This window comes from Condylostylus longicornis, unplaced genomic scaffold (assembly GCF_029603195.1).
Source record: "Condylostylus longicornis isolate FDR11 unplaced genomic scaffold, ASM2960319v2 ptg000022l, whole genome shotgun sequence".
NCBI lineage: Eukaryota > Metazoa > Arthropoda > Insecta > Diptera > Dolichopodidae > Condylostylus > Condylostylus longicornis.
The window spans coordinates 6,186,125-6,330,303 of NW_026577991.1; the positions used below are offsets into that span (position 1 = coordinate 6,186,125).

The following is a 144,179-nucleotide window of genomic DNA, read 5'->3' on the forward strand; positions in this document are numbered from 1 at the left end:
AAATACTTTCAATTGTTAAAAAAACGCATTTTAATATTGAATCCAATCAGCTTTTTAAGAACACTTGAATTTCAAAGAAATTTTCCAGAGTATGACACCATGTTTATTGATTTGGAAATCTTTTAATTAATATTTTTATGTAATCAAATTAATAATTATTATGAAATGAAAAAAAAAATTTCCCATGAATAAGAATACTACCTAGATCTAATAAATTTATCAAAGGAGAATTGAGAAAATGAGAATTTTTCCATTAAAATTATTTTATCGTTTTTAATCAAAGTAAATTAATCTTATTTAATTCATAAGTAACCATAATCAATATCAGTGAATCTAAGAAGTAAAGTACAAATATATTAGGTATATAAAATATAATGATGTAATTCAACAGGTGATAAATATTTACATAATAATGGGATTATGCACGTAAGGGCATATAAGTAGATGAGAAAGAATTTAAGTGTTATTAAGGATATTTACTCGCAGATTTTTATATAGCGTATAGATTATTTATTAAAAACTGATTGTATTTAAATCTAAAGTATTTGAATTTCTTCACGGAGCACTGTCCAGTGAAATATCACCTGCATTGGCTGAGGAAATCATGCTCCTCTCTGTGCAGACTTTGTGGGGAAGGTGAAGAAACCACCGTACATATTCTTTGCGGCTGGCCGGTATTGGTTGCCCGGCGTCGCAGTTGTTTTAAATAGGGTATCCTAAGCGTTCGGGAACTGCTGTTCAACTCCCTTGGGAATATCTCTAGCTTTATACTTGGAACGGAGATGTTATAGTTGTAGGAGCGTGGAGATGATACAATAAGCCAGGAATGGCTGTGATGGCTCGGGAGGGTTCTTAACGTTATTATTATCGTATATGTGCGATAAATGAAAATGAAACAAAATAATAGCAAAATTTTCCTTTTTCCAAACCAAAGATTTTTGGGTTTAACGGAAATACTTTTCTCAAAATTTTGTTGGGGGTCTTTAGTATAATGTTCAAAAATTTTGGATAAGTAATTTTCAATTTTCTATAATTTTCCTTAGCCCTTATTTGGAAAATAATAATAATAAATTTTTCTAATATTTCCTTTTCTTTCCTTCTTTTGGTTTCGATTCATTTTAATTATTTTGTGACCTTAAACTTTGGTATTTTGCGGCAAAATATCTATAATGATTAAGGTTAAAAATTTTTATTAATCAGAATTTTATGTTGTAAATCTTGATAACACGTCGTGTAATAATTAAATTAATTGATTTTAAAATAGTTTTTAACAAATTGTTATTTGTGGAATTTTCATTTAAATTTTCAGATTCAAAAGATATCCTTAAATTATTTATCCTTGAAGTAAACCAACAAATTTGTTTTGTTAAATTAATGTAAACAGTTGAAGAAATAGAAGGTTTTTACGAAAATTTTTATAATTTCATCAAACATACCAATGTCTGAAGTGATGAGAACAAGCTACAAATTAAAATTCAAATTAAAATTAAACTTGAAACTTCTCCAAATTTTTGTTTTTCGAATTGGAGCCCGATCATCATCCGGTATTGGGATATTCTATAAGAGTTTCGTTTAATAAAAATCTTTAAGCCTCGGTATAAATTTTTCCGATTATTTAATCCCTAATTTTTTTTTTAATTTTGTTGTTCAGCACGTACTGCTTTCTCACTTATTGACCTTAGAAACGTGAATTACAAGAAAATTTTTTTTTTTATAAGTGTACCAATTATGTGTGACACCAAATTGAAACTTATAATGTGAATATGCCATAGCCAAACTGGATTCTTTTACTAATCACTATTCCTAATATTTAAATCCTGAAATATGGGCGCATCATTCTTGGTCATTCTTCATTCATATTAAATTTTCTGTGTTAAATTTTCAAAACTAAATTATATAAATTTTTTTTTTAAATTTTATTGCTGCCATCATTTAGTAGATTTCTGATAATCAATATTGATTGCTAAATTCATAAGAGCACGTGTAAATATTTATGATATTTTTGTATTTGTACACGTTGGAAAGAACTCATAGTATGGTGTGGATGATGTACAAAAATGTGCTCTGTTTCATAATGATCATATCAAAAGAGTTTTAAAGAACAAATCTGAGAAAATAAATTGCATTTTTATTTTGAAATTTATTTTCTCTTTTACACTTTTCATATTATTAAAAAATTTCCTTCAAGGATATTTTCCAAACGATGCTATACCGTTCATCACTTTATTTCATTTGACAGCTTAAGATTGAGTAAAAATATTTTTTTGTATTCGCTTTCAATATGGGATGATGATTTTGAGAGTTTTTTTTTCGCCTGAAAAACTATAAATAATCATTTTGATTTTCAAAATTATTTTTCATGAAAAATTTTGGAATTATAAAGATTTATTAATTTTATAATTCTGGTAACTAGCATTCAATATAATTACAGTAGATTTTCTATTACATAACCTTTAAAATGTCATTCGGAATGAAATATTCAGCGTACTTTTCCGAATATAAATTGAAATAAATTATGAAATTTATTAATGAAAATAAATAAGTTTAATATTTTTAGTATGAAATCCTCTAAGGAATTTTTAGATAATAAAATAAAATATAATAAGTAATTATTCTTGAAATGAAAAGCCTAAAAAAACCCGGCACGTGCATCAAAACATTGAAATGAAAATAATAAAATTAAAAAATAAAATATTTATGAGATTCCATTGAAATTTCTTTAAAATGATTTTTATTTTGGGATTAATATTGATTCAAGTTTCAATTTAGATGAATAAAGAAGTATGTCACATAAGAAGAGGGAGGGAAAAAATATGGTAAGACAGTGCCGGATTTTTTAAAATAGATTAAATATAGGGCATCAGGGGCTGGTGTTTTGCTTAGGACTCTATATTATTCCTGTTCTAAAAATCAAAAATTCAACTGCAATTTCATTAAAACTATTACTTAAAGGTAATGCTGAATTTCTGCTTTCTTCTGCGGTTCGTTAAGTCCTGAAATTGTTTCATTTAATTAACAGTAAAGCATCAAATATGCTAGCTACTACGCTAATTGGGTTTTCTTCTAATATTTGGGAATATGTGAGGTAGAGAGTAGGGTGAAATCTGAAAAATGAATTTTTTTTATCAGTTATCATATTCATTACCAGTAGTTTTTAGTTGCGTGGTATATGATACAATAAATATTGGTTTGTGTACAGACTAATATAATTAGAGTGTTTTCAGTAATTGCGTGACATTTTAATGTATATATAACATAATTTGAATGGATTTTTCCAAATATTTTCGGGAAGGGAAGTGAAAGGCCTGCCAATTTAAGTTAAAATCTGTCTTTTTCGAAATTTAACCTTGCAAGAGTGTGTATCAGAAGTTTATGTCAGAAATTAATGAAAATCCACTTGTTTTTCGTCAGCCCTAAAATCAATTCAAAAATCAATCCCTAAATTCTCTAAACTAATAACTCGGTTTCCAATTATTATTTTACATATTTTATGAAAACTAGTTCACGACACTTAACAAAATTATTTTGACATTTAATCATTTGTAATTCAAAATGTCATGTTATTGCATTATTTCCGGTATTTCATTCATTAATGTCAAAATAAATAAATTTTTCTTTTGGTTGTTGTTTTCACTTTTATCATTATTGAGAAATAACTATATGTATGTATATGTATATGTATACAATTTGTTATTTTGAATGTATACTCGCTCATACAAACCAACAACATAATAAATATTTACTCTATGGTCACAAAAATATTTTCCTTTCGGGCAGAGAGAACACAGAGAGAAATGACGAATTGAAAAATTTTTTGTTTTAAATGAAGATAAAATAAAAGAAAAACATTTTGGAAAAAGTTTTCTTTGGAAAATAAAAAATAAATCATTTGATATTCTAATGCATACTTTTAGGTAAATTAATGTTACATTAATGCTTTTTTTTTCTTTTATTTATTTATTATTTTTTTTAAGTGAAATTTATTTGAAAACTTTCTAAATTAAACACAACTCATACTACCTATGTGTACACTCATACTACCGAAAACTCGAAATCCAAGAGAATTTGTTTTTTGTAATCAAAATTTTTAAAAAATATTTTGAAATTGTCATTGTAGAAATTAGAATGGTCAACTTTTTTTTTAGTATTTAAACTAAATGTATTGTAAAAAAATGCTTAGAGCTGTTATGGTAAGAGAAGTGAATTTCTTGGAAAGTAATCAAAAAGTTTTAGTGCGAAGAGTTGAAAAAAAATCCATTAAAATTGAATTTTGAAAATCTCAAGGCAATATTAAAGTTCTTCTTATAAAACTTGTAATTTCATTTTGGTTCCTGTCTAATTTAAAAATGGCTGTTTAAAAATGGTGAATGGTTGTTGTCTTTACTTCTAAGTAAGAATATATGCAGAGTTGATCTCAAAAATTTTTGGCTTTGTCTTAAATAACTGAAAAATCCCTGAAATATAAAAAAATATCTAGATATACCCTGAAACCTGACGTCAGAAAAAATATCTGAGATCCTGAAAATGCAGTGCCTAGATAAGAAACCAATGAAACAAAAAAAAAATGTTTGCATGGAACGCAGTTTATATGAGGAATCTGTGAAATATGAAAAAATGTCTGTCTGGAACGGAACGTTTACATGAGAAATCGTGGAGTTATTGAAAAATCTCTCTTTGGAATGCAGTTTTTACATGAGAAATCATGTAAAAACTTAGCATTTTAATAAGAGAAATGAGTAAATTACGGAAAAATTGTTAACTGGAACGTATTGTTTTCAAGAGAAATCGCTGATTTATGGATTAAATCTCTGTCTGAAATGAAATTACTTTCCAAAATTCTATTCCAAAATTATGGTTTTGTAATTTTCTATAGTATTTCTGAAATTTCCTTTTAAATTAATTCTATTTTGTTTTTAATTCAATAAAGCTAAAAGAAAAATTACTGAATGAAAATGAATGAAATATTCAACTAACTTTCAAGGAAAATGAAATATTTCCCAAAAATTATTATTCATCTAACTACCTCACACCAAAAATATAGGAGAAATGGTATTTTTTCCTAGAAATTTTTTCTTATATAATAGAAAAAATAATCAACTGTTGTTTTTTTTCATATACACCAAATGTCAATAAATATGACGAAGGATACTTGTAATTTTTTTTTTAAATAAACAAAAAGGATATTTTACATACAATAACTGTCCTACATATTTCAAATTTTATAAAACATTGAAATACAAAATATTTTTCCAACGTTTTCATAATTTCATAGAAGAGGGCAGATGAGGGTACATAGAATTTGTTTTAACATCAACAAATTCAGTTAAATATGCCAAAATATAATGTATTTATGTATGAATGTATGTGTACCTCAATATAATATTAAAATTTCGAAATCAATCATAATATTTAGGATCAAGTCATCCCTTTTTCTTAAAAGGTACACAGATAACATAATATTTAAGAAAATGAAATATTATTATTGTAAAGATTCATCCAGTTTAAATCAAAAAAATAATATTTTTTGCTTTAGGAAAAGATTCTCTAATAAAATAAATGAACTGTTATACTTACATAAGATATTGGAATTAATAAGGAAAGCTGACTTAAGAAACTGACAAGATTTAAATGAAATTTTTGTATGAGCAATTCTATTGTTATGTAAGGCGAATTTGATATGTTGAATAATCATATAATGTCTTGTTGATTAGAATAATATAAAGAGATTTTTGTATAACAGTTTATATTATATTACAAGCTATATAAGAGTCATATGCGATTGCATATTCAAAAATTATTATTAGCTATTCTTGAGGTTTAACTCTAGACTGTAATTCAGCACTTAATGGGCATTTCATACAATATCATGATCGGGGAGCCTTTGATTATGACCGAAAAGTTTTATTCTTATCCTTCCGAAACCACCCTTTCCGGATGCTCGTTGTTTCACATTTCTTAATCTTCTCTCCCTAGACCTCTAAATCTTCATCTTTTCTATGACCTCTAATTCCTTATGATGAAGGAATTTATTTTGTACAATAGAAAAAAAAATTTTTTATAGATTGGTACGTACTTTTTAATCCATAATAGTAAAGTTTTCCGAGAGATGAACATCAAGATAAAATTTGAAACGTAGAAAAGAAAAGGAAAATTTCTCTTTCTATTTTCTTCTCTTTTTCTTCTTCTTTTGTTTTTTATTGTGATTACAATATTTTTACTGCTTTTCTTAGAATATAAAATTTATTACTATCACAAATATTTTACTTACTTATATCATAAGTTTAAAAAATTTAATATTCTCGTGTTATTTGTGGTAATGACATGTTTCTGATATTGTATAACATAAAATAAAAGTTATGCAAGTTATTTAAACTTATTAAAGTTTTTCATATTGCTTTTCTTAAGGGATTCCTGGAATAAAATTAAAATTGAATTCTAAGAAAATTTTAAAATAAAAATTAAAATTCCCATTATGTCAAAATTTTCGAAAAAAATACAATAAGATCTGCCATCATTTTGGAAGAACGGCTCAAAAAATTTTTTTATAAGTAACACAGTATTATCGAAATTGAAAAATCGACGTAAAATCGTATTGTGTTTTGTGTATAAATTTAGCCGCCCACGTTTAATTTCCAAAAAATTCAGGATTATGTGATTCCCACCGCAAAGGCGCGTGTCAAATTCATTCATATTCTTGATATTTTCGCAACTATTCCTAATGCCAATTGGTATCCAATTTACTTAGAAATTTCCAGAATATTATTGACAGTCGATGTATAACAGAGTGAATATTCCACTCTTTCTTAGCAAACTGAAATTTTATGTCAAAGAGTTTATTGGTGCCGTTCTTGCTTTCTTCAGTCTGTTGTCTATATCTTCTTGGGCCTCGCCTGGAAGATATGGAAGATATGGTGTTATGATGCTGCCCAAGTAGCAGAAGCTGCTAACGAACTCTATTTGTTGGTTATTGAGGAAGATATGGTGTTATGATGCTGCCCAAGTAGCAGAAGCTGCTAACGAACTCTATTTGTTGGTTATTGAGTTCCAGACTGGCTGTGCTAGTAGAGTTTATTTTCATCGCCTTTGTTTTGTCTATGTTTATTTCTAACCCCACAAGTTTGGAAAGTTTTTCAAGGTGTTTTAATTTGCTCTGCATAATCTAGATCCTCCAGTTCAAGGTGTTTTAATGTCATCTGCATAATCTAGATCCTCCAGATGTTGAGTGAGACTCCAGATTATGCCCTTTCTCTGTGAGCAGACCAGTTGCAAGATGTTATCTAGCACGATTGTAAGGAGCAGCGGTGAAAGTGGGAAACTTGTTTGGCTCCTGACTGGGTGGTGAAGGATTCGCTTATTTTCCCTCGGTGTAATACTGCGAGCTCGGCTTCTTCGTACAGTGCTTGGATCAGGCGGATTATTTTGTCGGGGGTTCCCCTACCTTTTAACGCTTTCCATATTGCATCGCGCTTAATTGTGTCGAAAGCCTTCTTGAAGTCTATGAAGAGCATGGATAATGGTGTTCTGTACTCTATTGATTGTTCGACTATGATTCGATGCGTATTTGATTGATCGACACAACTCAGATGCGGGCGGAACCCAGCCTGTTCTTCACGTATTGTTTCCTCTAGTTTTTCCGTTAAGCGATTCTGGATAATTGTTGCCAAGATTTTGTATGCTATGTTAAGTAGTGTGATGCCTCTCCAATTATCACAGTGAGTCAAGTTGCCCTTTTTTGGTAATTTGATGATAAGACCCTTTTTCCATGACTGCGCAACCCTTTCTTTCCTCCAAGCTTGCGATATATGTGGTTCTAACAGCTGGGCCATAGTTAGTGTGTCTGCCTGAAGTAATTCCGTTATTATGCCATCACTGCCTGCAGCCCTGTTATGTGTGAGTTTTTGTATGACTGTTTTTATTTCGCTAATATTTGGGGGATCTTCAGAAATTCTTAAGTTTGTTTGTCTTCTGACTGGGTTACTATCATGCACTTCTTCGCTGGTCGTATGTGTTACGTTGCTAATTATTTCGAAGTGCTGTTTCCATATTTCTATCTGGGCCCCTTCATTTGTCACTAGGTTACCGCTACCGTCTCTGACAGGGCGGGTTGTGTTTTCTTTTTGCCCTGTGAGATCATTAATTATTCGGTGCAAGCCACGCTTGTTGTTCTGGTTAGTGTGTTGCTTCACTTGGGGCGCCATCCTTTCGAGATATCTCCGTTTGTCTCTTGTAGCAGCCTTCTTTACTTGTTTTGCTAAGCTCTTGTACTGTGGAGACTTGTTATTGTTTTCATTGGTCGCTAGTTGCTTAGCATTTCTCCTTTTATTGATGAGGTCCCAAGTCTCGTCAGAGATCCATGTTTTGCGTTGTATTTGTTTTCTACCTAGTGTTTCTTCGGCAGTCTCTTGTATCTTAGTCACAATTTCTTCCCACGGGTGTTCTTGGTCAAGTGGTAACTTTTCACGCAGTCTACTGGTATATCTGCAAGCAGTTTGGGAGTTCTGGAGTTTCTGTATATTGAAGCGTTTGTTTCTGTTGTTATACTGCCTTTTTCTTTCCATTTTCAGCCTGATATCGCCTGTCAGCAGCTCGTGATCACTATTTATGTCTGCTCCTCTTCTATTTCTCACATCTGACATGTATTTTCTCCATCTTCGGCTGATACACATGTGATCGATTTGATTTCTTGTATTCCCGTTTGGCGAGGACCGCGTATATTTATGTATATCTTTGTGGGGGAAGATGGTATCAGTCTTTCTCCGTTATTGTTTTTACTCCCCATACCGTGTGTTCCCATGATTTTTTGTAGGCCGGTGTTATTGCTACCCACTTTCGCGTTAAGATCGACCATCAGTAAGACTATATAGCTTTTGTGAATTCCAAGCAGAGTTGTTGTGGGGTTGTTATAGAAGTCATCCTTTTTTTCGTCATCGGCTTCTTCTGTCGGCGCATAGCATTGGATGATAGTGATGTGTCGGACTTTACTGCGGAAACGGGCTTGAATAATCCGATTAGAAATTGGATTCCAGCTCTCCAAATTCGATTTAAGTTTTCGGTTGATGATTATACCCACACCACTTTCACCACCCGTGTCTTTTCCATTATGTATTACGGTATTGCCACTTGCTGTACCGACTCGCCATGACCATTAAACCTCATTTCACTTATTCCCAGGATGTCAATTTTGGTGGCCCCGGTAGCCGAGTGGTAAAGCACTCGATTGTAGAAATGTAATCGACCAGGGGAACGTGGGTTCGAAGCCCACGGGTGCTGCATTAAACAATTGATGCTACTACGCCACAGCGGTACCAATATAGCTAAAAAAATATATCTAATATTAATATAAATAAATACAAAAAATATTACCTATATCCAATAATATCCAATATGTATAGCAGCAACAAGTAAATAATACAAATATAACCTATTAAAAATATCATATGCAATAACATGACACTGACATATGACAACTAACGTCAACATCCTTGCGTCAGGGATAGTATAACCGCATGTGGACGAAAGATATGCTTACAAAAATAGCTGTCAAAATGGACTTCTACAGTAGGCCAATCAGTATAAGTAGGCTTAGACAGTATAAGTAGATTAAACGCGAAACTAGACATAGCCTCGGAAATAGGGATGATCTCACGGTAACGAACATTAGAACACGAATTAGAATTAGAACAAGAATTAGAACACGAAAGGACAAGAGTAGCACAATGGAACGTCCGTACACTTCGTGAAGCATCAAGGCTTGCACAACTAGAACAACAAATGAATCTCTACAAAATTGACTCATTAATTAATTAACAAAAAATCTTTCAATAAATTTTATGAGTAATAATAATTTCTTAACGGGTAACATAATTTTTATAGCGCATGTTTTTTTCTTCAACAATAATTTTTAATATTACAAATTAATTGTTTCCTATTTCTATAATAAAAAAGATAAAAAGTTTTTTTTTACTATAATCTTTACTAATTCCATAATCATGAGATTATCTTCTTTTAACTCTCATATACACATAAAATGATATCGTATGGTTATAAAGCACCTAACACACATCCATTAATTCAAATATTTTCATATGTCTTTTGATAATAATTTATGGGATTGCTGTAGTTATAAAATAATTTATTTAATTACTTTTAGTTCACAATCATTTCTAAATTATTCTTAAAGAATCCATTATACATACATGTATGTAGATAATCATAGAATATCGTAAATTATAATCTGGTTTGATCATTGAATAATATTTACTTTTAATTTAGATTATAAGTTAAACTTTGATTAACTCTGGAATAATTAAGTTGAATGTATTAAAGAATTTGCAAATATTTTGTTGGAAATTTTTTTTTGAATACACATTGCGTACAAATATATTTTTCACCTAGAAAGGTGGGGGTTAATAAATATAAGAACAAAATAAGTAAAGACGTTTTAGTCGATTTTGGCGACCGAGTACATCATACCGTACACCTTGACTATTTGATTATTAAAACAAATTTTTCAAAGGGTTATGTGGAAACCATTACCTGAAAGAGTCAACGCACTATTTGACAAAAACTTCCAAGATTTATTTTGAGCTATAATTGAAAACATGATGTCTGATGCTGTTTTGATTTTCCCGTTTTTAAGCTAATGTGCAGGACTGACGGAAGAGGGGACTGAAACCATTTAATTAAAGTAGAATTTTATTTTAACCAACAATATAGATTCAAGTTTATACCATAAATAATAACTTCTGATGGTTACAAATTCCATTCCAGAGTTGTTATTCTCTTCACCAAGGGGTTGGGTATAAAGTTCTAAAGAAACAAAATTTGGTTCTTTTTCTTGTGGTTGTTGTTTGTATTTGAAATATGTAATAATATTTAAAGTTAAATAATGATAATGATACATACACGACTTTGATATTACTCATGTTTACTGAATAAATTGTGATTAAGAGAATGAGATTAAGAAAAATTTGAAAACGATTAAGTGAAGATAACAAATTTTGTTTGTTTTGTTTGTGGAAGAGGTATCAGGAGAAACAAGAATAAGGAATGAATATATGTAACAAATTCTTGTTGATCTTTAATTTTGGAAGTTTTTTCATGACAATTTTAAATTTATGTAAAATAATTCTCGATTTAACATGAGTTATTTTTGATTGTGTTTCTGTACATGCTAGAACGCTTATACTTGATATAGAGTTATTGGGGTGGCTAGCATAAAATTCTGTCATATATGGAATATACGATATTGCTTTCTATATGAACACTTTGTGTTATTCTTGTTAATCTTCATAATTTGTAGGTGGCGGTATATTCCTTTCATATTTGTGATAATTTTCTCAAAATTTGAAAATTAAATTAGTTTACCGCATGTACTTGTTAATAATGATAATAAAATTAATAACTATATTTAAAATTGCTGTAGATGAGCATATGAAATAAAAGAGGAATTCAATAAATACAGCAAAATAACCATAATTCTTTTAAAATAAATGGCTTCAATGTATAAAAATTAGATTAGTTATCAAGTTAGTCAGATGAAGAGGGGAAGTGGTAGCCTTAACATTACCATACAACACTTAGCCAATAGCAAGCCCATTTCTCCATGACACATTCCTCTCCGACAAGTTCATCCAAGTAATTTCACGAAGTTCAGTAGATGTAAGAGAAATTTTCTCTAATGCATCAGAGTTGGAAACTCGTTGATCGCGGAATCATCGGCAAACAACCAATGAGGAAACGCATGCCATTTTCTTTTTTTTTGCCATTTGTCCCAATAAAAGATGTTTCGTCAAAATGCCAACCACAATACCAAGATCCCTCTGTTAAATACAACCAAACTTCACGATTTTTTCCGTCCCTCTTCAGCCACAGAGCTTTTTTTGTTGCAGAAGTCCGTACGCCATCTCTTTTTGAAATCGATTTCTTTTTAAAAAATTTGCATATTTTATTGCATAACCACAGGGATCAAATAAAAAATGCTCTAAATTTTTGAAGGGAGAGAGAAAGTGTATTAAAAAAAGTAAATTTTGACAGCCAGCTGTTTATGAATAAAATTATGTTGCTGAAAAACAAGGAGTTGGAGGTATTTCTTTTCAAGATAGGAAAATTACCCGTTCAGAAAATATTATTAGCATATCAAAAGCTTTTCGAGAAATTTATGAATATTTTCTACCTGAAAATGGGAAGTAGAACATATTTTCTCAAGTCTTCTCATTAAGGATTTAAAAGAGAAAATTACTTATTAAATTTCTCGTGTTTCTTTTTGGATTAATTTTTCTGATTCTAATTACATACATATACTTAGTTATCGTACATTTACGATCTTAAAATCTGAAAAATTTTTAAAATACAAGAAATCTAAACCAACAAAAATAGCTGAAGTGGATTTTGGGATTCCGAAATCTTTTGATTAAGAAAACATGACAAATTAAAATTTTTTTTTTCGCAAAATAAGGAATAAAGAATTTAAAAAAAAAGAACAAAGTCACCAGATTTACTACCCCAATTTTTAATTTTGTCGTTATTGTAATTTTTACCGTCATTATCAAAATCATCATTGTCATCATTATCATCAGAATTTTATTGTTATAAGGACACCAAACATAAATAGAAATATAGAAAAAAAAAAATATGTTCAAATGAAAATGAAAGAAAATGAAAAACAACCGATAACTGTCGCAAGGACATCAGGGACATAATCAGTTTCCTTCCTTTTAATATTCTTAATATTTTTAATTTTTATTTTGCGTTTGCTTTTGTTTGTTTTGTTTTGTTTCTAAACTTTATTTACCGTTTGCTTAAGTCTCTAGACGTACACGGAAAAAGTTGGTACAAATTAAATAATAATATTAACCCAAGTGAAAAATAAAAGAAAAGTAAAAGTCATAATAAACAAAAAAAAAAAATGGTACAGTTAATTTCCGAAATATGATGGTAAATTTCAAGACTACGAAAGTGTGTGTCGAACCGATATTAATTCTTCACTCTGACGTGAAACATTTTTATAGGAGTCACTCAGCTGTCATTAAATATTTCTCGTAAGGGAAAAGTGAGATAATACAATAATTTTAACAGTTATTTTCCTGAATAGTTGTAATAATTAGTGTGATCTGTCTCATTCACACTTGAATTTGCACTGAGGTACTATTTTGTTATCGCAGTCTTGAACAAGCTGTATTCACAAAACAAACAAACTGAGTACTCAACTAAACTACTCCCTTCGTTTCCGTAAATATCCGATAAATTATTTTTTTGGTTGGCCATTTGAGATATCTATACATATTTAATTATATTAGTCTGACTCAAAGAGAGCGGCTTTGCACCACGTTGAGCCGGGCGTGCGCAGTTCATCTATAATAAGAACAAAATTTGCTGTAATTCACATTCACTGTCACTTGAATACTGCTCGAACTTTTTAATTTCAAACTAAAGAAAGAGGGAGAGATTATTTGACATTTAAGAATTATTTCGTATACTTACCATATTTCTTCATTGAAGTATAAAAGAGAACAATGAAATTGGCTCATCATTCTCCTTGAAAAAGAGGGATTTGAATGACATTTTTTTTACGTTTTGCCTTTTTTTAAAGAAATTTGACCGGAAAAGAAAAGGTTAATTATTATTTTTATTTTGAGTATTAAAAAAAAAATTTTTTTTTTTGTGTAATGAAAAAATTTCAAGAATTTTCTAAAGTTTTTACACTTGTTTTATTTTTTTCGTGCTTGTTTAGGTAATTAAAAGTTTAATGAGTGTTCTCTTTGCTTTAAAATGAAATTTCGAGAAAGAATAATTAATTATTTTCAATCTGATTGTTTGTATATATATTTAAAGAAGTATAGCTGTTTACACTTACGCCAATATTTGAGTTTTTAGTAAGGAGAAGGATAAAAAATTAATTCTTAAACAAGTATGTTAGTTACGCGTTATTAAGGTCTTCTTAAATAGTAAATAAAATTATAAACTCTTCCTCTTACTCGTGGCTCTGACTTGAGGTGGATATTCGCAAATTTATACTTGTTTCGTTTTTGTATTCCAATGTCATTTCGATTTGTTTTGACTTAAAAACATTAAAAGTGAACGTAAATGTTGTGAAGTGTGCAAGGACACAATTTGTGAATCGAAGAGAACATGAAGTAATAAAAAAAAAAACAAAAAATGGATAACAAAAGAAAATAAAAGTTTTCTCATCTTCTAAAATGGTAAAATCAATTTTGTTTTTCATTTCAAAGATGAAAATAACCATTATTACAATTTGGATTTTATTTAGGATCTAAATAATTTACAGATTAAGAAACAAGGATGATTGAATAATGGAAAATATTTTGTTAATTATTGTGAAAGAACACAATATTATAAAAGACAATGATGTTGTTTAGAAATGTTGACAAATTAATTGAATAAAAAGGTTTAATAGATTTCCAAAACTAATTAGATCTATGTGGAGTTTTAGGAGAAGAAAAAATATTCGAAAATATTGAAGAATAAATGAAGAGCTTTAATGAGCGTGGAGTGGGAATTGTGTGACTGGAATATGTATGAATAATAACCTCAAACATCTCTTGAATTACCGAACCCAACTTCACTGTGGTTATGGCTACAGCACATTTTCGAAAAACTAAAGCTCTTTGTATTCTAATAATGAGTTTTTACGAGTAAAAGAGTTTATAGCTAGGATCGTGCCGTTTACAACACCAGCTCTTATATATTTTTCGCTATCAAATTCCATTTATCCTTATTTTCTATGCTCTCATTGCTCTTATGACCCACTTAGAATAACATAACAGGAATTTATTAAATTACTTGCAATATTGACTTTGACATTGACTTAATATCAAATTTTATACTAAAATTTACTGCTCTTTGATAAGAACAATTAATTAATTTCGAATTCAATTATGAAAAATTTCAAATATTAATAAAAATCTATATATTCAGAATTCATTTCACGTACCCTTCACAATCCCTCTTCAAATCGATTCTAATATTAATTTAATTAATCAATTTTTTTTTTCACAATAAATTTCAGACAGCCTAAAATATGGCCTTTATTTAATATTTGCATGAGATCCTTTTTATATAAAGTGTATGCCATCCTTTAACGATTTCCATATGAAATAGCTTCCTACAATATTTTTATTGATTTTCTCAAAATAAAGAATTATTGCCATAAATTTTTTTTATTTTCTCTTATCATTATAATTAAATTAATCTTCACTTTTATCACATAAATTTTCTTTACTTTACTTCACATTTTCTTTATTTTCATTGTTTACCCTTTTTCCAGCTTTCATTTTTAAGAAAAGTTCTATATTTTTTAGTATATGTTGCTATCGGATGGTTCCTATATTTAGAAATATTAATTAATCACATTGGAATTGTAACAGTTAAAAATATTTTTATTAATTAGATTTCGATAACGGTTCGATGATCGTTATTTTCGTCATATTGATTGTAAAAGGGCGGGAAATAACCAATGATTAAATGCGTGTGTGACTGCAAACGTATGTGACACAAACTTGTGTTCTATAGATTATCCTCATCTACCTCTTTAATTTGTTAATCGCATAAGTTAGCTAAAATGAGTTTTAGGGATGATATTAAAGTGTAAACAGAGAAATAAAAGAAAAAAAGGATAACGAATCAAATAATAAGAAAAACGAAAGAAAAAAACATTTGTAAAAAAAAGTTTTTATCCCAAAGGTGGTAACCATTATTGTGAAACGTGTAAATAACTTTCACTTTTAAACTTTACATATAAAATTAACTAAAAATAAGGAGGAGATCAAAAAAGAAAAGAAACAACTTTAATTTTTTTTACTTCTAAATTTAAAATCGAAAGAATTCAGAAGTATGAGGAAAATTTTTTCTTTGCTTTGCGTGCCATTCTTCTAACACATTCCACACCAATTAAAGAGCAAAATTTAAATTTTTCCACCATTTGTTACAAAATGAAGCACATAAGCAAGACTGACTGGGCCTGAAGAACGACTGGGCTTGCAAGTACTGTGGTGATGCGGACGAGACTCAAGTTTACCTTCACAGTGAGTGCAGAGAGAAAGGCCAGCTTGAGCAGGCTCTGGCTTGTTGGCATGTTGTTGTGTAACATCCCCACGGAAAAGCTACTCGGATTCATTGGAAGGATCGGTCTCGAGGGGATGCTCTAGGCAAGACACTGGGCGATGGTAAGGGGGGGGGGGGCGCAATAGATATTTTAAGTCGATTCAATTTAATTTTTTGTGTTTAAAATGGTAGTTAGCGTCACAAATAATTAAGTAGAAACTAATTGTAAAAGGAGGAAAATTATTAAGGAGGGAAATTTGTGGACGCATCAGAAAGCGGATGAATTTTGTTCAAGATTTTCCCAAATCTAATTGGGAAATGTTTTTCTAACGAAATATGCCATAACAATAATATTGTACGTATAAAATTCATGCTGGAATTCCAGTAGGATTTTAAAAGAAAAGATAAATGATAGATTTGACTATATCAATTTTTTCGACATCTTCATGAGTGAATGGTATGGGATGTTATAAGAGGAAAGATTCACGCCACATTGACTAAATTAGCTAAAGCACGTTAACACCCAACTACTTTAGCTCCGTCTTGTTCCTACGATATTTTTTTTGGATCCATATCAATATTGTCGATTTAATGTTCAACATCTGAAAGTTGTTATGCCTAACTACATATCTATATCAATTTTATTCTTTAACATAATTGTATTTTGTATTTTAAGGATATTGGCACGTGAAAAATATCATAAAGAAAATTTAATATTTTTGTTTTTTATTATCCTTATTGAATTCCTAAACAGAAAAACAAAATTCTTATTTGTTTTTTTTTTTTTTTGTGATTTTTATATTCTTGTATCACATAAAAATCACAAAACAGGTAGTAAAGAATGTTATTATAGGATGTAAACTAAAAGATATCCAAAGAGAAAGTAAGAGAAACTTAAACGATCCACACATTTATCCACTAAAATTTATTCATCAAAAAAGAAATGTGGAGGGATTCTTTAAATTTTATATTTTTTCTTATTTTTTTTAAATTTGCAAGGAATAAAAAAAGTAGTGGGGATTTACAATATAAGAAGCATTACAATTCCATTTTTTAATTAAAGTAGGATTAAATTTTTGTGAATTTGGAATTTTTACTAGAAAATTATTCTTATTCGTTTCCATTTTTATTACAAAATTTGCAAGATTTTAAATTATACGGAAGTAATTTTAGATTGAAATCGATTTCCTACTTGCAAATCTTTAAATTAGAATCATTTGCATTCAGCACTCATAATGTCAAATAATCATTTTGCAAATATCGAAGAACTATTCTTAAAGAAGTTCTCTCTTTCTTAGATTTTCCCTCTTAAGAATACAATAAGTAATTCCACTTAGAATTTTAAGAATATTACAAAATTTATTTAGAAAAGTATTTTTTATTATTACAGATTAGATCCGATAGATTTTTAGAGAAGAAGAATAGAAAAAAAATTTTTGGTAAATATTCTTGGTAAATATTCGTTTCATTACGTTCTAAATGTCCTTTCCTAAGATTTTTCAAGTATTCGACACACAACCAACGAATAAAAGTAATTATATTTGAAAAACTAATTATTCCAATTACACACTTAATATTGTGCTGTTTTAACACTCAATAACGAACTGATTAACCCCTTAAAACAGAGAACCCAATTGTTGGGTATTTTATCCATATAATCCTAGAGGTTCCACATCAGAGTTTTAAAATGTGTTATTCGAATCTCAGTTTCCCGATGATTGAATGACAAACCAAGCCGAGACGATTTAATATTGACGACTTTCACAATTCATTTGCGAAATTAACGAAAATAAGAATACGAAAAATTGTGGGCAGAAAATTACCCACACTTACCCACAATTACCCACAATGTTTTAAGTTGGTCTGTATCAGTTGTATACAAGACTCTTCTACTTTATATTTCTTGAAATTTTACTTCCCACAGGATTCTAAATAATCTTGATCTACATCTTCTTTAAATTCCCTTCATTTTTGCTTAAATCAAATATTTTTTTTATTACAGACAAATTATTGTGGTAAAGATTAAAAACAAAATATGTCAAATGAACTACATCAGAAATATGTGTGAATGTGTTCATTCATAACATTAGCATACTTAGAATAAGATTAAAAGAAAACTTAAATTTTTTTTTGTTTGTTTGTTTGTTTTACCCACATGCCGACTTCTTGATAACTTATTGTTACTACAACAACTTAGTACATGCATACATACAAAATATATTTAATATTCTGATTTTTATTAACAAAATCTGACATTTTTATGTTTCATTAAAACAAAATATTTATAATAAAAATAAATTTTGTCTTACTAAGCAAAAAGATGTAAGAGAAATACCTGAAATATTTACACAAAAATTTTTTTATACCCTCTGTGTTGTTGTTATTGTTGTTGAATTTTTCTTTATTCTATTTTTGTTGCACCTGCCCTATTTTTCGGATTTTAACTACTTTCTTATGTTTTATTTAAAATATTGTTCAGGCATTCCACAATTTAGGATGGGTCTAGAAGTGTGGAGTGGAAGGGAGATGGGATGGAATATATTATTTTTATGAATTTCATTGCTGTTGTGTGTTTTATTTGTGTACTAACGTAGTTATTAAACATTATGGAATAATATTTTTATGTACTTTTGCCTAATATTCTCACATAATGTACAGGTTGAACCTAAAATAACAAAGAGTATTCGGAAAACATAAAAACGAAGAGAAAACTTTAACAAAGTAGGGGTTGTTGCCAGTTTGTTCAGGAGTTATATGGTGTTCCAAATTTTTTAAATTCTTGCGTGCTTTGTATTCTAAATCCTTCATATTTTAACCCGGTAAGATACGAAGAAAAAACCTTTCATTTGAAAGGCTGCAAATTTGACTTTGATTCGCCACGGTACAAACTAAATTCCCAACTCCTTGCCTTGAGCCCTCCCTTGTGTTAATCAGTATTGAAGATATTATCTTTGGCAGTCCGTAATCCACCCTGTATATGAGAAAATATCGACTTGATAATTTTGTTTATGAAACTATTTGTGTTTCCTTTGAGGGATTACTGTCAGAGAGAAAAATATAATTTAAATAAAAACGAAACAAGTGATGTGATAATGATGAGAAAATATCATTAGTATAATAAAAAATATTTACCAATGGTTTCGAATTGCACATATATTAATGAAGTGATGATGAGATTTATAACTATATTTCATGTGTATAACCTTTAAAGATTTTAATGAAGATATTATTGTGAGATCAACTGTATTTACTTATGTATGTGGACTGTTTATGTTTTAAACTCAAGAGCTGAGTTGCCGTTTTCTTATATGATAAAGAAATATATCTGCATTCATAGAAATATACCTGAAACTATTTAATTTATTCCATACATAAGGTTATCATATACTCATAATTTATGAATTATATACTCATCGCTTAAGTTGAATTGTTAAAAGAATATTTCTTCAAAAAACAAATTAACAAAACATATAAAAGGTTTGGAATTAAAAAAGGAATTTATAAAATTACTGGTTGTTCGAGAAAGCGCATTTCCCTATAGTCCCATTTAAGTCAACAATTGAGCAGTTTTACAGGAGTCAACAATCTTATTCCATAGATTATTTAGGACGAATGCTAAATGAATGGTTCAATTGTTTCAAAAACAAATTGTACCAGAAATGTACATAGATGAGTTAAACTAACTGGTTTAACTGCTAAATTAAACTTAGTGAACAAATTTTTTCATAAGAAGGCTGTCTGCCCTCGTTGATATTGTAATTTGGTTTGGTGGATCGTTTACTACTTTCAAAAAGGAAAAGTTTAGAAAGAAATTTTGTGTTTGTATTCATTTCAAATTATTCCGAGAGTTGCCGTGTAAAACAAGTGTCAAAAGTTTGAGAAAATATCCGTTTAAGATTATAATTTATTTGAAGTATGCATTAGAGATTTTGAAACTTGCTTATTATATATTTACGACCGAAGTGTTAAATTGTCACCAGTATCCGTTTTCCGAATTAAAAAAATTACTCAACAAAATCTTTGCATTTTCGGAAGTTTACTGAAGAAGAGAGAAGACAAACAAAATTATTTGATTTCTAGACAAACTGAATAAGTAGCCATCTATCGGAAAGGCAAGCAAACGAACTAACAGAATTAAAATAATAAAACCATTTTAGTACATTATAGAAAATGTACTAAAATCAAAATAAAAATAACCTAAATATTTTCTAAAAAAAAAATGTTGTAAATTTGTGAAAATTTTAATAAATTACATTGTACCTACATAAATTAAGACATAATAAAACACACAAAATACACTCGTATTCACATATTACGTACATACATATGTTTATGAAAATTTCTTAAACAAAAGTTACACGTGTATTGCACATATAATATTATCTTCCAAAAAAGAATATTGGTAAGAATTCTAAAATTTTCCAAAAAAAAAAAATTAAAGAAGAACAACATGGGTAAGAGTAATTCTACTTAAACGTAGGGTAATTCAGTATAAGTACAACGGTTATAATATTATATATAACCGGTCGGAAAATTAAAACATGTGAAATATTTGTTGTCTCAAAACTGGGGATCAAATCTTAATGATTTCTGAGATACAGGAATTTTAAGAGAATTTGAATATGTCTCATTTTTAAGACCTCAATAAGCACTTTCCTTGAAAGAATTATGTCTGGAGCTCATATCTTTCGTAAACCGGATGATAACAGCAAGTAAAAACTAGGTAGAGTTTTCTTAAAATTCCTTGACAGACTTGTGAACAAAATTTTTACCAATTTTGAATTCTAAGTCCCGGATGCTGTTAAATATTTGGCTCATTACTGAATCACCTTGTATATTGCTATTTTTGTGTATATATACAATGTACTTACAAATGTTACTAACAGAATTACCTTTCAACACATTAAATTTCCGAAAACAATGTTTTTAATGACAACCATACAGACATAATACAATGCCAGTGATGGGAATTATAATAAAACAAAATGCTTAATGATAGTTATACCAAATGGTAGAAAAAAAAAAAACAAAATATAATTTTGACATAAAGTCTACCTACAATTTGTCAAAATGTTTTTAAGAAATTTTTTTAAGAATTAAGGAAATTCTGAAGGATCGTACTCAGAATTTCATATTAAATATGAAATTTTTACCTTTTATATGGAATTTTCACAGGAAAAATGATTTTCCAATTTGTTATTTTTATTATTTTTTTTAACAAATAAATTTTCGATGTTTACTTACACTTTTCACAATAAATAATAAATTGGGATATTATTGTTTTTTTTTGGTCCATTAATATAAATTGACTTGAAAAAGGACTTTTTAAGGAACGGCTTCGAAAAATTTCCGCATAATGATTAAATTTTTATTTTGTACTATGTAGGATTTTGAAATAAATTTGTTAAAGAAAATAAATTTAAGACTGTAGTCGATCAAACCCTTGGTTTGTTAAATATCACATTTCTTTTTAACGACCTATGTCTAGAGATTGAATTTATGTAGCTCTAGGTTAATTTTTTGAAATAATTAACCCTATTATATAAAAATTTTTCATAAATTTCAAAGAATTTTTATAATAAAGGCATAGGAGTATATTCCTAACATTCTTCCTTTTCCTGTAGTATAATAGGACGGTATAGACTCAGAGAAATAGCAAAGGTATATAACAATTGCCTATAGTTACAATTTGGTACAGCAAAAAGAATGCACAAAAAAAATTTGTTTTCTAAGTAAAATCGATAATCTCTATTGAAATCTGAGATTCGTACGAGTTGCCGTATAAAGAAAAATGATTCCGAAAATTAACGAAAAAAAAAATAACAGAAAAGTTTTCTTATAATAGAAAATTCTTCCTGACCTTATGCGTTAAGATCAAAATTTTTCATTAAGATCTGCTTCTTTCTCACATTCTCATTTTGGTTTGTCAATTGAAGGGAAGACTGACAAAATTGAAGAGTCTAACAAAATGGAATTAATAGGCATATTGTTTTTTTAAAATAAGCAAAAAGGAAGATTTACATTTGTTGTACGAAATAAGAGAGGGGAAGTGGAAATTCTTTTATAATTTTTAATTTTATTTGGCTTCATTCAATATCATAACAAAGATCAGTTCAAAATGAAAATACATAATAGTGTAGGCGAATTCCGGTAGGTTTATTGATTTTGCTCTGTTTTTATTCTTTGGAATTTCTTGAACATTTTACCAAAATACATTTTGTTGTCAACAGGTTTTTGGATCCGGTAATAAGATATTGTTTTGAATATAATGAAAAATTAAAATTTGACAATGATGTCATTTAATTTTGTTATTTAGAAACTTAATGGCTAAGGAAGATTCGAATCAGGGAAACTATTATTCTATTACATTTTAATAGGATCACATTTTTTTTGGTGAAAATTACCAAAATTATTTGTCCTGTCTCTCTTACCCAAAAGCTTAATTTGTATAATATAAAGGTGTTTCCCAAATGGTTTTCGACGTATTTAGAATTATACTGGCACGCTTTGGTCAAAATTAGGGATGAAAAATGTATAGAACGCTTATTCGATGTTGTTCCAGTCATCTCTTTTTCTATAAAGCAAACAAAATAATTAATTATTCTTTGGGTTCTAAATAACAAAGCTGTTATTAGAAATCACTCCTTGTACCTACGCAAATGGGTATAAAAAAGAGTGATTTTAATGGATTTATAACAACAATTTTCTTCATTATCTCATTTCGGGTTGGTGAGTAGTTATTAATTTTAACTACATACGAAATATTTTAATTAAATTTTAACCATGCAATGTGGTAAAAAAATCATATTTTACTTTTCAAAAAGGTTACCTATACAAACAAATTTAAATTTTTTTTTGAATAACTTGAGTATCTTAGATAAAAAAGGTAGGATAAAGTAAAATTCCCCAACATTTCAATTATTGCCACTAGTACAATATGCTGGGAATATAGAAATCTTCCTCATTTTTTATATAGAATACAACCTTGCTTAGGAAAGTTAATTTATTTAAATCAAGGATACCTGAAGGTGTATAAGTTGTTTTAAATTCAGGCGTACACCTTGAAGTGAAAATAGTGTAGCCCTCATAATTATTAATTTATTTTTGAATAATAATGACCATTTTATAAAAATTGTTTTAATGATGTTTTCAATAACATTTATTTTTCTATTATTGTGATGTAAGAGTGCAAAAAACATGTTCTAATGCTAATGATTTTATTCACTGTTTCTGCTTGAGTGAGCTTGTTTTAAGAATTTGGATGTTTTTTCCTTCTTACAACGCAACTTCTTTTAAAATTTTGCACGTGTACATTCTATAAATATGGCCAATGGCGTATGGTTTGGGTTGATTATTAAAATTATTATTAAAATTTTAGGAAAACATTTGATAATTTTTTTTGTTTATTGTTCCGTTAACCTCATTTAGATTAATTATTCATGTATTTTTTATAAATATTTTATGAGAGTTTTTTATTTTCCTATATTATCTTAAAAAAAAAGACATGTTTATTATAATGTGACCAAAAAAGTAAAAGAGTTAGGGGATTTTTTAAAACAAAAAAAAAGGTTAATGTTATTGCCATCACAAGTGGAAACAATTTAATTGATTTTAATGGGAAAATGAAAATTTGTCTTAAATTTTTTAAAAATTGTTGTTATATTTGATAAGCATATGCGAGGAAGTCAAGGAACAAAAACAATTAGTGGGATGAATGCAGGAAACTGTCAGAAAATTCCAGGAAAAAAAATATTTTGAAGGGAGTCTAGGTTTATCTATAGGAATGAATTTTAATAACAAAATTATTTTTAATTGCCTTCTCACATTCAAGTGGTAGTACGCACTTCTTTTCAAAGTTGTGAAGTTGCAAGTTTTTATGATGTTAATATGACTAAAGCGGTGGCAATTTTTGAATTCTTGCATAGAAAAGGGCCACAGAATGGTCTTCGCATGTTAAACAGATCTTTTAAGAAAAATAATTGTTTTATATCAGTTTCTCCTTAACATTTTGAGCTACATCTCAACGACAACTCGGATGATTTTCAAACATTTACCATTTACGGTTACACAATTAATGATTATAATGATTATGTCGGATAGCCGGGCTACGATCGGAGCGCTGAACTCGTTTTCAGTATGCTCCGCGGCAGTATGAGGCTGTCTTGAGAAGCTCAATGAGTTAGGCAGATGCAACCGTTTCACACTGTGTTGGGTGCCGGGCTATATGGGCGTGGAAGGAAATGAGGCCGTGGAAGGAAATGAGGGAGGTGCTGGGAGGCTTTGCTCTAACGGTGGCGGAGTTACGATCTTCTGGTCCTCACAAGTTGCTTGAGTTCTTCAGGAGGGTGGGTCTCGAGCGTGTGTTGTAGGGCATGCCCCGCACTCGGATGGGGGCACAAATTTACACAATTAAATCGTACAGCTCACCAAATTAGTGCTATTCCTCACAAATCATATAGGCTTCAAATTTTGATTATTTCAAACTAAATCTTTCAATTTTGTCTGATTTGTCAATCCTAATTTAAAATTGTTTTGCAAATTAATTGTTTTCAATTGATGTTCATGATGTCCATCCTAAAAGTATGCAATATATCTTTTTTATTACTTAAACCTAAATCTATAATTAATATTCTGTTTTATTTTTTGGATTTTTTAAAAATAATATTATATTTATTTACAGAATATATTTACAAGTACCTTATTGAACACCATTTCGTATATTAATATTGTATTAAAAGAGTTGGCATCGCTCTGAAGTTCTGAAGAAGAATAATCAATTTTATTCTTCGTGTTCTGTTATTTATACTTTAACAACCAATGAAAACTTAATGGAATGATATGTGTCACCACATTTCATAATTATTAATATTAGGTAGCCGGCTGATAATTTTTCTGGTAATTTAATGTCGGCACAAATTTGTCTGGTAATTTAATATCGGAACGCATATTCTATGTACCGCAATATAGAATAGTGAAACGAAGGTTGGGTTCCGGTATTTTAGTTGGAATTATTTTAATTTTTGCCTAGATTTGAATCAACAACACCCGCTATTCAATCATTCGAATAAATTAAGAAAATCGCAAGGAAATCTCAAGAAGTATAACAAAAATGTTTACAATTTTTTACTTATCCAAATTTTAAAAATAACTTTTATTCTTCACAGTTCTTGTAATTTTTTTCGTTATTTTTAAACCTTGATTTCCAATCAATTAATTTCAATTTTTAATAAAATAAATGTAAATTTCTGGTTGACATTTTAACATTAAAAAATACAAAAAACATTTATCGATTGTGGGAGGTTTTGAATTCTTATAGAATTTCTTCAATTGAAATTTTTTTTTTTTTTTTGAATATTTTTTATTTAAGTCGAAATATTTATCACAGATGGTGTTGGTATTACATTTACAATTTTTTAACGTTCCATATTTATACTCGTACAAACGTGTCTTCGAAGGGTATTACCGTTTGTAACGCTACCAAATAATAATCTGAGATATAGACATAAGGGCCTATTTTTGATCAGTGTCGAATTCGGAGTCGATCGAACCATATCTGTTCTTTGTCCACCCGTCCAAACGATAACTCAAAAAATAATTGGGCCAAGCTCACCAAATTTTTCAAAATGATTTATAATAGTAAATATACTGGAACCTTATGTTAATTGGATGTGATCGAGGCATTGGTTCGGGTAGCTGTCATACAAATTCTATTACATAGAATTTGTTTCAGAAATTATTGAAGCTATAATATCGAAATTCCGCACATACAAAAATAATATATTGTGGCTGTTATAAATAAAAAAATTCATTGATATTTCTTGAGTTCTTGGGGTAGCTGCCATACAACTTCAATTGTTATTAAGTCATTTCTTAAAAACTATTAAAATTACAGTACTAAAATTTTGAACAAATTAATATACTAATATAGCAACCATTACTTCCGTACGAACGGAAGTTGGGACGTGATTATAATTTCCCTAATAGGATAATAAGTTCGTACGGGTAACAAAGAATTGACATGATCAACTCTATTTCTTCTCATTTTACTTACTTCCTCCTTTATAGAGGAAGTTTTTGTTTAAAGAAATTTCACTTATATATGGAGAAATATGTTGAATTTTAAATTTTATCGGAATGATTTATAGTCAAAGTTTTCTAAAAATATTGTTCGATTATATTTCAACTTCAAATAGCAATTTGTATAATATAATTTAAAATCACTATGGGCAATATTTTTTAAGTGCTCAAATTCATTTCGTTTTTATAATTTTTAATGGAAGCTTCATTAATGCTGTGCTGTTTTCTTTCCTAATATAATGTATAATAATTATTCAATATTATTAATTATTAAAATGTTGAAAGAGAATAAACAATTAATTCGAAAAATAATTACTAGAAGTAATTAATTTGTAATAGAAGCTTGCTCTAAAATTTTTCATTAATTACTGAAAAGTTAATTAATGTGAACGACGAAAGAGGGATGATTGAGAAATTTTGAAAATTTGAAATATAAAAAGAGCGAACCAAATTTTATTTTATCTTAGAAATTTATTAAAGAGTGTCATTTAATTCTCTTTTATTCTTTAAGAAGCACAATTAATTTCTAACAAACGGGGGGGGGGATTCAAAGACGGCTGTTTTAACTTTCTCTGCATGATTTCTGTTGGATTGATTTCTCCGTGTATTTATGTATGCCATCTCTGTAGAAAAATAATTTGCGTGCATATTTTTTCATTTATTCAACTAGCTATCGGAGATTGTGTTTTAAGAAACACTTGAACATTTTAGTATTGAGTACAAACCATTAATTATAAAGAAATTTTACGAATTTAAATGCCACTGACACAACCTATACCAACTCAGTAAAATGATATGCGGAAATAGATTTTTATGAAAATTGATAAGGGTAAAAGTAATTAAGATAAAAGTGAAAAACCATTTATTTTAATAAAATCTTGTGAAAATAAGAAATATTTTTCTTTATAATCAAAAGAAATTTGAAAAACAAAAAATTTTTGTATTGAAAAAGTTTACAAAAATTTCTCCTTCATGGAAATTTGGTTATTTTTGTTCAATGCTGCTTCTACAATATTTTTTATGGAATAAAACCGCAAAAGTTATTAAAAAATTTTAAAAGTTTTAATGTTTTTTTAGGATAAAAATCAAAAAAATCATTGGCATTTCAATGGAATACATTTTAAATAAATTGAACAAGGATAAAATGAGAACTTTTTTTTTGAATAAATTCATAATAATTTCGATTAAATAATTAATATTTAAAATTCATTAGAATGTGGGAGTTTTGTTTCTTTTCTTGTATAATACAGTCGAAATCCGGTTAATCGAATCATTTATTGAGTTAGATTTTGTGTTCAAACCATCATCGAAGGCGCAAAATTTTTAAATACTTCGTGTTTCTCATAATTATTCCAACCTTATTTAGTTCGAAATTTAAAATAATTCTTAATATTTGAAATAATTTGAGCGAAGGAAACTGTAAAATATCGTAGCATTAATATTGTCTTGCTATTATTTCTGTTTCTTGATCAACAGTACGAGAAAAATTTCCTTGAAATAAATGTATATATAGACAAAAAATCTGGAACACTTGAAGGTACTTACCAAATTCAAAAATTAAATGATTTACATATATGTTGTATATAATAGCTTTGCAGATATTCGGCAAACACCAATAATGCAGATCTTGCGTTGGTTGAACCTTGAAAATTGTATACATTTTAATGCAGCCTAACAAACTATTGTGTTGCATTGTTCAGTGTTGTTGAAAGGAATATGATCGTAAATAATTAAACTGTTTTTGAGTCAAAGTATATCATGGCTTTCAACCATTTCTATCTCATTCTTAGTTTCTGCAAAATTTGTACAAATAATCTGCAATGAGTTCCAGTTTTCACTTATAAACTGAATTTTCACTGGTAGCCGGCTGTCGGATGCCGGATTTTTACTGGAATTATTCTCTTTTATAATATTTACTTTATACAAGAACACATACTCGTATACAACTAGTCATATACAACTTTCAAGCTCATAATAAAAATATTGTCACACATATAATCGCAAATCGAATATTCACAAAAAAAAATTTTATAAAATAAAATTTGAACAAAATTTTTTGGAAAGTACACGTACCTTGAACAAATTTCTATATTCACATATTTGGAATATTCACATAATGGAATATTAAGTGTAGACACGTAATATTCCATTAGATTTACTGAAATTGAAAAGAAAAACAAGAAAAAATAATAGAATCAATAACCAATAGAAACCTAAATTGATTTTTTATAGTTGTTCAATTGAAAATAATTTCCAATAAGAGAGCAACAATTTTTTGAAACCTTTTAAAGAAAGTTGAAAATTTTGTTGTTGAAAACGAACTCACATAAGAGTGAATATTATCTTTTACATAAGGATAACAATGTTATTATTTTCACATCATTTAATTTTATAGTTATGTTATGAAAAAAAAGGATCTCTTTATACAAATTCTAGTGAGTTGTAGTGAAAAATCAAAATAAAAAAGTTAAAGTTTTTCCAAAAAGTTCCTTCTGTTAACTTTAGTCAGTAAAAATTTTCAAGTTGTTATTGTAAGGATTTTCAAATATTATAATTTTTGGTTTTTGGTTTTATGTTATTAAAAGTGCTTTAGAATGGTAAAAATTTCCTGTCTACGTAAGCCTTTTTACTTTTGAGAAGATAAAAAAACATTTGGTAATAGTCAGATAATTTATTCAACTTTAAATATTTCAAGGTCTTACACTCAATTTTATTAAATATAATCATTTTACATTGAATTTTGCTCGTAATACAAAAATCTTGTAGTCCAAACATTGAATTTTGTTCGTGATACAAACATTTTGCACTCCAAACATTGAATTTTGTTCGTAATACAAAAATCTTGTAGTCCAAACATTGAATTTTGTTCGTGATACAAAAATTTTGCATTCCAAACATTGAATTTCATTCGTAATACAAAAATTCTGTATAACAAACATTGAATTTTGTTCATAATACAAAAATTTGTATGTATAAAATAAAATGAATTGTTCGATATGAAAAAATATGTTCGATATGAAAATATGTGAACTGTATGTCACGATAAAATTGAAATACAGTAGCAATTTTATTCAAATTGTAAAAATTTTCGAACATCATCAAAAAATGTTTGATTCGCAGAAAATTCAAATTTCTCTGCAATGTCTTACAATTCAAGTATGAAAATTAATTGTATGAGTTGGTATTAAATGTTGTGAGATATTCTCTCTCAAACTTATACTGTTGTATAAGTCAAAAGAAAAACAGCCTTGATCAGTAATTTTAATAATAAAAATTTATTGAAACCTAGATATTTATTGCAATAATTTCCCAATATTCTATAATAATTTATTTTGTTTTTATATAAAATTTTTCATTATTATTATATGGCCTTCGTAGAATGAAGGTTAAAGGTTCTAAATTTATGTTTAGGTTTTATAGAAAGTAATTTTATTTTTAGAAAATATTTTGGACCTATAATTTTCAATTCTATTTTCAAAAATTAAAAATTTTAGTAAAATTTTTCAAAGAAAATATTTTCTTTTCCAAAAATATTTATGATATGTTCGTGTTTGAAGTCATAATTTAAATGCAATCAGCATTGTTGTTAAATGTATGGTTTGTTGTGCTATTTTCGAACATACCTTTCCATTATATTTAAATATTAAATTTTATAGCATATAAAAATAAGACAGTAAGAAGAAATTTATTTTGTATTAAACAGTTTGAAGTAAATTTAAAGCAAAAATTAGGAAAAAATTTAATAAAATTTTAAAAATTATTTTATAAATTTGTAAATTTTTTCGATTTGAACATTGAAATTTTGATAATTAACTTGTAATATTTATAAATGATTAATTGAATTTGTTATGTGAGTGAAGTTTGATATCGATTTGTATGATAATGCATATAGTTGCAATCAAACCAGAAAACATTACGACTCAGGCAAACATGCATGTTTTAGTTTTGAAATTACTGCTTGATTGTAAAATCGTTGCACGCCGTTCCAAACAATTAAGCTTCAATGTAATTGCATACGATCATACATATGTGCTTGCTTCAATATATAAAATGCCGATAAGAAATCAAACAGTTGCAAAATTAAAAATTGCATATCTGTCTGAGCTCTAACTTGCTATAGGTAATGTTTATACAATTATTTGAATTTATTAGTTTGTATGATGTGAAGTTTGATATCGATTTGTATGATAAGCGGTTATTATCATACCAAAAAAATTTAGTAATATCAGAAGGGTAACTAATATCACGTGCAAAAATGTAACTTTGAATGTAAATGAGCAAGATTTTTGAGTTTTAATTGTAATCAATTAAAATATAATTAAATTAAATTATTTTTAATCCTTTATCTGTACATCCTATTTAGACATATTGTATGAAAGCCTTGTAAATTAAATTTTTTAATGAAATTTGAATTTTTTTTTTTTAAATTTTAGAAAATAAAATATACAAGAGAGAGAAATTGCCTATATCCTTTTTTTTGTTTTGGAAAAGTTTTAAAAATTATAATGGTTATGAAAATGGGATCCTTTGATTATACATAACGGAAATTAAAGCGTTTTAATATTGGTTGTAAAAATAGTTCGAAATTAATCTATAAATCGGTCGATATAAAATAGTTTCGTTCATAATGTTATCAAAGGCGGAAGTGGTACAAAATATAGACGTTCATAAGTAGAAGGTAACTGATATTAGCGAACTGCAATTTTAAGTGGTGGGCTTGAATAAAACCAATGAATGAATGAGATCAAATTCTGTATGAAAGAAAATGCAATTAACAAATTTGCGAATATTTTTCGTCGAGCTGCCTAAATATTTTTGCCAAATTCCTGGTTTAATCACCCTACCAATCGTATATTTAGGAAATTATGTAAATTGTAGTTGAAAGAGCCCAAAAATTTTTACTTGTCTTAATCCAAAAATTGTTTATTTTACATAACTTAAACGCAAATAAAATTTTAATACATTTAATCTATTCAAAGTCTATAAAAATTGGGCTTTAGACTCAAAAGATTAATCAAAAAGACAGGTAATTTAAATTTTTCTTTTCGACTCACATTACACTCAAAATATTTTACAAGAATTCAACATGAATTTAAAATGACATTATAATTATAATATTTTTGATTATTTCTTTCGGAATCAAGAACAATATCGTCCCCTATAACTGTGTGTAATACAACAAACACAAGCAAAGTATTTTTTGTTTTGAGGATTCAATCTTCAATTTGGCTGTTATCTTTAATATCATTTATTTTTCAAAATATTTCTCATATTCCCTCAAAAATTTTTGTTTTCCGAGGTTATCCGAAAAACAAAAAGAATAATAAAAAATCAGAAATAAATTTAAGAAATCTCACTTATAATTCACATCAAATAAATAAATCCTTTTATGTTTCTAAATGGATTTAAGGTCTTTTCATTCACTGGAAAAGCACAAAAAAAAACGAGAAATGAAATTGTAAAAAAAAAATTATGTCTTCATTAGAACTGATGTTTTATATAAGATGCTGAAGATATCGCACGATTAATGTTTGATATACGCACATAGTTCCCGTTCCCGGGGGCAGGGAGATGAAGCGTTTTGCTCAATATTATTTGAATGAGAATTATTTTAATGAAATTGTGGTATTTAAGAAATGAAAAAATCAAAATAACAAAAATTTCTTAGAAAATTTTATTCTTAAAAAAAAAATTTTTTTATCGAAGTATATAAGAAGTTTCAAATGAAGGAACCAGAAGGGATAGGGAAAAATTTCTCAAAAATTGAAAGAAGGTTTATAGTGATAATTCTATTCAAATGAAGAATTTTTGATTCAGATCAGGATTTTCTTAAGAAAAAAAGTGTTTCATTTATTCTAGATTTTTTTTTTGTTTAAAGTTTGAGGTGATTTCTTTTTTTGTGTTTTGCACTCTTTGGCTCTTAGGTATTCAATAATTAACTTTTATAAATTAATTTCAATAGAAAAAATAATCGGCTATATAAAAAATTTATTAGTTGAGTACGTGGAAAGGTTTTAGGTTTTATTTTTACTGTCCACATTGCATAAAATAAGGTAGGTAATGTTACAACACCAGTATGATGAGTCTGAAATTAAATGGATAAGTAGAGTTCATCAACAGTTCCATGTTGCCAATTTTGAGAGCATCATAATAACTGGTGGCGGTGATCGAGAAGACGTAGATAACTGACTCAAAAAGGCAAGAGCAGCTTTCAGCAAGTTGCAGCGAGATAGCAAAAGCAACCAAGCTCAGAATGTTCCGATCAGCTGTGAAAACAATTCTATTATATGGTAGCGAAACCTGGCTAACATAAATAGCTATAGGCCAGAAGTTACAAGTATTCGTTAGCAAAATGCCTCAGAATTATTTGTCGAATCTTCTAGCCGTAAACTATATTAGCAATGAGGAACTCTGAATAATAACAATTGAGAAACTTATCAAGAAAAAGCAAATATGAAGAAAAATGTGCAGATGGATTGAATCTCTAACATACTCTAAGGAAACCTATCGGTAACATTGCCAGAATGAGCTTAGAGTGGAATCAACCAAAATTCCCTTTAAGGTCAGAATTTTTAAAACGATATTTTTATAATCTTGTATAACACTTTGCGTTCGATTATGTTCTGACCACATCAATTTTTTTTTTTCTGTTTTATACAAAAGATTTGATTACAAAAATATAAATGAGAATCCTTTCTTTATTAATTAAATTCGTAAGAAATTATGTTAGGGTTTGTATATGGGTCAAAATTTAAAAGTTTGCACAAATGAATTTTTTTTTTTCCAAATTATTTTTTTAGAATTTTTTATTAAAATAATTTTTTTATAGTTGCCTAATATATAATGTACAATCTCCTCAAGTGGTCCGGAGGTTTTGTAAATATTTTAGAAATTATAACCAAAAAAGTAAGCTCATGTTTGAATTTAGTTCAACTACGTTACCGATAAAAATATCTTAAATTTTTCGATCTCTTCAATGGAAATTATTATTTTCATATTTTACTCTCATTTGTAATTAAAGTTATAAATAAATTTATTCTGTAATATTGAAAAATCATTTTTATAAAAAAATAAATTATAAGTTATTTCAACTGTGTTACTAATTTTAAATTTAAAGTTTTTATTTTTAAAATAAAACTATTTAATAGTTTTTTTCTTGCAGGAATTTTTACATAACTGCTTTAGAAATTAATTTTTTATTCTAAAAATGTCCATAACAAAAAAATTAAGAGCTTAAATTTGAAGAAAAAAGTTTAAAACAATATTTTTTTTTGACTTTTTTTGTGACAAAACAGTAACGCAGTGGAAAATATAGTAACACTGTTGAAAAATTTGATTCAGTCTTCAGTATATTAACAAAAAAAATTAAAACAAAAGCAGTAAATTTCATGCTGTTGTTTAATATGCTAAGATATTAACTTTTTTCCTCTCGATGAAGTTGTATATATTCGGTTAAGTTTTTCATTTGCATTTTTAACAATATACATATTTAAAATATAAATAGATAGTGGCATTTTGTATAATAATCAATAAAATATGTTATCGCCTATTTGTATGTAAAATTATTAAGAATTTATTCACCAACTTAGAGTAAACTGCCTTAAAAATCAACTTTCTTACCATGTCTTTAGTAGCGTTACTTAAATTTAGTAACACAGTTGAACAGTAACGCAGTAGAATATTTTAAAATAAAAAGTATATTAACATAAAACTACAACATATTTTTGCATTTTAAAGTATACAGTTGGTTAGTTTACTTGGTTTGCTTAATAATATGCCACTTTTTTGAATTTTTAAAAAAAATATTTAAACAAAAACCACGTAACACAGTTGAAAAAAGCGTTTTACATTCACGGCAAAAAAAATTCAAACTATCTCCAGCGATGTGTTTGGAACAACATTCACCACTAGCCCGAAAAGACTTATTGCGTATTCTTTAAAACAAATAATGATGCCAAAATATTTAAAAAAATGATTAATTTTAAAAAATTTTATGATGTAACATAGTTGAAGTAACGCAGTTGAACCATCCTTGTGACACACTTTTTTTCTGTTAAAATTACATTAAAATAAATTAAAACTTAAAAACTAATTTTTGATTTTTATTTAAAAATAATGAAATAATTTTGCAATGTAATTTAAAATATATCCTTCTGTGGGGGAAGTTCATGAAAATTTAAATTGAAAATTAAAAATGTGGTCTGTGACAAGTTTCATTTATATGAAAACAGAAAACGCGCTCCGACAATTTTCCAAAATTTTCCAAAAATACTTACTTTTGCAATCTAAAAATTTTTTTTATTTAAAATTAAAGATTTTATAATTTTTATTTTATTAATTAAAATTTGATTTATTTTCTAAAAAAGTATTTATTTAAGCTTACTTTTTTGTGACGCAAATGTGCTAACTTTTAAATTTTCACCCATATATTTGTCTTATTAATTAAATTAATAATATTAACAAGTATACTAATTCTTGTGTAAAATCTCGGTTTAACTTTTGATTAAAAGATAATGAGTTACAATTTTCAATTTTAATTAATTTTTGGAATTCAATTTGTTGTTGCCTAAAGTGAGTTTTGTTTTGTGTACGGTTAATCTTACTCCGGTTACTGTATTTGGCCAGTCGGACTGTATTTAAATACGTAAGAAATCTACTACAAAACTATCTAATATAATAGATATTTTAAAGTTGTGGAAAGGGTCCGAAAATTTTATGATTTTAATTTCGATTTCGCCTATAATTCTGCCTTTAACTTTGACTGTAAATCCGATTCCAACTCTGATTTTGACTCTGACTCTGACTTATACTCTGGCTTTAATTCCGATTCTAATTCTAACTCCGCTACTGACTTTGATTCCGAATTTCCCCCGCTTACTCCGACTCAGTAATTCTGACTCCAATTTCCTTTGAATTTTGCTTTAGTTCTTGATTTTCGCTCCACCAATAAAAAGTTCTCTGAAATTTCGAATCGTCGTTCACGACAGCTCTACAGTCCTACTGTTGTAATTCCAATTTTTTCTCAATATGTTACGCTTATATTGTTAATTATAAGAATAATTTCTAAGAATTCAGGGTATTTTAAGGTAAATTTAATGAAAATGAAACACAACTACAAAATATTTTTAGTAAATTTAATGACTGTTTTATTATTCTTAGAATATTTCTTGGAATAACTGTTTGGATTTCTATTAAAAAAGGTTTTCCTTGTAAAAGAGAATGTCAGGACTTATATTTTGATAGTGAAATTAAAAAAGCCAATTAACACGAAACAAAATAATGAATTCGAATGAAATTTATTTGAAAAAGAAAATTCCGAAGGTCTTATTTACTTAAATGGTAAATAAAATCTTTTCAAATTAAAATGCTAAATTTGTAAGAGCATTTTGAAAGTTGAAATAGTAAAATTAGATTTTTTGTATTTAAAAAATTAGGATTCATCAGATAAAAATTGATGAAAGAAAATTTTTTTTTTTGCGCTCTACCATATTGGGTCGTTTGATTTAAATAGAAGAATTTTTCGTCTTCAATTGTCGGAACAAAACCAACTTCTTTGTGTGAATAGGCACAATATTAAATACTAGGGTTCGGAGAATTCAAATACTTTAATATGGGAAGCTTAAATCTTCGTTTGAGTTCGTTTCACGTGATAATTATAATGAGAGAAAAGACAAGAGAATAATATGCAGCTGAAGGAATATCGTGCTCGTATTCTCATGAAAAATACTAAGGAGAAGCGAATATGAAGAGAAAGAGAAGGTTAGCGGAATAAGAATGGTATGATGCCCTTTCGAGTTAAAGTATTGAAGGGAAGAGGAAAAAAATGGCAAGAACAAAACACGAATGAAATACGAGGAATAAAAAGAAAATACGAAGATCAGAAATGAAGGGAATAAAAAGGGAAGTTTAGTGTCATAATTAGATTTTCTCAAGAGTCTACAAATTTATCAAGCACAGACAAAATGAGTGTTACCATGTGCATCGTCGTATGTTGCCCACGCCATTTAAATTTTAAATAATGGTGAGAAAAACACCGTAAATATTTGTAGATTTTAACAAATTTTACCTCAAAGTGCCGAAATTTTTGTTGAAAATCAAAGTAATTTGTTCAGATTTTCAATTTATTTAAAATATACATAAATATATTGTGCTTTACTATCATTGATTCATTACTTCAATACTACTATCAAATATGGGCTACATCATACCTAAGCCTAAAAATTAAATTTTGTTAGAGCAATTCTACCATCTGCAAATTACCCACATTTTACAGGTTATTCTATTTTGTTGATTTCTTTAAACTTAAAGCACACATTACTGTTATATTTATAGCACATATTCTTGTTAAATTTAATTTGTATATGACATAGACAAAAAAATCAAAATCAATCACCAAAAAGATTTATTTATCAATGATTTAAAGTATAGTCTTACATAATATTTTGAAAGATTCTCTTTTAAAAGAAACATGACGTATAGCAAAACGTCATTAAGAAGAAGAGAAAAGAAATAAGTATAGAGAATATATTTTATTATAAGACTGCTCTCTCATTCTCTAATCATAAATCATATTTTTTAAATTTAACATCTGGCTCTCTTTGTATACGATATAAAATTTTCTATTTCAATGAAAAATTACAAGGTTCTAATTCTCATTGGTGTGTATTAAAAATTTTTTCTTCTTCTATTGATCTCTGGTATTGACTTTGAAATTTTTTTTTTTTTACTATAGGCGAAATTTTTTTCATAAATTAAATCATTTTTTCTCGTTTATATATAAAAGGATTAAAAGACTTTGAGTCTATTGTACGTTCACGTATTTCTTCAACATGTGCGTGAAAATCTTTGAAATGATATCGTAAATTGTAACAAATGAAATAAATTACAGAAATTTTACCATGATTTTTTTTAAAATAGTTAAGTAATTTTCGTTCTTAAAGGATCCTGGAATTGCAATAATAAAGTAAGGAATTAAATAAATACCCTTAATAATAAAATAAGAAATTGTAAGAGCTGAACACGGCTGTGATTGATTGATGAATAAAAATAGCTTCACTTTCCATGGGCAATACAATAATAGGGCAATCCATTTCAATAACTTTAATTTGATTGTAAGTACAATCGTTCTTCCTTTAGCAGAATTTCTTTTAGTAAGAGCAATTCTTACATTTTTCTTAGAATCGTCTATGAAATATTTTAAAATCCGATATAAATTCATTAAAATTGTGTTTGTTTAAAATTTTATGGTAAAAAACTTATTTTCCAAAACTTAATTTGTTGTTCATACTTGCAATACATGCAATACATAAGCATTTTATGTAGCTCTAAAACAAATTTCTAATATAAATCAGCTTTAATAATTTTCATTTAAGAATATTTTATTAACATAAATTTGTTAACATCATAAAAATGTCAAAAGTATCAAAAATGTCATTATTCTACCAAAACAAAAACATAAAAATCTTATTATAATGATTAAAAACTTGTAAAATAATTAAAATAATAATAAATTACAGAATGTTATTTTTTATCTTGACATTAATGCGTCAAATATTCATGAATCTTCTTATATGAAAAGTTGGGTGGTAACAAGAAATATCTTGGTAAAAATAATTATTTTTCATCATCTATTAATATTTTTCATCAATATTTCTTAAACAGAGATTGATTTAATTATAAAATATGCGGTTACTCCGATATTTTCACAATACCCGAATAAATTACAATGCAAGAAAAAATGATGACAGAAATGCTGTTAACACTTGACACATTCATTTCAATCAAACAGGGTTATAGTAATCTTCTTCTCACCATCTGGTGAGAGTTTTGAGATATGTACGTACGAGGACTGTTCCAGAATTAAGTAGTCTAACCAAGAAAACACAAAAATTTTGAAAAAAAAAAGCCTGGCAGAAAGCCCTATCATTTTAAGGATTAACTGTCACACTTTTATTTTTTTGTTTTTTCTTTGCAGATTACCGACTTTTAATAGTGAAGCTTTTCAGTAAATTTTTAATATGGATAAAATTGGTCATCGCTATGTCATTCAATATTTTTATTTGAAAGATCTTAGTTCAGCCGGTGTCAAAGGTGAACTAGATTCCACAGTAGGGGAGTCTGCTCTCTCATATGCAATGATTAAAACTTGGGTAGCGCAGTTTAAACGTGGCCGTACGAGCTGTGAAGATGAACATCGCACTGGTCGACCAAATGAGATCACCATGCCAGAAACGGTTAAAAATATCCACAAAATTATACTAGACGACCGTCGATTGAAAGTGCGTGAGTTAGCTGATATAGTAGGCTTATCAAAAAGTGCTGTACATTGTAAAAGTGTATCGATTGTGAGTAAACGGGGCAAGATGGGTGCCGCGTTTACTCAGAATCGACCACAAACAACATCGTGGGGATGTTTCAATGAACTGTTTGGCCATGTTTACTAAAACTAAGACCAAATTTTTGAATACACAACTCTCTTCGTGAAATTGAGAAATATTTGAAATATGACACTTTAATTTCACCATTTTTTAATTGTATTTCCGAACAATTTTGTTACAAGAACGATTCTAACTTAATTTATAAAATAATTTTTAATAAATCTTGTTAAATATTTGCGTTTAAGTGAAACTGACTGTTGAAGGACTTATTATTTTACTGTAAAAATAAAAAAAGAAAAGAAAAACTAAAATTTTCAAGAAAATTAATTTTTAAATGACAATTTTACTCTTTTAAAATTTAAAAAAAAAAAACTTTTAATTATATAAAAGTTAAAATTTGCTTATATTCATTAATTACAATAATTTATTGCTCTCATTACTTTTTTACCTTTCATTGAGTTGAAGCTTAAAACGGTGAGAAGAAGATTTCCAATTGAAGGATCACATAAATTTTAATGTATAGTTGATGTAATTTTAATTATTACTTGTGTTTCTTGAAATATTTAGGGAAAAAATTACTTAAGCAATTAAAATCACTAAAATTCGTGTTATAAAAATATCTCTGTAAAACGGGGGTTCAACTGGCAAGCACATCTAACTTATTATATATTTTATATTTGTATAAAAGTTAATTGATTTTGTCTGCCTGTGTGTCATTTATGCACTACTACATTGTTTTCCTTATTTAATCACTATTATGAAAAATGTTGACCATTACATGTTGTCCAGCAGCAAGTTGGTCATATAATTTGGTTATGTATGCTCGTCATGGTCATACATGTTGGTCATGCAAGTTAGACTTGGAAGTTGGCCATTCATGTTGATTATTTATGTTGGTTATTCATGTCAGTTATACATGTTGGTCATACAATCTGGTCATACAATTTAGTTATGCATGTTGTTGATAAATTGAAGTTTATAAACTTGATTTTGCAAATTGATCATGCGAGTTGGTCGTGCAAGTATGCCATGCTTGTTGGTCATGCAAGTATGTCATGCTTGTTGGTCATGCAAGAATGATTTGCAAATTTTTCATCTATTGTTAGTCATACATGTTGGTTATACAAGTTGGTCATGCAATTTGGTCATGTATGTTAATTAGGCATGTTATTCATTCATATCGATTCACATGCTCATACAATTTGATTATGAGTGTTGGTCTGGTTGCATTGTTTGTCACTGCTCCAATTACTTATACATAGTGGTCATTCTTAAGCATGTAGTTTTAATTTACAAAAATTGGCAATATCACTAGCTGCGCTGTGAAATTAATAAGAAGTTCAGTCAAAGTTTTCGGTTTTTCCCCACTTTTTCATATAAACAAGATTTTAAAGAAATCTCATGAAGGAATAGTATGAGACATAATGTAAATGTCACTTCAAATTTCATGTCTACGAATTTAATTATGGGGTATGTCAATTAAATGGCGGTAATGTAAATTGACCATGCTGATTAGCTCTTGCTAGTCATGCCATTTGGAAATGCCAGTTACAAATATGTTTGCAACAGATTTGGAAAATTCGTGCTTCTAATATGGGTAACTCTATTCCACTCTATATTGCGTTCTACTCACTCTTTGGATTTGCTCACAATTTTTCGCATGCTCTCTAAATGAAAAATCAAAAATTATCGTGTGCCGAAAAGTACTAGAACAAATACAAATACCACTTCCTCGATATGAATCCTACACTTCCTCTATACTAATCTAAGAAAATTAATATTTTAAATTATTTCATCATTTTATTATAAGGATTAAATTTTCATCATAAAAGAATCATTAATTTGGTATTAATATTAAATAAATTTACATTTAAAACTAATTTATTTTGTTTTATGACAGAAATCAAGCAATATAATTTTGTGTATGGCCGCACATAAACGCTCTTTAATATACCAAAGGAATTTTTTTATCACCATTTTACTTTGGTATTTAATCTTTACAAGTTTATTGACATTAAAGGGAAATTAATTCTAGACAGTTTTTTTCCAATTTATTTTTATGAATGAAAATACTAAAATAGAATATTCTTTTAATAATATTATAAGATTAATCAAAATAATGGAAAATTTTATGAATGAATTTTATAAAATTATAAAAATATTAAAACAAAATATTTGCCTTAGACCAAAATATAAACCATTAAAAATTATTGAAAATGATTGATTTTTAATTTATTGGGTGGGTCACAAATTTTCTGAATAATTTCGATCACATATTTAGTATTAATAAACATAATGGGTGCATGTGGATTTTGTGAATCGCAAAATTTGAAAGGATAAGTAAAACAGGATAATCTCGAAGCTAGAATGTACAGTTTTTATAGAAGACGGTCCGAATCAGACTCTAGAATGTACAAATTTTATAAAAGATCGAATCAAATTATACAAATTTATTGCATTCCACCAACATTTACTATAGAGCAGCCTCCCCAAAAGTTATATGAGTCGGCAGATGGTTTTCTCAGTATACTTTTCAATGTCGTTCTCAGTATGACCTGAGGCAGTTTTAAGTCTGCGCTTTGAAAAAGAAGCTTGGACCTGTTATGGGTCATATTTAAAATAAAAGAGATTTTTACAACTTATGAAATAAAATTTTATCTCCAAAATTTTACTCACCAATGTAACTGGTAAGCAAAATCATTTAATTTTTGTTTATTTCAGCGTCAACTGATGTTCAATAAAGAAAAAATATTAATAAAATATTTTAACACCATAAGATCTGACTGAAGAAATGGCTCTTAAGTTAAAAAAGACCCTTACATAAAAATATCAAAATACAAAAAACAAAAATTTATGATTGAACATTAAATTTAAAAAGGAAGAAAAAAACTTGAAAAGTACCGCAGTTTGGATCATGTTTTCACTTAAGTTTTAAGTATACCACATGTATGGATGTACCCTTACTAGGTACACAAAATATAAACGTGTTATGACACTAAAAATAAGTTGAAATTTTAATGATTTTCACGTTTTCTATATTTTCCTTGAAAATTTTATATTATCATTTGAGACATTCACATTAGGGGCACACATTATGTACACATATAAGATTTTTTCTGCTTTTATGAACCATTTTGTATTTTTAATATTGCTCACCCAAAAAACGATGAAAGTAAGGAATTTTGAAATGGCTTGGTATAAGAAATTGTAAAAGGACTCGGTGTAAGTATTCAAATTTAGAAAAATATTCACAAGAATACGAGTATAGTGAAATAAAATAATTTTGTACGGAATTACAAATGATTTTATGAGTTTAAACAGAGAATTTTAATAAATGAGACTACAAATGATTTTATGAGACTAGTGAGAATTTTAATAAAAATTTCCCAAGATTTTTAAATATTTAAATTTGGTTTTCAAATTATTGAAAATTAAGAAGTGTTCTTAAGGTTTGACAAGCTTTTTAACAAATTTTTGCTTTTCTGCCCCAAAATATTTACAAAAATTATTGAAAGATAAAATTATTTTGGAATGAAAATTCAGAAATTTTATTAAAAATATGGTCTTTTCATAGTTCAGTATTCTTTTGAGAAAGTTTCAAATTTCATTTTGTAATATAAAACAAAATTTAAGGTCAAACTGTTTGCTTTGACTATTTTCCGAAATATTTATTTTAATATTTTCTAATAAGGCCATATCTCATACTTCGTTGAGAAGATTTATCGTATAGCTGCACATTGAAAGAAATTCAAAAAAGAAATATTTTATCTAAGATATTTGAAGAGCACAATATGTGGGCTTAAAATAAAATTTAATATTGCCTTGAACAGTTGAACAGTATATGGATTTGGAGGTGGTTGATGGTTATAGTTTAAATGATTTTGACTGTGATTTAAAAATAAATAAATTATGCTATTAAAAAATAAAATATGTGGTTATGTTAAAATTATTGCTGTGCTAAATAAAAAGATAATTTAAATTAGTTTATGATTTAAGGTTAATTTAATGTTTAAGCTCAGCTAATTTGAGCTCAATATGGAATATAGTAAAAGAGGAGTTAGTGGGTCATAGAAAGTAGGTTAAGCTACTGAAAAAATTATAATCTAATGCATTTTTTTAATTAATTTATTAACATAATATTCAAAAATTTCTATTAAATTATTTTTAAAAATATTAAGAAGTAAAAAAATTAAATTCAAAAAAAAATTGCATACAATTAGGGGCTGTTTTGTAAAATTATTTAAATCTAAGTCATTTAAATAATATTATTTAAAATTGATAAGTTCGTTAACGTATTATGCATACAAGTGTTCTGTGCCCTGAGTATATTCTCGTAAATTCGTAAGAGAACCGTATTCTATACCCAATCGTTGGGCTACTGAAAATTTCTCCATTGTCGTACGTTATCTATTCTGAGTAAATTCTTGTAGGATTTCCTCCGGATTACCGCACCCTTTTGCGACTTATTCTATAGTCTCTCCATCCTCCTGTCTATAATATCCCTGTTCCAAGTACATAACTAGAGATATCCCCGCAAGGAAGCTGGGAAGACGTTCCCGAACTCTTAAGAAATCCCGTCCAAAACAATTACGACGCTGATCTATCGTGAGTAACTTTCTGTACTTCTTATGACTTAAATTTTATGGTCTTTCAATTGATTCCTTAAATTTTCATCATATACAATTAATTAAATTTATAACCGTGCTTATCATATTAAATTAGTTCCGAATTTGTTTTAAAAAGTTTTTGTTTTAGTATGAGTTTATTATAGAAGTTTATATATTTATTTTACCTCAGAGCAATACAATTTCCATAAGAAAGCAAAAGAATAAACATTAAAATGAATTTAATTTAAATATATTGGTTTTCTTATATCGTATGTTTCTTCCTTAACTGTTAAGAAAACAAAACTATAAAACTTTCTTGAAAATATTCTCAAAGGACTGTATTCCTTGCTATACACAAAATTGTAAGGGTCCACATAGTTTTGGTTTTACATTTATTTTATCAATATATTCTAGCTATTTTTTTCAAAAACACATTAATTTTTCAGAATATTACAAAATATTCTTATATCCTTTTGCCACTATACACAGTCATGAACCTGAAATCCTAATGTAATACTAATACTTTGTATTGTACTCTTTGTTTCTACTTGTGTGCACTTGTACTGGTTCTGTATTTTGTGCTTTAACTAATCTTATTTTAAGAATAAATTTCCGGCAATCTTATTACTAAAGTATAAATACAATGAAAATTTTATCGTTTTAAAAAATATAAAGAAATTTTCATTCAAGTATTAAAGATTAAGAAACTCCTGTGAAAAATAAAAGACTATGTGTTCTCAAATTACATTCTATAACGACGCACATGTATTTAATATACTCGAACATGTGGACAACAACTTTTCTGCATGACTAAATATAATTCGTAATCAACTACAATGATGTGTACAGAAAGAGAAAGAGGAGAAAACATGGAGACTTCTCCTATAATATTGTAGAATTTTGGAAATAAATGAAAGTAAATTATCCGTAACAGTTTATTTAATGACAATATAAAATTTTGTTTCTTTTTTTAAATATTTTCTTAAATTGTATTTTCTCTTCTAAAATATTAAAGTAATTTTTGGTTTTTGTTGATTTCCTGATTCATATATCCTTTAAGAAAATTGATTTCCGGGGTTAGAAAACAAAAAAAGCAGAAAAAAATATTTTTTCAATGTGTTATTCAACTGTTAAATATTTCTCTGTTCTCTTGTGATATAGTTATTTATGTTCATGGTTTGTAATAGGAAATTTGGATATTTCTAAGGTTTATTTTTCATTTAGAAGCATATTGACCTCAATAGTACTAGGAAATCACCATATATTTATGAATAACCTGGGCTTATTTCTTTTATTATACAAGAAATTTATGAAATGTTTGTTATATTAGTTTAAATATGATAGAAAAATATGATTAAAGTTAGGGGTCTGAGAATTTCTATACGCAAAACAAAGTAATCGTACACAACTGCGAGTTAACGTAGGCAATTTAAAATTATATACACGAATAAATTCCACGTATCCACATCAAAACTGATGCGAGTAAGTCTGAAATGTAAATTGACGTACAAAAATCAAATTTCATGACGCCTAGTTAAGATTGACATACGTAAATCAAAATTGACATACGGAAGCATGCATACGTAAGCATCAAGGCATGACATACGTAACATAAGTATGATAAACGCAAAAGAAATTTAACGTAGGTGAATTTTATGTTTACTTACTAAAATCAAAGTTGACATATACGCAAACCGAAGTTACCCTTAACAAATCTAAGCTGACATATGCAAATCAAAACTGTCAAATCAAATTGACGTAGAAATTCAAATTGGCAGTGTAATCATATTATTAGAGGTGAATTATTAAAAAACTGACCACACGAGGAATCTATGGAATGAATTCAATTTATTATTTGAGTTTCTAACAAAAACAAAATTTACTACTCCATTTATATAACCATAAAAATGTCATCTAATTAAAAGGGATGAGTAAACTATCGAAAGAAATACCCAATTAAAATTTAATTATTAGTGTAATTTCTCTTTAATATAAGATTTATTTCTATAACAATTTGGGTATTTAGTGTGTAAAATTTCTTTTCCCATAAAATTTTCTTATATATTAACAGAATAGTTGACTTAATCTTGACGTGATCCTATTGTTAAGTTAATTAGTTTAAAACTTACATCCTTTGAGGATATTTTTAAACGGGAATGAAAATGTTTTTAAGTTTTTGGTAGAAAACATTTCCTTGATATATGTACAAAACTTTTTAATTTAAACGATTAAAATTCACAATATATTGAAATTTATTTGTATAAGAATTGGTTTTGATTACTTTTTCAGTGTTATACGAGAATAGTTTTGTTGTGTTTTAGTTGATATCACGAATTTACATGCTACGGTTTACCATTAATGAATTATCTTTAAAATAAAAAGGAGGGAATCTTCTCTTATCCGGTATGATTATTTACTCAACGAGATCGTATTGGATTTTGGGGCTCATTTAAATATGATTCTTGGTAGGGTTTACTCGAAGTTGGGCTTTGTAACGAGATGGGCCAGGTATTTGGTTGATCTGTATGTTGCAAAGCATTTATATGTATTATTTGTAAAGCCGATTCTGGAGTATACTTGTCAGGTTTCGATACCCTACCGTGTGGTGAGCATTTCACGTATTGAATAAGTTTAAAGGAAATTTCTGTGTTTTGCTTTGAGGGGTTTGGACTAATTTGATACGTTTAAATTGCCGCTGTACGAGGCTAAGTTGCTGATGATCGATTTACAGTCCTTGACGGATCGCTGTTGCTAACATAATTTTTATCCACCAGCTTGTGTCAGGGGCCATTGTAGCTTCTTCATTGCTGGAACGAAGTTTTTATTAGGGATAATGTAAGAAATCTTAGATCTGTTGAATTGTATAATGTTCGCTATCATTCTATTGATTATGGTAGAAATGAGCCGGTCACTAGAATGTTGTGTTGTGTTAATTCTAATTCTTTGTTGTGTGATCTTTCTGTTAAGCAAGAGTACTCTTAGATCTAGATTTTGTTTAATTTAAATTTGTAGTAATATTCTTTTTTTTTCTCTTATTCGCTTTTATTTATTTATTTTTGCTTTCTTATTGCTTTTCCTTATATTGTCCTTACTTTTTTTTTGTGTGATGGCCGGTATGTTGTAAGTTTTTAAGTTTTTATTTGTGTTTATCATTTTACTTTACTTATTTTTTTTCTCCTCCCTGTATTTAACCTACATTATCTTATGCTTTTTCTCTTTCTTTCCTCTAAATGATGACGCTGTTTCTTAATAACTGATGGTTTCTTAGTTCCAACTGCATAGGGTTTTGATTTGCGCCTTTTGGCAATGAGCTTTAGTTAATTAACACTTTAAACAAATTAATTTGAAGTTCAAAGCTCTTGATTCTTGCTTTTCGCACATACTTATATCGCATTCAGTTTTGATAGCCTATACCTAACCCAATTTAAATTTCCCTTTTATTAATTTAATTTCAAATTCCAAACCTTTTTGAATTATCATCAATAATCAATTCATTTCAAAATTAAATTTTTCATATTAAAAATAAAAGTTGAAATGAAAAAACAAAAATGAAATCAAAAATCTTTTGGAAGATCACACACTTGATTTTGACATTTTTCTTTTCTTTTTAGTCAAAATGGTGTCAACATTCAATTTTAAGGACAATCACATCCTCATTATTAGAAGGACATTTTTTATTTTATTTGTTCTTGTTGTTTTTTGTAAATTTTTTTATTGAGAATTTTTGATAAATTAAATTTTTACGTTTTGAGAATTTTTTATGAGTTTTCCTATTTATTATTATTTTTTTTTCTAAAATTAAATTTTCATTATAAATGAATTACACAATAGAATAGGAAGTATTATTGAATTTATTATACGTGACAGATTCACAGAATATAGTGATTTAGGGGAAAACAGCGAATAACATTCTGTAAGCAATATTTTGATGATAATCTCATTGAATTTTGGAAAATGCCTGAATTTAAACTAAAATTCAAGGCAAAAGTACGAATTTGGGCTATTTAATTTACATTAGCTTGGCCGAATACAAAAATATAATATTTTACATTTTTATTGTTTTATTATTTATATTTTAGGCTCAGTGTAAGAAAGATCTAATAAATACTCTTATAAAGCATTCGTTCTTGATCGGAAATTCGAAACGAACAGTAAGACAAAATAACGAATTCGGGATATTCAACGGGATATTGTACAACGCAAGTAAATTCGGTGTCATCTCAGAATTTTAACTGAAGTTTAAAAGAAATTTGAAGAATTTCCCAAAAATTTCTTCCGAAATAAATTGACCTTCTGCAATAGTAATTTCTCCATTTAAGGGCCTCTGAAATTTTCAAAATATTTGCTAGAACCTCAACTTTTAATGAATTTCTCGACTTGAGGTGATTGAAGTAAATTTAACATAGTTTTGCCGTGTCGTGAGAAATTTCCCATTTTGAGGGAATTTTGAAGCTTGGAGGGGAAAAAGAGAAAAATCTTGGGAAATTCCATTGAAATTATATTTTTTTCTAATTTACTTATTCTCTAATTAGTGACACTTGATCAAGAATAAAAAGTCCAACAATTTGAAGCTCTTAAACTAATGTAGTATTTCATATATGTATTACAATATGAAAGAATCATTTTAACTAGACATTATAAATTAATTTATGTAATTGAATAAATTCAATATTTTTGTTTTGTTAAATGTATAAATACATTTTTTATTTAAGTACAATGCTAGATGAATGTGTATAAGTAAAAAATTTCAAGGGGAAATTATGTGGGTAAAAATAGGATTTGGAAAGGGGAAAAAATGGGAATTTTTGAATGTAGATAAATTGAACGAGAAAAAGTGGACACCACTGAATTAATGTGCTTTCTCGTGGTTATTTTTTACTCTAGCAGATGCAACTGGCCTGTCACTTTGTTTAAGTCACCCAAACCTCGCAAAGTTGTAAAAGTAATGAATATTTCGGTAATCGTGCAAATGTTTTTTGACCACGAACATCAATTGAAAACATTGGGCTTTTCAGTCACACATTTCTATTCCAATTTCTCAATCGTGATCTTGAATTTAACATGTTTTAACTTTATTAATAACTATAAAAAAGTATTCTTAAGAAAATTCATTTTATACCATTTATTTCACCTGAAATTGCATGAATTTTGAAAATTTTTATTAATTTTTTTCTATTTTATAAGAAAAATATTTTATTTTATTTATTTTATACAACTTTTTCCTCGAAAACAAAATAATTTACTTTTATTTTTAATTTCTATTCCAGGGATACAACAATATAACATAGCTTGGGAAACACAATATAAACATCCAGGAGGATATAATTTTTATTATTGTATTATCCCGTTCAATGACATGTCTTCCACTTCACAGTTCCTCTACATTATATTTTTCCTATTATTTATACTTAAGGAAAACCTACACAACGAATTTTATTTGCAAATAAAAACAATAACAAATTAAATAAGTGCTCGAATATTTCGCGTATCCAATATTTTTTCATCGCACATCAGATATAATTGAAAATTGAAATTCAAGTCAAAAAGTCATTCTTCACAAAGTTATTCGGTAGAAAACCTGCTGTAAATTTTACTTTCATTAAATTTAAATGTCTACTTTACCATTATTGCTGATTGTATATTTTGTGCTTCAAGGATATTTTTGAAATTTTTCAGTAGCTATATAAAAATAGAAAGAAAAGAGAAATGTTATTTTAAAAACAAAAGGAGGAAAGAAGCATTTATTTTTCTGGTGAAGGTGATAAATTATATTGTGAAGAATAAAAAGTGAAAGTATTGTGAAAAGAATTTTAAAGTAGGTGGCGAAAAAATTTTATACCATTCAACAATGTATGAATTATTGAAATTATTTGGAAATCCTAACTCTAATGAGACCATGGAAACTGAAACAGATGAACTGGAGTTTGGTAAGTTTTAAAAATTTTTAACTAATTTCTTTATAGTATTCAATTATTTCAGCTTAATTTATCTAGCATTAAGTAGAAATCATTCAGTTAGAATCGAAATTAACCTTCCAGATTGCTGTTAACCAATGAGATATAACTATTCTAGCATAGTATTACGTTGTAATTTAGCACAGTATTACGCTATAATTTTTAAAAAGCCTTCGTTGTGCTTTTTCAACTTTTTGCTTTCAGAGCTTACACTATTAAAATAATTGTGTACAGTTCTTGTTTCACATAAACTATTGGTTTGCAGCCAGGGCTCGAATAAATTATTATTTAGTTTCAATTTCCATAAAATTAATATTTTAGTAGTCAGATTGATTATTAGAGCAAATTTCCATTCAAAATGTTATTAATAATTTAATTTTTAATCAATTAATTTAAAAAATGAATTAAAAATTAATTGATTCTGTAGAATACTGTGGTGTGCAGCATTTGCTAACTTCTAATAGAACCGCCATATTATTGAATATTAAAATTAAATGTTGGTTCTACAATAAAATTTTATTGTAGTTATTGTTTTTTTATCTAATTTTCAAATAATTTACTATTCAATTAAATTTTTGTTTGTTGTGGTAAATAAAAATTTTACACCTGAGGCGACAATTTTCTAAAATAATGTTGGCAGATTTTTAATTAATTAAATAAATTTTTTACGTTTAAGGTTAATGTTATTTTCATCTGAATCTTGATTTTTTATAGTTAAATTTAATTCTTAATAAAAGATTAAATACCCTAGATAAATAATTTTTGTCTCTTAAAATGAAAGATTACTCATTAAATGTACAAATGAGAGCTAAATAAATTGAGATTACTATTCATAATAATATTGCATAATTTTAGGGGTAAATTTTTTCCTTTAGAAATTTATTGATTTTGAGGTATTTGTTTCGTCTCGAATTGCATGATTTCCGAAAATTTTTAATTTAATTTTGGTTTTAACAATTCAATCCCTCTATTTTCTGTGTACTACCATTGTATATAATATAGTTTATTATGATATACCAAAGACAATTTTTGTACTTACACAATAGAACTCATTCTTTTTTGATTTGCGCCATTTTAAATTAAAAAAACTTAAAAAAAAACTCACTAGCGCCCCACAAAAAATATAGTTCTTTGTGTAATTACAAAAATTGTCTGCTGTCCATCACTATAAACTATATACCCAGTTGTACTATTTATGTTTATTCTCCCTTCCTTAAAATATTACAGTACGAAACTATTACAAACTACTACTCTAGTCGATTTAACATAAAATTAAAATAATTTGAATTCTCCGTATATAAAATTAGCTAGCCGGTGAAATATGGTTTAATTCTGTAAACTGTAAGTAGGCCAAAGTAGAAAATGAGAAAAAATACTCAAGAAATGCTCTTCTGCTTATAAACAAGAAGTGGTTTGAATTTATTAACACGCAATATAACATTGAATATTTGAGATGAGCATTAATAATTTTAATTCAAGTTCATTGTTACGCCAGTCTTACAATTAATTAGAAATATTTCATTTATGAGAAGCAATATTTAGTAAAATTATGGTTTGTGCCTACACTTAAAAATATTAAATTTGATTCCCATGATAGCAACAAGGTGGCTGTTAATGTAGATAACTAGAACATTTTCCTTTAACTATTCACTACCATTTAGTTGATTTATTTTCTTACATAATATTTTTTTAATATTAATTTTAATTAAAAATTTATCAAACCATTATATTTGGGTATAGGAAAACTAAATTTTTTTGTATTCTACTCTTGCTATAGAAGATTGAATTTAATTTACTGGTTTTTTGAGGTTTTTTTGATTGCTTATAGGTTTCCTTTTTCTTCTATACTACAAAACCTTTCTGTCTGACAAAAAATAAAATGAAAGAATATTAATCAAGGTTCAATTTAAGGTATGGGAAATTTTTTCCATTTTATCCTATTTAAAAGGTCTTTAAAAAATTTTATTTGAAATTTCTTTTTTTTAAGTTCGCAAAATTTTACAATGTGAATAAAAGTAAAAGAGTTTCTTAATATTTTAGAGAACTGGGGCTCTGGTATTTTTTAATTTTGCCCATTATTAAGGATTAAAAAACAAACGTACCTTTTAAGTGAAGGTGATAATTCCTTTAAGGAAATTTATGTTTATTAATTAAAATTTTAGATGCTATTAAAATTTAAAATTTTATTTTCTTACCTTAAATGCTATTAAGGCGTGCAAATCATTTATGGGAACCATTTTGTTATTTAATTGAAAATTTAAATAAAAAAAATTTAATTAAAAGGGTTGAATTTCTTCTAGATTAGATGGAAAACATATTTGAAGATTTTCAAAATTTTTTCGTATCATATAAGATGCAATATCATAGAACACATGTTATTTGGTAGAAGTTTTCGAAAAATCCCTAAAGAGATTCCTAATATTGTTATTTATTGCTATATTATGGAACAAAATTAGACACCTTTGATAATTCTTATATAAATTAACAATTGTGTTACTAAAATTATATATACTGGGTGTTTTAAATAGTGGTGCATCCATATATGAGCGTATAGATCTTTGTTAGTATAGATAAGAATTGTTTTAACAATAGATCCCGACTGCAACTAGTTTAGGAGGTAAGAATTCTTAAAGCACTCTTCTAAGTGGGTTCTTGAAGGCAGTTTTGTATTATTTTAATTGCTCTAATAAAAAGTATGCCTTAATTTGGACTGTGTTAGGTATAACAGTACTATTAAATTTTAACTAGAAAGCTGTGCAATTGGCTATTGCAAAATCATAAAACTTTACTGTGCTTTCAATTTAGATACCCGAACTGTTAAAAAAATGAATGACTGATAATTTTTTTTAGATTCTTCCCTTAGATAACAGTAATTTTTTTCTTTCAAATAATAATGCAGTCTTCCAAACTTTTTAAAAATTAAGAAAGCCTTCAACGTGCTTTAATTTTTTGCAAGTTTGTTAAATACCGACGGAATAAATGGAATCACCTGACGCATACCTAAGCTAAAAGTATCGTCATACAGAACACATACATAGGCTAAAAGTACCGTTATACGGAACACAAGTCTAATACCGAACCTATACCGAACACAAGCCTAATACCGTTATACCGAACAAAATTATAGCCTAATTTTGCCTTTCAGAATGTTCTATCTTCTGAACGGTTATGATGGAAACCTGTTGTGGAGCATTTCTTTTTCTTACTAACGTAAATCTAGGCGCTAGTACATGGCACCGCATGACTATATAGAATACTTTATGTATTTAATATTCATAACAGAAAACATTACAGCAATAATTTTTTCGAAATTTCTGATAACAGATAAAATAAAAAGAAACAACAAATTGAAAAATTATTACGGAAATTCTTATCAGAACGATGATATCGGCACAAAAAGATTTCGTTTTCATTTTCTAAACCTATACATATACTATAAAGATATTTTTTATTGTTATGTAAGTGCCATTTGCATGGCATAATTTTCATACATATTACTATTATTTTATCTACTGTCATAAATTCTCATATCAGCAAACATTAACCAATTGACATCCTATAATATCCTATTAATTTGTAATATTTTATCGAAATCAGTATAGCAATTTGACAAAATAAATTTTATATTATTTTTGAACTTCTGTGTATTTATGTTTATATAGGCAATATAAATAACATAGATTTTACTGTCATCACACACATATTATTATTTCATAGGAAAATTCTTATGAAAATTTATAAACATAATATTATATTTTTCTTTTTTCGTTTTCAGAGAAAATGTACTCAGCTCCAGCTGAAATAATCGTCTTATTGTCAATATTTTATGGTGTCATTAGTTTTATTGCTATTGTTGGTAATACATTAGTTATATGGGTTGTAGCAACAACACGTCAAATGCATACTGTTACAAATATGTATATTGCAAATTTAGCATTAGCTGATGTTATCATTGGAATGTTTTGTGTACCATTTCAGGTGAGAAAATCTTTAAAAAAATCAGCATTATTTTATCATTTTATATTTAAATATTTTTTTTATTAAATTTCCTATTTAGTCAATTGTATGTGTTTGTATATGATTTCGAAATAAAATAATACAGGAAATTAATGAAAAACACATTACCGGAAAATAAATTGAATAAAATTGAATTAAAGATTGTAAAGCAGCACTTTTCCCTTGAACTGTTAGCCGTTTACTTTTGGAGCAGTTTCGGAAATATAAGGGGCTGAAAATACAAATTTGATTAGTTTCAAGAGGTAACACTCGGGAGGATGTGAAGTGAAAAAAAAAATTTTTCTAATGAAATTGTCTTGAAAAGAAACGGTACCAGAAATATAAACAAATCGGGTTTTAGATAACGGTTAATATTAATGACTATTATGTCATTTTTATGTTGAACCACACTAAGCCACCGGGGTCAACACTAAATCTCCGGGGTCAACCTTGTCCAACCACTTCAAACGTGTTCGGCGTCATGTGATTAGTCTGGCTTTCGCACCGGTTCGGATACTATGGAGGAAAATTAGCTTTAACTCAAAAAAATGTACTAATAAACAGTGTCAATAGGGTTTCTTAACGACTTTTAAAATAAGAGGAACGAACGGTTCCTCTTATTTAAATAATGATTTTTGTCATTTTTAAGAAAATAATTCAAAATGATTGCAGGTATACTTTTTACGATATAAAATTTATAGATATGTGATTTTCATGTTAAATAACTGTTAAATACTGTTATATTTAAGATAACATTAAAGACTAAGTAGTAAGTAACAATATCACAAAAATAGTTACCATAAGTTTTGTCTAATAACTAAAATAATTAAAATTGCTCCTAGTGTTATGCAACAGTCATAAATATTTGCAATGGGTATTTGTTGTAGCAATGATTGGCATTAACGCAAATATTTCGTTATTTTATTGAAAGAATAGAAGTTTTCGAAGCATAAGAACCACACCATTAATAAATTTTTAAAATGTATGTTACCGGTAACTATGAAGCATTTTAACTCTAGATTTCCTTTTCCGTCTGACAATTTTTAATTTCCGGATAGTTGAAATGCGAACTAAGGAGTTAATATAGATCTTGTACAGCTGCAACTTATAACAACCTAATTTTAATCAAGAATCCAGAGACGTTGGCATTGAAATTGATTAAAAGTTTCTGAATCCAAAATACCAAATTATCGGACAAGTAGCATTAGGTAGTCCATAATTTATGTGGCTTTTGAGGTAATACATTTTCCGAATGGGGTTACTGCAATTGAAGAATCTGTTAATATAACAAACTCTTCTATTCGTCCGCCGTTTACTCTAGCGAGAATTTAATTTAAACTTTAAGGAGGAGGCAACTAACAAGTCTAGTTGTTTACATATTTTCCAGTTGAGACGAAACTCTCTTAATATTGTGCATTTAATATCGTGAATGAGTGCGAACAAACTTCATCTATAAACCATAAAAGTTGTTATAATTTTTTTCCCCCAAAATTTCAAGAAGCTTTCAGCAGTTTCATGATTTTCTTATGAATACCTAATATTTATATAACCTAGGAAACTCGTTAATAGCATAATCTGATTACATTCTATTTGTATACAATTTCAAAAATATTTTCATTAAAAATAAATAAAATCTTATTTAAATTAAAAACAATAATTTCAAGAGTGAAAACCTACACAAATCTTTTGTTTTCATTTTGTTTAAATAAACAAAAATTGCAAAATATTTACTAGCTACCTGTTTTAAATGCATGCACCTGTTAATCATTTTTACGCCTTCATCAATTCAATTATATACGAAACATGTCACATTAAATAAGATTGTAAAACCGAGAAAATAATAAAAATTATCGATTTTATTCCCGATTCCATTACCGTGACATTGTAATCTTTACATAACAAAAGAATATGAAACCATAAATGAATGATTTATTCAGAATTTTCACTTTACACACTTGCACAATTGAGAAAACAAGAGAAACCTTTTAAAGGGATTCTTTTTAAGTGCGACAAACGTATGCAATGGAATAAAATTTTTCCGAATCAAAGATCACAAACGCATGAGAAAGAAAGAGAAAATTTAATTAAACGAATAAAATTTAATCAATTTCCATTTTAATTTCCTTTTCATCTTGTCGTATTTCCGTAAATATTTCCATCTCATATTTTATTGAACCGCAGTTTGTGCCGTCTGTGAAATAAATTTAAAATGTTGATATCGAATTAATGTAAATACTAATAATTTTGCTTATAAAATTCTCTTTCTTGAATTTTAACTCGCCTATGGTGAAAATCAAATTTAAATCAGTCAAAACCTTAAACTTATCCCCTATTCCTAATACATGTATTAGGGAACAATCGGTATGACTAATTTTCTTATTTTCTCTGATATTAAAAATCATCGAGAGACAGAGCAAGTCAGACTCGAACTACTGGAAGATCTATATTAGGATACTTTAGCCTAATATTTTGGTAAATACCCCTACCGCATTTATAATCGTATTATATTGCAGATTTCGTATTATTTTATTGTACTTGCTCAATGACCCAAGCTTTGTTAAGATACTGCCTTCCTTTTAGGGCCAGCCGTCGACCAGAGAACCCTCATTCCGTGTCCATTATGGTATCACTGGCATGTGTGCTGTAAGTATTTTCTACTCCTCAACCCACCGGAGAAGGGTATCCGTTGCAAATACATTTAAAATAATTTCTTTGTTTGACAAGTGGCAGTTGCTTAAACGTTATCGACTATTTATTATTGATTGTGCACTGTCGAAAAAAAATTTTTTTGTCCAAATTCATTTTTTGTGGTCTAGCCATTTTGTACTTCTAAATGGTGATATTTTACACTTCATTATTTACATGTGTATTGTTTTTTATTACATGCGTATATTTGTGTGTACGTGTGTTTATAACAAATCTAAAAATAACAATTTAGACATTAAAATAAAATTTTATTCATGTAATATCAAACTGGGATTGAAATTAATCAGAAACAAACTAAGGGGTGATTTTTTAAGCAATTTGTTTTTGTGAGTAAAGAAAAAGTAAATGTTGACCCAAGGGGTCCTATATTTGGAGCATTTTTTTGGTATATTTTTGTCAAAATATTAATAAAAACCTATTCAATGTTGTTTACAAATATTTGGAATTGAAACTGCACCGGAAGGAGAGCTTACGGACTATTTATTGAAATGAATGTTCAATTCAATTTGTTAATTTGAATTTCACGATCTATTCAGGGTAAAACAGATAAACAATGGTGAGAACATTCAATTGTTGAGAATATTTGAGTGGTGAGAACATTTGATAAAATACAAAAGGCTAAACACAGAAAAATCACCCTATATAAATGCAAATTCAATTAAAAATTTTGTTGGTTATAGTGATAATGTTCATCAAAAATGCTTAGCTCATAAGTAAAATATTACATCCCAAATAATGTATTGAATTATATAGAGTAATAAAATTGAAATTTGACATTTTATTACAAGGGGTCCCCCATTTTAGGTGTACAAAAATTTCAAAACTATTAAAATTACATACAATAGGTATATTTTCCCTCTTTTGTAGTAAGGCAAGAAGCTCGTAACAGAGCTAAATTGAATATTCAAGAAATCGAAATTGAAAATCAGAATAAAAGCTATCTGCTAGCAGATTTGCGGTAAAATACAAATTAAAGTCGCGTTAATCAACAGAGAGAGGCATTAATTGCTTAACTGCTCGAAAATTATCAATACCCATGAATACTTTTTCGAACATTTAATAATTGCATCAAATATTAGTCACCTTGTATAAAAAAATTTCCTTCTGATTGCATTATAAATTTTGATTTTCTTGATTGAGGCTGAATCACATAAAAGCAATAAAATTTATTTTTGGTTAACTTGAAATACCCATATATGAATAAGTATAATATAAATTTTGTTAAAACATTAAAAAAGAAATCAGAACCCTTGTACAAAATTAATGGCAGACAATCTACAAGATTGATTGTTTGATTGATTGAATAATATATAAGGAACAATTTATGGAATTAGCTTCGGTTATCAACTTGTGTAAAATAAAAAAAATATAAAAGTATAGGGTCACTCCTACTTAAAATTTAATTCATTTTGCAAGCGTTATTATATTTAATTCACACCTCCATTTTGTAATACTAAAATTTTTGGTACGTGAAATTTCTGGTGCGTGAAATCTCGTGACAAGAAATCAAACTGTGTTTCTCTGTTATCTCTGTTCTCAATGGTGTTGTAGATGAATTTTATAGCAAAAGCCATAGTAACAATACCATTAAATTTATTTAAAGCATTCAGAGCTTTAAATGTAGGCTGAACAACTTAACACCTTCTCTGGCTTTCCTTTCCATTTGTTATCATTGAGTTTTTCCAAAGAAACGCGATTTCGGTGTATAATTTTCAATAACATAATGTTAATGTTTAGAATGTTCTCTTCTGATTCTCTTGCTTCATTAAAATGAGATCGATAAAAACAACAAAAACAAAATCACATTGATTTCGTGTTAAATTCTGTGATGATTTTGAAATATTCTGTTTTAGGTTTAAGGACATTGAAATGATAAAAAATATTTTCTATTCAAAAATTGCAAAAAAAATTGATTCCCAATAAGTTCACTTAACTTTGTGAATTCTCCCACCCCTTTCTTCCCATTTTATTATTGATGTGAACTTGATTTTCTCATACCAAGACCATCAAGAAGTGAGTTCAATAAACGTATTTAATATTTCGTGTAAGTGGCTTTACTTGTATAAATTAAAAATAAATATGTAAAAATAACGAAAAAAACATTTCAATTTTGATGTGAACCGAAATTATGTATATTCTTTCAATTTGAATTTGACATTTAAGGACAAGAATTCCAGTTCAAGGTAAAATTAAGAGAAAATACAACGAAAAGCATATATTTAGGCGAAATTCCCCCCATACCCCCAAAAAAAATTATTTATGAAATTCAAAAGAAAAATCATGAATTGAGAGTGATTGTGAGAGTTGTAAATAAAATAGATTTTATTTAAAAAGCAATATAAATTGTTACCATATATTGCATATCTTCAGGATGAAAAACAAATAAATTGAAGTATTCAAGTAATAGACACGTTCTAGCCATAACTAAGGTGAAAAGTAAAAGACCTAGAATTGAAATACAAAAATTTTGTTATTCTTGAAAGTTTTGTGGAGCTACAATAATTTCTAAAGAGGCGAAGATATCAGGAAATTTTATAATTGTCACTAACTGCTTAAAATTTTAGCTTTTTGCTTTTCAGTAAAATTTTATTTTCATTGAATTCTAAATTTTTCATTATTAATAAATTTTTTTCTTCTTTTTATTTTTCTATATACAGTTTCAAGCAGCACTATTACAAAAATGGCATTTACCGGAATTTATGTGCTCATTTTGTCCATTCGTTCAAGCTGTTAGTGTTAATGTATCAGTATTTACATTAACAGCGATAGCTGTTGACCGTCATCGTGCTATAATTAATCCGTTGAGGTAAGTATACAAAAAAAAATAAATATTTAAATTTTTTCCTATTAAATTTCTATAATTTTATTTTCTCTCAAAAATTACCAAGAGTTCGTTCTTAAAGAATTTTTAATTTCTATATGAATGCTTTTCATACTCTTTAAATATTTTAAAATGTATTCGTCGCAATAAGAAGTACGCAACAAGTATTTGTAATAAACTCACAATTACTTTATTACTATAAAGACAGTAGATCACAATAATTTAAAAAATTTAAGTTATGAAAAAAAATTTTTATGCAAAAAATTTAATTTTATTTTCTCCAAAATATAAACTGAAGAAGGTAAATTCTCAGAAATTCTCAGAATCATCACTAGGGAAGAGAGAAAATTACTTTTCTCATCACATCTTCTTTAGTCTATCATTATATTGAAAATAATACCAAGAATTATAATTTTATCACTTCTCTCTAATTGGATTGAAAAGGAGAGTGGAGAGAGAGAGAGAGAGAGGGGGGGTAGTCAAAATCTCAGCAATATTTGAAAAAGAAAAGAAGCAAAAAACTCATCATATTTATATTATTACGAATTACATGGTAGCACTTCATAGTGCATTTCACTGTTACGCATATAACTTTCATAACAATATTATAGTCGTATAATTGTATACATAATATAAAGAAAATTGAGTGCCTATGTTATGTCCTCGCATTAGGTGTATAATATATGCATGTAGGTATTAAATAAGTTATCAAGATGTAGGTAGCTAACGATTCTATATTATTAGAAATATTATTCTTCATAAATTTCAGCTATATAATAAAAAAAAAATTTACAAAAATATTTATACATAATATTTTAAAGCATATACGTAGGCGAAGGCGTATATGATACAAAAAAATAAAATAAATTGCGTTTAAGGTATTAAAAATAAAATTATTCTCTTTTCATTTCTACCTATTATATAATATCTATATGAAACTTAAGGAAATTGTGTACATGTGTATAAGCTGCGTAGGTTATCTTAACAAAAGAATCAATATTTTAATCTAAATTTTTAGATTTACAAAATAGTGTATGGCTATTTATTAATCTTTTCAACACAAAACAATAATTTTGAGGAATTAATCTGATCAGCTGAGACGTTTCTACAAATATCGTCCATTAATTGCGACATATTATATAAATTGAAAATTGCCTATCCTTAGGCTGATTTCATTTAAAGTTGCTTTAAAATTAATGACAATTTTATGGTAGAGTTTTAATCTCTTCAAAAGCCAAACAATAGTTTAACAAATTTTGAGAGTAGAGAGGCTTGTAAAAGAAGATTGGAAATGTTATATAAATTGCCTACTTTTAGGCTGATTCTTCTTTAAAATTGCATTTAAGTAAAATTCTATTGTATACCCTTAATCTTTTAAACACGAGACAAGACTTTGACAATTCCGACACTAAAGGGGGTTTTGCAAAAAGTATCCAAATCTTATATTAATTGCCTACTTTCAGGCTGATATTCTGTTAATTTACTTTCCAGAACTTCCTTAAATACTTTTTTTATTATATTTTACCCAAAATTATAGATGAATCTTTATTATTAGTCCTTAAATTTTTTCTTAAACTGACTTCCTTTAATATTTTAGAACTTCATTGCTCTTATAATTATTATAATCTTTATAAAATTAAGTGGAAATTTATTTTTGTATACACGAAGCCGATTATACTTTTAAGGATATTGTCATGCATTTATGTGGCCTTGATTCAAAAAAAAAATTCGTTTGAGAAATAAGATTTTACGCCTTCAAGAGAAATTTAAAAAAAGAAATTTTCTTAAAAATTTAAGTTTAAAAACAACGAATAAATATTTTTATTTTACGAGGAAGAAACTTTATTCTATTTCTGTTTTTGGTTGGAATTTTTTATAAATAATAAACTTATTTAACAAATATGCCAACGGATAGGATTTTATTTTTGGTTCTGTTTGTTCTACAATTTTCTAGGAAGTTGATAGCGAATAGCAAATTTTTAAAACATAAATAAATTTGATGTAAATAATTTAATAAACGCAGTGAATTTTCACGAGTTTTAAGCTTTTTGAATAGGAAGTTGCCACAACAATTACACAATCACTGCTTAATCAGCATTTGGGTAAAATCCAAATCTCGATCATTCAATCTGCACATTTTCCAACAATTCTATAAAAAATTATAGTAAAATTTAATTTTCAGGTCCTTAGGTTCTTTGGAATAATGAATAAGTCTATTAATAACTACCCAAAAACTTTTAAAACCACAAAATTTACAAATATTTCAAAAAAGTAGATGAGGACGTGATAACCATTAATTTATTTTAAAATATCCTTTTTCTTTCTTAAATCTACTCCTATATAATAGATTAATCGTCTACAAAATAGTTTAATAATTTGATTCCAACATAAAAACCACAAAAAAAAATCCCATAAAAAATACTGAAATAGAATCCATAATTACATTTGGTTCGACCCAATTATGTTACAAGAGTATTTAAAATTTTATTTTATTTTAAGCGACCTAAGCATATTGATTTGATAGCGAATATAATTTTTTTTTTTGTTATCCTTATTTAATATCCTTATTTTATTAGGGAAAAAATACCTCTATGAATACTACAAAATATCTATTTAATTTTAAATGGGATTTTTAAATGGCATACTATGTAAAATAAAAAAATTTTTACATAAAATGGAAAGGATATGTTGAATCCTTATACTTTAATCCTTACTTTTATTAGAGAATGAAATGTGAAATGAAAGAAACGATAAACTAATTTTGATATTTTCGTCATATTTTCATTTAAAAAATTAAAATAAAATGTAGTTTTCTTTGTTTTACTCTGCCTGTTCGTCCCGTTCTTGTGTTTGCTTAAGGTTTTCAGTAATTTTTACGATATTCAATTGAAATTTAACAACGAATACAATATTATGGGAAGAATATTTTCATTGACCTATTTTGTCTTATCCCAGAGGTTAGATTTTTGAAAGTAGTACCATCTACAGTATTTATTGAACCAAAATCTAAAACAATTTTTCAATGCCACAAACCTAGATACAATACTGCTTAGTTAATTCTACTGTAAAGTACAATAGACAAATTTTATTTAGACAAATTATTTATTAGAATTTACCATTATTTTGAATCAGTTTTTGTTTAACTCTTTCGTGCGTTATCGGAAAATAACATAGCCTTTCAAAATTATCGAAATTTCGGATTAAGGCAAGAAACTTCTTCGAAATTTTAAAGTTTTTCGAATTTTTTGCTTTTATAGCAAAGAACTTTATCCTTATCAAAGAAATATTAATATTTTGTTTTAGCTAAGCTTATTTTCGCATTGTTTTTATATATGTCTTATCCTAAAAGTATGCAATAAGAAACATTATATTTAAGAAAGAAATTGCAATAAAACTTTGCTGTTTATTTTTTCTGGAATGCTTTCAATTAATTAAAGGAAATGTGCTTTACGATATTTTGATTAAAACTGATTTGTTTTTTCAAACTATTTATCTTAAATATCGTTTATCGTATTCTATAAGAATATTAAAATTCTAACATAATATTATTCAATTATATTTGCACATACTTCTACTTTCCTAGAAAAAAGAAAATTTTTAAAAGGTTCAAATTTTAAAATTTAGAAAATATGTTTCTAAAATACACCTGTTTTCATGCATATTAAACACCTGTTGTGAATTCTTCCAAGAAAATAATATTATTTCTCAATAAATATTGATTGTTATGGAAAATAAATGGATTATTAATGTGGTTAATATCTTCATAATCAAATAAAATTTTATGATAATTTACTTCGTACAATTCCATTGAAAGTTTTTTGTATAATTTGAACAAAGGTCTTAATCTTAATAAAACTGGTATAATACACTCCGTTTATTTAGATTTCTTCTGCAAATTCAGAAATTTTATTAGATACCGATCGGGAAAATAAAATTCTTCAGTCTAGTGGGTTCAGAATGCATGCTTTAAGCAACCATATTTTAAAATTAAGAATATTTATATCATTTGCCACCGGGAAATATTCTCATATTCTTAAAGAATATTTACCCATTTTCTTTTTGTAATAACCTAGATAATGTTGTATACCTTTACAATAATAATTATTTGAACATCAAATTTAATGTTAATTAAGCATATAGAAAATTATTAAACATATGTAAACAGTTTGTTAAAAATTATGTAATGTTGTAAAATGTTATTACAATGTATTAAAAAATATAAAATTAAATATGAATGCCATTAAACTATATATAAAATTCAGGTTGGTAATTACTTGCTTCTATATTAAAATGAAAGTGAAATATCTGTTTTATAAAATTTGCGGAAATAGCACTTTAGCTAGCAAATAAATTTTGCAAAAATTTTAAGACAGCACATTGAACTGGATGATACTTAATAATATGAGTCAAAAGCAAAATTTTTAGAACCATCAGTGGCGGAAATAAAAAACCAAAATCATGTTGCATACATTTAGGAGGAAATTAGAGAAATAAATGGGAATTTCTTATAAATTTTTCATTTCAAATTTAAAATATTTTTTTACGATAACAATAATGCGAATTCAATTTTCATGAAAAACAAATATATTTTAGTGGTGGAATTGGCATAACGTTTAACAAAATATGAAGAAAACGGTAAAGTGAAATTTCGTTTGAATTATCCTTGCAATTTATTAAAAATATTCAATAACCTAAAGTTTTAATATAAATTTTGTTTCTTTAATGAAAATAGTGGCTTAGTTTATAATATTTTTTTTATTGCATACCCTTTGGAGGAAACTAAAAAAAAAAGAAGCGACGACACACAATTCTTAAATTAAGATTCTAAAATCTCAATTTTTAGAAATCGTAAGATATATTAAAAAATTACTCCTTCAATCGCAAGAGAATAAGGTTCTTTTCACTAAAACTACTTAAGTGAACATGAAAACCAAAAATATCTCGCTCTATGTTATTTATGATTTTCTCTATATATTCTCTTTTTTTTAATTTTTATGAAAAATATTCTGTAATAATAATAATAATAATAAAAAAACATATTATATACTATTATGTATATTATGTACATATTAAGTATGTAATCTTGTATAATTTATTACTCTTAATAATATAAAAAAAATGATAATTATGAAACATCAAAAGATTTTATTAATTGTTTTTTTATTATTATTAAATTTCGTCATGTCAAAATTATATTCAATAGGTTTTGCGTAATAATTTGTTAATTGCATACAATAATGATCTTTTCAAGGATATTATATACATATAAAATAATAATTATTACAATAATAATGTTCGAAGCAATTAAGTCAAAAATTATAAAAATATTATTGTGCTTTAGTTAGCAAATTTTTAAATAAAAAATGTGATTTTTTTAATAAACTAAAAAAAAAGAAATTATTTTGTAATTTAATATGAATAAAAAATAAATTTACTTCACATTCTTAAATAATTGGCCTATAAATAAATTATTAGAGTTATTACAAAATATTTGGTCTATAAAATAAGTTATCGCGTTATAATAATAATAAATTAGGAATTTTTAAATTTCTACATCGTAAAAATGTAATATCGTAAAAAATTAATATCGTAAAATGTAATATCGTAAACATATAACATCGTAAATTTTAAAATCGTAAAATACAAGGTTCTCTTTAATGACAAGAAATGTGGATTAATTTTATTGCATTGCACGCAATCCGAGAAGAATTGAAATTAAAAATAATTATGGGATATCCGGCAATTTTTGAAAAAATTAAAAATATATTTATATTACAGATACAAATCTATTCTATCGGTTTGTATCCTTAATTGAATTTTATAAAAAATACAGTATTGTTTTTTCACGGAATATTATAGCATTTTGCATTTTGTAAATTTATTTACTTCTTCCAGTTGTAACGATGACGTTTAATAATATTCTAAGATTTTGATATGTGTATTGTGATACGTTATTCTTCAATTACATTCTTTAATTAATTAGATTATAGTAAACGCAAACTATTCTATGAAACTAAATTTCACAAATCACTGAGCTCAAGTTTAACATAAACATTATATTACTAATAAAGTATGCGACTTTTCGATCATACAATTAGAATTATTAATTGACATATTTAACTCCGTCTATATGTGGGGGTTCAACCGAATTTATGGTTAATTGTAAAGAATTTTACATTATTATTATACAGTTTGAAGCTTAGTTAGTATATAATACTTCTTTTCCAGTACAAAATAATATAAAATTTTCCAAGTTACTTACACAACACGAATGCGCATATACATTATGGAACATGTAGTTAATAAAACGAACAACATTTATTGTTATCCCGGATAATAAAATAAAAATAGCAATAATAAAAATTCTCCTTAATTTATGCACTCATTAACATTAAAAGTAATTTCGAAATCAATTCCGAAAACAGCAATAACAAAAAAAAAACAGCAACAAAAAAAAATTAAAAATTAAAAAACCACAAAATGAAAATTTTTGTTTATTCTCTCTCTCTCTTTTTGCTTATTCTCACTTTATTGTTATAACATTGACAGTTAACGCTCAACAAACATGAAATAAAATAAATTTAAGGATTTTATGTCATTGAAAATGAGAAAAACAAAAAAACGAAAAATAAAAAAACACAAAATTTTCTTTAAATTTCTTTAAGTCTCAAGACCTTTAATGCTCGTTATTATTGCTTTGTTTTTTTTTGGTTTCCAAATTTTTGAAGGAGGATTTAATTAACAATCACACATGTCTTGAATGTGAGATTAAAATGTGTAGAATGTGAGAGCATTTTCAAGAATCCTTTAAGAAATAAAAGTTTTTTTTTTTTTTTAATTAGAAAATTCTTCATTATGGTTAATTATTAGGCTCTCTGTATTAATTGTTAAATATTAAAAGAAGAAACAAAGTTACTCTAGTACTAGTCTCCTGAAAGCTTTTATTGTAGAAGATATTTTTGGGCTTCTAGTTAAAGATGTGGCCAGAATTCAGCAATAATTCTGTGTTCTTCGTTTTTTGGATTTAAAGGATATATTCCCGTCTAAGAGTTTAAGATTATGCTTGCACTTTTAAGGTATAATATTGTTAATCTATGTGGATACTTGTAAGATCATTAATATAAAAGAAGTATTTATAAGTAAAGTGTAATATCAAGGTCAAGTTTATTTTTCACGTTTTATTTTCTTATTTTCTTAATTTTTAACAAATCAACAGAATAAGAAAAGTTTTTAATGCAGACATTTGGGAATTTCATTAATTACATATAAAATGCCTAAAAATTTTTACCTTTATTTTGAAAAAAATAATTTCAAGGATAATAATATTCTCAGTCTACTGCTGTACTAAATACTATACGTGATTTCTTAACTTCTTGAGAAAAAATATTTTGTTTTTAGGATAAAGAGTTAAAGTAAAAATTTTAATGTTTAATTGAAATTAATTTGGTGTACACACATACCTCTATATAAAGTCGGATTAATTATTATTTACCACGATAATTTTTCTTTGAAATAAATTCTAGTCTACTTAGCTCTATATATAGTGTATTTCTCGAATTATAACAATTAGTATGGTGGCTTTTTTTGAGAAAAATCTTGTTTTTGAGTAATTCAAATTTTAAGATTAAATTTCATAATTAAAAATAATTAAATTTATTATTAAATTTTAAAAACTCACTGAGAGACGTTAATAATTACCAAAAATGTCAACGGAATATAAGGGACATGAACAAGAATTTAAATTTAAAATGAAATAAAGAAAGCTTGAATCTCCACAATATTGTTCTCATTCAAGAACACAAGATCAATTAACAATACGGCAAAATTTTGTGAACAAACCAAAGGTCAAGTAATAGGAATTTTCGCAACCGAATCTACATTCATATTTGCTCAAAAAATGCATGTTCTTTTTCTATATTCTAAAAATAAATTTAATCTGGCGGAATCTACTATTGTGAGAGCCAAAATCTGGCCGTTTGTAGATCTGCTAATCTCGCATTTCTAAAAAAACCAATGACTCCAGACAGTATTACTATGGTTTTTATGATCATTTTTCAATCTTAATTATTATTGTGTGGGAAGTTTCAGTTATATGCCTAGATTATGGCTCATATTATACGATATTATTTTAATTGACGTCACATTTTTATATTTTCAAAAATTCTACATATTATTTTAAGAATAATTTATTGTTGTTGTTAATTTTATGGACCATACAAAGTGTTACCACCATGAAGATTATCCTATTTTAAATATTTCTTTTGAATCATAAAATTTTTAATAAATTAAAAGTATTACAATATTGCTAGGATGTCCTTTTACTTTAAAAACACATCATTCTTATTTCATTCTTATTATTATCCTGACTCATTAATATTAAATCTAGAGGAAATAATCTTCATTTTAGAGATTGCCTTTAAAAAAAATTAAATTTTGGTTTGGGCAGTGGGTCCATATAGTTAAAATTAATTGAATAATTAAAGGACACTTTGTTTTGGAGAAAAAAAATTTCCTAAAATTAAATTCGATTCTTTAAGCAAATTAATTATGGTTTGATTTTAAACTAGTTATTAAATTTAATAAGAAAGAATTAATTTTTATTAAGCTTTAATATTAATTTTATGAGCCATAATTTTATTATATTTAAAGGTCTTACTTTTAATATTAACTTAAAGGACATTTCACGTGTAATATTAATAAGGATATAAAATTTAATTAATTTTTCTTTCATTTTATCGAAATATGAAGGTATGAGTAAAAATATTTGATTAGAAAATATTTTTCTTGTAATTTTTTAAAGAAAAAAAAAATTTAACGAAAATTGCATATATTTAGGAGATTATTCTTAATTTCCTAGTGTTTGTATAAAATTATACTTAAAGGCATTCCTGGTCTTATTTTTAATATAAACTTCTGTTTTTTGGAAATTAAAGGAAATTAGAAAACAAAGAGGATTGTTCTTGTAATTTTTAAAGAAAAATAATTTTTTATAAAAATTGCATACATTTAGGGGATTTTTTTTTTTTTTTTAATTTCTCGCATAAATCGTGTTTTTTGAAAAATTTTTGCTTTATTCGATTTTAAATTTTTAAAATTTGTTTTACAAGTTTAATGTGTTGGAAAATTAATATAGATTTAAGACCTTCTTACAGGGGGGCATCTCAAAATTTTCTCTATAAATTAAAATGAGCAAAAATTTTAGCGAGAAGAGGAAACATTAATATTAAAATGCGTGCTTCTCTATTGTATGAAAATAGGAGATACATGAAAACCATTCAACAGAATGAAAAAAAATTCATCTTTTAAGACCGCAATATATTTTTGGTTTATCCAAGAAAAACTCTAAATATTAAGAGGTTGTAGTCTATATTATTAATTAATTTGATTCAAAGTAACTAAAATTATTTGTTGATTTTCTTAAAGAAATCATTAAAATTTGTGAAAACTTTAATTTTCATGAAAATTTTCTTCATCTTGCTGAATAATTTCTATATTCTTTTGGCAGACAAATAGAAAAATATTGATTTTTTCTTTAATACTAGAACAGGATGCTTTGCATTAAATTTTAGGAAATTCAAACAATATTTTTGTTTTTGCTTTGTTGGTTTATTTCTTTGTTTTGTTTCGAAAAGAGGAGAAAGGATAAATAAATATTTTTTTTTTGTATTTAAGAAGAAAATTCAATATTTTTATTTTTAGAAGGTTAAAGTCTTGGAAAATTTTACTGGTATTATAGAGAAAACTAATAATAGAAAATATTAATAGAATCAAATAAAAAATTATAATAGAATTTTTTATTGTATTTTTAAATTCAGTTAAAAATTTGATTTAAAAGAAAAATTGCTAGAAAGTAAGAAATTACATTCTTTCTCTTTGATCATTCCCCAATTTTTTATAAATCTGAATTCCATAGAGTTCTATAGAATTGAATAATGAATACGTTGTTTAAAGCTTATGAAGAAAATTATTGAAAATTTTTGTAATAATTTTTTTTCAAGCCATTTTTTTTATAAAGCAAAAATTTTTTATTAATTTTCATAACGTTTGAACAGATTTCCAAAAAATAATATGAAATAAGTTTATTTTATTGAAATCGGAATTGATATCTAGAATTTTTGAACCATTTGTTTTATGATTTTTGTAATAATAACTAAAACAATTCATATCCTTTCATCCTTTCGAAAAAGATGGTTTCTTGAATAAAATTTATGGGAAATATTTGAATAAAATTTAATTTTCAAGTGAAAAGCAAATAATACGTTTTTTTTTTTACGATCATATCATCATATTATATTTATGATCTAGCACGTATACAATTACATGATTATATTTTTATTATGTTATTGATTATTGATTAGCTATGTATATGTCATTGCGCATCAGTCTAAGATTTTAGATTTTAAATAAAAACTTTAGTACAAAATTCAGCAAGTTTTTGTGTCATTCAAGCTGAATTGGATAAGAGAGAGAATAGAGGAGATTTAGCCGTAACACTAAATGGGCTAAAGTAGGTTTAGGGTATCTATGCGGGGAGCGTGTTAATTAAATCAGATTTTGGAAAACAATACAATTGAAAAACAGTATTATAAATTTTTTAAATTAAATTTTTGGTCGAAATTTTTCTACCGCAAATTTCCCCCTAAAATTTATGTCCCCGGGAAAGTTTACTGCTATCAGTGCTTTGGTCATTTGGAAATTTCTTGAAAGAGTCTTGAGATACTTGAATATACTGAAGAACTTTGCAAAACTAGAGTCTTATAAGATTTTCTATAAAATCAACAACAAATTTGATAATTTTCAAATCATTTTCGATTATTTAATAAAGTTGGCAAAAAATAGTAGCTTATATCAGGTATTGAAATATGTGAGAAGACTTAGAATTACCGAGGAAGTCGCAAATTTCCTAATTGTTATAATTTAATCGATTTTTTCTTCAATACACAAAAAAAAAATTAGTAATAATGCCACAAACGCATAGCCTAATTAAAGTTGATAAAGACTTACAAATATTTGTTTGTGTGTATTTCATATATAATTAAAATTCTATTAAAAAATTATAATCCTATAAAAAATGTTCCTTATTAAATTCAATTTCCTTAAATCCCGAAAATATCATGAAAGAAAAAAAATCTCGTGTAAAATATTTTTAAAACAACATGTAATTGAAATAAAATTCTATAAGGATTAAGAAAAAAAAACCATGAATTTAAAAACAAAGAGATTTAGGAATGGGAAAATTTTGAAATTTTAATTCTACGCTCTTCATTCTATCAAAATAATCCGATTTATAAGGAGGTCACAGCCCATATACAGATAGAAAAAAATAAAAATATAAAATTATTTTGATATTTTTTTTAATCCTTATATTAATTTTGATATTTTTTTTACATATTTTATTTATAGAGCACGACCAACAAGATTTTTATCTAAGATGATAATTCTTGGAATTTGGATAGCGGCATTATCATTTGCAATACCATTTGCTATAGCATTTCGTGTTGTTCAACTAACTGAAAAATTTCGAGGTAATTTGTTGTTTTATTTTTTTTATTCTCTTGAATTTTGAAAAAAAAAAATCTTAAAAAATGCTGGAATTTATTTACGCACAAGGAATTCGAATTGTGTACAAATTAAGTAAAAAACAATACAATTAATAGTGGTGAGCTCATAATATAGAAAATGTGAGTGAGAGAAGAAAAGAGAGAGAATTTTAAGAATGGAGAGAGAATATTATTGTCAAGCATTATTGTAATGAGATTCTTTCCACCCACATGAGTTCCCGTTTCTGTTAACTGTTAATTGTTATGAATACTTGTATAATAAAATTAAAAAAAAAAATGCTCCCCCTAGGACAGATATCGCTAGTGGGGCGTTTCGTACTTCATAGTTGTTCGCCAATCAGACAATTCTCCTTTACGATTCTTATGACATCTCCGAAGCTTCCCCGATGACGAGATATCAGATTCGCCGTGCATATGAAATCTAGTTTAGGTCAACATTGTCTGCTTGCGATTTAATAACCCGATATTGCTCGGCTTTTGCATTGCGTAGCAATGAACAGAAATCATATTTTGAAATAATTGATTTTGGGATATCTGTGTGTACGTAGCACGTATCCCCAAGTTTTCTTCTTCAGGTAAAATTTCAAGAATTTTTTCATGCCCCGTCAGATTATTCAACCTCCAGTTTCTTTGGAATCCGCTATGACATGGACTTGGAATTCAACATACAAGATATTACATTGTCTGCCAGCAAGCCGAATTTATCACTTACTACGATCACTTCCGCCTAGGAGACCATTATTTTAACATTTATTTTAATTTTTGCTTATTCTCCTAAATGTATGCAATTTTTTTATTATATATGAAAAGTTTTGGTATATCCATAATAATAATTCTAATTTAATTCTTATCAAAAATTATTTATTATAATTTAAAAAAAAATTAAATGTGCGTACATACAGTGCGTCCTTATTCTCCGCACAAAAAAAATTTAAACCGTACACAAGAAAATAAATAATTTTCAATTGAAAATCTTAATGCACGGCTGCTTTGAGAAAAGAGAATTATTTTTAAACACATTCCTTACAAGTTTGGAAGAAATATTCTGATTATGAAAAAGAGTGGGCTTTTTCTTTGTATGAGAGGAAATATGCAAAGAGAATATTTAAGAGAATCTAAAAAATTATAAAATATGTTGGGTACATTGCAAAATTACTCCAAGGAATGTTGAATTTTATAATAGTTTATGCTCTTCATAATTTTATAATATTATTTGCATTAATTTTCTCGGGAAAAACTTATTATACTATAAATAATGTTTCCTCTAAAATTATTTAGGATGTTTTAATAAAATGATAATTTTTATATTATTCTGAATAAAAATGAGTAGTGAATTCATAATTTAACATTTATTTCAATTTAATTCAACAAAAGTTAATATTTAACATCAAATTTTTAATATGAAACTAAAACTTTTGGAAATTTATAATAAGTTTAATTAGCAGCCAAGATGGAAAGAGGCTAAAGAAACTCACAAGCCGAATTTTTTTCAAAAATTATAAAGTTTATCAAGTTACGAGCACGTTTTACAAACACTATACACCCCTAACTCCGCCAAGAACACTATTTATATGCTATAAATTCAGAAATATGTAATTTAATCAATAAAATTGCTTTGAGGTACAGCCTGTAATTATTTTCTTTATAGCATGTAATTAAAACTTTTCTAAGTTTACTTAAATATTTTAAGAGATTGAAAGGTATGAGCATCCATATTTTGTATTAAAATGGAACAACATCTTGTTATTTTCGATGATTACTTCTTTGAATGCTATGAATATATTTCTATTCTATGCTGAAAGCAGTTTCAAATTATAATTAAGTTCTTATTAATGAAATAATAAAAACAAAGATGCTTTAATTAGTACCCGTTCCATTTGATTTGATACTTACTCAATATTACATAATTAATCAGAAAAAATTTGGATTTAAGGGAGGCATGTGAATTCGAAGAGATATTTTGTTTCTAAACATTTTTCTGCTTGTATCTAAGAAAATAAACATTTTTAATTAAAAATTTCAATAACAATAACAAGTAAAGGTTATTAATATTTTATTATTTAAAAATTTTTTGAAAGACAAGCTTCAAGCTGCCAACTGAATTGCTAATTTCAAATACATTTCAAATACATTTCATTTCCCAAACTAGAGCCAAGAACAAAACCTTTTAGAACTTATTCTCTCCTATATATAGGCAAATATATTTGATGTATATATTTAGGAGGATCGTTTATACAAAAATTAAAATGAAAGTGTGCTTGTTTGTCTGTCTTTTTTGTATTCTTAAGCTTTTATTCCGATCTCCATTAAAGCTTTGTGAAATAGGTTAGAAAACTCCCGTGATGGTTTCAGAAAAAAAAAAATTTAAATTGTTTTTTTTTTGAAAAACCTTTCGGTTCGAAGGTCGAACTGTACGAAAATTGAAACTATTTACAAATGTACGAGGCATTATTGGGAAGGTTATCAGCGAGGTTTACAACTCTTGATATTTTTGAAAATCGGCACTAGTTAAGGCTAAGAGGTTTAAGGCTAAGTAAAAGAAATCAAAAGAAAATCCGTTAGATATTGTTCTATAGGCTAGATTCAAAAAATCTGTTCGTTGCAAATCGATGATTCTTAAGTGATCAGCTCACGCTTCGGAAAATCATCTCATTTACTTGTAAACGAAGATTTCTACTACCTAATGAAAACGAATAAACAAAAAATATGGTATATCGTAAAGCACTAGAAAAAATTAATAAAAAAATTGCCACCTCCTTTCCTATGAGATCGAGGCAAAGCCATTTATAGCGTCTTCAAGAATATACCTTAAGAACGTGGAGAGATAAATGAAAAAATTTAATTCTAGGTTAAGGAACTTTTCTGTTTCCTACCACAAATTTTCGTTAAGGATTTGACGAACTTGTGAACAGAGAAAAATTTAATATAAGAAAACGTCCTCAAACAGAGAAGTTGCTGGTATTAAAAAATAATAAAATAATTTTCGTAGAAAAAAATGTTATGTTACACGTTCTTCAAAATATTCTTGTGTAGAAGAAGATATTCTTGTGTAAACAAGCAAATATTGTGGTTTACTTTAAAGTATTCTTAAGCAAATAAAAATATTCTAGAAATTAGAAATGAATATTCAAAATTTTTAAATGCAAAAATATGAAATGAAATCTTTTCATTTGAAATTTCAACAAATTTATTGGAAAATTATAAAATCTTGAATATGTGAGTAAAAGAGATGTGGTATTTACAGTCGGTGGTATTTAGATTCTTCAAAAATTAAAATTCGAAGTACCAGGTGAATTTTATAATTCTTTTTCTCGTATAAGGTAGTGGGTAGCTGTAGTAAATATCAGTAAATCCTACCCATATTCTAATAAATTTCATTTAAATATTAAATCTACTCCCACACATACACAAACAAATTTTACTTAATTTTTGTATAATTGAAAACATTCAACCTTTAAAATACATAAATAATCAAATCAATCCTGCTTGACACCCAATCAAAACCTGTTAATATTAAAATTTTATAAAATTTTCATCCCACATTTTTTCCTTTAAAATCCCGGAAATTCTAAAAATTAATTAATAAATTTTGTGAAAATTAAAAAAAATTTTTTACTTTCTAATTTGAATAATAATTTTTTTTCTTTTTTTTTTTGTATTTACAGAGGAAGATCATTATTACAATGTGACACGCCCATTTTGTGAAAATGTTAATTTAACATATGATGAATTACGTAGTTATCGTTATTATTTAGTATTTGTACAATATGTTGTACCATTGTGTGTTATAAGTTTTGTATATATACAAATGGCTGTTAAATTATGGGGATCAAGAACACCTGGTAATGCACAGGATGCAAGAGATAGAACACTTTTAATTAATAAAAAGAAGGTAAGAAGTTTTTTTTTAACAATAATTTTTTGTCGGGTTACATAGGAGGCATAAGTGACATTTTTTTCTGAAAAATTCCAATTTTGGCAACATCCACAATGTTAAAATATTATGAATCCTTCACAAAACCTAATCGTTTTTGAGATTTTTCTCTTTAACCGCATTGTATAACACGAAATGTCGAATATACGAGGGCTGTCCCAGAATTAAGTAGCCTAACCAAGAAAACACAAAAATTTTGACAAAACTTATTTTTATTTCTCAACATAGTCCCCTTTTAGGTCGATACACTTTTGCCAGCGGTGTTGAATTGCTTCGATACCATTTTTATAGTAAGAACCGGGAAACTTTGCAAAATAGCCATCAACGTCAGACTCTACCTCTTCATTTGTAAAAATTCTTCTTCCACCAAGCCATTTTTTCAAGTTTGGAAATAGAAAGTAATCTGAGGTGGATTAATCTGGTGAATAGGGTGTGTGAGGAAGCTCGACCTCATTTGGTCGAAAAGTGGAATGTTCATCTTCACAACTCGTACGGCCACGTTTAAACTGCGTTACCCAATTTTTAATCATTGCATATGAGGGAGCAGACTCCCCTAGTGTAGAATCTAGTTCACTTTTGATACCGGCTGCACTAAGACCTTTCAAATAAAAATATTGAATTATATAACGATCACCAATTTTATCCATATTAAAAATTTACTGAAAAGCTTCACTATTAATAGTCGGTAATCTGAAAAGAAAAAAAAATTAATAAAAGTGTGACAGTTAATCCTTAAAACGATAGGGCATTCCGCCAGGTTTATTTTTTTTTTTTAATTTTTGTTTTATCTTGATTAGGCTACTTAATTCTGGGACAGCCCTCGTAATACAGAACGAGAAAATAATGAGCTGACCGTCGGAATTTTCTGACATCTGTACGAATGCTTTTCAAAGTTCTAACTAACATTTTAGTAGATTGTTAGCCTTCTTATTAAATGTGTTTTAAATTTCAAAGTTTTTTTGGTGTGATCCAATTATTTCTCAAGTTGTTGTCTCAAGGTAGCCATTGCAAGAACTTATACAACCACACCAAAATTTAGTCGAATTATGAGCTATGCCATCAAATTCATTTATAAAAAATTTAGTAGCCTTATGTTGTACGGTTTCACGATATGAATAAATTTTTTTTGGAGCTGATGACGGCTACTCGGAAAAGTGTTACAATCGAACTCAAATAAAATATGGTTCTTAACATAACTGTTATACTGCCATTTGTGATCTGCTATTTGTGAAACTCATAACTGGAATTTGTGAAAATTTGGTTGTCTATATGCCTTTTTTGGTTTATCACTGTGACGAACGCATAGACAAGCCTAAACACTTTTTAATTTAATTTTCCACCCCTTCAATTTATAAAAATAAATCTGAAATTTTTTTGAATAATAATTTTTATATCAAATTTATTTCTAATTTCAATACAGGTAATAAAAATGCTTATAATTGTGGTTGTTGTCTTCGGTATTTGTTGGTTACCATTACAAACTTATAATATACTTTATGTAACATGGCCGGACATCAATGAATATCAATTTATCAATATAATATGGTTTTGTTGTGATTGGTTAGCAATGAGTAACAGTTGTTATAATCCTTTTATCTATGGAATATACAATGTAAGTATTTAAAAGAAAATTAAGTATGCATAACAGTTTTTATTTTATCACTGCTCAGTTTGTCTTGGTTCATGTCCTATTTTATGTTTTGTCCTATTTCCTTTTCTATTTTTAAATTTCATTGAAATATTGAATTATTTTTCATAATTTAATTTCATGGCAGGTGCAGAAAATGTTGCTTGCTATTCAATCCAAGAGATGAACGTGAATAGTTGAATTTATTCTGTGAATAATTTTTTTTTCTCTATAGTACAATGCGGTTGTTTCTTACGATTCTTGAATATAAATTGAAAAACAAATATTCAGTTTTGTTTATAGAGAATTTATAGAATTCATATTGTCGACCTTGAATCTACAAAAAAAAAAAACCTGAAAAGAACTAGAATAATTTCTTAAAAGTGGGAATATTGTTTATTCAAATATCGTAATTTCTATACGGTAACAATATTTTGTTAAAGTAAATATGAAATTTCACATGGAAAATGATATTTGAATGAATGCTTTAGGATTTGGAATAATTTTCATTTAAACTGTCTGAGTTTTTATTTTAAATGATAATGAGTGAGAATTGAGCACTTTTCTTAAGAACTTACAAATATCCTAGTGGAAGAATAAAAATGTTAATCAATAAATTAGTATCAAATTTAAATATTTCAAGTCCGAATGTCGAACAAATTTAAAGGATTCTAATTAGAATCGAGCTTATGTAGAGTCTAAATAAAAATTTCATTGAACGTAGCATTACTCTTTTGTGTTAGGCTTAAGAGATTTATTTTAACAATATTTCGAATTGAAATTTTTAAAAATTTTGGCTTTGCGCTTAATTATCTTAGTAACTAAGAAAGTCTTCCATTACTCTGGCTCATTCTTAGAAGTGAAATCTTATGAGCTTCAAAATGAATACAAACATAAAGTACGTATGAGTAGATAAATGACATACGCTGTCATATTCCCCGAGTTATTAATAAAAATGTAAAAATTATACGATTTTCGAAAAATTCCAATTTTGAGGCTCTTGACTCAAGAAAAAGCAAAATAATTTTAGGGTCCAAATGACCAAAATAAACAAAGTTTAAAACGAAGTTTTTTTATTGCTCTGAAGATATTCTATCAGCTTGCTTCAGGAGTGTTGTCGACCAAAATCTCATTTTTGAGGCCTCATAACTTCACATGAATCCAGAAGCTCCAGAAGGGTAGCTCAAAAACAAAATGTCACAGAGTTGTTTTTGTTCATCTGAAGGCATACTATCACCCTGCTTGAGGAGTGTTGCCGTCAAAAATTCCATCTTTGAGGGACTCCAGAAGGGTAGCTCAAAAGCAAAATGTCACAAAGTTTTTTTGTTCATTTGAAAACATTCTATCACCCTGTTTTAGGAGTACTTGAATACAGTCGAATACTGTTTTAAAACTATAGCACTCTCAAAAATATATTTTGCCCATAAATTTCCACAAAACATTTTCCCTTTAATTATTCACTTAAATTATTCTACATTTCTCACAATTTCTCCATTTTTAACATTTTGTATTAAATTTTTGAATATTTTTCATTTATTTCTTCAAAAAAAATTTTTCTTTTAAGGAAAAATTCAAACGTGAATTTAATAAACGTTTTACTGTATGCTTTTGTCGTCTTACAACAAATTCAAATGATGTTCATGATAGAACAATGTCAGTATATACAAGAGCAAGTTCAATACGTTCAACATATACATCGACAAGACGTAAAAATTTTGTATATACACCATATCATCATCATCAACAACAACAACAACAGCAACAGCATTCAAATCAATATCATAATCAGCAACAACAACAACAACATCACTTACAACAACAATTAATTGATTTGAATGGTGGCACAAATCTTATTATCGGACATTCAAATAATAATGGTAATATTATGATTTTAAAAATTATAATAATTACGATAATATTATGATAATTACGATAATGTTATAGTAATTACGATAATATTATAATAATTATGACGATATTATATTCATTACGATAATATTATGATAATTACGATAATATTATGATAACTACGATAATATAATAATTATGACGATATTATAATAATTACGATAATATTATGATAATTACGATAATATTATAATAATTACGATGATATTATGATAATTACGATAATATAATAATTATGACGATATTATAATAATTACGATATTATTATGATAATTACGATAATATTATAATAATTATGACAATATTTTAATAATTACGATCATATTATGGTAATTGCGATAATATTATGATAATTACGATAATATTATAATAATTACGATAATAAATATTTAAAATTTTAGGCAACAATAAACAATCAACAACAACGAAATTTATGAAAAAGGATAGTGGTAGCAGCTTTTACAATCCCTTAAATTTATTTGGACGTAAAGATAGTAATTCAAGTTCAAATCATAATAACAGTAATAATAATATTAATAATAATAAAAAAGATAAAAAAAATTCACGTATATTATTTGCAATACATGATTCAAGTAGCAGTGGTGATGCAATGGAATTAGTTAATTGTGGTGATAGTTTAGCTAATTCAGATAGTTATCGTAATTATACAAATGGTTATTATACATCAGCAATATATGAAGAATCAAATATTAGTGATTATAGTGGTTCAATAACATCAACATCAACAAAAGATAAAATTCGTACAACATCATCATCAAATTGTCGTTTAGATGAAATTGGTGATGGTTTAAGAAAACATATTGGACGTGTTGTTGATGCAAATCGTAATAAAATAAATTCAATGAGTTCATTACATTCAAATCAATCGCAATTACATTATAATAATCAACAACTACAACAACAACAGCAATTGCAACAACAACAACATCATCAAAATAATGATAATATATCACGTTTAGGTAGTATTAGTGGTGGTATTAGTAATATTAATAATTTAATTAATAATATTGATATTGATGATAATTTAGATAATAATGATAATAATGATGATGATGATGATGATAATAATGAACATAATAATATTGATTATAATACAATTGGTATATTAAAACGTAATATTAATAATAAAGAATCAAGTCTTCTTAATCGTACAACAAATTCAATAACAATTAATGATGATTTTATAACAAAATGATACTAAAATAATTAATTAATTATTATTATATTTTAGAAATTATCACAATATTATATAAAATAATAATTATTATTTAAAAAAAAATAATAATTATAATAGAATTAAAATGAATGATCTGAAAGAATAAGTGAATATTGTAGAAAGTAGCGATTTGAGGCAGAAATCTAAGATGACTGACTTGATGGTCATTATTACCAAATCATTTATTGCTTCATACAATTATATATAAAAATATAAAAATATATATAAAAACTGTGATTTATTTTTAGTATTTTAAGATTTTTTAATTATTTTGAATGTAGAATAGATTTTTTTTTTTCGAAAAAATTAATTATGAACAAAAAATATTTTTTTTTAATTATAATTATTTAAATTTTATTTAAATTACATTTTGGAGTAGAAAATTAATTGAGTTATTTTTGTGGCCCTATTGCTAAGTGACTAGTTGTTTCCAGACAGACAACAGTCTCTCAAATGCCATTCTGACAAGTAATATTCGGTTCTGCTTGTCCCTTTCAGTACCGTCATCTGTAGTAATTATACTACCAAGGTAGCAGAACTCAGAGATATCCTTTACCTTTGTGTTTCTCATTTCTATTGGGACATTGTTTCTGTCATTAATTCTCACATATAATTGTCCCAAATTTCATAAACATAAAAGGATTATTTTAAATGACATCAAAAATTTATTTGACGAACTAGATATCAAAAATTTTTTTTTGCAAATTTGATAACATCGTTAAAAATTTATATAATTTCTTATATTCTATACAAATCAGTCTGATATTGTTATATAATTATCCATATTTATTCACGTAATGGATTCTTATTCAAAGATCTCTCATCATCTCAAATGACTCATCTAATATAGGATGTGGGTAAATCAGGGTAAAATAACTAATATGATGTGGGTAAATAAGGGTAAAACAATTAATATGATGTGGATAAATATACAAAATATTTCTAGAAAAATTAGTATTTGAACATCGTAGATATTTAAGCACTTAATAACAATATTCTAATATTTAAAGGACAACCCTCCGTCCGTCCGTCCGTCCGTCCCAACGATAACTCAAAAACTAATTGAGTTAAGTTCACCAAATTTTCACAAATGATTAATTTTAGTAAGTTCTATAACCCTATTTAAATTAGACATGATCGGGGTACCGGTTCAGGTAGCTGCCATACAACTTTAAAAGTTATTTAGCAGACACAGTATTTTGAAAAACACATAGTACTGAAATTTTGCATAAATTAATATGGTAATACGGCAACTTAAAGCCATAGTCTGCCCCATAATTAGTTATGGCATCTTTGTTCGCATATAGGATAACAAATTCGTACGGGTATCACAGAGTTGACAAGGTCAACCCTTTTTTTTTTCTCGTTTGTCTTAATTTTTCTTATAATTTAAAATTTAAATTTAAATTATCATTAATATTATTTTGAATTTAATTTCATTTATTAATTTCTTTATTAATTTCAATTAATTTATATGAATTATTTATTAAATATAATATTAAAATTAAGGTTCGAATTAAATTGATTAAATTTTAAACTTAAAATAATTGATTGAAATAAATTTTCAAGCAGAGAAAAATTCGTGTAAAAAAAAAATCAGTATTAATTGAAAATTTTAATCAAATAATTAGAATTTTAAGGAAATTAGAATTGAAAAATAGAAAATAAAATATTTTATTAGAAAAAAAAAAAATTTTAAATTTAGCACAGTTTTTTAATGATTAGCCCACTGCAACTAGCTCCTCTCGTACAAGGTTATGGCAAGAATGTAAAACAAAAAATTACCAAATATTGGTTGGGTAGCATATCTCTGGCAAAGTCTCTTATATCTCTATAATTCCCGTGGAACAACTTCTCTGGATATTGCTCCTCCTAGGTTCTGAAAGATTTTCAAAAAAAATTAGGCTGACATCATATCATGCTGTTTAGTATTGCGAAAGTCTTGAAAAACTAATCAGCTTACTTCAGAAATTAAACTGATTAAAAAATGTCTCCCTATAAACTTAAAATAGGACCAGGCTTCTAATTCAGTAGACCGGTAAATTTACTTCTTTTCTAATGTATTTTTTGTTAAAGTAAACAGAAACACATAACCTTCCGAATACACTCAAAGAGTACAAAACTGATAAACATTGCGTGCATAAATTTCTTCCATAATATTTTGAAAATGTGCCAAATAAAACAGAAATCCTGATATTGTAATCAAATTTAATTTAAGTATTAGACCCTATTACAAGAACAGCAAAATATTACAGCAAAAATTGTAAATTATTAATTTGAATACTAGACTGAATTATGATCCGAATGGGGATGAGAATAGAAAATAGGAAACAAATAAAAAATATCAATAAAATATTTTTGATTATTGCATCTAAAAATCTTTAAACAAAACACGACATATTTTCATCCCATTAAATATTAAAAATTTTTTCTGTAGATAAAAGGACAACAATAAAGGACATTGAAAATTAAAAAGAAAAAAATATCGTAATGAACATGAAAATTTTAATATTAAAATATTCAATATGGAAGAATCAATTTTGCATCATAAAATATTTATCGATTCTTCGTAATAGAAAATTGTACTCCTATTATTCTTAGTAAACGCAGCGGACAAAGTTAGAGAAATACTTTGAAACAGAATGGAATCGCCTAACGTATTGTAAAAACATTAGTTGTGGATTGTAGATTATAAATAAGGTCGTCATCCATTCCGACCTAAAAAACATTTATTGTGCCCATTCCACGAACGCTCAATGTCTTCCATAGAACACTTTCCCGAGATCCACATTTCTAATAAATATTTTTTCATATGCTGAATTATTAGTCCAATCGATCAAAAAAAATTCTGGTGTTTTATTACTACATGAGGAGCAAAAAATCAGCACGAATGACTATGAAAATATTGTTGAAAAAATCCAATTACCTATAATGAAAATTTCAGCGAAAAATAAAAAAAATTTGAGCGAAAAATTATTTTCTCGAAAATTTCCATATAGCTTCTCAGAATTAGCTGGAAAAAATTGGAATTATTGAATTGTCATTAGTGAATAAAAAATATTCAATTTATAAAATTCGGAGAAATTCCTCATCTACCCCATCGAAGTCTTAATAATTTTCAGTGTAAATTTTCATGAATATTTTCTTAGAAAACATTTGCTATTAATTCTAAATTTATTTCATATTAAAAATTGTAATTAATACTATATTATTTTACACATAAAAATGTAATCACATAAAATATTATTTATCATCACCATTAAGTCCAAATTAGGTGCATAATTAGCATTAGGAGCATGGGAGGCCATAATGTTTCTCACCCTCTACCTTTAAGAATTTTTCTTCGAATAATTTATTTTTTATTGAAAATTAATTACTCACATTATAAAGGGCTTTTCTGTACAACAGTTGGCATGGCAAGGACCAAGATTTTGTAAAATTCTATAGAATTCTAGGAATATGTACAATAAAAAATCATTAAATTTCTTTTTGTTTAATTTCATTATTTCAATCTAAATTTCATCTGGAATCCAGTTTCTTACTAAAAGAAAAACTTTCAATTTGAAGATTTTTCATAGATGCTGGCAGCATTTTTTTTTTGTTTTCTTAAAATTTGATATTAAAGCTTTTTTCTTACTATTTTTAAAAAAAGTATAAGAAACTTTTCCAAAATTTATAAAGTAAAATATCTAAGACAACAAAAAAAATGGTTTTTGTCCATGATTATTTATTTTCCTTAAAATTTGGTTGTTTTTTTTACTCTTTCTTTGGTTACAATTTTTTTTAGAAAACCTAAAGGTGCTTAGGAGTGATTCTTGAAAACAATTGCTTAGATAATGAAAATCTTAGCTATAGAAGAATTTTTTTTTTCCATATTAATTAATTAATATTGCCAAGGATATTATTGAAATAAGAGTGTTTAGAGTTTTGGAATTGTGATATTTTCAGGACATGCAATTATTTTTTAATAAATAAACTTTCTATTGTGAATTCATCAAAAAGAAATGTTGTGGTATAATGTGCCATACCCAATAATTTTAGAACAAATTTTTAATTAAGAAATTATTATTCTATAGAACATGGTGCTACAGAAAAATTTCATTGTAAAAAATTTTTCTAACACGTTTCAAGAAAAAAGGACCACAATATGGAATTTGGTAGTTCTTGAATTTAAAATCTACTAGTAAGATTCAAAAAATTAAAAACAACTTGTCGTGAAAAAACTTTGAAATGCAAGTATACGAGATAACATACTTGAATAAAAGGGAAACTCGTTTATTAACAAAACAAAATTGGTTTTATACATTTTTCTACTTTCATAACTGAGCCCGCTTATAAGAAGAACCGCTTTTAAGCAACAAAATTATTGCAATTTTGTGATTTTCTTATAAGCTGGTGAGACAATTTTTTGTATAGAATGCAACATTAATAATATGCTTATTTTGAAAACAGAAAAGACCTAACATTAAAATAATACCATCCTGCGTCTGTCTGGACCACACTTGAAAAATGAAAACTTAAAAAATATTAAAATGACTCTGGTCTAGAATGCAAATTTTCCAGAAAATTTTTATTAAAGAAATTTCATACGTATTTTGTATTTTTAGATTACAAACCTACAACATGGTCCCATATCATATTTATTTGGAATATGAAAATGTATAGTGTATAACACTTAATTGTCTGCGGTTTTATTTTTTATTTCAATTTTGTGTGTAAATTACAAACTAATATAGATAAAGTGTGTAATTTAACTTATATCTATTACAAAATTAAATTTTAATTTTAACCAAAAGTTATGCAGGTTTTTTGTTATTTTTTTTTTCCATTTGTGTTTAAGATTGCTAATTATCGTGCCACAAAAACCAATATTTATTTGCTTTTAAATTCTAAATTGTATACAAATTTTGGCATCTCTATGGCATAATTACATTGTAAATTAATTTTTTTTTTTGACTATTAAAATTTAATGTTTCTGTAATATTTTTTATAAAATTTTGCGAATTAATATATTCATTTTTTATCATTTTTCTAATAAAACAAAAAATGTGCTTATTAGTTTCATTCTGTCTGTTCGGGCGTCTCTCACATCCTTTAAAGCAAAAAGCTGAAATTGTACTCAAATAAATCTTTACTAGAAGCTTATTTCTTTTAGAATAAAATTTAAAACTATTGCCGCCCCCTCCCCCTCTCCCTAAAAGCTATAACCCTCAAAATCATAGCCTTATTTGACTATTTATATTATCGAAACCACAAATATATTTTGAATAATACAAACACAGATAATGTAGTGACTGGCTTCTTCTACACAGTGATACAATAAAACATTATAATGACAAAATTGCCTTTAAAATTAACAGTTATTTGAATTCCGTTATCTGAATTTTTAATATCGTTTTTCTTCTACACTGAAAGTTGGTAGGCAAATCCGAAAATTTTAACAGTTCTTAGACACTAATAAATAGTTTATTGCGTTAGAAGATAATTTTTTTCCACCACTCTGTTAAATTACCGCTTCTTGAAATTAATTAATAAAACTTTCGAAAATTTCCAAATTAATTAAAACTTCCGAAAATTATATCCAAAACTACCAGCTTTTATAAATTTCTATAAATTCATAAAGCTACCAGTAACTGCCATGCCATTAAAAAATATAATAATTTTTTTTGATTGACGTAATTAACCCTTAACGTATTGTGAATTATTTTCATGCCTTTCTCAATTTTTTTATTTTGACTCCTCCTAAATGTATGCAATCTTTAAAATATTATGATATATGAACGAAATTAATTTAAGTAATTTAGTAGGAAGACTGTTTTCAAAAGCAATATTTTTATTTGTACAAATAGAAATGTGCTACTTTACAAACCATTGGTTCCAGTTTATTTGAACAACTGTTACATAGACTGCAATATATTGGCATGTATAAAGGTACGAATATAGCGCACAAATTATGTGTGGTTATTGGCCTTGGCCGATTTTTTTTTTTTGTTTATTTTACATTTAACAAAAAAATTAATTTATAAATTTAATTAAAAGTTTATGTTTATAATTTTCATGTTATTTTTTTAAATAAAATATTTATTTTATCAATATTGTGTAACTTTTTACTGTATCTAGTATCTATATACCACTATAAATGCCCCTATATATATGCATTTATAAATAAGCTGCCAACATTGTATAATTCATTGTAATTATGAACAATTTTTGCTTTAAATTCCATTTTGAAATCATTCGGTTGGAATTAACCCATATTAAATACTTCTGGTTAAAAACCCATATTAAATTCTTATGACATGGGGATGCCCTTGGACTTTGGTCTTAGGGAGAGGAACATAGTCAGACCATACGTTGTGGACCTAGCTGAAAGGCGGATCTGGGACAGGGGGGACCATAACTTGGCCATGGGGCCGTGATCTTCTATACGGATGGATTCAAAACCAATCAAGGGGTCGGGCGCTGCCCATCGATATTTCAGGCTGAGACATCTGCTATAAAGTTGTGCGCTCTGGAATGTATCGAGAGGAACATTAGAAGGAGCAGGATATTTATTATGTCGGACAGTAGAGCTGTTCTTGGTGTCCTCTTGTCTGATATAGTGGGATCCAAATTGCTGAAAGAATGCATTGACACCCTTGGCGTCCTGGCTAGGCACAACAAATTAACCTTGATGACGGTGCAAGGACACTACGGAGTGGACGGGAACGGGAGAGCTGATGGTCTTGCAACGAAGGGAGCGGCGGCTCCCTTCATTGGGCCAAAGCCATGCTTTGAGGTACCCAAGACACAGGTCTTGCGTGCCCTCAGTGAATGGGAGGAGCGGGCCAGAGTTGAACACTGGGATAGCTGCTTGGGCATGTCGCACTCTAGAAAATTTGTGCCTACCCTGGGACTGGAGAGACAGGGTCTCATCATGCTCGGTCGTCCAAATTAGAAGAGATTTGTGGGAGTTCTCACTGGACACTGCCTCTCAAGGGTAGACCTGAAAACGATGGGCAGGGTGACGGATGAGGTCTGCTGTTTATGCGTAGAGGAGCACGAAACCAAAGGGTACTTATACTGTGTGAGTGCGAGGCGGTTGCTCGCCTGCGACTGAGATGCTTCGGGGAGGCTTTGTGACCCCGGGGGGGATCTCGCAGCTTGATATAGCCATACTGCGGTTCGTCAGGGAGCCTATGCATAGAGCTAATGTAAGGGGAATGGGAACCACAAGAGATCCTATGAGACGACATGATGGGGCCTAAGGGCCATCGTCCCCGTGGTGAAAAAAACAAAAAAAAAAGTACTTCTGGTTAAAACTTCTGGAAAGGTCAGTTTGTATGGGAGGTCAGTCATCTTATCATATAAATTTTGAAATTTTTAAAATTATGTACAGTATACAAAATTAATTTGCAATCATTTTGCTAGCTAATAAGAAGTCTTTCCCTTACAGCCCATTCTAAATATTAATATTAATTCTACACAAAAGCAGAAAAGGTACTATTCATATAAATGGCTCCTATTACAGGGAACTTACGTTAGATCACCCATTTTTCCTATAGTTTTACAATATAAATTAATAAATATGTACAAAAAAAAATATTTATGGATACAAAAGAGTATATTAATTTTTTCTGTTATTGAATTTGCAACAAATATATTTTAATTTACAGGATAGCAGCTAGCGTGTATATGAAAATTTTTGCTCTTGAAAATTGCTCTTGGAAATTTAAATAAAGACTTTAAATTAATTATCTTTTAAAGTTTTTATACCTAAACTAGATTGCAAGCATTTCATTCTAAATTTTAATTTTGAAATCGTTTAAAATTTATTCGAAATTGCCTCAACAGCACTAAATGAAGTTTAGCAAACAAATTTCTATACAGACTGCTATACAGAATAAGTTCAAAAAAGAAGCTTCTATACCTTTTAAGGAAAACTAAATTTTAGAATAAACTCTGAGAATTTCTTTAGCTTTAAATAAGAGTACAGAAAATTTTAGAGAATTTTTTCTCTTCAAGTTGTACAATGGACTTTTTCGCAAAATTATTGTATAAGAGTTTCTCCTTATCAAATATGAAAATTTTATCAAATACTTAAACCATTTTCTTACATAAGCTTCTAAAATCTAAATATAAGATAAGAAAAGCTCCAAATTGTAAATAAGAAAAACAAGAACTTTTGAATTGTTAAAAAGCTTTTCTAAATAAAATTATCTAAGATGGCAGTTTTGGTTCTCAGGAAATTTTCAATTTTGAGAAATTAGAAATCTTTTTTTTAGAAAAATTTTCAAGGATAATGTGTTTCTTGTAATATTTTTAATATAATTCACATTTCAATATCATTGCAATATTTCAACAATAGGTGGCATAATTAGTGACAACAAAATTAATTGTAGTACAAATTGGTTTCTTTACAAGGATATTTTTTTCAAAGAGAAGCTATTGTAATTTATAACTAGATAGAAGAAGAAGCAAAACATAACATATTTGTCTTAATTTTTGTGAAAAAAAATTTCGTTTTTGGCATTATTTTTCTGAATTTAAGGTCTAACTTAGTTCCTTCTTGGAAATAGACCATTAATAATATTGATTAAATATAGTTTTATAATATAACAGTTCAAATTTTATTTGAAAAGTATTTGGATCTAAAAATATGAAGTTTTATTCTAGATTTATCTTAGGGGGACAAAAGTGGGCATGGGTCCTAGTCAGTCTCACATTTTCCTAACATGTAAAACTGAAAATGCTAGGAAATGCCCTCTGAAAACATCAGCTCTGCCAAAAAATCTGACTCTCACCTCCCAGAAAGTAGGTAACATAGTTATCTGCCGGGTGTCTCCTGGGCAACTTACTTAGTAAGGCTGACGAGAGCGGGTGAAAGCGAGTATTCGGCGCTTAATCCGGGTATCGTGGGTTAAGAAGCGCGCAGGCGGTAAATCCAGAAGCGTGATATTCGAATAAGAATCATTCAAATCTGATATTTTCCGATTGAATCAAATAAAATCGGAATTTGAGACAAAATTTCAGACCGTACTTTGAATAAAAATCTCTGTTTTTTCATTGTCGCTTTCTTTGTATCCTGAAATTATTCAATATTCAACTAATCTACACGAATAACATTATAAACTAGCGAAATAATGCAAAATACCAAATATACATTTGAAATTCTAACAAAATTCATTAAAGAAAATTTTAACTTCTTCACCATATGTCTTATTTCTCATAAAATACAAACGCATAATACTCTAAACTAAACACATTGTTAGCAGGTGGTTATTATATTCTTAGATACACGCAATTCCAAAATATAAAGGACATTTTATAACACACACATTACTTACTTGACGTATCGCATAAATTAATATTCAAAAATCAATTTTTTTTTTTCAATATATTAAAAATTATTTCAATATTTTTTTTTTTTTTCGAAAGGTGTATGTGTACCGCTCTTACTATAGGTACTCTTAATTATCTTTAAAATTTAACTGAACCATATGTTAGGCATTTTGTTGAAAATTTAATTTGTTTCTTTAAGTGAAACAAGGGGTTTCGTCTTTCGTTTTTAAAACATAGCTGTTAATATTTTTTGTCAACTGCTTAACAGTTTCTTTTAGAATGGGGGAGAAATTTTTTGAATAAATTTAAAATGAAAAGGGTGAAAGTGCACATACTATTATGCAATACATAAGTAAAAGTTTAAGGGGAAATTTTTGATTTGGAAAGGAAATTTACCTTTATTTTATTTAAAATGCAATTACAAAATTTAATTGTCTGTCTGTTTATATGAAAAGCAATTAATTCCGCAGAAGAAATTTGAACAATGTGATGGTAACAACTAGGCTAGACATCAAAAGAAATAAATTTTTCCAATGGCATTATAGGTATTGACAAGGGTTGGTTATAGAGGTAGGAGACTAAGCCGCCTGGAAAGTAAATTTCGTATAGATTTGTAAATATGTCAATTTCGTAAACAAATTAGCCAGAAATTGCTGATTTTGTAGGAAAGGTAGAGACGATTTAATTCACTTTCTCTAAATGAAGATGATATCCTGGGAATTGGATCATTTTATTCATAAGAAATTAGAAATATCATGGAAATGTACTTTCATACAGATTAGTATTACAGAACTTTACATATTTTTTGAAATTTAATGGATTGGAAATGCGGCAATTTCAATTGACTTTGAAATTTTTTACATTAATTTTACAAAATATTTGAATTATTCTTTCGTATTTATTGATTTATTAATTGTTAATTAATTATTTGTATAGACTTTAAAATAAAGAAAGAGAAGAAGAATTTTAAAATATTTTCTTTTCGTAACAAACACGATTTAGTATGAATTTACTGTTTAAACTCTAATGATGGAAATTTGAGAATTACTACAAAAAAATTTGAAAAATTTGGAAAATTAAATTCATAATTATTTTTTAAAATTTAAAAATAATCTCATTTGTATATGTAGATTATAAAGTGCATTAAATTTTTTTATTCAATTTTATCAAAATTAAATTAAAACAAAAAAACAAATTTATTATTGATTTTTAAATAGTGATTAGCATTTTTTTTTTAAATAATTTACTTAGATTTTGTTTTTCTGCTTTATTTTTGACTTTTTTGGTTTCTAAAAAATTCAAATATTTAATTAGTAAATTGGTATTTAATTACCATTATAAAATTTTTTAATTAATTAAATATAATAGAATAAAAGTGCAATTTATCATTAATTATTATAATCAAATTAATTATACATATATACATACATACATATATAAAATTCAGTAAATAAAATTATGTAATTGAATTTATACAGGTATAATATTTAAAGAATTCAAAATATTTATTGTATTGTAATAGCCATCAAATAATAATATAAAGGATATAAAAGATAATGATGTAAAAATAATTTTGATTTTACATAATCGTCAAACTAAAATCAAATTGTATATTTATTAGTGTTTTATACCTATAGGATTGCGAATTCTGAAAAATCGGAATTGAAATCTGTTCCGGAATCAAGCTTAAAATTAAAAATTTTGAAAAAACAGTTGGAATCCGATTCGGAATTGAATTCGGAGTTAAATTCGGAATTGAATTCGGAGTCGGAGTCGAAGTCAGGGACGAATGAGGAGTCGGAATCAAATTCAGAATCAGAATTGGGGTCGGAATTGGATTCGGAATCGGAGTCGGAGTCGAATTCGAATTCGTTATCTGAATCAGATTCGGAATTAGAATCAAATTTACAATCACAATCGGAAGTAGAATCATCGTCACAGTCTGAATCAAAATCGGAATCTGAATTGGAGTCGGAATCAGAATCAGAATTAGAGTCTGAGTCAGAATCAGAATCGAAATTAAAGACAGAGTCCGAATTAGAGTCAGATTTAGAATCAGATTTAAATTTAGAGCCGAACTTGCAATCGGAATCAGACTCTTTAAATTAAAATGTAACATTTACTTTCTTAATAAATGTCTCTCAAATGTACAGAACATTTATAATATTGGTTTCCATACCGAAACATTGCTTTACAGTCTACTCTATTGAAAACTGATTACATTCGGAGTAGTTATATGAGCGGCTAGCGCTCAGGCAGTATTTGTAATGGCCATAATCCAAATTAACAAGTTTATATAAATGTGTAGAAAGATAACATCACTTTTAAAATCGTAATTTGACACTGAATTTCCTAAAAATGAATGAACTGTGCGGGGAAAGAGTTCAATTAAACATAGAGCCGAATATTTTCCTGAAATTCGGGAAATTTTTTACAATATCTTATAAAATTTAAATATTTTTCATAAACCACTTTAAAAAATTATATTTAAATAAAAAACAACAACAAAAATTCAAAATTTCGAATTCGACACGAATTTAAATGAGAAGTTCTAAGTTTTTCTTATTGTTTTTTCCTTTAAATAATCAGTGATAGGAAAATCAAAAAAAAAAAAAAAAAAAAAAAGGGTAATTTAATTTTTGCAAGTGCAATAGTTCCACTTCATAAATTTTTTTTTTTGTACACTTTTCAATAACGTGATTTCTAACAATAGCTTACTAGTAAAATTTTTCTCTGTTTTTTTTTTGAAATTTTCATTATAATGCTTTAAATTTATATAAAAAGGAGTTCCTAATCTCTTGTTATTGCGAATTAGATATAGGGAAAAAGAATATGATTGTACAGATTGTGTAAGGAAATAAGGGACAATTATGTTATAGTAAGAAAAGGAGGCATAATAGATTAGCGGGGGTAGCGATTTGCTGCCATTTCAATAAGAAAATAAACAAGAATCATTTGTAAAAATTTAGGAAAAACTCAAAGATAATTGCAAAATAAATAATTTTGTTTAGGTTGTATGATAAAATTGATTTGCATTGTATGGTAATTTAAATTGCTGTTCATAAGAAGCACCATGGCTTCTTAAAATTAATTTCTAAACAAAATCTATTATTGTGTTTTACATTCCTATTTTCCTACAGTTCTAATGCTTCCATGCAAGCGAATCATTTTAAAGTGAATTGTAATTATTTTAAGAATTCCATTCAGAATCCAAATCACATCTAGTTAAACACAACAAAAATTTTCAACAAAATATGCTAAATAGTGTGAGACAACTTATGAATAATATGTACTACATTACTATATCTACATATATATCTACATGTTTATATATATATATATATATATGTACACATTTGAAATTTTATATGCTAATCCAATAATACATAAAAATATATACAGATATTTTTTTTTTTTACTTCTTAAATTTTTGTGTTAATGTAGTTTTACACCTTTGGGAATCGAACAGGTGCAAAAAAATTACAATACTGAATATAGTGTTATATCACATACATACATCTATTCCTATTTTAATATGTCATTTACATTTTATATACACAATTGTCATTGATATTAAAATATATATATATATATATATATATATATATATATATATATAACAAAGAACAACAAAAATATGCATTGGTAAGAAGAAAATCTGACTTTTATCCGAAAATAATTTTAAAACAGAATTGATAATATTAGAAAATATATATTATATACATACATACAAACACACATATGAATTAATTTAAATACAAAAAAATTAGTATAAATATAAAAGGAATCAAAGTAATAGAATAAAATAAAAATAAAAACAAAGCAATCAAAAAATTTTATTTGGAAAAATGCCAAATGCTATTGAACATGCTTTTACAATATTAAATCCTCCAGAATTATTGAATAATAATTTAAATAATGAAAATCAAAATAACAATATTGAAATTAATAATGTAAATGTTACTTCAACTGATAATAATAATTCATTTACAAATACAATTTCACCAATATCTACAATAAAAAATACAATAATAAAAACACATGAATCAAATGTTAAAGAAACAATGGGAACAGAAAGAAAAATGATACAAACATTACAACAGCAACAAGAAGAAGAAGAAGATCAACAACAACAACAACACCAACAACAACATATTGATTCACCAATAACAAAATTCTTTTATAATTCAACAATTCTTATAACTGGTGGTAATGGTTTCCTTGGAAAAATTTTAATATATAAACTTTTAAAAACATTTACATTAAAAAGGATATTTATTTTAATAAGAACAAAGGATAATTTAAATATTAAAGAACGTTTGGAAAAATTATTCAATGAACCTGTAAGTATACCACTTTTCTTCTTAATACCAGTTTCTTGTTATAATTCGCACTTTATACACAGGTTATATGAGGCCGTATATGAGTGATACTTTTCAATTATTTCTGCATTTTGGTTCAATAAATTTTAAATGGATTTCCATTTCTACGGCACTGTTTTTTCATATTATGCATGTTATTTTTTAATATTTATGCCTGTAATTCTTTAAAAATTAAATATTTTTGGAGATAATAAATTGTTTTTTGGTTTTTCATATTTTGGCGCCTTACATAGGGCAAAATTAGTTTTAAAGTGCCGCCCCTGTTTTAAGAAGTTGATTATTAATATGCAGCTAGAATTGTTAAGGTATCATGATTTAGAATGCATTCGTGGCTAGCCAAATGCTCTTGCACTCCCCTTATATTTTAAAATTTTTGATTCTCGGCACGTTTTCAATAATACTGCGAATATAAACAGCAAAATTCTTTTAAGAAAATTATTTTTGCTTTATCGACAATTTTCTCAAAAATAATTTATGTACCAACAATATTTTAACATCAAAATATCGAAGCACCCTGCTAATACCTTTAAAACTAACAAATTAGCATATTTTTAAATTTTTTTTTTTTTCAAAATTATTACAGATTTTCGATGATATACGTAAGAATCAAGAAGAACTACTTGAATTAGTACATCCAATAAGAATCGATTATAATTCAGATGAAATGTTTTCAAATTCAGATCGAAAATTATTAATTGAAAATGTAGAGGTATGTATGATTTTTAAAAATGAAAAAATATTCAACATATTATTATTAAAATAATAGCAGAAAAAAATCTCACTAAAGTCTCACAATGAAAAAGTTCAAATTTATATTACTATGTGGGATAAGAATGTCTTCCAAGGATATTTCTAATATGTTAACTCAATGTGAATGCATGTTTGTGGGGACAAATTATTGTCTACTAAAAAACCATATAATATATTAGTGGAATCTGTGAGTCTATGAATTTTCCTAGTGATCGGGAAAGATGCTTAGAATCGCTCCATGTTTTCTGGTTTCGCCAGAAATGGGTTTGTTTTAAATATCACCGAAAATATTCTTGCTACAGCTAAATATCATATATTGGCAGAATCTGTGAGTTCCTACTGATCACGAAAAGAATCGCTCTGAATCGCTCTGAGAATAAAAAGAATAATGTAATGATTTCTAACACCATCCCTAACTTAACAATACTCCGATACTTCACACAATTTATGGTCCCCCTGTTTGAACGGAATCTCTAATTTGAATTTCATCTAACTGGTTCGATTCGACTCTAATGCATAGAATTATTCTCCAGTTCTCCTTTCCTTTAGGCACCATAACAATATATACTTTGATTGTATGAAGAAATATTTTTAATTTCTTTCTAAAACTAATCGTGGTGGTGTTTACACGATCTATATTATGTTGGGATTTTGAATGTCATTTAAAGCAATACAAGTATGAGTACTTAGTATTAGTACACATATCATCATTATTAATATGAAAATCGATTGTAAAATATATTTGGTTCATTGTCATGTATCACTTGAGATTTCAAAAAGAAATGAAAATTTCAGGAATAGCACATAGTAAAAAATTTTCAATAAAATATTTTTATTTTTCAATAATATTTTAGATTGTTTTTAATTTGGTTGCATCTGTTAGATTTAATGAGAAATTATCTGATGCTATTGGTATTAATCTATTGGGTACCAAAAAAATAATAAATTTAGTTGAGGCAATGACACATTTGAAGGTAAGTACAATTTTATTATTACGATATTTATCACCTTGGAACACATAATTCGAGTTTTAACTAAAAATCTTACACTTGTGTGTTTGGAAAATATTAATTTACTTTTACATAAAAAATTATTTGCAGTCATTTGTTCATATTTCAACTTTATATTGTAATTGTAATCGGAAATTTATTGGTGAAAAGATTTACAAACCAAATTTTGATTATAAAGCTCTCATTAAGGTATACCTACTTAAAATTAATAATATCGAAAGATTTTTTGAATAGATTTTATATTAATAAATTTTAATAATTTTATTTTCAGCTTAATGAAACTTTAAATCGTGATGAATTGGAGAAAATTAAACATTGTATTATTGGTACATTACCGAATAGTTATACGTTAACGAAAAATTTGGCTGAATGTTTAGTAAAGCATACAATATTTGGTAAAATTCCTGTTGGAATTTTTAGACCACCAGTAGGTGAGTGTCTTCAATTGTGATTTAAAGAAAAGTTTAGCAGTATGCGTAAAAAATTTGTAAATTATAGTTCTTAGATTTCAAGATAAGCGAATTTTCTCTTGGGCTACCACAGTTAATATTTTACTGACTTATTGTATCCTCCCACTCTCCCATCTTAAGTATCCCTGTTTCAAGGACAAAGCCGAAAATATCTTAAAGGGAATTTAACAGCAGTTAAATTCCCTTTAAGATATTTAAAGGGAACAACGGAGAATTCGATTAACATTGCCAAGTAAAGAAATTTGCAATTGCAAAAATCTCGGTTTCTATCCCTCTACAAGAACACTGTATTCAATTCTCCTGAGCGTGATTGAATAAACATTTTTGAATGACGGCACTCCTTTGTGTCGTGCGCCAGTGCAGATCACATTCCGCTCCGAACGAATTGGCAATTCTAGTCTCCGTGGAAGAGGAAGGAAGCGCATAGGAAGCTCGCGGGTTCACTGTGGCTAGGCACACAAATGGGCGTAACTCTGTTTGCTAATGCCAATTCCATAAGTACGCAGTTAGGCACCTCCAGACCAACTTCGATGTAACCTGAAAACAATAAATATGTAAATGCCAGCATATACCTGCAACTCTTCGCTATAATAACAGCTCTCTTTATTAATAATATGATGCCGTTCCTCTAAAATAATATTATATATAAAATCAATTCTTTTTGTTTTTCATAGTAATGTCAATATATAAGGATCCAATACCTGGTTGGACTGATAATATTTATGGACCATCTGGTATATGCTTATGGATTGCATGTGGTATTATAAGATGTGCAATTGGTGATCCAAATAATCGTACTAATATGGTACCAGTAGATTATGTTATAAATGCATTAATAACAAGTGCATGGGATATATCAACAAGGTATACAGATTTATATTGTATTATTATTTATATTTTCAATTCAATTTTATTAAAAACTCATAAATATTAATTTGTAATTTTATATTTTACCATATAACAAAAAAATATCTGTTATATTATAAAATTTTTCAACATTCTATATTATTATTATTATAAAATGTTTACTTTCAATGGAATTGTACTTTAAAAGTAATTAATTACCAATGTTGAATCTCAACAGGAATATAATTGTTATACTGTTATACGACATGAAAAAAAGAAAAAAAGTTTAATCCAACGCTATTATTAAAATACTCCGCTATCATTTTTCTTTATTTTCTTTAACATTTTTCGAGAAAAGCAACATTGCAATAAATGAATAGAGTTTTCAATAATCTTTCCATTTTTATTACAAGTCCAGAGATGGTGAATCGTTTCATTAACTTTTTTTTTTGCTGTTTTTTTGCATATTCTTCTTCATTTGATTACTTAAAGTTAAAATTTTCCATATATAAATGTTTATTAATTAAGATATATAGTTTTCAATTAAAGTCAAGTCACCTTTTGAAAAATGCTAACAAGGTGATCTGTTTGAAATAATTCAATTTTATTTGATTATACTACAAAGGGCTACAAAGGGTTGATGATTTCAAAAGGTGAAAAGTATTTCATTTAATTATGAAATTTATTAAAACGTTGACTAAATGGGTAGGAACTAAAAATGAAAGACTATGGTTAAGGAGTAAAAATTATATAATGGTTTTACCCATGCTCGGGCGGCATTTTTCATTTTTTCATATTGTTCGATTGTTTTATCTTCAACGTGTTTATTTGTACTGCAATAATCAAAGAATATATGTGATATGTGTTAAAAAAATGATGTTATTATAATTTATAAATTACTCCTGCCGATATGCAATATCAGAAATGCTAATATAATGCTAGTCATAGTTACGTTATTAACATAAAAACTTGAGGTATATCACATGAAATCCTTAAATTTTAAAACAGAGTTTCCTACTGTTTGGAAGTACAAAATAATATTTTTCTTTCTCCCATGCTCGGGCGGCAGTTTATTTTTAATTTCATTGCCTATTCTGTTGCAAGTAAAAAATAATGATTTTCTTTTCCTCAAGCTCGGGCGCCAGTTTTTTTTTCATATTTTAATAATATATTTGAAGTATAATTATGTCAAAGATATTAAAATTATGCAAAACGGAAGTCATTATCATACCAGTTTTGTAATAACAAATTACTAATATTCGTATTTTCGGAATAATTGGTTTGTGTGAATGCTAGATAACTAGTTTTGTGTGAATGCTAGATAATTGGTTTTGTATTATTACTAGGTAACTAATTTTATATTAATTTAAAATTTTTATTAACTAAACTTCCAAACTTATGTTTACATAATTTTTCTCAATTACTTCGTGAGAATCTCTTGTGAGCATAAGGTGTAATCATGAATAAAAATTGAATACCTTGTAAAGGATAATGAATATAGTAATAATACAAAACACCTACATGCACATTATGTATACGACTAACATTTTTATTCACATTTGTATGAATACATGTAATAATAATAATATAATTAAAAAAAAAAAAAAAAACAAAACATACATTTATAAAGGATAATAAATTATGCAATTTATTAAACCATTTAATATTACTTTCATTATAATTTTCATTTGTTGCAATCACGTTATTCTTACCAAAAAAAAAAAAAATTGTTACCATTTATATTGTAGCTATAGAGGATTCTATATAGTTCTATTTTCATAATACATTTCATATATACAGAGAATGAATGTATGAATGTGTATATTGTTATATTTTATTAAAAAAATCTTATATTTTGCAAAATAATATTTTTATATTTGTATTTTTATTTATATTTATGCTCATATTATAATATTATTTACATGCATGTTTCTTTTTATTATTGTAGATATCAAATGAGAAAATGTGAGTCAAGTGAGATACCTGTCTACAACTATGTATTCAAATCAAATAATATAACATGGAATCAGTATATAAGTTTGGCACGTAAGGGATTTCATGAACCATTTGGTAAACAAATGTGGTAAGGAATTAAAAATAAAGAAGAAAAAATTTTTACAAAACAAAAAAACAAATGAATATTTTTTCTTTTAAAAAAAAAAATGAGAAAATATTAATCATCCTGAATATCAATTTGGGATATTTACAATATTAAAGAATTTTAAAATATAGAAGAAATAAAAATTTCTCCAAGAAAATGGGGTATAATTATTAGAGAAAAGAAAATTGAAATAAAAATTTAATTCTATATTTTCGTAAATGACTGATTATAGTAATCAATTTCAAAAATACTAGGTTTTAATTGGATTTCTGGAACCCAAATTCATGATTGGATCAAAAAATTACAGTACCTTTTACAAGTCTTTTTAATAGAATTGTTGCCAAAACGAACTCAAAGTGAGGTAGATTGCAAAGTTTTCACTGAGGGCCGACTTGTCGTTAACTATTTACTTTTATTCGCGCATTAATATTTTCATTAATATTCGAGAAAATCTAAAGTATAATTGTAATCTGCCACTCGAGCATTGGTAAAAGCAATTATCCGATTATTTTCGCTTCAAATACAATTTGATTTCGTATTCGAAAGGCACAATGTTGCGTAAAACAATTGTAGTACAATATTTTTTATGAAATCTAAAGTATTAGATAAATATTCTAATTAATATTTTGTTAAATTTTAAAGTTTAAATTAAATCTGCCGCCCGAGCATGGGTCAAAAGCATTTACCCGAATAATTTCGTTTTGAATACAATTTGATTTGGTATCCGAAAGACAAAATGTTTTGCAGTACAATATTTTTCATGAAATCTAAAGTATAGGTAAATATTCTAATTGATATTTTGTAAAATTTTAAAGTTTAATTCAAATCTGCCGCCCGAGCATGGGTAAATGCAATTATCCGATTATTTTCGTTTTAAATACAATTTGATTTACTGTCCGGAAGGCACAATGAATTATAAAGAAATTGTAGTATAATATTTCTAGTGAAGTTTATAGACAGGCATTGATATTTATAATGGCATTCTGCAAAAACTACAGTTTAATTTAAATCTGCCGCCCGAACATGGGGAAACTCATTTATTCGTATAATTTCGTTCTAAATACAATTTGATTTACTGTTTGGAAGGCACAATGAATTGTAAAGCAATACTAGTATAATATTTCTATTTAAGTCTATTGAATTTTGAGCGATTCAGTATGTCAGAAAAATATAGAAATTGGTTCTTAAAACAATTTTGTATTTTACTTCAATATTGTTGTATTGTGTTGCATATTTAAAAGTAATATGAATAAAGAAAAATGGAAGTAAATCTGTTTCGTAAAAGTTAAAATGTAAATAGAAGTCGTATAATGTACAGTAAATACAAAATGATATTATAAAATATAAAGTTAAAAAAAGTTTAAACTTTACCTTTACTTTTTTTTCTATATTTCTTTCTAAATTTGAATCTGATTGCAAGTTGCTCTAATATATCTATAAAAAAAATTTTCTTTTCATATGAAAATTAACATGGCGGATCGTTAAAGTTTTACGAGTTGGTCGTCCTCTCTACTAACTCATTTGTTTTATTCATGTATTTTTTTTTAACTTGCATCATACCAAATTACACAAAGATATTAGAATCCTTAGAGATTTTCTTGTATTTCTCTTTGATTTTTCTCTCTATTTTTTTTTCTGTTTGTTGGGATTTTCTACTAGTTTGGTTTGTTAAATTCAAAATTTTTATTTTATTTTCTCTCATTTCTTACATTAGTTACATATAAATTGTTTACATCCACACACACATGTGAATTTGTATTTGGATTTTTACTTGGTTTATAGTGTATATTTTTCATATGGTTAGAAAATGCATTCGAATAATTGCAATGGAAATTATATTTATATTTTAAAGTTAAAAAGCCATTAATATCATCTTAAAATAGCAACAGAAATACAAAAAGATTTACAAAAAAGAAGAGAGAAGAAAAGAAAAAAATTATGTTCAAAATGTTACAAAAAAAATATAAAGAGAAGTGAAAAATTCTTTGGTACAATCTCATTTCATTAGGGATTAATAAATCTTGCATTTTCCAGGAAATAAGAAACTAGACAATAGAAAAAAAAACCGATTTTACTCTAAAATTTTGTTATATAAATATGGATTTTTTTTTCACTATTACCAATGGTATGTGCCTCACTCCAATCTTAATGGACAATACTACAATCTAAACCTTACAATTATGACAAAATTTTGTAAAAGTTTTTATAATATCGAATTAAAATTAGAAGAGTACACAGAACACCGATTTTACTATTCTTTATTGGGGAGAAAGTTGTCAATTAATCCCGTATATTTTTAGGGATTCCTTAATGACGCGTTCAAATATATTGTGATTTGGAATGCTTGGAGATTTTAAAAGTAAACAATATTGACAATTCATTTTGTGGTCGTCAATGGCTGCGCTATTCCTCAAAGTTGCGTATATAAAATGTTTTGGAAAATTTAATTATAAATACGTGATTAACAGTAATTTATTTTATGTATACGATATATAATCCCGTATAGGTGAAATTTTCAGTAACCACCTCAGTTATTTGAGAGCTTAAACTTAACATTGATGCGAGAGACTGAGATTGAACAGAAAATTTTTACGATCATCATTTGTTTTAGTGACTTGTAAGGAATTTCAGCATCACCGATGGGAAAATATAACAGTTTATTATATTTAATATTTTTATTGATGCCCTAGACAAGTTCTTAATACTTTATTACTTTCATGTTTCCGTTTTTTCTATTGTTTACAAAATAATTCTAATAAATCACAGAATATAAATTTCTTAATTAAAATATTTATGTAGAAATTTTGGAAATTTATGTGAAAAAAATAGAAAATAACAAAATTTTTAAATTTAGATTTTCATTTCTTTTTCTTTCATTTCTTCCACTTTTGAATGCCAAGTAAATTAAACTTTCAGTCTTAGCCATTATACAATTTAGTATTAGTCCCGTAGACAAGATGAATGACTTTTCAATTCTAATTTATATTTTATTGTTACGTTTTTTATACCCTGCACTTCGTGAAGGGTATATTAACTTTGGTATGGAGTTTGTAACTACTTGAAGGAGTCATCTGCGGTATGGACATATATATATATTCTTGCTCAGCGTAAAATTCTGCGTCGATTTAGACATGTCCGTCCGTCCGTCCGTCCGTCCGTCCGTCCGTCCGTCCGTCCGTCCGTCCGTCCGTCCGTCCGATCGCACGATAACTCAAAAACGAATAATGCAATCGACACCAAACTTTCACAAGTTGTTTCTTTTGTGCCAAGGACGAACCCTATTGTTATTGGACTAATTCGGACAACGGGTTCGGGTAGCTGCCATACAACTCAAAGAGTTTATTTTAAATATTTCAAAAACTAATAAAGGTACAAATATAAAATTTTGTATACATGTGTCCAATTATATTCTACATATGCTCTAAAAATTTCAATAGTATAGCTGCACCGGTTCGGGTGGCTGCCATACAACTCCAAAAGCAAATTTTTTATATTCGGCAAAATAATAAAGTCAGATTCATGAAACTTGGCAGTGATATGTCCAATTATAGGTCAAATATATTTCTGAAGTTTTAGTGGAATTACTCTACAGGTTCGGGTACCTGCCATACAACTCCAGAAGCTAATTTTAAATATTTGGAAGAATAATCAAGTCAGATTCATGAAACTTGGCAGTCGTGTGTCCAATTATAGGTCAAAGATATTTCTGAAGTTTTGGTGGAATTGCTTGGTAGGTTCGAGTAGCTCCCATACAAGTCCAAAAGCTTATTTTAAATATTTGGAAAAATAAAAAAGTTAGATTGATGAAACTTAGCAGTTGTGTGTCCAATTATAGATCAGATATATTTGCGAAGTTTTAGTGAAATTGCTTGACAGGTTCGGGTAGCTGCCATACAACTCAAAGAGTTTATTTTAAATATTTCAAAAACTAATAAAGGTACAAATATAAAATTTTGTATACATGTGTCCAATTATATTCTACATATGCTCTAAAAATTTTAATGGGATAGCTGCACCGGTTCGGGTGGCTGCCATACAACTCCAAACGCAAATTTTTTATATTCGGCAAAATAATTAAGTCAGATTCATGAAACTTGGCAGTCATGTGTCCAATTATAGGTCAGATATATTTCTGAAGTTTTAGTGGAATTGCTTGACAGGTTCGGGTACCTGCCATAGAACTCCAAAAGCTAATTTTAAATATTTGGAAAAATAATAAAGTCAGATTTATGAAACTTGGCAGTTGTGTGTCTGTTATAGGTCAAACATATCCGTAAAGTTTCTATAGAATGGTTTCACAGGTTTGAGTAATTGCTATACAACAACGAAAGGTGCAGGGTATAATTCAATCGGTTTATACCGACTGAAACGTTTTTACTTGTTGTTTTTTCTATTTTCCAAATATTTCCTCCATTTAAATTTATTCCTTGATTGTTTTTTGCTACAATCGAGTACCGAATAAATTTTTTTAACTATTACTTTTGAAATTGTCCCTGGTCAAATCAAGTCGACATAAAAAATTATATAGTTCCAATTAAATTAGGGATTTGGAATAAAGGCCAGTCAATAAAGTATAGCAAGAGGATCTTCCTATAGTTCTATTAGTCCCGTTTCCCCGGTTCAAAATAGCCTCACAAAGTAGTTTTTGTTCATATCCATAGGTCAAAAATTTTAGCGCAAGAAATATTGAGAATTCCGAGACGAAGATTTTGAATAGCCCCAAAAATCTTGTATATATACATTTTTAAAAATCTATTCTATGAAGAATAAGAATTAAAAATAGAATTTTTCAAATTTAACTCACCTCTCCCGGCATTTTCATTTTCCCTGTGCTATACGTCCACGTTAATGGTTGTTACCTTGAAATTCTAATTTTAAAACAACTTTCGTTTAATTTTTTTCATTTCGGAATGTTAAAGCAACAATATTCAAAACAAGAGCACATAAAATCATTCATGAATCCGAGATACTTTAAAAGAAAAATAAACAAAATTCTTCACATATATATTATAAAATCACATAAAATATAAATCTCACTTTACAATTTGTCCACATAAATTCAACTTCGATTTCATACATTTTATACATTAAAAATTATAGTAACACTATTCCAAAATAATTTAAAGCACTCCATTTTGTCCATTTTTTTTCCACATCCAATCCTCTCCATATATAGTGTTCTGGCATTTCTTGTACCTCTTTCTATACTTTCATGGTTAGGTAGGTTTTAGATACCATTAAAATATTTTTGGATTCTATTTTTTTTTCTTCTAAAAAACCAAGAATAATCATTCTTACAATTGTGATACTGAATATCAAATTGTAGAGAATTTTGGGATGTCTGCATATGATACAATTTAAACCACATTAATGTATATACAATTACAAGTGTACCTATACAATGGACTTGAACATGGATAACATCTATACTATACAGTCTCATATATAGGATAATGTATGAAATCCTTTATGTTTTTCATTACTTTCAGGATTACTATACCTCATATAAGGTACTACAATACCCGACACTACCAGCTACCATTGGAATAAGTGAAATTTTAAGCATTTTTTTTATATACTCCCATTTAACATAAGCATATTCAGACTACCAACATACCGCATTTAGAAAATTTTTTTAACAATTTATAGTAATATAATATTAACCGCTATATGAAAGGCCTTTTATTCGATCTATATAGCTGCATACCCTATATAATACCACGCTATGAATATTTGATTGAAAATAAAATATTAGCGGTTAACAATATTAACTTCTATAGGATAGGAGAGTGTTAGAGAATATTTTGATGAATCATTGAAGGAAAACTTGATTTTTACAATATATTGATAGATTGATGAAGATTTTTTTTTTTTTGTAACAATTTTCTGATTCAATAAATTGGATAGGGCGAAAAAATGGAATTTACGAGACCGCTTCACAGGTTAAAATTGAAAAATTTTGTGGTATTTGAAGATTTTATTTTTTCATATTAAATGATGTAAATGGTGTATGTGCATTTGAAGTGTGAAATGATGAACTATCAACTTGTGGGTAAAAAATAATCGTGGCTATAGATTAAAGAATTGTTATGTGTGGTTTCTATATATAATCAATAATTAAAGATTCATCTGATGTCCTAATTTTTCTTATTGGTAGTTTCTATACAAAGATTTTTAAAATTAAATATTAAGTGTGTTTATCTAGTACTTTGTTAATTGGATGGTAAATTATGTGGGTAATAATAAAACATGGTACTACAATTTTGAATTAGTAAATGTGATTAAAGAATAGTGTCTTCACTAATTCAAATATAATTTTCATGAATTTCAATATACAGAACAAGTTATACATGAGTTTAAGTGGAGTTTTGTGAATTCAATAATGGTATATGCACATTTTTACTCCCACAGGTATAAAAATTTACTCACTCGATTTGAATATATTGCTCATATATACATTTAGTTCGCAATATTCTTGTACATAAATTTGTTATTCACAACAGAATTTTGTTGTCTCATTTGGTTTTCCAAAATTTCAACTATTTTTCCTCTAATTTTTTTTTGTTACTTTTCAACTTTATTTTTAATGTTCTTGTATTGTTTTAACATTTTGACCAAACTTTTAATATTTCCTGTATCATAATATTTTCTATGTATATATATGTATGTATGTGGACATGTATGAATGCAACTTTTGTGTTAATATTTTTGGTTAGGAAATACGGATGCGGATGAATATTATGAACATTTTTTTTTTTTTGCATATCTCATTTTGGTTAACCGCAAACAATATACTCAAAAAAAGGATATTTATATTATATAAGTATTCATTATTATGCATTCTACACACATATTTATATAGAAATATTTATTTAGAAAAATTTAGAAATACGCAAGTTGTTCAAAATCCGGTAATTCATGTTGTAAAAATTCATTGATTAGGGCGAAAAGATTCGAGAGTAATTCGAGGGTATAAGGATGTGGGTAAATATATGGATTTTGTTATGAAAATTCCGACTTAAATTATATAGATTTTTGTATATATACATAGGAAACTATATAGAGTGTAAGTTCTTTAACTGCTTGGCCTAATTATCCGAGATTCTCACTTTTTATTACAGCGGGAAGTCACTATTCAATCTCATTCCAATTTGTTGTTTATTACAATGTAGGTATTTTAATTTAGAAATTCATATTTTCAGAATGAATTTAGTGATTTGCCATACAATATAGAATCCAGTTCAATATTGAAATTTGTAATTAGCCTTATTATTTCAGTAAAAAATTTGTTAAATAATGTTCAGAAACAATAATTTAATTTTAGGTGCTTTTCTTTCATATTATTTCGTTGGAAATGGTTATACAAAATCGGTGATTTTTTCCTACACATGATACCAGGATATATTTTTGATTTAATTGCTCTTGCTCGAGGAAAACAGAGGATGTAAGTATATTATAATGTTTTTCAATGCTTATAAAATATTTGTTAATAAAAGCAATTACCTTACAAGATGAAGTAGAATGAAAGATTTAGATGAAGCCACTCTATAAAACCCTTAAACGTTTTGCTTTCCGTCTTCATTCCTTGCCTTAGATTCTGGTTGTTATAAATTCGAATGGGAGAGAACGGAAAAATTAATAAGAACAAGAGAATGTTAAATGAAATGTACGGAAAGCGACCCATGAAATATATAGTTTTAAAACAGCAGATTAACTTTGTATATAGTTCTATTAAAATTTTTGGCCTCACAATATTTTTAGCACTTAAAATTCTCTCGTTAACTAGTGCCACAACAAAATGATTTTCAATAAACTTTCTGGATTATTTAAAATATTTTCCTCATACAATTATATATGAAAATTTTTAAATGCCGCCAACTTTACAATTCTTTCCAACTCTGCTAAATGAGCACAACCAAAGTCATTCATGTTCAGAATCTTTACCGTAGAAGTACCCGTTCAGAATCTCTACCGCATCTAGTACTCTACCGCATCTAATTCTCTATATTATACAACCTATATTACATTCGGAGAGAAAACTAGAGATAGTAGGGTTGCATACATTCTTGCATTTCAAATATTCAACAGCATAGTGTTATACAATTTGTATAGAAACAAAGTCCACAATATATTTTAAAGATTAAAATATACTCTGTACATCTTTATATACGTTATCCTCATCTCATAAAAGAAACCCAATATTTTAAGTTTTTTAATAATAAAATAAAATTTAATTTCTGAAAAGAAATATGCGGTTGCCTGGTTGCATTTAAATTGATTGTGTTTTAAAAATAAGAAATAAAAAATAAAAATGTTGATAAACATAAGATACACACACACATCTACCTTATTAAATCTATGAAATTTTCATAGTTTTGTAAAAGAAAAGGACTCCATTGTTATTTTACGAAACAAAATATTTAAAATAATAATAAAATGGAAACTATTCTGTGGAATATGAGAAAAAAATTCCCTTTAATTCTATATTTTATTGTTGCAGGATATAAAAATGGTAGAAGTGGATGTTTTGGTGCAATAAACAAGAAATTAGAAAATTCTAGTTAGTCACCAATATAATAAAAAATTTTATATCACCCGTTTTATAAAACAGGAAATCGTAGAGAACTGAGTGAGAAGGAGCGGCAGAGAAATTGCAAATGACATCTGTTGATCATATGGAATATTGTCGCCCTCTCTCATACCCTTTCACACACACTTAAATTTCAAATTCAAAATAAGACTTCCTGAATAGGCTTCTTCTTAGACTTGCAGTATTCAAACTATGGCCATATAATAAAATACAAAAAAATTTTAGAATATTTTATGAATTCTGAAAAAATATTTCCAAATTATTTTTTTTTTATTCTTATGTTATTTTGAATTTCAAAATAAATTTTATTGTTTTAAAGAATGTGTGGTGTTGGGAAACTTTTAAAATTATTCCAAAATTTTTTATTTAATTGTAATTATATAAGGAAATATTAAATTATTAAAATATTTTTAAGACTGCAACAAGAAAAAATATTCAAAAACAAGAAAAATGAAAGTAAAACAATGCTTTTAGTCTAGACATGAAGCCAAAACAGAACCCCCAAACCAAGAATTGAAAATATTTTTTACTAATTTTCATACAAAAAATAATGTGATAAAGAAATTTAATTTTGGCCATTAGCTGGTTACCCTCTATTTGGAATATAATTCAAATATTTTTGGAAAAAATAAATTTTATTTAATTTTCTTAAAGGATTTTGTAGAAATTTTTAAATCACGAGGTTGTGCTTTAACGATATTTAATGCAGTACTCAAAATTTCTCACTCCATGGTAGGTAAATATTTTAATAATCGCAAATGAGGCTTAATTTATTGAAGTTGAGGAAAATTATTAACTGTAAATTAAGTGAAATATGCTAAAAATTAATTTCTAATCCTTGTGTTGCAAGTGTTATTAAAGTGGCTGCTTTATTTCTGCAAAATTTAATATTTCAAAATATTCTAATTCTTACAGATTTTAACTTTCCAATTTATTATCTTACAGATTTAAAAAATCTCATGAAAAACGTGAAAAAATCTTACATACAATGGGTTGGTTCAGTTTACAAAATTGGGATTATTCAAATAAAAATATTATTGAAATGTATAATAGAATGACACCCAAAGATCGTAAACTATTTGAATTACATTGGGATACAATTAATTGGTCAGAATATTTTAAAAATTATTTAAGTGGAATACGAAAATATTATTTAAAAGAAAAAAATGAAAAATTGGAAAAACGTAAAGCAATGATGAAAATGTAAGTATAAACGAGATATTATATGTAAGTAGTGTTAGAGCCGTATTAAATTTAATGGGTACCACATACGAATATACGAGTTGTGCTGTTATTGCTACACAATTTCACACTGCATCATAATTAAACACACTCTTGAATAATTTAAAATAAAATTCAGGATTAGTTTAAGTATTTCGCCGCCCCAATCACTTAATAATTTATGTTAAATATCGTAAGAGAGGACTAATATCGTAAGAGACGACTAATATCGTAAATTCAAGTATTATTCTTTAATATCAATTTAAAATTTTTATTTATAATTGAATTAATTCTCGATATCAAATTGGGAATGGATTCAATGGTTTATCATTTAATCCTCTTTAAAAATATTATATGAAATCACAAAATTTTATTCTTATTTATAAGAAATTTTCATTAATTTTAAAATTTTTTAATTTAATTTTTCGAATTATTTTGAAATTTTCTTCTTAATTTCATTTCAGTTTTCGAATTATTCACATAATTATTCAAACATCATGTGGATTTCCAATAATATTATTTTTAGTGAAAATTTTAAAGCAAATTTTTAAAATATTAAATTTTCAAATAACATTTTAATTATAAAATATTATTTAAGAGAGGAAATTTTAGAAAAATAATTATTTCATAAATGAATTTATTTTAATTGTATGATTTATGTTTCATGTGTAACTTCACCAAAAAAAATAAATTAATTAAAATATAATTTAATTGCACTAAAGTATGCTGTGTTTCTCTTAAATTTCAATTGAGGAAGGTGATTTAAAGTGAAGTCCCAATATTAATGAAGTTGATATTCAAAATTTAATAGATAAATTCATTGAGGCGTTAAACTGAATGACGTTATTCATTAACATGTTAAAATTTGCACCGACCCCTTAATTTTTCTAAGATTTTAATAAGTTGGAATTCTTTCGTACTTTATAAGTGTTAGTATTTTTACGATCTTTTCTCTTAATTTTCACTCATATTGTCAGAATATTTTTTAATAATTACATGTCGGAAGAGATTATTTGTTTATTTAAGTATTAACAAGCCCAAAAATTAAAATTATCCGAGTTATGACCAAAATGAAATATAAGAAATACCGACAGAGCAAAAATTGTATTCCTTACTACAACCGAATACCTGATAAATCTCTATAAATGAAACATAAAATGGTAATGCACTTTGAATTGCACCTACCCGGGGGTCAACGACTCAATAAACATTATAAAAGAAATAAGAACCTCTACGTTTACAATCTCCCAAATTATACAAAATATGGGTACGAGTATATGGGTAAATATGGATAAAAACGTCAATGAAAAAAGCATTGGTATTCTAGTCAAAAAAATAATTCAAAACAGAAACTATTCTTAAAATTGTATTGAGATTTTGTAATTTTGTGTATAATTTTCAAGAAAAACAAAATAATTTTCATATAATTACATGCCATTACTCAAAATAAACAACATGGTAATTTAAAATAGAAACCAACTTTTTATTTAAATATTCTACAAAATAATATTTCAAAAAGAGAAATATTCTGGACACATTGAATCCGCATTTCATTTCTTTTATTTCGAAAAGAGTTTTTTGAATAAATTTTACGGGAAAGAAGAAGTCTTCGTAAATTGTATAATTGTAATGCAATAAAAGCCAGTTTTTTCCCTTTGTCAAAACTTACAACAATTTTCACAAGTTTATTATTCTCTTAATATTTTTTATGTATACAGGATGATGAAGAATATTGAGGCTCGAAAATGTTAAGTGAGCATGAAAATTTTTGAGTTTCGATTTATAAATAAAATATTTTAAGAATAAGTTTCGAATACAGATGATGGTTTCGATATTTGCTAAATAAAACAGAACATATTTGTTAAATAAATTACTGAATATGGCACCGTCATCCCGAAACCCTTATAAAAGAAGCTGGAAGGCACGAAAGTACATTCCAATAGCAGAATATCGTATATGCTTTGTATAATGTTTTCCGTTCTCTTATCTTTCCAGAAAAACAAATAAAATAAACTCAACCAACAGTAATTTGAGGATATGAAAAGTTTCATTTGTAGTGGTCTATATGAACTGCCGCCCGAGCTGGAGATTGAAATTTTTGTTGTGCTTTTTTAATAAAAACAATGTTGTTGCACTTTATGACGCAGACAATTACTGGGAAATAATTAACAATTAGCTGTTATATGATTGGAAACTTTTGAAATTGAAATTTTTTAATGATCCGAAGATTTGATCAGACCCTGTCAATTTATTAAAAATTAAAGAATTGGTTGACCTTATGTACAACTTTAAAATAACTTATTTTTAAGAAAATTTATTGCTATTTCTCTTGCTTCTTTTGTTATTTTTTGAAAATTTTAAAGTAAAGTTAAAGTTTTTAACCCCATGTTCCGTTAAAAAAAAACAGAAACTAACTATTTCCCCAACATCCTGGCAGGACACGAAAAAATGCAAAATATTTAAAAAAAAAAAACAATGTTGTTTTTTACAATTATTATTTTTTCTGGAAGGAAAAAAGTATAAAAGAATTATTATGAAAAAGTAAGAGGAATTATTTTATCTTTAAAAGTTTTCGAAAACATTGGAAGAGAGAGAGTGTTTTTAATTGCATAAAGTTGTTATAGGCTTAACAATATTATATAATAATGTTAACAACACCATAAATTCAGAATGCATTAAAAATATGTTAAGTGAGTAATAAAGTTTTCTTTTTCCAAAAAAAAACATTTTAATACTTTAATGAATCTGCGTGCTCAAACTGAGACGATTGAATTGAAACGAAAAATTTCTAAGATTTTCGATACTTGTTTCGATTTCAAGAGAACAAGAGCACAAATATTTTTAAATCATAATACTCAATTTTACTATTGCCATTGTACTGCCCTGAAACGGAGAGCTACAAGTGAAATTTTTTACAAAACGAAAATATTAACTTCCAGCTCGGGCGGCAATTCAATTGTAAATCAAAGCAGCCATAATTTTCTATATATTCAAAAAATAGGACTGGTGGGTTGATTGGTTGATGTGGCCGGTGCAGCAGATTACCAACACTCCAATTAATACAAATGAGCCATCATTGAGCAAACTAAGATTATATGTAAACCAAGTAACATTGAACACCTATTTTTAAATATTATCTTATACTCCAGTTTCTGCAGAATATTGTTTTCAAGATTTTAAAAGCTCAAGATAAAGGAATCATTTTAAAATCACTCTACTCAATTACTTACACCTTTACATTCTATAGAGGCATCCGATTTTCTTATAATAATTTTTAGATAATCATCTGAACATTACACTCTCTCATTTTGGTTTATATTTTTCTTTTTCTATTTCAACAACTCATAGGCACTATTCCTGACTATTTACGAAACTATCAACTATCCTGACTATCAACTATTTGCTTAATACTTGATAAAAGAGAAAAATTTTACATTCACTTATTTTCAAATGATTGTCCTTTCCTTCAAAAATCTCAAAAACGAGAGAACTCAGAACATAATAATAATGATTTTCACAGCATCTTCAACAACATAAAGAAGGCTTAAAAATTGAAATTTGGAAAAAAAAAATAATAATAAAATCCATTGTAACTTTAAATTATACAATAAGAATTGAAGACTCCTTAAGAGGCACTCTTCGCATAGTAATCATAATAAAAAAAAAAATTTCAAAAGACATCAAATTGTAATTGTCATTGTTATGAATAGTCGCGGCGGCATTGTATAATGAATAGAAATTTCATTTTAAGTAAAGTAATAATTCAGTTAATAAAATGAATTTGAAGGAAGAAAAAATTTTTTTTGAATGCGTTTTATAAAAGATCCCGAGAAGTTTCAAGAAATATTAAAAAATTTTTCTTATTGTATTTGCGATGCAATTTTACTTATTGTAGTTTTTTGCCCCCGCTGTTTTTTAAACACAATGAAAAAAATCTGATGTGGTCAGGACATAACCGATCGCATTGTATATTGTCTAGTTAAGTGAAAGTGTTACAGAATATTATAAAAATGTCTGTTAAGTACTTCTTTCCAATTTTTAGGACATTAGTAAGCTTATAGTCAACATACCTAGAAAAATGTAAATTTGGCTCTTAGTAGGGTTTCGCTTTGTGCCACCCGAATTCCCAGAAATGCTCGCCAGTTTCGGTAACAACCAGAACTCAAATTTCAAGAAATTCCATCAATTCGTTCCGCATCAATTCGATCAGTTTTTGAGCCCTGATCTTTCCAAAAAATTTATATGTTCATTGTTTTAATACGAGGTATTCATATATTAAATTTCAATGAAATCGGTTCATTATTTCTCTTTATATACGCAAAAATGTATATTTGGCCCGTAGTAAACGTCCAGTTGCTGATGCCTGATTTCTTCCAAAAGGAAGGTTAGGAGGTTTTGCGGACGGTCGAGATGAGCTTATATATAAAATTTCGAGTAAATCGGTTGAATACTTTCTTCAAAATGTTCAAAAATGTAAAACAGGCCCGCTAAAAAGTGCAATTCCCGAGGCCTGATATATACCAAAAGTTGATCGATCCGTGTCATGGTGGAAATAAACTTACATATAAAATTTCATCAAAATTGGTTCAGCAGGACTTGAGATACACGCGTGCACACAGAGACCGACAGACCGACAGACCGACAGACTGACGGACCGACAGGTTGCTAAAAATAGTTTACTTACACTTCCCTACTATGGAGAAGTACGTTCCCACCGAAAACTCGATATGCAAAATTTGTTGCCATCACATAACCTACCTATTGTTTACACAATACGGTCGTTAAAAATAGAGGAAATGCTTTATGTTAATATTATTTTCTTGGTTTTTTTTTCAAAAAAGTTTTTAAAATTCTTCCATATTTTTCTATTTATTTATACATACATATAAAAAAAATATGTAAGAAGCTTTTTAATGGAAACATTTTCTGCAAGAAGTTGTTATTATTTTTAAATTTATTCTGACAATTCTGATTTTATGAGAAATTTTTGAACAATACTCACTTAAATTTTTAAATCCAATAAATGCAGTTCTAAATTTTTCATAAATTTACTTTTCGGATAGAATTGATATGCGAGATTGAAATTTGTACCCAACATTTTTCCAAATTGTACCGCACATATTTCCAACCATATTTTTATTTTAACTCAATTACAAATTCAACAAATTTCAATTTTATAATTTTTCATATTATTCAGGAAGCTCTCAGTACATTGGAGAGCATATTACGATATTCATAGGAAAAAACATTCACGAGATAAAACAAGGTAGAGTCAAATTCTTAAGGTGCCCTTGTATTTCCTTCAGATTTTAATTCATCCTTTAGGCTGTAATTATTCATAAACTTCTATAAAAGGTTGGAGAACATTTTCTGAATCGATCAAACGCTTTTGATATTGAAACTTGGAGATCTAAAGTATAAAAGGAAGTAAAATACCAAATTTTTAAGATTATATAAATGTTCTTCCTTTAAATTTAGTATTGCTTTAAACTTAGACTATAAATTTAATGGATTAATTTTAAAACAAGGCTGCGATTCAAAAAATCCTTCATGTTTCAACTCTTTCTTATTACAATTAAAAATTTTTACCTTGTTAAATACAAAAAATATCGAAAATTTTAAAGTCCCCCTTTAATTTTTTGTTAAAAATTTTCAATAATATTACACTTCCAATTACCTTGCATTCTTACATACAATGCAGAATATAATTGCAGCTCTATAATTAAAATAATTAATTCAGATTAAGTATTGGCTATATTTTAACACATTAATCTTATTTCAACTCCAATATTCCAAAATATTCATGGACGAAATAATAAATAATTTAATATAAAGAGAAATCAAGATTTTATGATAGAAGACTCGTTTTAACTTTCGTTACTTAAAATTACTATAGCACTCTATATCTATATATGCCCCTTGAATAACTTTAAAATTAACAAAAGAACACTGAAAACCCACGTTTCAAATTAAATAATATCAATTTTTTTTTTCTGTTCCAACATTGAATTACTTATCCTGGCTTATTTATTATAGCAAATATAAACAAAAAATGCAATAATAGAAAAATTCTTTCCTTTATCCTTTTATTTATTTGATTATCGAATTTTTATAATAAGAAATATAAATAAATTCGCAGCCAAAAAATAATAAATAGGAAGGCAGCACACAATACAACAAGAGAAGAAAAATTTTAATTCTCTTAAAATAACACAAAAAAAATAAAAAAGCAAGAAATTGGATTACAATAGCAACAGAGTCTTTTACAAACAACTATACTACTGTAATAGTATACAATGTGAACGAACCGGTCCGAATATTTTGTTATTTTAACAAAGTTTTGTGTTTTTAAGTAATATTTCAGTATTGTGGACGTAGTAGCTGCTGTATGGTAACAATAAAATATTTGCCTTTTAATAAAATAATTGAGAAAATCTGATTCAAATGAAAATAATAGTAAAGGAAATGAAAATAATATGGAAACGGATAAACATACTTCTGAACATAATAAATTATTATACAAGCAATCGTAGTCGGAAGGTTAAAGTTTTAAATTAAAAATTTATGAAATAAAATAATTATTAATCCTTTCTTATTAATTAAAACGAATTACTCCTTAATATATGCAATGTTAAAAATAATATTTTATCAAGATAAAAAAGAGGCGACATCTCTATGGATTTTATAGTAATTAATTATACTTACTTAACTATCTAATTTACACAACGTATTAAAGTATAAAAATTAATATACTTTCGAATTTAATGTTGACCTATACACAACTTAAAAATGCTAACTGTTAATTTCTATAATGTTTTTCCACCTTAAGGAAACGTGGCCTTCAGCCCCTTCTCACGTCGACTTGCAAGATCTTTTGTGATTCCCATATAGCCACCTACATGAGCAATATATATACACACCCCTGAAAAATTGCAGTATAACAGTTAATTCAAGCCGTGAAGTCTTCATCGGAATCACAAATCCCTTTCCAAAGCAGCCGTTGGCAGGCCACCACCTCGCAGTCATATAATAAATGATCCACCGTTTTGTTCTCTTTTAGGCAAAGACGTCAAACCTCGCTCTCCGCTTTCCCCATCCTTTTCAGATCACACATCGAGATGCAATGTCCACTGAAAATTTAATCCATATTAGTTCGAAACAATCCATACGTTGGGCATAGTTTGTAAATGTAGTGCAATTTTTTTATGAAATTGTTCAATATAAAACATTGCCTATATGAATTAATAAAGCCATCTACCGGAATAAATACGCATATAAATAAGTACACTTTTCTTATATAATACTCATTTAACTTTCTCATTATTTATCTAAGCTGGTGTGTTTGGAATTTACTTGTGTGCTATTAGAAATAACATAATTAATTCAGTTATTGTTGACATTATCGGAACTCCTGTTTGTTTGAGTTCAATTTATTAACTGTTCAAGGTTTGTGCCTTAACTAAAATTACAACAAACAAATAAATTTTCTTTCATAAAATAATATATTTTTTTTTTAAATGTATGTGTGAATTATTATTTATGAGCAATAATAAAAATTTCATTTGAAAATTTTAATTCCCACAAAAAATATTTTATAATTTCATATTTATTTTAATTTCTCTATGACCACTTGAAATATTCGAAACAAAAAATTATTTGAAGGATCATTTCTATTTTCCCTTTTTTATGTAAGTATAATGTGAGTGCTTAAATAAATCAGTACCATTATTTTGAGTTTTCTCTAATGTGTACTTAAAATAAAAAAATAAAATTAATATAATTAAAATAACAATAAAAAGGATATTTTCAATGTTGAAATACTTTATTAAAAGGATACGTAAAAAATTATTTTAGAATGTGCTCACAAGCACAACTCTACTTATACTTGAATACCACAAATTTATTTAAAGGAAATAATTGAGCAATTTGAAATTAAATTTTACTGTAGTATTATCAATTTTCTGTCTTAATTGCAAAAGAAGCATCAAGGAAAATTTTTACCACCGGAAATCCAGCTTGGAATTCTTAAAAAATTATTGAGCTGAAATTTTGGTTTTGCACTCATTAGAGTAGAATTCATCTGTTACATTACTCTTATACAAAATTCTTAAGAGCATAGAAGAAATTCCAAACTTTGTTCCCGAAATCAAGACCTTCATCACTAAGAATTCAATAAAATTTTAATAATTCTTAAAAAATAAAATCCTTTCTTACTTCTCTATATTTATTCCATTCTAAGAATTTATTATTCAAAAAGGGAATAAATTTATTTTAATATTATAAGATTTGACCTAGACAAAAATAAATTTTCAAATTAATTATTTAAATTCTAAGTAAATTGAATACTATTATAAGTAAATGTTACCATACATATTAAAAATAATTAAATTTAATGAAGGTTAATGAAAAAAAAAAATTATTATATACAATTCACTTGAAAAGTTTATAAGGTTAAGTAAAATATTCACACAATTTAAATTTTCAATTTGATTTTAAATTGACAAATTAATTTTTATAAAATTAATTTTAATATTTTAATTGAAATGGACTCAAATTCTAATGAAATTCTTGTTAAAATTTAAAATCATTCTTAAATATTTTAAGAAACACATAAAATTGTTCAAGTACCTACATTACACCGAAAGAATTTCAAAATGGCATATTGCATTGGATGTAGTTTAATTATAAGCATCAATTCTAGAATAAAATTTAAAATTTTTGGAATTACAGAAGATGATGAAAATCAAAGCTCAAACTGAAATCGTAAGAGCCACAAAAACTAATTACAAAATCCAATCGACTTTGAAGCAACTACTAAAACAACCCTTACAAAATTAGAAGATTATCCTTTAAATTTAAAGATTTCAGCAGATGGCTACCATGCAAACAAGATTAATTGCAGTCAAAAAAGGTTATCATTGCACCCATATATCGATTATATTAAAGTTCTTAACATAATTCTTTAAAGTTTTCAATATATATTTACTTCTAATTTGTGCAAATGAAACGTCAGTCCATAATTTAGCTCAATAACGATTTTGGTGACTCAAAAATAGCTCATTCTTAATATTTTTTTCACAACAGATGATGTGAATGACCTGGATGATTTGCCTTTACCTGAGCTCACAATCTCAAATAATTTTGTTGTTTTGGAATATCAAAACTAAGCAAACAACTTAATTAGTAGTTGTTCAAATAACAAAATCAAATAAAATATTTTAATTTTATTTTCAAATTAATTTTTTTTAAATTTTAATTGGCCTCATAATATTTTTAGTATTTTATTTATTTTCAAATTTAATTTTCAAAATTAAATATGAAATTTGTGATAAGAATATTAAAAAATTATTTTATTAATATTATTTTCATTTTATTTTCATTTCATTAATAATCTTGTAATATTTTTTTTTTGGAACTAGTTAAAAGCTTATTTCCATGGTAGGAAATTATTTTTTATTAAAATGATTGTGTTATGCTTCTATACAACATTTATTTTTATTTAATTACTCAGAATTTTAAGGAACCTTTAAAGAATAGAATGATTTTTGAGTTGTAGGGTGTTGAGGAAAACTGCTTCTCCTCTTCCTCAACACCCTACAACTCAAAAATCTACAACAAAAAAATAGGAGGAAGAGAAGCAGAAATTTATGAAAAGTAAAATTATTTTATTCTTTATGAAATCATAAAATATTTAAATGAATTTTTTTAGAATATAATTTAGAAAATTTTTGTGTCTTAAAAGAGAAAATTTTTGAATAAAATAATCTTGTTGTTGATAACAATTTAAATTTATAGAAATTTAGCTTTAATTCTTAAATTTTAAAGAATTGCGGAAAATTGAGAATAGATTTGGAATTTCTAGAAGGATAATATTTAAACAAAATTCCAAGAAACGCTAAAATTTTTGAAGTTCGACATGTTTTAGAGATTGTATTGACCATTGAGCGTTTTAACGACCAATATGAACCCAAAAAAAATTTTGATTTTTTCTCAAAAATTACCTAAGTGTGCGGTTAAAAGCAAAAACTACTCAAGTGAACTACCTTGATTTTTAGTTTTCATTAAAAAAATTCGAACCCTATACCATTTAACAAAAAAAATATTCTACTCAAATTTAAATAATAAGGTTCAATTTGATTCCGAAGCTTGAAATAAGAAAATTAATTAAAACTTTCATTTTTTTTTTGAGTCAACCTTACAATTCGAACAAAATTTTCTCGAAAACCTCAAAAATCCAAGCTGATTAACATCTGTAGGGGACTTCTCGTCATCAGCCAAAAATTCAAGTTTTAAATAAATCAAATTTTGCTCAATGTTCTTCTCAATTTTCCTCAGCTCATTTCCAAGATTCATAAAATTCTCTACATTATATGAAATTCTTTACATTGAAATTTATTTTAGAACATTAAAATTTTTCAAAAAAAAAAAAAAAAGAATCAGACAAAAATCCATAATAAAAACTTATTAGATCTTTAAACTAAAATCCTTTAAAAAAATTCACTTTTAATATCAAATTCAAATCTTTGTACTTACTTGGGTTAGAATTTTATATTGAGTAATTATTTTTTTGTAATTAAAATCTAAACGTTGGCTATAATTTTAATTTTAACACAGCAACTTTATATTTTTTGGTTTAAAAATATTTTAACTGATTTATCAAAATTTTAGTATTTTTTATAAACTCATTCTTTGATGATGACTTCATTTTATTAAATAAACTTTAAATGATAATCTTTATTCATTTTAAAAATGTTAGAAGAAAAAATCACTTAAAATTTTGTTACCACTTATTTAATATTGCACTATTTTGTGAAAATTCTGTAAGTAGTCATAAAAAGTTGTTCAATCCGTTTATAATTCCAATGAAAAATCTTCAAAGAAATGAATTAATCCGAGATATTTAAGATTTAGGGCTTGAGCTGCAATATTTATTAGTTTTAAAATTGTTATTACATTGCATTCTCTGCCACTCTTTTTCATATCTTATTTAAATATGATGAACTCCTATTACAGAATTGCATACTTTTAGGATATTGATTAATATGAAAACTAAGAAATCATATACTTTATTTAGTAAAAACTGCAGCTAAGCATTACGTGATATAATCTTTTTACCAAAATATCATGATAATAACAATATAAAATAGCATTTAAAGTGACTGCCGCCCGAACATAGGAATATTCTTAGGTTCTAAAGTGACTGCCGCCCGAACATGGGAAAATTTTTATTAAGAAGACTTATCTAGTTAAAGCATTTTGTCAACACTTTTATTCCACGATAAACTAGACTACCTCTATAAAGTGGACGGAAAACTCTCCTTAGGGGGATTTTAATCTTGTCTGTAATTAAACTGATTTATTATCCATTTTTGTTGAAATATTCTAATAGTAACAATATAAATTATATTTTAAGCCTTTAAAATTATTGCCGCCCGAACATGGGAAAATTTTTATTAAGAAGATCTATTATGTAGTAATTTGCGTGGCAAGTATCTCAGTTAATGCATTCCGTCGACACTCTTATCCTTTAGTAAGCTCGAACTTGTCTACTAAGGAGACACCAGACCCTTCTCAAAGGGATTGTAATCTTGTATCTCGTAAAAATATTGTCAGTGGCAGATGACTTATTGGATAACAAGGTGGTAGCTGATCTATAACATTGTAATTTAATTTTCTAATTTAATAACACATTTCATTCACTATTATTCTGAAGTAACTTCAATTCACATCTTAATATTTTACGATAATATGCCAAGTATTTCTTATTTAATAAATTCCAAGCAATTTTAATGGTTAAATAAAATATAAGACTTCATTATTTTGCAATTGCACTTTTTTATTATGTTTTGCTTCATTTCTGATGATTTTCATACTTAAAAGAACATGAAAATGGAGAACAAAACAGCATGAAACCTGCATGTAGGTATTTTCAAGTCTTATATAATTAAAAGCTTTACTTCTTTTGTTATATCGTATTTATATATATAAATAAAGATTTTACACCCCAAAATAAATTGCTGCCTTTTAATAAATTTTTTTTTCTAGTTTCCATTACCTTTTCGTTCCAGTTTTCATTGTATTTAGTAGTTGTAGTTTTACAACAATTCTTTATTATCGTTGGATAAATTAGTATTTATGTTATACAATAAGCAGAAAAGAGTGAAAAACTCTTAACTTTTAAAAAGTTTATTGCATAATATATTGTAAAAGTAAATAATAAAACATAATGTATAAACAAAAACTCACACAATCATTTAAGACGCATTATACGGATGGCAAGAACGGGTAGGTATAAGTAAAATTCAGCGGCATCAGTTTTTTTTGTACTAGTTTTATAGTGAATTTTTTCCACCTTAAATTATCGTTTTGTTTTTTGTTTCTCTATACTTAGACGATCAATTTATTTTCATATAAAAGTTGTGACAATGATGGATTACAAATGCGCTACTTTTGTTAGTCTTGGAATGTTACCTCTATAGTTATGTAGATATATTGGCAACATATAAAATATTTTAATAATAATAAATAAAAATGTTGCAAGGTTTTGGGTATGCGCAACATAAAAAATATTTTGTTAGTTTATACTTTAATCAAAAAGAAAGTTTTCTTAAATTGTTTCAGGATAAAAAAAGAGTTAATCTAATTTCAAATGTTTGGGAATAAAATATCAGTTTCCCCAAATTTTGTTATTAAATTCGGCAGTATACCCTAAGAAATCTATATTTCCACCGCACCACTACGGTGCGGTGGAAATATATCATCCTCCGATACAACTACGTAATGAAGATTTTGTGCTCCTAGGTTGAGTGAGTGCATTATTAATGCACTTCTACTGGACTAGTTAAAATAAAATTTCTATTCTTAAAACACAGTTCTTAGATGCGAATTACTTGAAGCTCCAGATGTTGGGTCTGATTTATCTCTTCCAATAATGAAATAGTCGTAATAAATTTGGAAATTCGGATTACTAGATTATTTAATATAGGCAAATCTGCTTTCAGACTTATCTTCTACACCTCCTCTACTTCGTCAAGCCTCAAACTCCATTTTGAATTTTCCTATTCTTATATCCTCTACTATTTTCTTATTGATTTTATTTCTTTTGAAATGGAGAATGTTACTATAAAAAAGTGAACAATTTTCATCCAAGTCAATTAACAAAGTTCAGGACATCAAAGTTTAGCACGTGCACTTCCGAGAGCTCCTCAATATAACAGACCGATATTCCTTAAAAAAGTGTATTCTTCTGCGAATCTAAACACTTCCAGAACATGTCTTGCACGTCCTACACTACACTAATGTCTAGGTATACCCAGCAAGCATTCGATGAGGAAATGATCGTAGTATCAAAATGCCAACCGCAATACTAAGATATATAGGGTAAAATGTGATTAATTTTAAAAATATTCAAATGTACCACTTTGGTAATCCTTGTTTCATTCAAATACTTGAGAAATGTTGTCTCCATTTGTACAAGACTCAATATAATCTCGTACACTTTTCTATTGAATATAAGAAAAATCTGAATAATTGCATCAACAGCACCACCTACAATAATTTCATTTACTACTAAAATAATAAAATGGATGACATTTCTGAATCATAAAATAAAATTTCTATTTTAAATGCGAAAAAAGAATTTTTTTTTATTTCTCTATTTTCTGTGCTAAAATTTTTAAATCTTTTATTATTAACTTGTATTTTATATTCGAACCATACATACCTGCTTGCAGTACGCCTCCTCTGAACTTGAATGCATAATGGTATTTAAAAGTTTAAAATATGTTAAAAGAAAAAACAAGCAAAACGAACGAAAAATTTTTCTAAAACCCTTCATTTTATTCCATACAAAGATTTTATTTTTAAACTTTTTATAAATTTCCTTTTAATAATTTTATTAGTTTTTCACCTTAATTTAAAGCTTTAGATGCAATTTTTTATACGTTTAGTTTCCTTCTTATTTCTGATCTTGTTTTCTATGATTGTATGATTTTCGTTTTTTTTTTTCAGTTTGTTTTTTTAGTTTAAACTCTTTAGAAACATATAAAAGATTTATCTTCATCTAGAGACTTTAGAGCGTATAATATATCACATAAGGAATTAAAAGGATATATAAGATATGTTTTGTTATAACACATATAAACTGAATGCTCACTATAGACTATAGACTTTAAACGTACACATATATATTGTTTTAACCAATTAACACGGTAAAGTAAAGGAGGTGCCTACAGAAAAGAATTATACAAAAATTAAACAATTGAATTCAAATACGAAAAAAACGAAAGCAACGTCTGATATGCTAGAACAAAAAAACTTTAAACCGGTAGTCGCCTATATCAGCCCTTAATACCGCTTTCTTGTTACTATCAAGCAGAACAACTCTATATAAAGCCAACTGTTAACATTATGTTGGACCATTGGCCACTGGACGAGCATACGGTTAGATTAGGATTGCTCTTCAATATGACGTGTCGCAGTTGCTGGAAGATGGATAAAATGGGGACTATTTTTTACTATCTCTTCGATTGTCCGGCTCTTGACGAACTGGTCAAGAGACACTAATCAAACATGACGGGGTAGGACGAGATATTGAAGATTGGCATCGAAGATTCGGGTGGATTCCTCAAAAGAACTGGGTGGCGACCTGTATTCGCTCGCTCAATAACGTCAACAAACCAGCAACCAACATTATGTTTCTGAATTTTCTATGTTTTATTCAACTCTGACAACCTTAAAAAATACTTTATGCAGTCTCCACAATTTTCAATTTGAAATATACAATAGAACAACTCTATAAAAATATTCTTAAATACATTGATTTTATCCATTATTTCACTTAAAACTGTCACTGTCAAATTTATAAAGCACATTTTCTATTTCTGGAATTTGTGTTCCATATATGCAACACTCTGAATATTAGTAATAACAAATTGTTTCCACAAAATACCAAAATTGTTTTATGTGTTGCAACAAATACAAACTCAAATAACACTTTCAAATAATCAACAACAAAATAGTTTAATCAACCCTACCCTAGCTCAAACTTAGCCAACGTTCTAATGATTTAATCATATTATTCAAGAAGAAAAAGGAGATCTATTTTATTGTTATTTCATAAAGTTTAAAATCTAAAATTTATAAAACTAGAATTTATTTTGTTAATTTTAATATAATAAAGTTACCCCTAAAAGGGTTAAATAAATAAATGTTTACTATACAACGCAAGCAGAATGAAAATTTTTAAAATATATTTTATAAGAAGAACATCCGATACCGGTAGGTACCTGTACCATTTTCGTATCTTATATAATTTTTTTTTATATAACAGAAGGTAAACGGTGTTATAATACATAAAAAACCCATTTAAAGCAAGCGGTAGCATAAAACATAAATTATTATATCAAATCACACGTTAGAAACGTGTTACACTTTTCAACACACAATATTCTCGTACCATATAAGAAGTGTAGGTACCTACAATATTTTTCTTCTCTTTCTGTATTACTACTCAACTATATAAAGAAGAGAAACATTTTTGTTGTTTACCGGTTTTGAATACAGTCATATGTGTGTACAAAGTTTTCTTCGTAGGAATAACCAAGGTGAATCAATTTGCATTACATACATTTCTTTAAAGAGTTAAAATGAAGCGTATAAACCGAAAGATTTTTAGTATATAAAAATAATAAAAAGCAAAGAAATGAAATAAGTAAAAAAAAATTGAACGGCATTGCAACAGATTAAGCTCCATTAAACACTTGAGAGTCATTAGGTTTTAAAGCAGAAAAGCACGAAAAAAATACCTTATTACTGACATTTTGAAATATGAAGATTTATAATAAATGTGTGTGTGTGTGTAGATAAAAAAATAAACTTATATAAACTTGTTCGGAATCATATAGAGAATATTTTTTTTTTGTAAATTTTCTTTAAAGCTTAATGAACTCGAAATCCTGATTATATTGTGTTTATATAGCATATTAGATGAAAAATTGTTCAGGCTATAAAATTAATAGATTGATCTATAAAGTGCAACAATGTTATGTGAATTTTTCTTTACAAGAATTTTTTTTTTAGGTTAACAATTATTATGATGTCCTTCGAAGTGTATAGGGTTTTTAAAAAATTTTTTTTCTAAATTTCTTATTTATTCGGAAAATGTTCCGGAAAAAATTCATCTATATTATATAAAGGCCAAATACGATGATGCAAAAAATAATTGGGTCATATAATGGCAGGCTCAATGTTCTATTAGCGACAAAAGGGGAGTTATACAAGGGGTTATACCTTTTTTCCCATTGTTGTCCAACACAGTGCTAGACAAACACCTAAGAAAAATAGTGGCCCATTTACAAGGCATAACCTGGCGACTCTCACAAAAACAGCTCGGAATACGCATATGAGGTAGTCATATTGAACTACCCCGCTAAAAAATTGCAAGCCGTTATTAATGAGCTCAAAAAAAAAAATTAAGACCGTTGTTCTTCGTATAAACCCAGCAAATACAAAAAGTATGAGAATAAACAACACCAACCGCAAGTCCAAGAGTTTCTGTTAACACGACGGTATGAATAAGCACTTAAAAAATAGCTAAAGCCACGAGCAAGTTTAGAAATCTATGAAAAATATGGGGGACAAAACAATTTTGGCACAATAATAATAAGAATATTCAATGTATGTGTTAGGTCCGTCATATTGTACGTCGTACAGCAGTGAAATACAGTTGGGTTCAAAAATATAATATGAAACAGTTGCACACGTTCGTTATTATCTGGCTATAGTGAGGATAACAATGTCTCACAATCTGGCTCAGACAAATAAAAATGAAGACTTTTGGATGAAAACAGATCAAGAACCAATATAGAAGTAAATAAGTAAAATAAATATAAATGAATAGGCAACATTTCGAGATAACCAACAACATTAGTAGCTCTCCAGGTCCTCGAGTAGAATACGCAAAGTAAGACAAAATTAATATAATTTTTATATTTAAAAATTACTTGTCAAAACCCTGTGAAAATTAAATATGAGCCATATTTGCATACGATCTATTCAATCGTCTATTGAACACACTATCACGAGAACATTAAATCAGCTATTGCCGCCTGTTGTCGAAATGTGTTGTTATTGTTAGATTTTAATTGTACCTAAGTAAACAATACATATGTAATCATGAAGATTACTGTAGCAAATTAATAACAAGTTATTATCAGTTGGGTTTTTAATGCACCTGTAGCTCCATTTGGTAGAGTGTTCGCTAAGAAGTCGTAATGTCATTGGTTTTAGTCGAATTCAGGGAGAAAAAATATTTTAAAATTTCCTTAGGCTACATCCATCTGTTTTGTAATTGTATAAAGAAATTTTTTTAATTATTTACTTACCCAACTCAATGCATCTTAAAGAACAACGTTTAAGATTTTAAGTTCTTTGCTAAACTCCAAGCAAAGTCATACCAATTCATTAAATTTAATATATTAAAAAACTTTCTAAATTACTTTATCTTCAAAAATTATTAAAATATTTTTAAGTTATTAAAATTTTAAGAATATTTTTTTAAAAATCAAATTTCATCTAAATTTTCAGACACTATTATGTTAAAATCAAGGATACGATCAACAAATTTTTTCATTATCTTGTAAAATTTTTTAATCAAAAAAGTTAAACTTAAAAGAACAAAGCACTAAAAATATTCTGTGAAAGACCTGAACTATAAAAATCAACTCTAGATGCATCAATTATTCGAAAATAAAATGCAATAGTTTAATCCTTAAAACTGTTCTCTTAGAGAAGAAAAAGAAAGAAGAAAAACAAGAGAAAATTTATTTTAATTTATTTTATCTTTGGGTTATAAATCGTATAAACTTTAAAGATGACATCTTTTTTTTTTCTTTTATTTAAAAAGTGATGAAATCTTTTTAAAAAATTATTCTAAAAATTATGACTTTCCTTTTTCTTTAACAAAAACGGAAAAAAATATGAAAACTTTCTTGTTGTTGTTGTTCTTCTTCTTCTTCTAAAACACTTAAGTTTATTTACAAATACTTAATAACTTTAAAGGTACTTACTTTTGTTGCAAAAGAACCAGAACAAGAATACGAAAATAAAAAAAATTCATTTTGCAAATGTTAAACACTTCTATCTACTTTTAAGTTTTTAAGGAATTAAATATTTTTCTTCTCGGTTTTTTCTTTTAGTTTCTTAAAAATAAAAAAAAAGCGACTTAATTTACAGCAAAAATATTAAGAAGGCCTTCAGGTGCCTACTAAAAAATATTCTTCATTCTTATTCACTCACTCTTTTTTTTCCATTTGGTCTTTGTTGTGTTTTCTTTAACTATATACAAAATTTAATACCTCAAGATTGTCTTTAGTCAGCATAAATAGTTTTCTTTTATTTTTATTTTAAGAATTTTCAGCAAAACAAAAAATAAAAGAAAAATAAAACACCTGAGGAAGGATTTAATTTTCTTTCTTAGTAAAACTTTCAAAATAATCATAATAATAAAAAAATAACAAAACAAAAAAAAAAAACAACTTAGTTGTAAAGAGGACCATTTAAATTGAATGGAACTATTAAAAAAAATTTTAGAATTTTTGTGCATCGAAAATATTCTAGAACTTTCTTGTTTTACATAAGTTGCTGCATTTTAGAAATTTCGACCGAAAAAAATTCGGGTAAACTTCATGATTTTCCGAAAAATACAGCAAAACTTGAAATATGTAATAGTTGAATACTGAAAAAATAAATGAGCAGAAACGATGAAAATTAATGAAAACACACAATTATAAACGAGAATATACGAAAAGAACCGAAGAAGATGCTAAAAAATTCATTGATCACATTTAAGAAATTAAAATTAAGTAGGATTAAAGAAAAATTCGGTAAAATGTTTCGGGACTTTCCGGTATAACTCTTAAATATTTAAAAGAAAAACCGAAAAAAAAACGAAAGAAAACGAACGAAAACACACGATAATAAACGAAAACGAACGAAGAGAACCGAAGAGGACAAAGAGAAAGAAAATTTTCGTAAAATATTATGCGGCTTAAAATGTATAGATAGCATTAAAATTTTTAAATGAAATCGAACTAAAACGAAGAAATAATCGAATATACGCGATAATAAACGAAAACGAACGAAGAGAACCGAAAAGAATGAAGAGGAGATGAGTTTTCATAAAATTGTTTGAGACTTAAAATGGATAGATACTAGTAAAATTTTTGAGAAAAACCGAATAAAAACGAAGAAAAATAACGACAACGCACGATAATAAATGAAAACAAACGAAGACAAGCGAATACGAACGACCACAACGGTGCAGTAGCAAAAAAAAAAAAACAAAGTAGTATTTAAGAAATAATTTTTCTTTAATAAAAACGAACCCGGTGACATTTTAAAAATTTGAAATAACCATGCTTGTAAGCAAGTGAGACGCAACATAAAGTTTCCTCCCATCTGATGCAACAAAACTATTAAAAAAAACGAATTAAAATCAGAGAAAACGCAAACTTCTTTAAATTCTTTTACTTCATCTCTTTCTATTTTCTTATAAACATTCTCTTTCATAAAACAAAACACAAAAAAAAAGCAAAAAAGACTTCGTGAAAGAAAACATTTTGTCACCTTTAAACACAAAAAAACAAACTTTTCTTTTTTCATAAAACAACAAAAACAAAAAAAAACACTAAACTTTTTTAAATGTTAAAAGGTAAAACAGATGCATACACACACACACACATAGAGAATGTAAAAAAATAAGAAAATTGAAATAAATTTGCCGCAACATTTCAATTTTTCACTCACTTAGGCACAAAAATTTAATTTTTTTAAGGCAAAAATAATCGGTAAGACAAAATGCCACACATTAACCATTAGGTAGGTCTAGGTATACATAATACCAGTACAAGACTACAAAACTTGTTATACTGGTTAAGATTCAAACTAAAATTATAAAAAAAAAACAAAAAACAAAATATTTTGGTTATCTTTTCTTTTCTCTTAATTTTAATCCTTATTAAAAGAAAAACCAAAAAAAAACCACAAGGTAAATTTAAGTTTTGGTGCATTGCTCAAACTTGAGCAGTAGAAAGATTGCACCCGAAAGTATGCAATTTTATTGATTGTTTTGTTTATTTTTGCTTTCTACTGCATTCATGCATAACAAAAATATAGAAAAAGTGGATTAAAATGAGTTGAAATTTTTTTATCAGTAGAAAAATTCTGAAAATATTACATGATAACAATGATAATAGTTGATAAAAGTGAAAAAGTTTCATAAAGTTTTGTTTTTCATTTCTTTGCTACTTAATGCTAGTTAAAAATAAATTGAGTTATTTTTTTGCTACTTGAAACTCTATTTGAAGATTTTCTTCTGTTCTAGCAATTCTTAAGATTTAAAGGTGAATTTTTGATTAAAAATAATAATTCAATATTGCTATCTTCTTGATAGAGCAACGTAAAAGCTCTCTTATAGCATCTTAAAAGTAAATAATGAAGATAGTAGTCAAGAATAGACTAAGCGGACTAGCAAGAATAAACTAGCAAATAAAGGCTGCTCCGCATTTTTTAAAGAGATATTTGTAATTGTTTGTGATGCAATGAATAATATTGTAGGGAACGGAACTGTGGTCAAATGCTCTAAATAAAGAATACTGTAGGAAGCGGGTAATATTCATATAGTATGTAGAAAAGTGTTATCAATTTTTAAGTATCAACGAATCTATAATACCAGAGAGAAAATTACAGACAATGCAATGCAATACAGGCATATGGAAGCAAATTTAGAACAATTAACATGGAAGTAAATGAATGGCGAGATTGATATTCTACGCTCACGTATTGCTTATCCTGTTCCGTTTCGAAACAGCTGTTTTTGGCATCACAGTATCTGAAAATATCAACGATATGACGCCTTAGATCGCAAATAAATAAAATATGGTACCAAAATGTTTAGAGACAGTACTGACCAGGAAATGACACCATGCTTTCTGGATAATTCAGAAGCAGCTTTAAAAAAAATCAAGAAGAATTAAGAAAGAAGATGTAGGATAATGGATGGATGAGCGAGTGGGCATCTAGGCAACAAACAGTTGACCGAGAGTTTTGCAGTCTTGAAGTGTGCGATTCCATATCAATACAGCTTAAAAGTTAATCAATGGTAATGAGTGGAGTTTATAGAAGACTCTATAAGGAAACTTCTTATTTGCCCTTGTTTGAGATATTTTCCGACGGCGGTAATCTTTATACGATCTCTTGTACTGAATAATCTCTTAGAAATAATTTCGAGTAATCTGAGTAATCGGAAAATCTTAATGATGATAATTATAAAACTTGCGAAACAATATCAAAACCATAAAATTTTCTTCAAAACGTTGATTTAACGGCAACAGTATTCTTTCACTTTATCATTTGTTCCTTGCACTATTTGCACTTTATCAAAAATATCATAAGTTGGAAAAGAATTTTTTATTTTCTTCTAGGGGCTATCATAACGTTCTTAATGTTCTATAAGTACCAAAAAAAACCAAAAATAAAATGAAATTACATTGCACTTTTCACTAAATAAAACTTAACTAAAAACTTCATATGTGAAAAAGGAAGAACAAACACTTTAGGAGGGCACCATAAGTGCTGTGGAACACAAACCAAAAAAAAAAAGGCAACAACGATAAAGGGTGTAACAAACATTGTTACAGTATTGTTGAATTTACACTAAGAATCCACTTTATCTTTTAGTTTTTTTCGTTCCCCTACAAAAACTTTCAAAGATCTCAAAAAAAAAAAAAATCATAGAAAAATCTGAAAAAAAGAAACTGTCCAAGTTGAAATGATCCAACAAAGATAGCATATGTTACAATTTAACAAATTCTATTCTAAAATATTTGATATTTATAAAGCGTATATGTGTACGTGTATTGTATCTTTTATCAAGGATATTTCAACTTTTAATAGTAATAACAACTTGTATTCTATTGACTAAAACAAATATCTTTAAAATATATCAGCATTTAATGTACTCAATAACGTGATATAGAGATGAGAAGCACATAAAGGCAAACTATTTTCAAATATCAATATTGTATGTGTCCCATATCATTGCACATTTGAAACTCTCTAACTATCGGAAAAGCTATGATAGTTTTGAAAACAATTTTTGTGTCAAGAATGTTTAGTTATTGTAAGCATGTAGAATGTCCTCTTTTTTCCAGAATTTAGCTAAGAACCTAAAATATTTCTGCTACAGCCTATTATCATATATTGGCGGAATCTGTGGATTCCCAGTGATCACAAAAAACACATAGAATCGCTCTATTTCTTCTAGTTTAGCGTGTTTAAAGTTTTCCAAATGTTTTTTTTTAAATATCTCTAAAAATATTTTTGCTGCAGCCTATTATCATATATTGGCAGAATCTGTGAATTCCCAGGGATCACAAAAAAAACTTGTTCACCCTCATTTCCCTGATTGTGTTTTATTATTCAAGTGCCCTGTATTAATAAAATGTACGAAATGATGGGATCGAGCTGTAAATTTGTTAGAAAACAAAAATTTAACTATTAATTTTTAAAATACTGACATTTTCCTACATGAATTCTGCAATTTGTAGTATCAAAAATGGTAATGATGCTGTATAACTAATTGAAACTTCCATTTACAATGATCTTAATGAAAACATTGTTGGTGCCCTATAAATAAAACAGAAATTAGAAAAGGAAATTCAACTACATATAAACATTTTACAAGAGCTGTCTTTGGCTTAAATGCATTTCCAAATCTTCTTATTTTTTTAAATGAAATTTACCGGAGACGCAGATGCATTACGGCACAGATATGAGCCACAGCTAGGAGCACTATGCTACTTCACAATCAATTATTAATAGTTGCAGTCCATTTTTTAATTTATTTCTTTGGATTCCAACTTATTTTAGACATAGCGTGAAGTGACTTCAGTTACTTGAGTGCTGTTATAAAAAATATTTCATTGTACTACCCTCTATGGAATAAATATCTGCTCAATACCATTCTGTGTATGATTAAATTTATTGTGCTAAGTATACTAGATGAAGAAATGTTTTCTTTTTTGAGAATTTATTGTGAACCGTAAAAACAATGAGAAATGGCAAGGCGTTTAACAGTTACATATGCTGCAAGACGAATAAAATGTACATGTCTTTTTTTAAGTTTTTGTGTTTCTCAGCCAATAATTTTGAAAAAGGTATAATAAATTTGTAATTAAGTTGAAAATAATCCCGCCCATCTCCATTAGTCATAATGCCTCCAACAACTTCATTTTTAAAGAAATATGCTCCAATGATGATGCTAACTTTTATAATATTATTGAGATTGCTCCACTCCAGGCTAGTTGAGGCGAAATATAGCCTAATTAATGAACAATTTTGCAAATTACTGCTGTACTTTGAAATTGTTTATTGAAAATTAGGTAGCATTGTCTCAAAATAAGGCGGCTCATATTGATTTTCTAGAGGGTACCAATCATAAAATTTATTTGAACCATTAACAAAAGAGCGAAGTTAATTATAATAAATCCCGAATTTCTACCCTAACATTCCCGGGAGATCACACCAAAAATTTTTACTTTTAAGTATTGTTATATATTTTTATATTTTGTAGTTCATTTCTTATCAACTCTTTTTAAGTATACTTAAGTTGTTTTCTTTTTATTACAATGTATGATTTGCACTTGCTTAAGTATAAGTAAAAACTTTAAATTTTTTCTTAAGAAAATTTTTGAAAACAAAAGTAGGTTGGTACTCGTATATACATGAATTTTTTAATGTACAGTGCAGTTAGTTGCACTTACCAACATATTATTAGAATAAAAAAAAAAGCAAAATTTAAAGGCGAAAATTAAATGCATCACGTTCAAATGTAGTCGCAGATGATGAGATCTATTTCATCTGTGGTATTTAAGTGAAAAGCACAAAAAGACAAGAAAGAAATTATAAAATATGCAAAAAAAGGAAATGAAAATATATTGCAACTTTAAGACATAACTGGGGAATGTACTAAACGGCAGCTACTAACTTTTTCAAAAAAGGAGAAAATCTTGGACAATATAATATGAGATTTTGACGCGTATACTTTTATATCTAAGTATCAATGCGGAAATCAATGGCTTACACCACATGTGGATACCCTTGGACTTTGGTCTGAGGGAGAGAAACATAGTGAAGCCATACGTTGCAGATCTAGCTGAAAGGCAGATCTAGGGTAAAGGGACAAAACTTGACCCGGGAGCCGTGGTATTCTATACGGATGGATCCAAAACCAATGAGGGGTGGGCGTGGGTATGTACGGTGAAAGCGTAAGTATAACAAGGGCCTTCGGGCACTGTCCATAGGCTGAGACATATGCCATCGATTTGTGTGCTCTGGAATTATTATGTCCGACAGTAGGACCGTTCTTGGGGCCCTCTCGTCTGATGTAGTGGGATCTAGACTGCTGAAGGAATGCATTGATACCCTTGGCCTCCTGGAAAGGCACAACATATTAACCTTTATGTGGGTGCCAGGACCTAGAGTGTGAACGGAAATAAGAGAGCTGATGGTCTTGCCAAGGAGCCATGCTTTGGGGTGCCCAGGACAACTGCCTTGCGTGGATGGGAGGAGCGGGCCAGGGTTGCCGAAGTTTGCAGTATGCCTGCTTGCCTTCGACTGAGATGCTTCACGGTGGGTGGCTTTATGACCCCGGGGAGGATATTGCAGTTTGATGTGGTTGCCATTCTGTGGTTTGTCAGGGGCCTAGGTTAAGAGCTAATGTAGGCGGGTATGGGAATCACAAAAGATCCTATGGGTCAACGTGAGAAGCGACTAATAGCCTCGGTCCCAGGGGAGAAAAAGAGAAAAATTGAAAAGGTTTTGTATGAACTTTAAAACTAAAAAAACTAAAAAAAAAATAAAAATTTTGTCGTACCACAAGCTGCTCAAACAGTAAATGACTGGTATAAGTCTGACTTAATGTTAAAGGACTCAATGAGCAAAATGCTTGCCCTCAAGTTATAGATTCTTCTTAAGATCATTTGCCAAGTTATCTAAATTTTTCTTCAAAAAGCGTAAATGATATTGATCTTGGCAGTACATCAAGACTTTCAATGTGTTGTAAAGGAGCATATCAACAAAATTTCAATATTTGTGAAGTTTCTAGTGTTTAGAGGGTGTGTAAAATAATTTCAATTATCATAATATTCTGTTCAAGTACTGAACATTTTTAAACTTTAAATCTATTGTAATCATTATTTTTGAACTAGTATATACTCGTAACTATACTGAAAATATTATCAAAGAAATGAAAAAGAAAAATTCTGCACTAGTATAGTGGTTTTTAAATGAAATTACCAAGAGTTTTTCAATATTCTTCTGTCTATTTGAGTAAAAATAAAACAAAATTTAATGTAGAGCATATAGAAAATATTCAAACTACATATACGATACAAAGTCACGTAATTGAAGGGTTAAATTCTTATAAATATATTCTATTCCTCTCTCTTGGTCTCACTCTAAAACTGAAATAAATGCATACAATTCATTACATTCAATGATACTTTCAAAGCAAGTACATAAAATGTTATGATTTTATGCAAGATGAACAATATACGTTTTATCAATATGTTTCACTCTCTAGCCTTCTTGTTTTTCTATTCTATTTCTAACATAGATAAATCATCAGAAAGAAGGACATTTTCAAAAAAAAAAGAAAAAAGCGTAAAAAAGGAGATAGAAAATTGTGAACACAGCTGATTTTAACAAAAGAATTTATTATATTTTGAATTTTTATGACTTAAAACAGAGAGAATTCGTAAATTAGTTGGTAAAATTGTATATTGTAGATCTATATACTTCTTTTTTTGGAAAATACTTACAAATGTTACGATTCTCAAAAATAAAACTCGTTTTACATATATCTACATACAAACATAGAATAATGATAAAAAATTTTCGAAAATCACGTATTTTAAAAAATAAGTAAATTTTAAAAATAACAAACGAATTTTTTTTGTTAAATTATTGATTAGCTTAAAAAAAAGCAGTAGTTTCTTTAAAAACAAATGTTCTTCTCATACACTATGATAATTTTTAATTGATCCCATGTATTGCAGATTTTTTATTTGAAGGTTAACAAAACTATAGAATAAATTTCGGAAAAAAAAACGAGAATAAATAGAGTTGACCATGTCAACTCTGTGATACCCGTATGAATTTTTTATCTTATGGTAGAACAAATCTCAGCTACCACGAGGAGTCAATAAATTTCAACGATTCTTATTACACATAACAATCCTAATAACATATTTGATTGTACAAAATTTCATTGTCATAGCTTTTATAATTTCTGAGATATAGCCAAAAAAATTTTGAAGTTTTATGGCAGCTACCCGCTCGATTATTTCCAACTAGTATAACCACTGCCTCGATCACATCGAATTAACATAAGATTCCGGCATTTACTATTATAAATCATTTAAAAAATTTGGTGAGCTTGGCTCAATTAGTTTTTGAGTTATCGTTGGAACAAGCGAATGGGCAGACAGACGGGCATAATAAAAATCGACCCAGAATTCGATGTTGATTAAAAACATGCACTTATTTTTTTATCTCAGATCATTATTTCTTAGCATTACAAACGGTAAAGCTAACAGTATAGTCATGTTCCAAGGCGTACGGATATAAAAGTTTAATAATTGATTGCATAATTTATGTTACAAATTTAAAAAAAAAATATATTACATATTTATTTTAAACCAAGGTTTTTGTAACATGAAATTTTAACAATTTAAGTGTTTGACATGAATGACGTAAAACAAGAATTGCTCAATTTGAATTATTTAGTTGGAGTTAGTGAATACAAATATAATGCTGTTAAATACATATGTATATCATAAAAAACTTTAAAAAACATTATTAAAAAAAAAAAATTTAAAGGAAATTGTAAAATATTAAAAAAACTTACTGAGCAATTTTATCAGAGTGTGGCTTTCTGACAGTATATTTGAATTTTAATACATTTTTGAGTGAATGATAAGCGTTCCAACACTTTAATTCGCTTTCTCAATTAAATTTCGTTCCAGACAGATGTAGTTCCATATTTTTGCAATTTCCTCAAAAATTTTATGTTCCACACATGGATATTTTCATAATTTTGCGATTATTTCACTAACTCGCATTGCTAGCTAAAGTATTTTAATTATTTTTGCCATTATTCGATTGAATTGAGTTCCAGGCAGACGAGTATGCATATTTTAGAGTTTTTCTAAATAAATTACGCTCCAGAAAGACATATATTCATATTTTTTCAAGTTTCTCAATTAAATTCCGTCCTAGGCAGACGCGTTTTAATTTTTATGCTATTATTCAATTGAACTGCGTTCCAGACATACATACATGTTTTCACATTTTGATAATTATTCAATTAAATTGAGTTGCAGGTTGAAATGTTTTAATATTTTTTTTGGAGTTTTGCAATTGAAGTGCGTTCACACCGACGTGTTTTCATATTTTTTGCAATTTTTTCAACTGAATTGCGTTCCAAACAGACGAATTTTCATATTTCTATGGTTTTTTTTAATTAAATTAAGTTGCAGGCCGAAATATTCTCATATTTTCGGATTATTCAACTGATTCACGTTCCAGACAGAGCTATACTTTCATATTTGAGCTATTTTTCAAATAAATTTCATTCCAGACGGGCGTTTTTTCATTTTTGCTATCATTGAATTAAATTTCAAATAAGTTTGACGTATTCTCATACGTTTGCAAATTTCCAAATAAATTGAATTTCAAGCGAACGTATTTTGATAGCTTAAAGATTTTCCAAATAAATTATATTCCAGGCTGATCCAGACAATACATTTCAGTAGTCAATCAAAATTTTGTAATTTCAATTAATTTTTTTTGTAAAATGATAAATGAGTTTCAAATATAAAATGCCTATTTAGATTGAATATTTTATGATGATTATTATTGATGATTTTTGAATATTCTTTCATCATTGCAATATTGGTATACAAAATTTACTATATTGATGCACTACAGATCTATCACAATTTTCTTTGTTTATTCCATAATAAATTCAAAATTATTATTTTAATTTTAAACCAATTTTAATCGTAAACACAAAATTTACACATAAAAACAATTTTATTATTGCCCAATCATATCATATGTAATGTGCCCAATTCCACCTTTTTTTAAATATTTTAATAAAATTTTTATTAAGATCCAATCATTGGAAACATGATTTTTTTTTTTATTATAATATAATAAAAATCATTTAAGCATAAATGGGTTTTTAATCATACACACCTTTATTTCCTTGTAGTTATATGGTTTTCACATAGTATCCTTTTATTCTATAACTAGAGCTGATATGATTTTCCTGAAAATGAAAATTTAAATTTTTCAATTGTAATAAATAAAATAACCACATTTTGAAAGCCTAAATGTATGCAATATTAAAAAAAATATATTTTATTGAAAAAAAGATTTTTTGCTTTGCGTAGCAAGCTAGATGGTAAGCAAACAACTATACAAAATTTTCTATTTTCCAAACCAAAAATAATAGAAAATGAATATGAAAAATATTTTGATATTGGATGGCTACTTGAAATTTCAAATGAGCTCATTTCAATTTTATTTTTATGTAAAATTCATTTTAAAAATTTTGATAGATGGCTGATTGGTAATGGTAAAGAAAAAAAAAACATTTTATAGAAAATTCAATTTCCTCTCTGGTTTGTTTTTTTTTTCACTTTTATGATTTTTTTGTGATTTCTTTTTGGATTTCATTGTTTTTCGAGATGCCACAAAAATTGATTGAAAAACATTTAAAATAATTAAATTTTTTGATTTAATCAAAATGAATTTTTTTTTTTATAATATTTTTTTCGTATAATATTTTTGGTAGGAGAATTTTGCTTATATTTATACCCGTACCAACGTATGTTCGAAGGGTATACTAAATTTGCCTTACCGTTTGTAACGCTAAGAAATAACGGTGTTAGATATAGACTCAAGTGTATGTTTTTGATCAGCGTCAAATTCTGAGTTGATTTAGCTTTGTCTGTCCGTCCGTCCGTCCGTCCGTCCGTCCCAACGATAACTCAAAAACTAATTGAGCTAAGTTCACCAAATTTTCACAAATGATTTATTGTAGTAAGTGCTAGAACCCTATTTAAATTGGACATGATCGGAGTACCGGTTCGGGTAGCTGTCATACAACTTCAAAATTTATTTGGCTATATCTCAGAAACTATAAAAGCTATGGTATTGAAATTTCACACAAACGAATATATTAGTAGGACCAATATGCCCCATAAAAGTCGTTGAAATTACTTGGCTCCTTCTGGTACCTGCCATACAACTTCAAAAGTTATTTGACTATATCTCAGAAACTATAAAAGCTGTGATATTGAGATTTCACACAAGTGAGTGAATTAGTAGGGCCGATGTGCTTGATAAAATTCGCTAAAATTTCTTGGCTCTTTTTGGTAGCTGCCATACAACATCAATAGTAGTTTGGCACAACCAGTATTTTGAATAACACATAGTACTGAAATTTTGCATTAATATGGTAATACGGCAACTTAAAGTCATAGTCTGCCCCATAGTTAGTTATGGCACATTAGTTATTCGCACATAGGATAACAAATTCGTACGGGTATCACAGAGTTGACAAAGTCAACTCTATTTTTTTCTCGTTTTATAATAAAATATTTTGTAAAAGTGTTTTGGCTCAATCCAATTCTAAAATTACATGAAGTTTTCAAAATTATAAAACAAAAATTATTGTTCCCAATCAATTTAATTTTGATGATTTTGAATTATATCCAAATACAGTATTATGATATTGGTGATAGCTAGAGGGTGGACAGTGCCAGTGTACAGCACTGCTAGGAGCAATTTAATTTACAAAATGCCACGCGATTTTAGTACAACTATATCGGAAAAACTTGAACATTTTGACCAGAAAGAATTCATTTAAAAATTTCAATACCATAATTTATTATTTCTTCCTTAAAGGGTTATTCCTTAACCCTTAACTAATAATTACTGAAGAGTTTTTTGAGTTTTCACACCAAATTTTCATAATTTTCATATTGAACAATTTTTTCAATTTCAGTAGTATAATATTTAAGTGTTACCGTCTTATGTCAAAAATGATAATGTCCACCACTTAAGGGTTAAAATTTTAAAACTCTTTTATTAAAATAAATATCTTTTAATATAAAAGAATTTTTTTCATTTATTATACTTTTGTACTAATTGATTTCATACACAACACACAGCTCTTGTACATACACTTACACATCAAAATTACCAAATTGAAGAGGCAATCAAACAAAAACCATAATACGCAAATCAACAGCACTATTGATAATGATTTCATATTAATTTTTACACGTCAAATATTTTTTTTTTTTGAAAAATCAATTTAATTTCGAATCTCATTCAATAATAATTGAATTAATTTTTATTATTTTTTTTAGTATAGAAAAGATTTTCAGAGAAAATTCACACGTCAATTTATTTATAATTTTTTAGGCTGTGAATATTTGTTATACATACATTATAAAATTCAATAAAATTGAATTAAAAAGAAAAATTTTTAATTTAATATTCTAAAACACTGTTAAAATAATTTTAGGTCAAACGTATTGCATTTGCAATTTTCGAATAGAATTCTTGGTAATATGACGTTGAATGAATTTCTAAATTATAAATATGTGTTCATTGGAGAAAAAAAAACACTGAATAAGTGCATTGCAATAAATAAAAGAGCTAATATCCTGGCCCTAAAGTTATTGTTTTAAATGGCTAAGAGGAGTTAAACAAAAGATAATAGTTCGAAGGTCTTGATTCCCAATCAATTATTACTAATTTTGTAGTCAAGGCTTAAGAGGTGGTTAGTTGATTTGATTTCAGCCACAGAATAACAACGGGTTTGCTCACTTAACATTTTCACTCAATATTGATGTAATTAAAGGGGTATTGGATGAAATCATTGGAGAGAATAAGAGAGACGATATCTTGGCCTCGTGATTATTGTTTCAAATCGTTACGATTTCTTATATATACGTTACGATAATGTTTCTAAATTTTTATTCTTGTAGAGTTGAGAGGTTAATTGATTTCGTCGACTAGATGTTACAGTAAACTACAGGTGTACTAACTCGACATTGCCGATCCGATATTCACCTTCAAAGAGGATGCCAATTTGAGAATAATTTTTGTTAGCTACGACTAAATTAATAGGAACATGACAATATCACGCGTATGCAAACCTGTAGCTCGTCTTAATTTTAAATATTTTGGCAGTGATTTTGTGGCTAACCTGAAAATATCCCGATTAATCAAATTATCGCTAGGAATCGGTATCATAATAAGCCACGTGTATTGTTCTCCCCCATATTCCAAAAAATGCTAAACTAATTACTTTTAAACTTTAAATTTCAAATGAGAATTAATTTTTCTTTAAAAATTTTAAATTCGAGTAAACAATTAGAAAACGAAATCTATTAGGGCAATATTCCTTAAAGTTCCTTACTTAAAATTTCCATTTTTCATCAACCTTTTTACCTTTGAGTATGCTATCCATCCCAAGAACAACAAAGGAAATATTTTAAAGTATTTTCAAAAACCCTATCTAGACTATTTTTACTGCTTCGTTCAGCTTTCTTGTCTGTTTTTAATAAACAAATCCATATTGATTTAATTATATGCAAATTACAAGGCGGTTCAAATTATCTTAACGTTTTTATCCCTATAAGCGTAATTCGCCTTTTTCGCGTAACTAAAATTAAATTTTTTCTTCCCGCTTTGAATTGTTAATATTTTTGTTTTTTGTTTTTTGCTATGAAATCATAAAATATATTTTTCTGTTTTCTTAATTTTTCAAGACCAGACTCTTTAAAAATGAAAAATTTTCTTAAGAATAAAAAGAGATGAAAAATATACAAAAGATTTAAAAAATATTGTGGATAAAGTTGTTTATTATTAGGCTCTTATATAGGGTTCAAGAAGAAAAGTCATGAGTTGAAATATTTTTGAATTCTTTTCCCCTTTTCTACCCTCTACTACAATTCTTGGTATTATTTTTATGAAACTTTTGACTTTAACTTTTCTAAAAATAATTTTTAGGCAGACATAATTCCATGTTGAATATGTTGAAACAATTACCATAAGCATATAAAAAGAGAACAAAAACAAAAATAAGAGAAAATTTTTTGGAATGAAAAAAAAAAGTTTTAAAAAGATAAAAGAATATTTAGAAAAGTGGTTTTTTTTATACGATAAATATGCGTACACAGAAAAAACAGTTGCCATTAAAAGCTTTAATTTTGATTTTTAGTAAAAACAGCAGGTTCACAATGCACCTCGGCCGATGATGCGGTTGATTAAGACAAAACAAACACGAAATCTATGTCGCCTGGCAGGTTTAATCATGCTGAATTGGTCAAGAATGAGATCTGTAACTAATGACAATTCAACAGCTATAATATAACGATTTTGACCCATCATACCTGATTTCCCAATCCAGTTGCGTCATGCAATCCTTGCCCAGTAAACTAGTTGATTGTGGGGAGTATACTGGCAACCATGCAATACTCATTATGGCCAAATACGAATGAAACTAAAAACAACTTGCATTTTAGGAGATCTTAAGTTATTCTTCCGCCACAAATCTGACAATATTGATATTAATAATAAAATCTTTTGATTTTACATATTACAAAAAATTCACAGATTAAAAGAACTTTTCAATGCTTTTCTTTGGAAATTTTCATTACTAATATTGAGTCAGCTTTCGTTCTCAGAATCAATTTTTTGAACTACACAGAGAAAGACAATATGTCAAAATATAGATGTTAAAAGGAAAGCCAAAATAATTTAAAACTCTCATGAATAATCTCTATTGTAACATATTCGAATTCATTGATAGACTAGTTCTTGAGGAAGTACTACAATTCTAGACCTTATAAAATATTCATAATAAATACTTTCCTTGGATCTCAATTCATTGTCGTCCCCTTTCCAAGTTCATTGTTCAAAGACAATGTTATAATAAACTTAAACAATTCAAAATATTTCAAAGTTTTAAGAGCATTGGCCTTCTATTATTGTATAAAACTTAGCTAATCATTTAATAAATGGCTTATGTTAGCAAAATAATATTTTTTTTTCTCAAGTGAATTTTTATATCATAATAAAAATTATAAGAATACTAAGTATAGCGATTTTCTATTTCCTCTACTTTTACCATAAAAGAAAAATTATCCAAAAACTCGTTCTTCTCTTCTCTCAATTTCCTCTCTCTTCTATAATTTAAGCATCTCATTCTCTCTTCTTTTTTTTTCATAACAAAAGGGTCCTCAAGTTCCTTTGAATGGTTTTTCTGTAAAATTTTATGCAGAAAAATGTTTTTAGAGAAAAAACAAAAAATTTACATAATGACCACCGCACCAAACAAAATTTCATTTTCATGCTAATTTTTCTATAGAATTTTCTTTTTATTTTACACTACTTTTTTCTCTTCTCTTCTGTTTTTTTTTGTTTTTTTTATTATTTTAACTGTTGTTTATAAATTCTCGCTTTAATTTTTTGTTTTTGTTTTGTATCTGATAACAATAATACAAAGTGTAGAGTTCAAACACCATTACTGCAATAAGTAGTACAAAATAAGTGTAGATTAGAATGTATCATGCGGGAAAAGTGATGTCTTTTTATCCTTTTGAAGATTATTTGAATATAAAAGTTTTAATTTATAGGAATTTGAATGAAAAATTTTGTATAAATATTAAGCTGTCTGTTGATTCATTTTTGTAAGAAAAGGGTTTCTCAGTTGAATAAATCATGCAGCACATCACCAGCTTTGGAATCGTTATAACGAAACAAGGCTTTTCACTTATGTAGTTCATTTCTTTTTAAAATAAATTTGAGTATACATTTATAGAATTTGCACAGCTCATAAAGCACAGCACGGACGGGCGGGATACTTCATTATAAAAGAAAATGGAATTGGAGTTGATGTAAGGAGTCTAATACATTTTTTCTTACTACGGCTCATTCAATCGAAAGATTATCTTGCATTCGCGGATGAAACTAATGATACGATAGAGTTAGTGTAGGTTTAGCAGATATCTTGAAAGAGATGATGCAGCAAATTACAGCAACTTGGAAAGCCTTGGAGCTGCAATAATTATCATCTATTATTGGCTTAAACAATTTGACCTTGAAGTATAGACCTCTGACAAATCCGATTTTTCTTTACAATTTCATTAACGGTAACAATATTTTACTTACTTTCTTTCATACATAACTTTTTACTGTTTCAACTTTAATTTTTTATGATACTATGATAAAAACAAAAACGAAAACAAATAGAAAAAAAAATTAAAACGGACAAAAATAAAAAACAAAACACAAAGATTTTTGTGCTAATGACGTAATAGAAAGATACATTTATTTTGATACGTAAGACTTAAGAGATTAAAAGAACATAAAAAAGTTTAAAAATTGTAAAGTTGGCAAATTTTATTATGCTTTACAGATTTAAGTTGTGTCTCGAATAAGAAAAGGAAAAAAAGTTGGTATATTGCTGATAAAACGCTAACAGGATACTAGAGAAAGAGAGGAAGCTTTAAAGGCAAGAGGAATTTATATGGAGAAAAAACCCCCATAACTGATGAGTGAATGGTAATTTTTCTTGTTTATAAAAATTTAAAGATAAATTATTATGGAAATTTATATTAAAATAATATCCTGTTTAAAGGACGATTTATTTAAGTTGATTTTTTCTCCTCAGGTTTTTGTTAAAACCATTTTTTTTTCTTGACTTTATAGGTGGATTCGTTGATTGTTTTTCTGAGTTAATTTTGTAATTTAATGTTCCTGAAAATAATTACATTTTAGAAAATATTATAATAAGAAATTTGTCATTTTATATTTACTTATTAAAGAACGTATATGTATAAATATAATTGAGGTGACCTTGTAAAATGATTTTAAAATTAACTTTGAATTTAAATCAAAAATTTAAAATTTGAATTTTTATACCAGTTTCGGGTATTATGAGACTGTCTCAATAAAATCATTAACTTACGGATAAGCGGCCGGGCTTCATTATTTCGGTATTGAGTGCCGGGTACATTATGGCAGACGTCCAAGAGATAATGAAATATGCTGCCAATAAAATTCATTTGAATGAACGAAACATAAGGTTTTCGATGGAGCTCTGGAAAGAAATTGAAAGGAAGCAATTGGATATATCGAGCGCCTTCCTTAATTGACGAAATTAATTCAGAATGAATGGAAATGAGAATATAATGTATCGTCAGCCTTGAGTAGAAAATTCAAGTTCCGTATGGAAACATAGAAAAATTTAATGCAGTTTGAATACGGATATTAAATGTTGATCCAAACGACAGTAACATTTTGACAGCAAATAAGCTGTTAACAATCAATAATCTAAGATGATCGAAAACTACCCGAATAAAATTATAAATTTAGTAATGATAATACGTTCAGGAGTACAATAAAATATTTACGATCTACAATTATAAGTCTGACTGCTTAAATTTAATTTTAAAAGAATATGACAATAGATACTTATGAAAAATCGTTATGGGCTGACGCATTCTTACCCAGGTGGTGAGATCTACAGTCTGCAATCTATCATCGATAATTGTATTCTGATACGCAAGCAAACGTTTCCAAAACTTACACTTATATTTTATCATATAACATTAAGACAGAAAACCAATTATTCATAAATTTAAATTGCATTAAAAATATTGTTGCACCTTCAATTCACATTAAAATATTTTCAAGAAATTTTTACATTATATTTAAAGCTTATTTATAATGTTATGTATTTTTACATAAATAAGAAATCGATGTCAAAATTTTCTAAAAATTATTTTTCTATTTATAAATGTAGGATTAATATCCTCTTTCGTACTTTTCCAAAAAGAAAATCGGAAATAATTTCTTATTTACTTTGTTAGTCTATTCGTCGGTCCGGGTGTTTGTTTACCAAACTTCTACACCTTTTAAGGTAAAAATCGGAAAATTTTTAACAATCTTTCACCCATACCTCTCCTTTGATGTTATGGCTCCCAAAGTCTTTAAAATTTCATTTTAGAATATTTATTGTATCAAAACCAGAAACATTTTTAAAATTGTGGAAGCGCCGCAAAAGTAGTGAGTGGCTTTTTCTATCGCAACAATCGTTACCTGAAACCTGTTATTTTTACCTATTGCTGATATTGACATTCCTTCTAGACGGTAAATTGTAAGAGTTTTAAATTTTAGCAGCTCCTAGGAATTAATAAATATTTTAGAAATTTCCCTCTTCCTTCCTCTCCGATGTCATCATCTCTCAAAATTCGTAAAATTTAAAATTTCGGTGCTTTAAAGTTTTTCCAAAATAATAAAATCTATGCAAGGAGAAAGTGCTACTTCTCAAACCATTGATTTTATTCAACTTTATAGAAATAAAATTTCTATATTGCATCGAGATATTCTAATGACCATATTTTTTTGACAAAAACATTATTTATCTTCTTTAAAATAATATTTATATATGTATGTAAGAGTGCACAAGAA

At 27.1% G+C, this 144,179-nt stretch overlaps 2 protein-coding genes across 2 annotated transcripts; both read left to right on the forward strand.

Annotated features, from left to right (window-relative positions):
• The first annotated feature begins 48,927 nt into the window (after nt 1-48,927).
• LOC129606955 (tachykinin-like peptides receptor 86C) lies at nt 48,928-90,297 on the forward strand. The gene is made up of 9 exons (XM_055517605.1): nt 48,928-49,050; nt 52,853-53,055; nt 58,437-58,585; nt 70,004-70,125; nt 73,827-74,053; nt 75,516-75,707; nt 77,287-77,599; nt 78,032-78,518; nt 89,826-90,297. The coding sequence occupies exons 1-9, from the start codon at nt 48,972-48,974 to the stop codon at nt 90,295-90,297; spliced, it is 2,244 nt and encodes a 747-aa protein (XP_055373580.1). The 5' UTR covers nt 48,928-48,971.
• Nucleotides 90,298-92,318: 2,021 nt separating this feature from the next.
• Nucleotides 92,319-107,746, forward strand: LOC129606956 (fatty acyl-CoA reductase wat; the record flags this gene model as incomplete). Its single annotated transcript, XM_055517606.1, has 10 exons — nt 92,319-92,531; nt 93,154-93,279; nt 94,175-94,294; nt 94,421-94,519; nt 94,602-94,761; nt 95,475-95,664; nt 97,595-97,729; nt 105,072-105,191; nt 107,283-107,540; nt 107,698-107,746. Coding segments are annotated over 10 exons (1,470 nt in total), but the record flags the coding sequence as incomplete, so codon positions are not given.
• Between the last annotated feature and the right edge of the window lie 36,433 nt (nt 107,747-144,179).

Coding starts and splice junctions, on each gene's coding strand:
- LOC129606955 (XM_055517605.1), top strand. CDS start 48,972: ATGTATGAATTATTGAAATTATTTGGAAATCCTAACTCTAATGAGACC. Junction 70,126..73,826: donor ACTAACTGAAAAATTTCGAG/GTAATTTGTTGT, acceptor TTGTATTTACAG/AGGAAGATCATTATTACAAT. Junction 77,600..78,031: donor CGGACATTCAAATAATAATG/GTAATATTATGA, acceptor TTAAAATTTTAG/GCAACAATAAACAATCAACA.